Source organism: Daphnia pulex, chromosome 3 (genome assembly GCF_021134715.1).
Source record: "Daphnia pulex isolate KAP4 chromosome 3, ASM2113471v1".
In the NCBI taxonomy this organism is placed as follows: Eukaryota; Metazoa; Arthropoda; class Branchiopoda; order Diplostraca; family Daphniidae; genus Daphnia; species Daphnia pulex.
In genome coordinates, this window is record NC_060019.1 from 11,988,295 (window position 1) to 12,128,077 (window position 139,783).

Below are 139,783 nucleotides of genomic sequence, written 5' to 3' on the forward strand. Positions count from 1 at the left end.
CAAAAAAAAGAGAATTAATTTCTTAAAGAAAAAAAAATAATAAACACAGTCGAGCGCGCACGTTCCGCCAGATCACACAGAAACTTGTTTCTGTATATACACAATTACAAAAACAGCTTTTTTGAAAGAATTTTCTTAAAGGAATAAAATAGAGATAAATCGCACGGGCAGTCTGGTTATACTATACAACCTATGAAGCAAAAATGAAAATATATAAATAAATAAAAACGAAAAGAAGAAAGGCCTTTTTTTTTGTCTCCCTCGACCAATCTATCGATGGAATCTTTGAGAGAAGGAAAGAAAAAAAAAAATAGGCGCCCGTAAATCATTTTTGAAAAAAAAAAATAAGAATATCCTTCGGCTGCAGCGATTTATGGGTTGGTGTGGTTTCTTTCTCTTTTTTCTCTTCAAAATTATTATTCCGGTGGTAGAAAAAGATTTTCGTTCGTACTACCTTTCTTTCTCTATTACATCCAATAATCGAGTTAGATCATAACTTATGTGGGGGGGACGACGAATAAAGGAATAAAATTATATTTTTCGAATTATTCATCAATGGCGATTATTTCCAGCCACAAAATAATCCAACGGAGAAAAAAAATTCATAATTTGCATGATGACTTAATGAATTCTATACACATTGTATAACGCCAATTAAATTAAGGTGCCAGGAATGAACGCGCGCGTTATCATAAATTTGTTTGTCTAATTTTTTCTTATCCCCAACAAACAAAAACGAAAAAATATAAAATAAAAATAAAACTAAAATATTTTTTTTAATTCCGCTTTTTCTTTCTTTAATTTATTTTGACGAGGTGAAAGCTGAATTGCGCTCACGGGGGCTGTGGGATCTTTTTCTTTCACCTTCGTATATACGTCTAATAACCATTCACACTATACAGTTCCCGGCAGACACATTCAAATAGACACACAGCACACAGAAAAGAGAATAAGCGCGTCAACCTGGCGCGTCTCCGGCTCTTCTTTTTCTTTTCTTTTTATTTAAAAGAATTGTTTCTACACATTTCGTATTATATTATTATTACTATTATTATTATTATCATTCATTTCTGGAGAAAAAGAGAGGCAAAAGCCCATATTTCCTTACGTAAGACTACAGTACGTGTATCAATGACAGTAGTTTGCGGTTGGCTGTGTGTAGTGTAATTGCTGAGGAATGTGCTGTTCGTTATTCGTTTGAAAATTCTTTTACCTTTTTTTTTCGGGTTTCACCGAAATTGTTTTATCCCCTCCGCTCTACACACACATGTATAGAGAGCAGAGTGAAAGAGAGAACCCTGTTATAGATACCTGCAGGCTTTTCTTTTCCTTCCCCCCCATATAATCCTCGATTTTTTCGGGGGGGTTTGGGATAGAAAATTTACCGAAATTACGTTTGGGCAGGTAGACGGATTTCGCCAAGGGTCGAAATTCCATTGTGTAATTAAATGATTAGCGAAAGAATTGAAATGCATTTCGAACCACAAGAATCCAGTTAACACAAAACTGACTGGGGATAGGAAAACAAAAATGTGTCAGTCTGGCCCTTTTGCGAACCAGTTTATAACTACATCAAAATCAGTCAGTGTGAATGAATAATTTGATTCTCTGGGCGGAATTAAAATGAAAAATTTTATTTCTCTACATTCTTCTTCTGTCTGGGCATCAGTTCAACATGTACTCGAACCGTCTCTCCTACTCTTCGCGTCCGTTGTCTGCCAGTTTCAATAATTGTACGGTCGGTTTCTTTTTAGTCTAAGCATCGTGATAATTTTTTAGACTTTTGGCAATCCCGGTAGTTTCCCCTTTTTTTCCTTCTTTTTGTTGTGGGCTGAACCAGTTTTGTCGGGATACCTTCATTTGGTTATTTCTTCTCCTCTCCTAGTTTTGGATTTGTTTTTTTTTTTTATTATTGCATAAAAGAAAATGAAGAAGACGCTCTTTTTGTAGAATGAGGGCGATATAACATTTATTATTATATAAAAATGGCTGGCTGTGGGGCTGGCAGGTATGTATAGTATATATAAGAGTATAAAATAGGGGGAAATAAGGTCACACACATTCCACACACATACACACAACCAAAAGACAAAAATAATTTTTAATTTTTTGTTTTTTTGTTTTTTTTTTTCGTAATGATGACGCGCCGGGGCACGATTTGTAATAAGGTAGAGGTCCACTTTCTTCTTCAACTTTTTTTTTGAAATTTTCTTTTATTTTTTTAAGCTGCTCAATTAATTTCCAACCCTTTCAATCTCACACTCCAGCCAAACACAAGAATTCAGGTTAATTAACTTTGATAAGAAAATAGTATAGGACACACACACACACACAAATAGTTGACAAATAATTTTTATACAAATTATCGTGACATTTTTATTTTTTAAAATATGTTGTTTTGTTGTTTAGCAAAAAATAATCAAAAATTCGGGAAATTGGTGTTTTTAGACCATGTGAGAGACGGCCCGGAATCCGTACTCGTCTTCGTGTAGGTGGTGGTGGGCCGAGCTGCGGTGGAGTGACGAACTGTTGGGTGCTGGCGCCGCCGGATGAAAGGCTTGCGGTTTGATAACGGGTGGATGGTTGACCGGCGGATGAGATTGCGGATGCTGAGGGTGGCTGCCGAATGTGTAGACATTGGAACGGGCAATGTCCGTGTGGTGGCTGTTGAGTTTGTTGGCCATCTGAGACGTCCAGTGACTTGAAGAGGAGCACGACGAGCTCAATGAGGAGCAACTGTTCGTCGTGTTGTTGCGGATCAGCTGATTGTTCCGGTCCCTGCGCAGAGGTTTGATGACGTTCAGCCAAGGTTTCACCGAACTGCTCAGGCACGAGCCCACCGTCGTCGGGTTGGGGGGCCTGGACGGCCTGGCCGGCAAAGGTGGCGGGCAGCAATTGGACTCGTTTTTCTCGTTGGAATTGAGCGCCAAATTCGAACCGATCGAGGTTTTAGACGAGCCGAGATCGTAGATGATTTCCTCGTACAGATGGTAATCGGCTCCCGTCAAGTCGCCGGAATCGACCGAGCTGGGCGGAGACGGAGGGATCATCGGCACTTGGGTCGGCGTGGGCAATTTGCGTCTGCCACGACGAGCCACCCGAGGCGGAGTCGCTGGCGCTGGCGTCGTAGTGGCCACAGAAAGCGAAATCCTAGTGGGTTTCGGTGGCACTACCGGTCCGCTGCTACCAACAACAGATGATGATGATGATGGGGCCGGCACCACTTCCAAGTCGGTTCCAGCATCGACAGACTCAATGGAATGTTGTTGTTGCTGCTGTTGTTGTTGCTGGCGCTGAAGATCTTCAATGATTTCCAACATGCAATGAGCCACCCGGGAGAAACGAGTGGCGCCATCCTGTTGCTGGATCTTATCCTCCTTCAGTTCCGTTTTAGACAGACCTGCAATCATAAAGACATAAAAGGAAAAAAAAAAACAATAAAACACACTGGAAAAAAAAATAATTACACACGAAAAAACATTTGATGAAAGTGAATAAAATCGACGGAATAATAAAAAGCCCGTTTTAAAAGAAAAAAAGAAAGGGGTTAAAAGGGTCATTCGAAATCTTGAACCCAAAAAATGGAAAGAAAGGAGGAAAGATAGCCATCGTTAGTTTCCAGCAGAGCGACGACATTTCAGTTTCTTTCTTTTTTAACGTTGGAGAGAGAAAGAGAAAAACATTAGTCTTTTTGTTCCGGTCAAAAAGCTTCTTGCGTCTCTCGTGTCCCGTGGCGGCAAGCCACAGAAAATAATAGATAACGCGCGTCCATATGGAGGGGGGAGAAGAACAAGAAATCCTAGGGGTTCTCTCTAGACGTAAAAGGGAAAATTTTTCCCTATTTGATATTATATCAATCTGTAAGGGGGAAAAAGGTCCATCTCAGTTTTAAAAATGAAAAGAAAACCTAAATGAACATTTTTGGTTAAATTTCTATTTCAGAAGAAAAGCCCTAGCTCGTCTTTTTGATTCAATTCAATTCAAAAAATGTTGAAATAAGAAACCAGGAGTATATAATACGGCCGCCCCAATAAATCCGCCAGGATCTTACTACTTGAAACGATGCCCTCTGGTACCGCAACGCGGGTCACTTTCGCCCGTTAAAGAAACGAATTTTATTTATTTTATTTTCCTTTAGAACTTGAGAAAAACTAGACAAAAGAAGTGTCAGACATATTTTTCTACAGTTATTACGTTTCAACCATATCTAGCGCCCATATGTCGAGGGGGAATTGTTTTGTTAAAAATCGCCCCGGGGTAAATACGTCGCCCGGATGCTGAAAAATATAATAAAAACATTTTTCAATTTTCCCGTTTCTTATTTTTGTTTTCTGTCTGTTACATCTGTCGTGTGTCTACCTTCTTTTTTTTTTTCTTTTTTCACCTGTTATATTGCCCTGACTGCCCGCCATCCGGTCATCATCTTGACTGAGTCTGCCCAATCCGCACAACAACAACAAATTCGATTCAAAATTTGGTTTACCTCGATCGGATGAATGGTTGTCGTCGTCGGTATTCCCGACGCTGTCGCCCAACTGGTGATCCGATTCCGCCGGAGAGGATGACTTATTTGCTCCTCCGCCGGATGATGAAGGAAGATCCCGGTCGATAAGCTCTTTGGTCCGCGTGTCGTAACGTTCGATGGCCGTCAAAAGCGTCTGGCGCAACGACGTCAAATGGTCAAGATCCAGCGGAGCCGTGCAGTGATTGGATCCTTCCGGGTGGCTGCCGGATGTCGAACCCACCAAAGCGGGTGCGGCCGGAAGAGTGCGGCGGGGTTTGGGCAGGACCGGCGGTGGCCGAGCGCTGATGTAATTACTGGCGTCCTGCGCCAGGATCAAACAGTCGGGAGTCGGACAGGAGCTCTTGTATCCGGAATCGACGGAATTGGATCCGGCGTAAAGTGCTCCGGATGCGGGACCGTCGACGGCGTCGTCCGAGTCGCACAAATCGCCAATGACGCTAATGGTGTCCAAAAGCGGATTCAATCCTTTGCTGCCGGATCGGCTTCCGTAGACGCCCTGTCGGGCCAATCCCATCATTTTGGGCACTTCCATTTCACTGTCGGACTCTGAATCACTGGCGAAACTGGTCGTCGATGATCCGATCGTGTTCATCTTCCTCCTACCGCAGTTGGGCGACGGGGAGTAGCGTCGGTGGCGGCGTCGGCGTCGATGGATGGGCGAGTGTCGCAGCTGCTGCGACCGATGAATGCTGAAGGCCGCTCTTCTCTCTTCAGTTGCGACTGGCCAATTGAAACGGTCGACCACTTGCTCAAATTGTCCGTACATCAACCATATTTGCTGCGTGAAATTGTCTCCCTGTGACGATAATTCCACCTGGAAAAAAATAAAAATAAATAAATAAATTTTTGAAAAACATCTGCCGATACACGAAAAACTGGTTCGGACCAAATGAAAGAAAATAACCGGTCGGGAAATCTTTTAAGACGAAAATAAAAATAAATGTTTTGGTTGTATCCCTAAAGGTCTTTGGACTCTCCGGGGCATATTATAGCCATGCACCGAGATAATTCACGAAAATATTTAAAAAATAAAAATTACTTATATATACTAAAATAAGAAGGTGAAATGACAAGCTCAAACCACAAGTCTGTGCGTTGCCGAATGAAACAATCTGTGAAATCGTCCCAATTTAATTTCTACATTTACCAAAAAATAAAAAAATAAATTCAAAAATCAAAGTCTGGAAATTGGCCAAAGTTTAAAAAACGAGAAAAAGAGACGAGAAAATCCCGATTCTTCTTCTGGAGACGTATCAGAATCAGATATACCGGTTACAAACAACTTTGGTTTGTTTTTTTTTTTTTTTGTTTCCCTGTGTGGTGGATATTTTTATATGTACATGTTACTACTCTATTCGGTTTTCTATTTTCTCTCTTCTCGGCGCGCGCGCTGGGGGGAGCGTGCAAAATTTACAAATTCCCAAAAATGAAAACTCTTTTTGGGGGCGATGAGGAAACGCGACAAGAGATTGGGCACATTGATCACCGCCGATTCTCTCATACCAAACAACCAAGACCTCAGTGTGAGTACTCTGTGTGTGTGTGTGTATAAAAATAACGTTTGACGTGACAGTTGCTTCGGTACTATTCCATTACACGCAGCGGTAACGCTGTAAACAATCGCCAACTTTTGATTTATAATGGCATTTCGTTCAGGATAAACAAAAAGTTCATGTCTATACCCAACGACCGTTTCGTGATTTCAGGGTGGGCTCCATAAAAAAACCAAACCAGCAAACACATAACCGAAACAACAACCAAAAAATGAGGTCCGTTCCCGTTTTGAAAAATAAAATAAAATTAGAACTATCGAATTTATCGATCGATTCTTTTAAAAAAATTTTCGCGCATAAGGAATAGAGTTTGTGTCCTACTTTCGAAAAACATTCGTCCGGTTTAACCTTATCTAACAAAATATTCGTGATTAAACATTTTTTAAAATGTTCGTGTAGTTTACCGGAAGGAATAGATTTTTATTTTATTTTGAAGGAACGTTTAAAATTCTTGGTCGGCAGATTTGTCACCGGTTCAAATGTCGTAAAATAAAAGTTTCATTTCGATCGTAAAAATTTAAAAGACGATGACAATTCCAGAAATAGAAAGGTAAGAAAAAAAAATGTTTCGGCTTCGCACCTTTTTCGGTATACACACACACACACACACCTAGCCGGAATCCGGAAGCTTTAGCCCTCCCCAAAGAAGAAGAAGAAGAAGAGATAACACTAAAAGAAGAAGAAGATGGTACGTGTCTTTTTATTCCTTTTACCTTTAGAGAGAGAGAGAAAATTGAAATGTTTTATGACAGAGCTCTGTGTGTCTGTCGCTATAATAATCCGCTAGAATGGATGGCGGCCCGGATGATGGTGTCCAAAAAATGGTAGAAGGTCGTAAAAGAAATGGAGGGGCGCACAAGACACTGACACACACACACGGAATTATTTGAGAATTTCACTTTTTCTTTTCTATCTATTTTTTGGTAGAGTCTTTGAAGCACACGTCTTGATTCGTGCACGTTCGACGAGCAACTGGTTTATGTTGGGAACTACCAAGGGCCGTGCGCCCGTGTGTCCGAAAAGACAAGCGCCGGTTCTTTTGCCGCCAGAGGGCGCGTACCTCCACAGTGGGCGGAGACAAAGCGCTTTTCATCCCCTTTTCTTCCTTCCAAAAAACTAAAATTTTCTTTTCTTACCTTTCTCCCCCATTCCTCTATAAATGCTAGGGGAGGGGGAGCCAATCTGAAATTTCCAAAATTTCAATGGCCTTTTTAAAGAACTTTACCGTCTTACTTTTCATCCCCCCAAAAAACGTAATAATTCTCCAATAAAAATTGAAACTTACAAAAATTGCAATCAGATCTGCTGGCGAGAGTAAAGAAGAAGAAAAATAAATAAGTAGCCAAAAGGGAATGAACGCACGAAAACAAAAATTTTTTTTAAAAAAGAAAAAGGAAGAAAAAAATGAATAATTCAACAGATGTCTGTGTGGATGATGATCACACGGTATCCAGTGATACATTTCCCTCTCTTGCCCATCTCTTTTTGTGGTGGAGGATAGTGTTTTTTGGGGTTGGTCTTGTGAACAAAAAAATATATATATATATAAAAATCTCGGGAAGATGGATACACGCTGCGGGCTGGACGATGATGACACGCAACCGTCAGAAATATTTTTTTTTTCTTTTTATTTTTCCCAAAAAGATTTTCGACGATTGTTGCACGTGCTCTTACGAAAATTGAACTCTTCCCCCCCCCCCTACTCACTCTTTTTTGAAAAAAATAAAATAATTTTATTTCTTTTCCTCAACTTCAATTTCTCAGAGCAGCGGGAGACCCTCACAACTTGGATAACGAGGGTTAAAAGGGATCTTAATAGACACTGCTAATTGGCTATCAGTTGATTTATATTTAAAGCGGCATCGATTGTCCAATTTTTAAGACATCACATTTCCCCCATTTTCCCACACAATTTTTCCCCTCTTTTATTAGTAGAAAAAGATGATCAATTTATTTTTAATTTGGGTTCTATCTCTAAACGGTTCGATATGTTTTTGTTTTTCTAAGCACCCCGGGGGATTGGATTAACTACCCCGGATTATAGAAAACCCAGCGGGTTAAGCTGTTTTATTTTTTTTTGTGGGGTAGTTTTTGACCCCCATCCACACTGATTAATTTATCCCATGAAAAATGATCGACTCTAATTAGAAAAAGCTTCATCTTACTGTGGAATGTTGGCTAAATACCCCCAGACAAATGTTTTAAAAGATACCAGACAGCAGCAGCAGAAGCAGCAGCAGATGGAATCTTAATTTTCCCTTGCGTTCGGATTAGTCCGGATGTGAATATTCGCCCGGACATGTTGGAGACGTGGAGCGTGTCGACAGAGAGTTAATCTTGTATCTCTCAAATAGACAGTACACACACATGAACTGAATGCTGCTGCACTACTGTGTGTAGTTTATAAAAGCCGGACAATAGTCGAGAAAACTGTACACGCTTGGTCAGTTTTCCATTCATTCATTCAACAAATAAAATTCTGTCTGAACTGTTATATGATTTTCTATCGAGAAAGAAGAGCCCCCCTCACACACAGGTCACAAGGAAAAATAATAAAAAAAGGTTTTTTTTTTTTTTCTTTTTCATTTTTGTGTGTATGTGATATTTTTACTATTTTACTCCCCGCTGTTTTTCACGGTTGATATATTTCCCCATTCTATTGTGTACAGTTCCCCCCTCGAGAAAAAAGTCTCCCTCCTCTCTCTTTCTTAATACACCTAAAACCGTGTGGTTATAAAGAAGAAAAAAGGTTCTTCTTCTTCTTCTTGGACTGTTGAAGAAGAAGAATGTGTCTGCTGTGGTGAAACACGTCTCCACTAGCCCCGACATGTTTCGTTTTGGGCCTTTTTTTCTTTTTCGATTCTCCAACATCTAGGCTGAATGATTTTTCTTGTTGTTGTTGTCGAACCCCCTTCTTTTTTTCTTTTTGATTGTAATAATTTCCTTTTCATAAAATTTGAAGGGTTCTTTTCCTTTGGCTGAGGTGGGTATACACAACTCTGTGGGGTGGATGTTATATATGCCTATCCATTGTAATATCACGTTTTGCGCTCTAGCGGATCATCATAATCGAAACGAACCCGCTGGAAATTCGAGTTAGTTGTTAACTCCCTTTCTGGATGTACTAAAAAATAAAAAAGTTGGAAAAAACCAGCGATGCGGATGGAGTGAAAAATCGCATCCATCGTCCCTTATAGAGCTGCAACCCTTTTTTAAATTTAATTATGTGAAGTACGTCGGTCCGCCTTCTCCGGTTCCATAAAGGACCGAAAACCTTGAAAACCCACCCACCATGATCGATTTAAAAGAAAGATTCACTTTCCGTCGATCGTATTATATAACCGGCTCACCGTAATATTCATCATCATCATCATCATCTTACCCCTATATTATTGGATAATGCAACATTTTTTTTTATATTATGGGACGTGCCCAGACAAAAATATAAAACCAAATGACGGTTATAATTTAGTTTTTTTAAGAGGTTCACATATTCAAACATTGCTAAGGTATATATATATATTGTAGACATATAACCCGCATGATTTTTATAAAGGTATCCCCACCCCCAAGAAGAAAAAAAAATTCAATTAATTTTTTTTTCCTTTCCTCTCAAAAGTGTATAAATCGATAGTTAAGACTGACATAAAAAAATATAAAAAAAAGCCTTTTAGTATTATATAGTCCGTGCTGGAGAAAAAGAATCAAATAAAAAAAAAAGAAATACTTTTTTTTTCAAAGTGTCAAAGAAAATCTGAGATGGGGGGCGCTAAAAGTTAAGAAAGAAAATCATAACAATAAAAAAATATTATAAGAATAGGGGGGAAAAAATCCCTTCAGTGTGTAGTACAATTTATATACTAGCTATTTTACCGGGCGACACCTGTGGTTCGGAAACCCACAGGGTCAACAGGGTCACACCCCGTCGACCAAAGACCATCAAACACGTATATATACAATATACATACATCCTATACATCCCAATAGGATCGGTAAAAAGATTTTCTTCAAAATCCTAGCAGGGGCGACTACAAATCGAATGGCATTAGCATCTCCCCCTCATCCGCAGCAGCACTTCTTCCTTTTTTTTGAACTTCCCAAATGGAAAGAAAAAAATAGAATGAATAGAAAAATAAAAAAAAGAGTTGAGGTGTCTGACAGATGAAACCCCCGGCCAGTAAATCGTCGTCACCATTTGGTTGAAGAAAAAATCCGAGTTGTGTGAATAGGAAAAAAAAAGTGTTGGAATAAATCCGAAAGAAAAGAAGAACTTAGGAGAAGAAAGAAAGCATTTGTTTATGTATATATACCATACACTTTTCTTTCTTTTTGTTGTTCGTTCGTTATTGTTTAGTTTCCAGCTGTGGGTTTATGTATAGCTAGTGTCGCCCAAAGACTTTCAGACGGTCTAAAGTATATAGAGAGAAATACATATTCATTATTCCGTTTTGTAAGTTGTCAAACATCACAAATTTCATTTTTTTTCCCCACTCCAATACAACAATAAAAGTGTGAAAATATGGTCAGAGAGATCGAACCATTCCGGATTGTTGAATCTTTCATCAGAGATTTATTTTAAGTTTCCGGTGCATATAGGACCTAACATACACACAAGGGTGTGGTCAAGAACTTTCGGTTGCACCCCGCTATATATATATAACGCTGGGCGTGTTTTGAACAATCAAAGTTGAATTTTTTCTTTTTTTAAATAAGAAAGAAAAAAAGAAAAAAAGGCGGAAGTGCCCCCGTGAAATTGAATCCAGTCGAATGGCCACAAGGAAAAAATAGATTTCGGCCGTTGGGGTTTTTTTTTTTCTTGTGCGGTCGCACGACAGACGGCCACAATATAACGAACAAAATGTTAAGGGTATATTATATATCTCCCCCCCCCCCTCTACATTTTTTTTATAGATGATTACCTGATGTGAACTGTACTGGATGTAATGCCGGGCTATGTTATATATACATTTTAAAAGAAAAAGGAACAAGAAGGGGATATTACACGATGGATGTGGGCTTCCATTTTGATACACCGGAAATGTCCGAACCGCAGGCAAACACGCGAGAAAATTTTAACTGATTTTTTTTTGTTTCTTTCTGGAATTTTTCAATCACGAAATAAAACCACGGAAAAATTGTTGGTTTCCCCCTGGACAAAATTGACACGCAACGACTCTTCGTGGAAAATCTAAATAAATAAAACATTTTTGAAGCGAAACAATCGGCGCCAAATTTAAACACCCCCGAAAAAGATAAAAAGAATGATTCGAATCAAACCGGACGGCCTCTCTCTTTCTCTCTGCTGGACATCATCTCAACCTTGGCTTAAAACCGTATCCAATTGCTTGGAGCACGTCTGGAAGTTTTGGTATCAGAATTGTAAAAACAAAAAACAATTCAATTGGACGAAGGGGGGAAGAAGAAAGAAGAAAAAAGAAGATCGTGCGGACTCGTTTTCACGCCTCGTTCTATTATTATACTATATCAGCAGCAGACTGGGGGCTGCCGGACGATGGATATATATATATATTCATGCCACATTGTTGTACAACATGTCCCGAGGTCCTATAACACAACAATTTAACGACGTCTAATTCAACAGAAAGACCCATCCAATTTTCAACCATTTTGAATTATTTTTTTTGTTTTTTGTTTTGTTTTGTTTTTTTCTGGGGCTGGATGGGTTTCCGGCCCATCCACCGGCCATTTAAGGCCAACAAGGAGGAGGAGAGATCCTATAAAAGAAAAAAGGGGGGCACCATAGTGTAACATGTAATACTACACAACATCTAACCCCTTTTTTGTTTTTCTTTTTTTGGGCTGAAAGGAAAAACGAAAGAAAATGAACGGCTGCCGTAATCTATTACGCAATATATGCAGCAGCAGCAGCAGCAGCACAGACATTGTTGTTGTTGTTATATTGCGCCCGGCAATTTTGAATCTCTCCCGGAGTGTCTAGAGAAATAATTCACGGTGAATTGTTCTTGTACAACAGCAAACAACAAGGGATGGTACGCACACAGGGAAGAACCTGTCACGGTCCAGCAGAGATAGTCTGCAGATATGGTGGAAGAATTATTATAGAAGATGGCCCGGAGCAAATCACGAGCCCTTTGGGCCTGGAAATTACGCAAAAGGACGACGAGAGAAATTACAACAAAAGAAAATCGAAACAAATAAAAAATGGGAAATCTTCCGAAACGAAATAAATTCGATTAAAACGAATTCGTTTTTTCAAAGCGAAAAAAAAAATTTCCGCTCAAATCATTTTGGGCGGGAAAAAAATGTTTGAATTCCCCCCCCCCCCAAAAGAAAAACGGGCGTCGCCCAGCACGCGATGTTGTAATAACGAAAAAAAACAAAACAAAAATATATGACTGTTACAGTCTACATAACGAATGGAATGTCAAAAAAAGAGAAAGAAAGAAGAAACTGCGATGCGAAATTTCTTTCTCCTTTTATTTTTAACACACATGAAAGAGTCTAGACTTTGGCCGGGCGTCTCGGATGACCGGGCTTGTGCCCACAGCACATTATTCAGCCGCAGAAAAATTCTCCAAACAATTTCACTTCCTTCATTCTTTTATTTTCTTTTTTCTTCCAAATATTACATTGGAATAACTCTTTCGCGTTCTTCATTAATGTACCAACTCAAAACATTTTTTTTTTTTTTTGTAAGAATTAAGTTCGATAGAAAGAAAAGTGGCCATAAATCAAATTCTATAGAAAGAAGAAGAACAGTCTTGTGTGTGTGTGTGTGTACCAGCAGACAAAGTAAACCTATTGTTTTGCATTTCTTAGCTGAGCTTTGCTTTCTCCTCCGTGTGGAATTAGATGGCCGGGGCGTTTTGGGTTTGTTGTTGTTTTTTAGGGCCAAAGTTCTTCTTCTTCTTTTTCGCTGGCTCCCAAGATGGCCGCCATACACGACCATCGAAATAATTTACGACCGTCTTCAACATTCTTTCACCAAAAAGAAAAGGCCCCAAAACGAACGAAACCTATAGCGAATCACAGCTCCGAGCGGAGAAAACAACGCGCGTTTTGTTTGTTTGTTCAACATCAACAACAAACACAATTTTTCCTTTGACTTGGATTATCAGTCAATGAATTCGCCAAAATTTTAAAAAGCGGCGCGAATTTTGAAAAAAAAAAAGAAAAAAAGAAAATTAATTTTCTCCCGACGTTAATGATGACTCGGTCGCAATCCGATCCGGTCGTCGGAAAGAAAAAGCGGAAAATAAACGGCCGCAGAGGGAGATAAGACACACACATACATCATCCGCTTTAATAATTCCGTAATAAGAGAAAACAAACAACCGAAAAAAAAAGCGAACGCGTGCGCTCCCGGAGAGAGAGAGAGAGAGAGAGTCTGCTGAAGAAGCACATGCTGTGACGGTTCAAGCTACGGGGGCCCGGAAGAAAAAAAAAAAATAAAGATTGTGGCCGCGGGAGTTTGTTGGTCTCACAGCGGGACGCCATATACTACACCCGCGCGCCGATCATTGATGGAATTTTCTTTTTTCTTTCTTATTAGTTCCGATAGATCGTCTGACCCTTTTTTGTGCCTTTTCCCTCATCTATACAAGATCAAATATTTGTGTGATGTTAATTGCTGTTTAACCTAAATACCTATCCAGGTGGTATAATAAACATTTTTCTTTTTCAGGTATTTTTTCGTTTTCTTTTTTCAAAAGCTGCCGGGAAATAGTTTCATATATATATATGTTTCCATTTATTTAAATGGCGTATGGCGTGTCGACTATTCAAAAATGCCCAACTCCCTTTTCTTTTTTTTTCAAAGTAGTTTTGGTTCGTCCATATAATAAGATCGTTCATTCTTGATAGACATCACTTTGTGTTATGTAGGTGAAACCCCGGCTACTAGGGATAGCTCGACAATAATAACACAACACGGACAATGTATCAAACATTTTCCAATGTTATAAGCTCCTTCTCTTTTTTACCTTTATTCTTTTTTTGTTGAAAATATAGGCGTGTCCCGCCCAATAATGCAAATGAGGTCGACTAAACGGGAAATGTTTCATTTCGCGAAAAAAATAAAAATAAAAAAAAATAATGTTAACCAGTCTAGCTAGATGAGTTCACTGCCCAGGTGGTCATAACGTACACAGGGCGTGTGTGTGATATCGATCTATCGGTGAATTAAAAAAATTAAGTCGAGCGAAAAATTTTAAAAAATAAAAAAGTAGAACGGAACGCGGGAAAGAAAAACAAAAAAAAAGTCCATCACGTAATCGACTATGTATAGCAGTTCAGCAGCACGTGTGTGTGTGTGTGAAAAGGTGATGGGTATACCGCAGAACACGGGCCAACACCTTGCCACTTACATACAGAGCCGGGCCGACCAGGAAAGAAAAATAAAAAGAAGACGAAAGAATGAAGAACAAAACAACATCTCTCGGCTAAATCTACCACATCCATCAACTGCTGGTGTGCACACTGTAATTAAGACCGGTGGTAATGATGAGAAATCTCATCAACCCAAAAGGAGGGAGAAGAGAACAGCAGAGTCTATTCTTTTCTCCACGCAAAAGGGGGGAGCCCTCGACATTTTTGTTTCGTTTCGAATCAAAAGAATCAAAGAAAATCTCATTTCTAAATCATCATCAGAATACTATGCGCTGCTGCTGCTGTGCTGTTCGGTTGCCACCATTGCGTTCGTGCTGATATGCGTGCGCCAAAGAAACAAACGGAACAACAAACCATTTTTTTGTTTTGTGTTTCTGCTGGCAAGATTTCAAAGAATGAAGAAACTCATTGCCGGGTCATCTGACAAAACAAGAATGTGTCAGCCAGTTTGAAAAATCGGGTGGGAAAAAAATAAAATAAAATAAAAGAAGAAGAAGAAGAAGAGATAATCTTCCTTGAGCTCTTCTCTCACGCTCTTACATATATATACAAGTACATCAAAGGGAGAGACAGTGCAGCAGTGGCGGGATGTATATGTACAGGAAGGAGAGAGGACAGGTAGAATGCAATAACTATAACTCCTATCTAACCTTATCCGCGGCGTACCTGAGGACCTCTTTAAGTTCCTATCAATCCCACAGCATTTTCTAAGTTTTTCTAATCACACACATACGTTGAAGGAAAGGAGAAAAAAAAGGATTTCCCCGAATCCTTTAAATTTTATGGCTAAACTGATAGCACGTCTGAGAGTTCAACGGAAAACATTTCCATCCGGATAAAAAAAAAAGCTTTAAGAGCTTTAATTCTTAAAAAAAAAAAATAATTTCTGTGGACTTACCATGTCGTGACGTAACCGGTGCAATAAATCGTCCATCGTGTGTCGAGTCCAATTTTTCTAAATAACAATCGAATTATTTGAATCAAAAGTCGAAAACACAAACATATATCTATATATAAAACTGACAGTTTCTTATATATTCCTATATAGACAAGAAAATAATAATGATGGCTAAGGATTTAGAGGGGGGATAGACTGAAATTGTCGATTCGATCACGCAGGGACTCCTGACATACGATTTTTTTTTTTTTGGGGGGGGGGGGGGGGGGGTGTCTGGTTTCCATTTGTAATTTCAGATGAGGAGGGCTCCTTTCTGGCTCCTGCCGTGTCGTTAAAAAGAGAGAAACATTCAAACAGGGACCCCGGAAAAAAACAAAAAAACATTTCCACCTGAAGATTTTTTTCGGGGGGAGGAAGAAACCTCTACCTCTATAATCTTATGCGATATAACCTTTCGTTTCCACCCCCACCGTCTTGGGTTGTTGTAACAACAACAACAACAACCCTCATATTCATTTTCTGTTTTTTCCTTAGAGAGAAAGAAAGAGAGAGAGTTGGATCATCTTTTATTATACAACGGACTGTTCAATTTGCATATGTAGGTAGAATATCCGCTCGAGGGTTTTTTGTTAAAGAAATGAAGGAGAGAGAAAAAAAAAGGAATTCTAGTGGCACTCTCGTCTGCTTTTGTGTGTGTGTGTGTGTCTCCCGACAGAAATCTACAATCACCACTTTTTACACACACACACACACACACACACACACAGTCGTACGTATATTACAATCTATATATGCGCACGTTTATAATCTCTTTCGGCTTTACACTCAAATGTCGGGAGAAGTTTGGATATGAGGCCGACGAAATTTTTTCACGACGCGGTTAAGTGCAGAGAAGATTTGAAATGTTTTATTTCTTCCACAAAAAGAAACTTTTTTTAATTTTTTAGTTTTCCTTTTTTAAAATTTCTATTCTATACAAGGGCATTACAGACTACTTACACCGAGGATTATCACTGGTGGTGCGTGGTGGTTGTTTTTTCAAAAAAAAAATTGGCCGGGGTTCTGAATTTTTTTTTGAAATTTTTGGCGCGGAAAAATTTCGAATTTTTTGGCGCGACATTCAAACGACACTGAGAAAGGTCAAGAGACGCGGACGGCCGGACGCTGGGAATTTTTGAACTTGGGATAAAAGGAAAAGAAGAATTGATTGAAGGCATCAGCCATTTCAGTCACGTCACTGCACGATAGTGGACCTATAAGTGTCCAGCATGGAACGCCAAACTCGTCGAAGATCTACACTTATATAAAGGTGATGGTTGGTGGGGAGGGAAACCAAACAGAAAGTAGTCGACTGCGTGTTATCGCACAGGCGATGAAAATGGGCAGCCAACAAGACACAAGAATCTGTGATGGAAGAGACTCTATTGCTGGCCCTTCTCTATTAGTCAGCCAGAGAGTCCGGCAACCGAAACCAAAAAATGTTCAGATATGAATGGGGAAATGGGGGCCAGCCCGGCACCGGCAATCGGGTCACCTGAATTTTTTTTCGTCAGGTTCCGTAGCGGATAGGACACACGCGGTGAATTGGTGTTCTTTTTTCTTTTTAAATTTTTATTCTCAAACCGCAATCACATGTTTTTCACGCTCTAATTATTCGAAATTCGGTGCATTAAAAAATAAAATTCAAATTCCTTTTTAAAAATAAAATTTCCAACTCACCGGAAAAAAACGATTTCAAAATGTTCTATAATCGATGGGTTGACACACTCACTGACACAAACATACACACACACACACACAGAGACGGAGGGGACGGTTGAAAAACACACACACAACGGAAAATGTATCGGAAAAAAATTGTATAAATTTTTGTTCGGGCTGGACAGAAGAATTTCCACGTGACCACGGGGCGCCTAACCAAAGGCGACTGGGGCCCGTCTAATACTCGGCCCATTCTCTCTCCCGTCCAGCTCTTTTTTTTTCCCCTCTCTATCTGCTGTGCGTGTGTGTGTGTATATAATGCTTATATGTTTGTATATATCCATGTGAACAAGAACTACATACGCAAAGCAGCTAGAGAAGAGACGCGCCTGCGCTTGGCCACCGCCCAGTTGGTTCAATTTCCTTCGGCTGGCCATTGCTGCGTCCCTTTTGGGGGCTCTTTTTTCTTTTTCTTTTTCATTCGTTGAACTGAGACGTTTGGTTCAATTGGTACGCGAAACGATCATAGATAGGAATGCGCTCCTTGCGCGACACATAAAACCGCTGTGACGCAATAGCGTTCGAACGGAAGAAGATGCGAAGCCCAAAAAAGGGGGTTCTCACGATTTTGAACGCGTGTTCAACGGCCGTTCGGTACTCTTACGTGTGTATATAGTTTGTGCGGTTAACGACGCGTAATAGATTGCCATTTCCTTATTCATTGCGAGGGGCAATGAAATCAAATCAAGAATAGAAATCAAATGGAAGAAGAAGAAGACAAAAAATAAAATAAGATAAAAGTTTTTAAAAAATAAAATACCAGATATGCAAATGAGCCGAGTGTAAGACGTCATTTCTCAAACTCCCACTTTTTTCTTGATCCAAAAGGGCCAAAAGATTCCAAAGACAAGAAGAGGAGGAAAAAAAATAAGAAAAGAAGAAGAAGGAGGTGGTTATATACCTGGTCCCTAGCTATATGTACGTGCTGCTGCCTCCCAATATTAACTTTGATTACAACTCGGAGCCACTTTTTCGGCCCTTCGGCCGCCAGCCACAGGTAACGCCTTGCACACCAAGACTCTTCTTCTTCTTCTTGAAATTTCCCAAAAGAAAATGAAACAACAATTTCAAAAGTTGAAATTCTTTTTAGTTTTTCAATCGGCGTATCAACCGGGAAATTCAAACGCCTTGACAACAACCTCATATACCTTCGCGGTAGCCCCCCCCCCCCGACACGGTGTGCAACAATCAGCCAGGTATAATAATTAAATGCAAATTCGTGTCACGACTTTCTTTTGTTAGATTGCGTCACTGAGTAGAGTAGTGGACGTCGGGGAAAATTATTTAGGCGGGATAATATCCGCGTTACCTACACCGCAGGATTCGTTTTTTTTTTTCTTTTTTCTTTTTTATTTAGTTGGTCACTAAAATAACAATGAGAACTTTTCAATGCGGAATATAAGAATCCGGCTCGGCTGGACCCCCTCCAATCTAATAGTCGAGACCAGTCCCATTATAAACACGTAAATAATTCGGGCAATAATCCGAATTATTAATTATTCAAAAAAGAAAAAGAAAAAGTTAATAACAATAAAAAGAATAAAAGGGAAAACCAGTGATTATATAATGTTAACATCATTAAAATTCGAAATGAAATCGAGTACGTATATCTAGAAAATAATTTAAAAAAGAAAAAAAAGGAGCTTTTCAGTATCCCCCCAATCACTTGCTGCCTATTATATTCCGGCGTCCGCTGTTTCTGGCTGCTGCTTCTTTTACTTTTTCCTTCCATGATGAACAATCCGGTTGATTGTGATTGATCGAGAGGATTCAGTAGTAAAACTTTGGTGGTTAGATATACAGAGAGTGTGTGTGGGGGGGGGGGGGGGAATATACTGGCTGCCGTACGCTGAGGTACGCTAGTGAGCAGTCGATCAAAATGATTCATCAAGCGCAACAGGGAAGAAGAAGAAGAAGAAAAAACCGGATTCCAGTTCTTTTTCAGTTTTTTTTTCCTTTTTTGTTTTACCTTAATTAGATGTTACATCCGTAATCACTCCCTATATACTGTCAAGGTCAACGACATGACGCATTACGTGTCTCTCCTTTTGTCTAATCAGCAGAAAAAATGTACAACTCGTGCCACGTTTTTCAATGTCAACCCCACCCGAAATTTAATTTCAGACAATTCAAAAAACAAAACAAAAAAAACAATGACGAAATTCAATCGGAAATCGATGAATCATATTTAAAGAAAAAAAATTGCGTTGATAGCCGCGACCGTGAATATTTATACACGCGAGACGGAATAGAAAAAAAAAGAAAAAATCTCACAACACGATATGATTACATTTCGGGAGAGGATTTATTTCCCGATCTACAAGAAGATGATGATGACCGCGGGGGATTTCAAAGTTCCGTAAGGCACGAATGTTAACAATGGCCTTGGGAATTGAATGGTAATGGGAGAGGCCGTCAGCTCAAGGAGCAGACAAACCCCATAAGCCGATGGGCTTAACAACAATGTAATTTAACAACAACAGCCCGAAAGCCATACAACAAGGCTCTTCCCCTCCCCCCCCCCCCCCCAATCTAAAAAAAGAAAACAAAAATCCGAGATAATAATCGGGAAGGAGAGAATAACACACAGTGAGCAGCAATATAATGCGTAATAATAAGTACACACGGGGATATGGATAGATTTATTTCGGGGTTTTTATTTTTTTTACATCTTTTTTTTTTCTCTCCGATTCACGCTCATCGCTCACGGGCTAGAACGCCATCTAATGCTTCACGGATGAATCACGCATCAATTAAAAGATCGAAATTTATAATAATCAAGCGCGCTCACCCCCCTTTTTTTGGTCATTCTTATTTCAAAAATCGCGCCGAATTCGGGACGGCACTAAAAACAATTCACGAAAGGTCCGGTTTGGCCCGGCTTTTATTTATTGTTTTTGTTTTTTTTCCATTAGCGGCGGCATATTGTTGATTCAAAAAGTTGAGGGGGAAGAATAAAAGAAAGAAGAAACCGGTTGTTGCAAGGCTAAATAACGGGGGAGTATTGCAAATAAAAGGGCCCCTGCCATCCGCAGAGCAATTAATCATGACCGTTCAACTCCCGGCACTGCTGGGGTGGTCTTGTATGCAGCGGATAAGAATATACATGCACAAGTTAAGAGATGTATATTCGTAAAGTTCGAGTTGTCTGAAATAGAGCTGAACGGGGAAACTCTATAAATACACACTCGCGTAGTCAAAAAGGTTTATTTTAAATTATTATTTAGCCCACAAAAAGTGTTCCAGTCGTTTTTTTTTTGGTTGGTTTTAAAAGGAGACTAAATGGTTTTGTGTTGATTATTTCACGGCCATGTAGGATAATAAAGATGGTTGTCCTTTCGGTCTAGTTGCACGGTCTACTGGTTTTCCAATCTCATTTGAAGTTTTGACTCTCTCGTCGTTGCTGCTGCTGGTTTCCCTAAAGACACACCGAAAAATGTCCTATCTACTACCTGAGACTCTGGAATTCCTGTTTAACTATTTAACGAGGTGGTGCCGGTGTGGCGGCAAGGTCCCTCTTGGTCAAAAAATTGTCTGATTGTTGCACTTTGCTTCAAGTGTGTTAAAAGTTGAAATATTTCCGAATGTGATGGTTTTCTAGCCAAAGAAAAAAGTTGTGAGCTACAAAACAAAACAAGCCTGATCTGCAGTCGTTCGACAAATGAGATTTTCAGTGAAACCTTACTCAGAAAAAAAAACGGAGAGAGAAAACAGTTGCAGTCAACAGCCTAGCTCAGGAATAAACATACCCCGTGACTACGATTTACAATTAACGCCACCAAAAATTGTCAAAAAGGAAGAATAGAGATCAATTTTGTCCTACCTTTGTACCTGGGAAATACAGCCAGGCATCTACGTCAGTTGCTCCATCCATCCGCTGGAAGAGTTAAATGACACCAGCAGACGGGATAGGGTAGAAAGGATGTCCTCGTGAATACACCCACATTCACATGAGCGTACACGAGGACAGATCCGTCACTCGATTGAAAATGCATTCGATTGCATTCCAATGCAATGGGATGCTGTTTATCTAAATAAAAAAATAGAAAATGGTTTACGAAAAAAATATTGAGAGAAACAACAAAGGTTGTCAGGAAAAGTTGAAAATGAGACACCGGGAAAAACCCTAATTGGTAATAAATGGGAGAATTAAAGTTTTACATTTAATACACTGCATTGATGCAGGTAATGCAGCAATAAGATATCTAGTAGGTCACAAGTCAATTAAAGTAAGGGAAATCATTACCCAAGCCCAAGCGATTATCCTGAGATTGTTGCTGGTGATAGGTTAACACGTACCTGCACAAGAAAAACTTGCATAGTGGGTGGTTATGATGGCTCGCTCTTGCCTCAAATCTGCCAAAAAAAAGAAAAAAGGTTACATGCAGTACAACTACCATGCATCGACAGGGCAATCACGTGGTAAATGCTAGTCACAGAAAGTAACATTTCACAAATTTGGAACAACACTTCTACAGCTCCCACGATCATTCTATTTGTATTTATAGTTTTATTTACCCGCTATACAGCATGGAGTATGACGGTTATCAAAAAGAAATAAATCTATAACAATATAAATCTTGGACTTTGTCTCTGACTTTTTTCGTTTTCGCAATTTTTAACTAGACGAAAGCAGACGACACTGTGGCCCAATTTTCTTCTAATCAGCAGCATTCAGCATATGATCGATCTCGATTTCGTACGGATAATACGATATCGATTATCGATAGAAATGATAAAAAATCAAACTCAGGACAGTTCCAATAATAAAAATTTGACCGACAACCCGCCAAATACAAATAAACAGCATTCAAAAGTTTTATTTCTAAATTCCGCGAAATGCAACTCGACAAAGAAACACAATAAACGTTGAGTAACATGGAGAATAACTTGATTTAGAATATTAGAACAATTGCTTCGAAAATGATTCTATGTCGAGGGGAAAGAGTGTTTCGTGTGGGACTGAAAAATCACGGCGAATCGCCCGTCTTATTTCTCATGGCAGTCAATCTCAGCCAAATCGGAATGAAAGTCGAAAGTGTCATGTACGGAATACAAGAGAATGACATTGGCGCAGATGAGCGACGGTGGGAAATGAAGAATGAGTACATCGGCAACGAAGGAAGTTTGCAGCTTTTCACCATGAAACTTGACGACAAAATCACTGGCGACGTCACATTTGTGTTTCGAATTTGCGTTGAAGGAAGCGTGCCCGGCTATTCTTACCAGCTGTCCGATCGCCTGGCCAAGGATCAATTGTGGGCCGGCCGCTGCTGTGAAAAGTCAAAATTCGGTCGACGTGGAATTCCTAGTTACTAACGGATATCAGTCGATTTGTCAGTGGATTCGTAGGAAATAATGATAAAAATATTTGAATGAACCCTAACAAAAGGGAAGGTGTTTGGAGTGGTAACTGACTTGAGGTCACGTTCTTACTTCATTGGCTGCCTACTGGGCCTTAATTCGACCGTCTAGTGTTACCGAGTGAACGGCAACCGTCGACTATCGTCAGGGGCTAAGCGTAAGACTGACGGACACAACTTCAGATTGTGACCAGCAAGTCGAGAGACCGGGGTTTGATGGGGTTACGATCCTTATGATAGACGTCCTTTATAGCAACAGGGCGTCTAATAGATCGGGAGGTGAGTTTAGAAGTGAGCTTTATATATTGAATCATCGTTCACTATTGACCCGTATATTATATTATTATTTATTGAAGACCGTATATTGATGAAGAGCATTCATATCATTCAAGACACACATCATATACACAATTACAGTGGGAGCATTACACAATTTGGAGGGACAAGGAATCGAACACGGGTCTTTTTGATGCGAAGCGAAGATGATGACCGATGCTCGTTGAGTGCACATCTCGATGTGAATTTAATCGAGTCAGGATGGACGACCTCTATAATCGACGGCAGTGACGCCTATGACCTTGTGCCAAGCCAAGAGGGAATAATCAACACGTACGCGTGTGTGTGACAAGGAAATAACCGTCAACTTTTTCTTTCCTCCGAATAACATCATTAATTTTTGAACGGACAGGAGAACACCTGGTGTCAAAAGTTTTTGTTCATACCTCAGTGTCGTTTTTCTTCTTCCAAGTAACGACAGCAATTTCCAGCTATGGAATGGATGGAAAGATTTTTCGCCGAATATAAACCGGTTCTACGCTGCCTTTCTTTCGTGATTTCGTTCAACCGACTCGATAATAAATGAACCATATTATCTCGGCAGTTGCGTATTTGGCTGTTGTATCAAACAATAGTTCTTTTTTTGATCAATTGTAGAACTTTTTATTTTTCTCAAACGCGGAAGAAAGAAATAATGCACTGGCAAAACAACACGAAACAAAAGTCTTTTTATTTTTATTTAGATAGAAAAAGAAAACTAATCGTTCATTCTGTGATTTCTTTTATTTTTTTCCCCGTCTCGTCGGCTGCTGCTTCACGGCTCATAAAACTTTGCAGCCGGGAATGTCGTCATTCCTCCTTTTCGATTTATTCATCCGGGCGTCAAGAATGTTTCTTTTTTTGAGAATCATAGATTTGTTTTCTTATTTTTTGTTTGTTGGCTGCTGCTGCTGGCACATCATCAGAAACCGGCTACGTCGCCACCTTTACGGTAGTCGGCGTTGGCGTAGAGGTGGCAACCGCCATCGTCGTCATCTTCTTCTTTTTCACCAGCAACGGAAATGCCGTAAACCGCCCCGCCCCTGGTGTCTTCTTCGCTCGTTCGGTGCCCTCGCCTAGACAATTCCTCCACCATTTCCTGTCAAATAGACACACACACAGCCAGAAAATCAATTTCGAATCCAATCGTGGCCCAAAACCAAATAAAACACTGCTGGAAATGTATATCAATGATTCCAGTTCCGTATCCCATAACGGGATATTATACACACGTATAGAACTCTGCGGTGGGTATTGTATAGCCATTTTCGTGATTGCTGCTGTACGGTTATCATTTAAAAAAAAAAGAATCTAGTACCTCTCTCCTTTATTCATACCTTGGGGAAACCCTTCTCATAATTGAGCGTCATGGGGATGAGCTGATGGTGAAACCTCGGGCTGTCGATGGCCTCCTTGATGTCCTCGCCCAACCACAAGTTACGAATCATGGCCTTTGATTTGATTTTTTATGATTTTCAAAATTGGCGGGTCAATTATTCTTTTTCAATCCAACGATTAGGTATAGTAAATAGTAAAAGGAATCGAATGGGAATATTACGTAAACGGTGGATGTGGTGATTCGAACGCCGCCGGCCGCTCCGATGACCAGGCGGATTTGACCGCTCGACGAGTCGACAACGATGGCCGGCGTCATCGAAGAGAGCGGACGTTTGCCCGGCTGGATCATGTTGGTCGGGCTGGGCGGCAGCCCGTAGAAATTGAACGTGCTGGACGGCGAGAAATCGGCCATTTCGTTGTTCAGGATGATGCCCGTCTGCGGAGAAGCGAATCCGGCGCCCAAACTAGGCGCGAAATTCAAATTTTAAAATTACATTTCCCAAAAATTCTATTAAATGTTTTTATTTAACTGCAAATTGATGGTCGAGGTGACGGCGACGGCCATTCCGTTTCCATCGACAACGGACACGTGAGACGTCCCGTTATCCTCCGGAGTGTGGGACACGGCCCCGTAGTATTCCGGATCGTCGAAAGTGACGGAATCTTGGATTTTCGAACGAGTTTCATCGACGAACGCGTCGGAAATCAACAATTCCGTCAACTGTCAAATTTTTGTTTTCCATTTCAAACATTTTTTTTTGTTTTTGGTTTTTGTTTTCAAAATTCAATTTAAAGATAAAGTCGATTAACTTTGTTTAACAAATAACCTGGTTGACCTCCGGATGGAATCTTGGATCTCCCAGCTTGGTGCGCTGAGCGAAGGCGTGTTTGAAGGCCTCGGCGATCCGGTGATGCGTCACTGGATGGTCGGATGACATTATTCCGTCGTCCGGCGACGAACTATTATTATCAAGGTGTCCAGGGTCCAACAGGCGCATAATGTAAGCTGTCAAGACGCCCGATCCGGGCGGAGGAGGCGAGTAAAGTGTCAAGTTGTTCTTCAACTTCACCTGGACGGGCTCCACCCACTGGACACTGTGGTCAGTCGACACGGACAGCCGCGAGATAATGTCACAAGTTTCAGCTTATCTCAAAAGCCAAAAAAAAAAAAAACGACAACGGCAACAACTCTCACCGGTATTGGCGAAGATCTTCCTTGGTCAGGATTCCACCGCGGAGCCGGACGTCGTCTATCAACATGTCGCCCAGGGTTCCATTGTAAAAGGCCTCCACTCCGTCCCGTCCGACTTGTTTCAGCGTTTCAGCCAGGGCGGGAAATTTGAACGTGTCCCCGAATTTCAAAACTTGGCCGCTCGTTGCGTCCACAAAGAACCTGGAAGTGAAGAATTTTAAAAAAAAAAACCAGAAATATTAGTAAGGGAATTATTCATAATTATTATTTCGGTCTAACCGCATCGAAGGTTCGTCCTGGATCGATTGAGCCTCGCGGCGCAGAACTTCGGCGAGGTGACGATTGACGGGCGCCCCGTTCTCGGCCAATTTGACGGCCGGCTGGACCAAACGAGACCAGGGCAATCGCCCGTATCGCTGATGGGCGGCCCAGTATCCGGCCAGCTCTCCCGGCACCGCAACAGCCAAACCACCTGATGAAAGGCGGATGCAGTTTTTAAAAGTTAATCATTCCGGCCTCGATTTTAAAAAAAGAAAATGGGAGAAAAATAATAAAAAAAAACCTTTTTTGGCTAATGACGGATCGGACTGGAACATGTCTTCCGTGGCGGCCAAGGGCGCCACTTCCCTGGCGTCCAGACAATGGGCCGTCCGAGTGACCGGGTCGTAGACTGTCATGTGGAATCCGCCGCCAATTCCGGCGCTTTGCGGATTAACGACAGCGTTGCAAAAGAGGGCGGCGATGGCGGCATCTACGGCATTGCCACCCTCCTCTAAAACGTCCCTGTCAAATTCAAAATTCAAATTAAAAAAAGAAAAGAAAAATGGAGAATGAAGGAAATGTAATTTGATGCGACTATAACATTGATTACCGTCCGGCATTAGAGCACTGGGCTCCATCCGAGCTGATGGCCGCCGTTTTGTATCTGCCCAATCGAGACGGTGTCGGAGCGGCGGAGGTGAACGCCAATTCGTATCCCGAACGCGATTCCATCCTTTTTGGTGTGAGTACAATTGGATCGGACGATGGGATTGTACTGTGGACAATCGAATTTGAAAATCAACCACCCGCCAAACGTCAATCGAGACGAATAACAAAATCCCCCCCCACCAAACAAAATACAAAACGGGAACAACAACACTCGTGGAAGAAAATGCAATGGGTTTTCACTTGTTGTCGAGTCGGCCGGCCTGAAGGCAGACCCATCGGCTTCTTGTTCCTCTTGAGGTCGAAAGACGAAGAAGAAGAAGAAGATGGAGCACTGGTGCCGCTGTCCGTCTTCTTCTTATTGCTTCCAGTCTGGACAAAATGCGAGCGACCCTTTTGACGTAATCTCTCCCGAGAAATTCGAAAAATAATTAATGGAATCAGACAGAGAAGTCAGAAGAAACTAGTTTTTTTTTGTCTTTCTCTTATTGACTCGAGGGGGGCGAGTATATAAATAAATCTACCAAATCTTGATTTAATTTTTGACTTTAGAGAATAAAGAAAAAAGGTGGCCAATCCGAAAAAAATGACTAAGCGACCACCATCCAGGAGATCCTGCGACTGTTTGAACTGTTTGGGGGTTGGAATCAAACGGAAACGGACGGCGACTTTTTGTCCAAGAGTCTCATCGGTCTGTTGGATGTTTTTTATCGCGCCCTTGAGATAAGATACGAAACCAAATCCCCTCGTCATGGCAATAATTACGTCATCCGAGAGAATTAGAAGAAAGCAAAAGTAAGCTGAGAACCTTAATAAAATAATAATAATAAAACAAAAACCAAAAACAAGGCAAAGCGTATACATGATGTAAATGATACGTAGCTCTTTTCTCCGCCAGGTTCAAACCGGATCGTCGAAAAAATAACAATAAAAAAATTCGTAGACAAAGCACGTGATTGTTTGTACTACTGCTATACGTAAATATTGAAGGCGACGACTATAGATACTCGTTTTCTTGAAAGCCCATTAGAAAATATCGAGGAGGGCACACACACAAGACCCTGGGACGGACCAGAGGTCCCCCCTCTGACTCGATTCCAGCGTCGAGATTAGATTGAATCTTTTTTTGACCAACGGAAAAAAAGAGCGTTGCTGTATAACCCGCTCATTAGCGAACGTCAAAGAATTTCAACGGTAGAGGGGACATGCTCATCATCATCATCACAGCGCATTATCGATCTTTACCGCATTCCTTTTGTGTTAGGGATTTTTATTTTTTCTTGAATGCTGGGCGCTTAATAGACCCCCTTCTAAGCCCCCCAGCTTTTTTTTTCTTAGGGACTCTTATATTTCTTATATTTCTTCTTCTTTCTTCCCCCATCCACCACCACCAACCACCGAAAGATGATTGTGATTGATTTGGAATGAGAGGCTTGTACTGTCCAGACGGGATGGCCTATACCCCGAGAGTAGTAGCCGACGACGAGAGAGAGGAATCAGACCGGTCCCACCTCATTAAGACTTCTTTGGCGTATGTACACATAATCACCTGGTGGCAAGGTCGGGTCATCTCTCTCACAGACACAAATAAACCAGCACGAACGATTCAACACACTCACAAATTCAAACTTGGATGATATGTGATTGCCAAGGTAATTTTCTTCTTCTTTTTTTTTTTATTTTTCGAATTGAAAAGAAAAGAAATCAAAATCATTCGATCAGCTGACTTGCGTGATCGTTAAGAAATATATACTATACAGCACAGGCAGCTGCTGGCTGAAAAATGATCCGCCCAACCGTGCGTATTTAGGGCCAGTGTAACAACAGCAACAACAACAACAACACGACAGCCAAGTTTTCTTTTATTTTTATTTTTTTTAATAATAAGAGATCCAGGCGTCAAGGCTGGAAGATATATATTCGCTTTGTTTGATAGTTACGGCATCAGCAGTCACGTCCCCCTTTTTTTCTTGGAATATTTATTTATTTACCTGTGTCTAAGATTTTAGACGTTCCTATCGTATAACATATATATTTCTTCTGCTTTTGTGTGTGTGTTTTGCTGCTGGCGCGCTTCTAATCACGATGCATAGATCTAATTTAATGCGAACTCGATAACCTCGACGGCGTTATTGTTTCCTGCTCCCTGGACTGATATTCTATTACACACAAATATTTTTTGTTGTTGTTGTTGTTTCTTTTGTGTCGCTCACGAAGTTGGCGCATCTATTCTAATGGCTCTTGTTCATGTTTTTATTCCCTGCCCGGCCTGATGTATTGTTACACAATGTTCGTTTACAGTTGCCTTTTTTTTCTTTTGACGCATAAATCCATTCCAGCAGCAGAGGAGGAATGCGCACATTAAAAAAACAACTACAACACGAAGGTGGTGTTTTTTTCCCCTTCCGTCTATTTGATTTGTTTCGTGATTGGGTTGAATCGACCCCCAGTCCGATCATCACCATCTAGCGCTCGCTCGTCCAACCATGAAAATTCTTCCGGCTCAGCAAAGTGCTGCAAAGAGTCCACCGCAGCCGCCAAGGACAAGAAATGCCGGCCCATTTTCGGAGATCCAACACAACGCCGGCCAATATTCGTGGAAATCAAATGGCAAAACAATGGGGTTCTCTCATTTCGTTCTGTGGTGAAAACACGAGAGAGAGAGAGAGAGAGAGAGAGCATTTCAACACGTCATTGATCGCCCATCAAAGGCAAACAAAAGAAAGTCGACGTTGAAATTTTGGGTTTTACCTTTTAGATTCTTTTTGGGCTTTTGTGTGTGTATTTTTGAAAAGAAAAGCAAAGTGTATTTTATTCAACATATATTCAGATTTTCTCTGCTGGCTGGCTGGCTGCTGCTGCTGCTGCCCTTTCGGGGAATATGGATAATAGTAATCAAACGCCAACATAATAATAATGAGAATAACTACGCGTATATACCGCCGGTTCATTCTCTCTCCCGGATGATGACTACCGCAGCTAGTTAACGGCAACAAAAGCGGTTTTAATTATTTCGTCCATAGTATTAACAAATGAAAATTTCACGAGAAAAACTATTGATGGATGAAATACCGATCGTTTTCACGCTCAGTGAGGGCGAGAGTATATACTATATCATTAACGACTATTACATTGTATTTGGGAAAAGAAAAGGAAGAAGATGCGGCTGTGTTATTTGATGTCATCCAACTCTTCTTTTGTTCGACAAAAGATTCGGTCCATCGGGTCCAAAGGACCTCGAGCTTTTAAATTCAAAAGCCTTTTGGGCTGGCTGGCTGGCGCTGGCTGGCTGTAGCTGTCGTCAGGATTATTTACTGTGTTGTTTGCAGGCGGATTACATTATTGACAGACAAATAGATAATATAGACGGCGAGGTAAATATCTGAAAAACGTCTTTTTTTTTATTAAAAATAGTCGTCGAGGACAGGGTCGATTCCGGCGACGTCGCCGCCCTTGCGGCTGTCCGCATTGGCGTAGATCAATCCGTCCGGCTCGACCGAAATGGCGTAAACGGCAGAGCGGAGGACCTTCTCCGTCACGTTGTGACCCCTTCGCCTCAAACTCTCCACAATATTCTGAAGCGAATGAATTGAATTAATTCAGTTATTAGAATTTTTGTTTTAAATTTTTCTCACCTTGGGGAAACCGGATTCGTATTGAAAGTTCATGGGAAGCAGTTGGTGATGGATGCGGTAACTGTCGATGGCTTCCTTGAGGTTCTCTCCGAACCACAAATTACGGACCAACGTCTGTCGGAAATAATTCATTTTAAAATTGAATTGAATAGAATCCATCGTCTATCTAATTTTTTTGGGTCAATTTACGTAGACGACGGAGGTGGTGATTCGTGTCCCGCCGGCCGCTCCGATGACCGAACGGACTTTTCCCGTCGACGAATCGACGACAATGGTGGGCGTCATGGACGACAGCGGCCGTTTGCCCGGCTTGATGAAATTGGCCGGACTTGGCGGCACTCCGAAAAAATTGGTGGTGTTGGGCGACGAGAAATCGTCCATCTCGTTATTCATAATGATGCCCGTCTGCTCCGAAATCCATCCAGCGCCGAAACTTCAAAAATTGAAAAGTCACGGTCGAGTTGGAAATTTCAAATTCCCGCTTCTTTTTTTCCAAAAGAAGAATAATCGTGTTATCTCTACTTACTAGGTGTTAACGGTTGTCGTGACCGAAACGGCCAATCCGTCTCGGTCCAGAACTGAAATGTGAGACGTTCCTTTGCTGTCGGGATTGTGGATGACCGCACCGTAGAACGCCGGATCGTTGGAAGTGAACGAGTCGTTGAATTTGTCAAAAGTCTCATCGGCGAAACTCTTTGACGCCAGCGTTTCCATCAACTATAATCATTAAAAAAAAAAAATGGTCAAAAATTCCGTGTGAAATCGTCAATAACAATTTTTTTTTAAATTCAGAATGTTTTAAAAACTGACGTGATCGACTTCTGGGACGAATTTCGGGTCGCCCAGTTTGGTGCGCTGGGCGAAGGCGTGCTTGAACGCTTCGGTGATTCGGTGGTAGGTGAGCGGATCGAGCGATGCTGGCAGATCTCGTTTTTCCGGCAGGCGACCGTCCAGCAAATTCATGACGTAGGCGACCAGGACGCCGGAACCGGGCGACGGCATGGAGTAGAGCGTCAGATTATCGCTAAGGTCGACCGAAACCGGCTCCATCCATTCCGTCCTGGGAATTCATTTCAATCGTGTAATAAATAATAAACGACCGGAGTTAAAACCAAATGAGAATCTCAAACCGGTAATGGAGGAGGTCGTCTTTGGTGAGGATTCCGCCTCTCCGCTGAGTATCCTCGACCACTTTGATGCCGACGGATCCCTTGTAAAAGATGTCGACTCCGTGCTCGGCTATGTCTTTCAAAGTCTTGGCCAGCGCGTGCATCTTCAACGTGTCGCCCAATCGGAGGACATTGCCGGTCGTTTCGTTCAGGAAAATCCTTTTAACAAATCACAATTTGAATTTCCCGCGTTCGAGTGGATTTTTTAAAATTATTATTACGATTAATTAATTACCACATAGAAGGTTCTGCCTTGATGGAAGCCGCTTTGATTTGCAAAGTGGCGGCCAAGTGGCTATTGACTTCGACTCCGTTCTCGGCCAGCAGGGCGGCCGGCAGGACTAAACGAGCCCAGGGCAATCGGCCGTACGCTTGATGGGCGTCCCAATAACCGGCCAATTCTCCCGGTACGGCGACGGCCAAACCGCCTATTAATAATCATAGAAAAAGAAAAAAATCCGTTGAGTTAATGACGAACGGGCGTGCGGAATCGACGGAATTTTATTTTTCTTCACCAATCTGGGACAGGAAAGCGTTACTGCTGTACATATTCTCAGTGGCGGCCAACGGGGCCGTCTCTCGGGCGTCCAGACATTTGGCCGTTTGAGTGGCAGGGTCGTAGATGGTCATGTGAAATCCGCCGCCAATTCCGGCGCTTTGCGGATTGACGACTCCGTTACAAAAGAGAGCGGCGATGGCTGCATCCATAGCGTTGCCGCCCTCGGTCATAATATCTCTAATAATATATAAATAATAAGCGGATTAAAAATAAAGTGGTTGGTAATAAAAGACGGGATTATCATTCCAAACCGTCCGATTTCCGAACAAGGTGCGCTGTCGGAACTGATGGCGGCCGTCCGATATTTGCCCAGTTTGGAAGGCGACGGAGGCGTGAAAATCGTCTTCTTCTTCTTGACCCCGTTGGCGTCGACGCCATCGCTCGGACTGCGACTGGAAACGGCCAGCGACAGGACCGATCCCAGCAGACATTCCGACGACTGGAAATGCTCCGCATCCTAATATACGCCGATTACATTCGCCCAATTGAATTGATCATCACGACATCATCAAATAATACAAAAGAATTCAAACGCTATTGATCGATTTCGAAACTGACCTGACTGTTGGATCCGAGATGGCGGTTCAAAACGGCCCAAATCTCATTGGCCAAATCGGTCTATAGCAAATTCAATGCAGCCAAACAATTTTCAATGGATCGTCAATATAACAGCGGATCGAATTGTTTGTTTACCTTGTTGACCAGCGAAAGGTTCACTCCAGGTAGACGGTTACCAATGTCCTCCACGTGAGTCCTGAGATTCCGAAGGTCGTTCCGGAGTAGTCTGACCTGTTAGTATTGAGCATAGAGAGAAAACGGGTGATGGATGATTCTATTTTTCTCCTGTCCATTACGAAAACGATGGCCCCCCTCCAAATAATACCTCGTGGATCAACAATTCCAAATCGGCCGTTGTTGATCCTCCCCTGGAATTGGGCCGTCCGTGGCAGTTGGGAATGGCGAGAATAAGAGCGACAGTGATAGCCAAAGGCCAGCAGCGACTCATTTTCACGTTTGGCGGTGCTGCTGCTGCTATGGGCCTATATAGAAATGATAGAACAAGCTTTTTGTGAAAAATGGGATGACGGGCCAACGGCTATCGGACCAAGAATGTTCAGCCCCTTTTCCACGGCCGTCTCCTTTATGCATTCCGGTTTTTTGTGTGTGTGCTGGATCTGCTGCGCTCTAGACATATACGTCGAGAACCTGCGCACACCAATTTTCCGATGGATGTGATGTGGATGATGCCCGCGCTCACTCAGCGGGGTGTTTGCCATGGTCAAACAAAACGGCCCGGAATTGTTGACACGAACAAGTAAGACGATCTTTTTTTCTTTTTCCCGCTGATGTCGATGTTTATTTTGGCCTCCTCCCGGTTGCCATCGAAGCTTCCGGATGGATGTTTCTCGAACATTCTTCCATCTTAAGTTGGTAGACGGTTTTCTCCCGTTTGTTTGCTCACTTGCAATCAAATATGGCGCCCACTGTTTACCTCTAGCACGTCCTCATTATATAATCACTTCTTTTTTTTTTCTTCTTCTTTTTCTGTAAGATGTTGGGGCGTGGCCCAGTCAAGCGCAGCGCAGAAAGAAAAAGAACCTTTCCCAACATTTTTTAGCAAGTTGGCAAGTATTTTCCTCCGGCATTCTGCCCATCCGGCAGCCAGTTCAGCAGCAGCAGCTAGCAACTACGGAAATGTGTCAATAGAAGCTGCTGCCTCGGCGATCAAACATTTCCCGGGTATAGATGTCGATGATTGAATGTTACCAACAAAGATGCAAATAGTCTAAACAGCAGTCGTCGGGCGGAATATGGCCAACTGCCCAGGTTGGCCGGCGCAATAAATAACCGCTAGGTATATATTTACAATATACATATTGTATAGTTTGCTATAGTCTTGTGTGTACGTGTGTGTGTGTTTGCGTGTTGATGTAATATATATTTCTAATCTGGGTTATTCCAATCTCCTGGCTCCGCTCTCTCTCTGCATGAGTCCATGATGATGCCGGCCCGGGCACGGTGAGCTGATGACCACGACGACCTCTAAAAAGCTTCTGATGGGTCCAGCGATACGGCCAATGGGTTCCATATTTAGCTGGTGGCAACGAACGTTGTTATGACGGAAATCTTTTCTCCGTTGCTGAGCGCAAAAATGAAAAAAAGTCCAACCGCCAGTTCTGGACGATTGCCAGTCCAACGGCAGTTGATTTCTCCGCCCGTCATCTTGCGATGTTGGCAATCGCTCGATAAAACGGGACTATAGCAGCTATGACAACACAATTATTGTAGACGCAGAGTACAAAGTATTACGTCGACGGAATAATAATATCCAAACTTAATTTATTTTCCCTTTTTTTTTTCTGAATAAAATGGAAATATTAAAAATGAATCACTTTTTTTTCTGGCTGCCAAGATTTAATAGAGTGAATAATTGAATGCGTTAATTGATTTGTTTCAGAACTAGTTTTGGTTTTTCCAAATTCGGGAGAGCTGATTCAATTTGAATGTTAACGAGCCTGAAATGATCCAAGACGACTCTAATTTAATTACTACATTGAAATTCTTGTGTATAGGTCTCTATACGGTTCTTCACCAAATTTGAACGATTGAATTCGAAATTAGGGAATGTCGCAAGTTCTCGGTGGGAAAAAAATCGAAACTTGTTTTTCTTCAAATTTAATTTAAATCTTTTTTTTTTTTTTTTTCTGGATGGTCATTGTCGGGAGTTGACGGCGTCCTTGACTTTTGTCAACGCCCTAACACACGTTAAATAATAATATCTAGTTTCAATAAAAATTATTTCGAAGAAAATGAAAAATGATTTAGAAAAAAAGTGAATTACTTGTACTTGATTTGAACTAGGCTGGCAACCTCGGATTGTTATTGCAGATGAGTCTAAAAGAGATTTTATGTGATTTACCATTTCTTTTCTTCCATTTTTCAGGTGTGCTCTACTACTACACACACAGGTGTTGTGTGTGGTGTGTCGATCACAGTAAAACCGTAATTATCGCTTGCCTCACGTGTTCCAAAGAAGCCAAGCAGCCAAGCATCAATACATCACGCATTCAACGACTCGCCTTACTCTACGATTGGTACGTGATTGATACGTCTTATTCTTTTCTTCGATATGAAATGCTAATGGCTTCGTATAGATTGTGTGTGTCTGTGTATTTTGTGTGTGGGAAACGAATACTCGCCCCCCTAACAACAAAACCAAAAAACCATTCAATAATCAAAGGATCATTGACAGACCAGACCCCTTTTCATCCTTATTGTACGATTATCCATCCCCCTCTTACTTGTATATACCTGTGAACAATCTCTGCCTGCCTTTTTCTAATATTGCCTTTTCGAAAAAACTTACCCCCTGCAGGGGTGTACACCTTTTCTCCCTCTTCTTTTTCTTTGCCTTCACTTTCACAGCCATTGATGGATGTGAATCATATAGGGCCGTTGATGGATCGTTCTCCTGTTAAACGCCATTAGAAAACGAATGAGAGACTACTCTGTGATAGCGCGTTGAACCGAAATCAAACAAGTTATATATATTCACAATCTCCAAAATGTCCAGAGAACGGCTCTTATTGTTGATTTGCTTTTGCTTTTGGCTTGGCTTCAATTTTTTTGTTTTTTGTTTTGCGTCATTTCATTGACGTTGTTTTCAGGTGTTCGCCATCGACAGCAACCAAACGAAAACTTAAGATATATAAAAATGCAGGCATTGAACTTAAAAGAGGAAGCCGCCAAACTGGAAACGCAACTCGAAAGTAGTTGCCACGATCTCAAACTGTCCAAAGGTGAGCCGGTTCCATCCAGCAGGACCCATCAATATTTATTCAAAGGCCGAATTGTAGTTGCCAAGAGAGAGACAGTGACGACATTTTTAGGCAAAAACGTATTTGTTATCCCGTACAGAATGCCATCTTCTTGGCAGATTCCTGGAAATTGTCAAGAAGGACAGTTCCCAAGCCGCCGACGTTTACAAATCCAACTGCCTGGACGGCCAGGATGGAGAGAGTTGTTACCAGTTGGGCCAGCTCTATCATTCGGAAAAGGCAATGGTGGATCACGGGGAAGCTTTCGCTTTTAATCGGAGAGGTTGCGAGCTGGGAAATGCCGAATGCTGTCTGGACGCCGGCCTGGCCAACCTATCGGACAATTTAGATGAAGGCTGCGTCGGAAAGGATTTGTCACTGGCCTTCCAGTACGTCCAACGATCGTGCCAACTCGGATCTGGCTTCGCTTGCCATTTGCTGGCTGGTGTTTACGTCTCCGGAATTCCGGGAATCGTCGAAAGAGATTTATCGGCGGCTTTCAGGCACGATTTCGAAGCGTGTAAGCAACTCAATTTCCCTCCAGCTTGCGCTAGTCTCCGTGCTACTTTGAACGTGACGACCAAAGCGACACTGGATCCATCTAGCGGCGTATAATGGAGGCCATTTTTTTCTATTTGAACAGTTTGAAACTTTGAAATTTGAGAGAACCTTCTTGTATGCTGACAATACAAAATCTCTTGGATTATTATGTGAAAATTGAATTTTTCTGTTAATTTAATTAATTTTTTTTTATTGAACGATTTAGTCGAATTCCAGAGTTTGGCATGGCGTGGATTCCAAGCGAGAAGGAGGAAAAGAAAAAGTTGCTGGTGCAATTAGGAAAGGAATACCGGGATAAATGCTACCGTGACAACAGTCCCAGAGGCAAAATACTTTGAATTCCAATTTTTTTTACATTTTTCGCCATTCGAATCGTTTCTTTATTGCCCGACAGACTGCCATTATCTGGCCCACTTTATGGTCACCTTACAGGAAGCGGCCAAAGCAGCCACCGTATTCCGGAAGACGTGTGACGAGTATCAATACGGTGAAAGCTGCCAATTATACGCCGGACTTTTACGAGCATTCAAATTCACTGGCGTCGATCCAATCGAGAGCTTTCGCTACGATCGCAAGGGATGCCAGTTGGGTCGAGCCAAGTCCTGTTTGAACACCGCCCTGGATATTGTTTCGGATGGCAACGTCAGACAAGTTGTTGATGAAGAAAAGCCGGACTTGCTGGTCGTCGAAATGCTCGATCGAGGCTGCAATTTGGGCTGTGACGACAGCTGTTATCTGGCTGGAGGTGCTTATCTGGTCGGCGTGCCGGGATTGCTGGAGAAGAATGTTTCCACCGCCTACAAGTACGACGTCAAGGCATGCCAACTGGGCAATAAACTCGCCTGCGCTAATCTCAGCGGCGCTTTGCCAATGAAAACCCACGGTCCAATGTCCAACACCTTTCAAGTCCGCCGGTTGCAGTTGAAAATCAACAAGGAGTTATCGGAAAAATCCCCCAAATTACCCGCCACCACCTGAATTTCAAGTTTGTAGCGCGTCCCAAAAAAATAAAAATAATTCGCAAAATTGTATTACAGGCCTGGCCAATTGTTTGTATATATTTCAGACATGTCTCGGCTGGGATTAAACGGGTTTATCAGATTCTCGACGTTGCGATAAGGTTTTGATCAAGTCGCTGTGGAGGATTTCCCTGGAAGAAATGTTGGTCGAAGCCGTCAGTTGGTTGCTGCTCCGGTTGGCGTAGTTTGCGCTGTACGGGCGAGCGCGTTCCAGTCGTTCCAGGCAAGGGCATTTCTGCTTGAACAAGCGCCAAACGTTGGGCTTGCAGACGAAGATGGCGAAAGTCAGGACGCTGGACGAGGTTTCGATGACGTCTATGACGAACGCCGCTTCGTTGAGACAGCCGATGGCGTACGCCACGAACTCGGCCAACCACGAAACGATTTTCAGGACGAACAAGCCGAAAATGACGCGCAAGCTGTTGAATTAAATATATTCAAATGATTCATGCCAAAAAGTGAAGACATTTATGACGGTGTATGTATTGATGGGAAGAAAAGAAAAGATGGCAGACCAACCGGTATTTCTCGCGGGAGTGGCGATTTCCCGACCCGATCCCAGCTCGTCGAAGTAGAATGCTTGTCATGACGAAAAAGATGATATCGACGAAAATCAAGACGCAAACCGGACCGTACACGTAAGCGAACATGGCTCCGTAACCTGTGGGGTGATATCACAGTGTTTTCATGGTCATCAGTTAAAAAAGCTGTAAATGTCAGTCTGTCACATTATCAATTTTTTTTTTTCTTTTTTAATTTTTTACTTGAAAACCAGCAGGTGTCCTCTCCGAATTCGGGTCTGATGACGGCCTCGGAAGTCTTGTAATAATCTAAAACCTGTCCGACTGTTACGATGACGGCCGCCAGACCCCACGAATAGAGCGAATAAGCGAAAAAAGGTTTGCCCAGTTGATTTTGACGGATGGCCGTGTTGACGGAACTACACGGTTGCATGGATCTGCACAAACCAAATGTATATATATAGTTGGAGTGCACACAAGAGAGAGTCGTGAAATTGTTCCTACTTCAAAGTCCACCAGATGTCGAAGCAAACAACGTTGAGCCAGGTGTAGGTGGAAATGTAGGAGAAATGAATCAGGATGGCCATAATTCGGCAAGCGACAGTCGATCGGGTTGTGCCAACCAATTGGAGAGTGCCAAAAATCAGGTAAGCAGCAGCTCGGGAGACAACGTAGCACATGATAACCACACCTATTATAGTGTTATAGATGGTCAAGATTATTTTTTGGAACTCAAAATGCGCATAAATTGATATTTCAACCGTGGATGTTTCGAATTTCAGGAATGAGGGCGTAGACGGCGAATGTGGCGACTAGGAAGAAAGACGAGATGAACAAGAAGATGGAATAAATAGGATTTGTATCATCGGCTGCGACACAGACCAGAGCATGTTGAGCGGACTACATTATTACACCAAAAGCTTATTGAAAATTCGGAAAAATTAATTCCAGGTATTTTTCAAATCTAGTTACCGTGCCGTCAACGTCCATGAAATAATCAACACAATATTCATCCGTTATTAGGTCAACATCAGTCTGACTCTGTGAAGAGCATCGTTTTTTGGGGAATACGAATAATAGACCGTTGGATCTCAGATGGTAATCGTGTTGATTGAGAAGCTTGTGCTTGTAGCCATCTTTACACTGTGGAGCTACTCCGTCCCGAACGAACATTTCTTCGGATTTCAGGTTAAGCGAATAGCCGGTTTGATTGTAAAGCGTCACGTTCAACTGGCTCGAGTAATTGATGCAGCGCGTCGTGGAAATATCGAACGCCTTGAAGGTTGGACAGCATTTACGGATGCAGGTGTCTGTGCGGTTGCACGGATCTCGGACGCAGTAGCGGGCTATCAACTGTCCGGAAGGAAAGGATTCTTGGATGCAAAAGTCTCCGGATTGGTAAGTGACGTGTTCGTCTTGGCTGAAAATGGAGCCGTCCTCGTAAAATCTGAATTCCGTGGAACTCATTCCAACGTAGCCTTTTGGGCAGCGTTTGAGGCGATGCGTCATTTGAAAACTGTTTGATTCAACGCGGACGGGAGTGGGTTCAGCACTCCTCTCCACAGAATAAACGGGCGGGGCCGCGGACATTTTCGAATGGGTTACGGAGCCTTTCCAATCGCGGCAGACGTCCAATTCCGCCATGTACTGCAGATTGTATTGATATTATTTGTTAATTTTAAATCTTTTTTTTTTTTAATGTATATTATTATTATTAATTACAGCTTGATAATTCAAACAGCATTTCGTCAAAGGCGTCTTGGAGTGGACGGCCGATACTGAGCTGGATAATACCAACATCCAGCAAACGTAACCAAAGTAAAATGTTTCCAAAATAGATTTGAAATTCCGCATTATGAACTTCCCTGTTTTGCATGACATGGAATGAAGCATGTTGAATAATTGTTAAATGTCATAATTTAAACTAGGAAATATTGGACAACACCTACCATTTATGATTTCAGCCTTAGGAAAGGAGGGATTTTTATTTTTCCCCGAACGATTTGGATAACTTGACGTGATTCACTAGTCGACAGTTTTGAGCGTCGCAACTCACTGCCGTGTCACTTTCGACAAACGGTAATTTGGTGCATACGAGTGAATTATCCTTTTCAAGAAACCGCAACCTCCGTCGTTCCGTTTTGTTTCGACACACACTCGGAAGTGACCCACTCCAATTTCGTTATCCTCTATACATCATAAGCCACAATCCCCTAAAAGGTTAGCAACATTTGATTACACGTTACCTCATTTATCACTCGCTAGGAAAACGTCAACTTTTGTAACGAGCGTTCATAAATGAGTGTATTAGGAATACGTCACGGACTGCACAGGGGGTTGACCGACCACTTTAAAGTAATCGAAACGATAAAGTGACGCTTTGGGGTCGAAACGTAATTAGAATCCCTATCGGGACTTTTTTAAAAATTTGTTAATAATATTTTTTGTTTCTGCAAAAATATTTAAAAAAGTATTCCGTTTGTTTCTTATAAAAAAGAAATTTAACATTTTAACCTGAGAATAACGGAAATTTTACTTTTGTAGCAAATTTGTATAGTTTCAAAGTTTTTTGTAAACCAAATGTATTCTTTGTCTCAACGTATTTAATGCGATTTAATATATTATCAGACGGAAAACACAGTGTTATTTTCCAACAAGCAGTTGCAACCACATCCTGTAGGGCATTCGTCTTCTTCAGTGAACCAATGCGACATGCATCTACCATGACCACCGTGTCCGCACACCAGACAAAAACTCGCAGAGCCTGAAAATAAATGATTCAACCATTATGCCACCTCTAACGCTATTACATGACTGATATTTACTAGATGGTTTTAAGATAGTTACCTTTTACAACAACTCGACAAATAACGCAATTGAGAAGCAAACGCTTGCAAAGGGTGCATTGCGGCCCTCTAACCGTAGTCCTACAAGGAACACACTCAGTTACGAAATCCACGCCTCTATGAGGATCAATGGGAGTGGATAAATATTTCAAAACCTTGAATAGACAAAATTGGTTTTCAAGAAGTACGGCCAAGAAGTTATTATTTTTAATCCGCATACCAAAACGCGAGCCTCGAGAAGTCCCCAGCGATAAAGGATATCAGCATAACATCGACGGTAGTTGTCAAATAATCCATTAAATTTCGGATCTAGTAATCTTGAAATCAAATTGAGAAAAGAAAACGCTTAGTTACGAAATTCAACAACAATAAAAACTCTTGATGTGAATGCGATCAAAATTTCAAAATTATTAAAAATTTCAAACCTGAAATCCTTGTCTTTATACTCTTCACTTCCATCAGTCCCATTCACTGAAACGACGCTCGTCACAGAGTGGGGTAGGAAAATGGAAGCGACTGAAATAAAAACCCATTCAGACAAAATTGATAACATTTCTAAAAATTTAAGGAGAAGCCCTTACTTGGCAAAGGGCGACCACTTGGGACAGAGTTAATTCCAGGAGTTGCAAGACGAAAATCATCAAGTGAATCCGACCACGAATTTGAACGTATTTGTTTTAAGACATTCCAGCTATCTAAAGTTGTGTCGCCCGGGTGTATTGTATGATACGGTGATTCTCCTGGCTAATGTTGAACATCAGAATAATTAAAGTTCACTCATCATAAGAGCTTAAAAGAGAAAAAAGCGAGGAAAAATAGGAAAACTCATATTCTCCACTATTGTGATTAGATATTTTTCATGTAAAAAAACCATCACACTTACGTGGGGGTAAAATCTAGAGGAATATATGCCTACCTTTAAACCCCACCGTAAGTTGCGCTGTAGGAAAAAAAACTCATTGATATCCCGCAGTCAGCATTCTCAAAATCCCAGCAGCACCAAGGAAATAAGCCACAGTGTTAGAGAGAGCATGTTGAGACAAAGAAGTAGCGATATTATGGAGCAAGATAATTTAGTTAAAAAAAAAAAAAAAAAAAAAAAAAACCAAAAACAAAAGGACAGACCACAAAGAATTTGAAATGCAATTATTCCCCTGAAAAAGGAAGGCGAAACCAGATTGCAATCAGGAAACGGAAGCCGAGCACGAAGAAATTAGAATAAAAAAAGATTTTATGATCAGAACACTCGAGAGAAAAGCCAATCCGACGATCACCTTTTTAACAATCAAACGTAAGACCTTGCTTATCGGTTCTAGTGCTATTAATCGTGATACCAAGTTTCAGAATGCCAGATTTCATGTTAAAAAATTAAAATAAGCTTCTACACTTACGCTGCCCGATTCCGATCGTGTTGTTTTACGCCGGAAAGTTTCCTGACTATCACATTTGTAACCAAATGCGCAACACAACATGGCTACAGTTTGTATATCTCGTAATTTCACGTAGTGGTCGATACTGTAATAAATTATAATGTTGGTGTGTTGTTTTAAGTATACGCTAAAGAGATCAAATAAATACACATATACATACATCGCATGAAGAAGCTTCCGGCCGAATGGATTTTGAGCCCATGGGGTATCAAGGTCATTGGTATTATTTTCGTGTATCAAGGTAGGAGTTGCCAGAAGGGCACCCAACGACCAAATGTAAGTCAAATCTTTTCTGCCAAACTGCGCAGCAACCGCTGCATTTTGGTTGCACATCCATGCCGTATCAGTATCGCTAAATCTGGTGAATAAAAATATGTAATGAAACTATGACTAAATCTGATTCAAGGAATTATTATACAAGAAAATATATAAAAGATAAACTAACACATATCTTTCTGCTAATTCTAACTGCTGTGGCATCAATCCAGAAGCATCGTAAATCGTCACCATTCCGACCACCTTATGATGACGTGCCTCTTGAGCTCCCCTTTTATTTTCGTCTGAAGACGAGCTATAAGAGGAAAGTCTATTTTTCGACTTAGAAGTTCGAGATTTCTGTCTCTGAATGAATTACAAAATATTTTGTTATTTAATCAGCAATGGAATTATCTCATTAATAAAAGGCTAATGTCAGCAATCACGGAAATACTTCCAAGTATAGCCTACCCTGTCTTGGTTATAAAAAGACGAGATGCTGACTGACGGATCACCGGTCGGACTTTGAGCAACGGGCGGATACAACAATCCATAAGGAGTCGTATTTGATGAAGCTACCAAGCTATGCTGTACCAAGTTTGATGAATAAGCTTGGTTCACGGATAGAGAACGAGGTGTAGTTGAAGTGTCCGAAGTTTTACTGTTCACACGCCTTCAATTATATAAATAAAATAGAACTGATGAATTCCTAGTCGTACGATTAATCATTTCAATTAATCAAAAACCTTAAATAGGATGGTCGACCAAAACAAATCAGCATACCTGTATAAAATAAAACAAGGGCAAATCAATATAGCAGTTTGCTGAAGGATATTTTTATGTTTTTTGTTTTAATGACATTACCAGCACTGCAAAATCGAGCACCGGATGACCGAGGGTATGGAATATTGTGGTCTTGATGATGAGTTAGACTACCAAATAAACCGCCATTCTGTAGGAAACCAGGATGCCCAAGACCAGTTTGCGGTAACCTAGAAAACAGATTCGTTAATTATGTTTAGTAGCATATTGAATATACGTTTCATCTAAGTAACTAAATACGAATTAAATGTTACCTGAAAGGAGTATTTCCGGTAGTTGATGAGTTGACATTCAATGTTATGGTCTTTGACGATTCCGTTTCTGACTTATCAATTGGTGTTAACTGATCGACTGAAATTAGAAGTTGTTGTAGCACGAGCTCTATAGACGGATGACCTTTGCGGCACGATAGAGTTGCTGCTTGTTTCAAAACCTGTACAATGCCGCCGTGTCAAATAAATCTTTTGAGTTACGCAAGAATAAACTCTCTCGAAATACTTTTAACATTTTGCTTCTGGCATTGTTGTCAATAGTCGTTCCTTTTCCGAATAGAAAATTTGGAATCGCTCCGTCGGGATACGATGGAGGCATAGAAATATGAAGTATTATTTGATGCTTTGCAGTGCGAATCACTGTTGTTAAGCTTCGTTGTGTCTCGTCTACATCGCAAACACTGATAGAGTTATCAGTACCAATGGAACCTGAAGAAACAGAAAAATAACCACAAATTTATTCCAGGGAAAAGTTTACGTATTCAGTTAATTACTAATAGTTCATTTGGGACATAAATTTACCTAATGACTTAAGTTGGTCGATTTCCTTGTTGAATGAATAATGTTCAGGTTGAGAAATCGCATCTATTCCGACGATGCTACTGTTTATTGACAGCGCAGACTTCTTTTTCCGATGGGATGTTGGTGATAACGTGTTGGTTAGTACAGCTTGTGCTGCAGCTATAGAGGCTGCTACAGTTTTATGTCCAGCTAGGCGTAACGAGTCAGGTACAATTATAGACGGTGCCAAACTATGGTGAAGGTCTAAATAGGTTTCTTCCACTACTTCAAGCCCAACTTCAATGTCTTTGTCGCTTTTTGTTGAAATTGCGTCAACAGCTGAACATATTAAATAATTAAATAATACAATATAAAACAGATTTTTCATGCTAATAATTAATGAATTTATGTCACCAGTAACGTCATAAGTCGATTCGTTTTCTTCATATACGATTTGTGGTTGATTTTCAGGTTCATAGCCACATAACTGGCAAAAAGAATATTTTTAAATATTTTTTTACATAAACCAGAAAAATAATTGAAATTTGAATTCGCCCTACTTTTTGAAGGTTAACATCCACTCTCCAAATTCGTAAGCTCTGATCTTTTGACCAGGTGATAAGTTGATAGTCGTCGTCATCTAAACATATAAAAATCAAATAATTTCAAAGTCCAAAAATTTAAATTTGAACGTTTGATTATACCGGAACGGGAAGATTTCCAATCAAACTCAAGAACTAGATCGTTATTCCCAAGAAACGAATGAACCGGATTAGACAAATCGGATAGACTCCAAAGTAGCAAACTGTTTTCTCCTCGTCGTAATTGTGTTGTCATCATGCCATCGCCAAAGGGCTATACAGGCAAAAGAAAAAAAATATCGTTAATTAGTAGTTCTATTAACTATTGATTTATCACACACAAATAACTAAAAAAAAAAAAAAAAAATTAAGAAATTGTCATATTTACAGTAAATCGCGCTCGCCAAACCGGAGACACGGTTCTAAGGGCATTCTCGACTACACGGGGATTGTTTACGTCAAAGAATTTAACAGTACAATCTTGACTGGAAGTAGCAAGCTGATATTCTTGGTTAGCACTCCAGTCAAGCCCATGAATTTTGTGCAAATGTGCCGCAATGTATTGCACGGGGGAACTCCCTTTCCGCCAGTCCCATAGTCGAACGTCTCCCTCATGAGCAGTTGCTAGTAAATGGCTGGTAACGCGGTTCCATCGCACTTGAGTAGCTCCAACTGTAAACAATATTTAGACTATACAGATCCTATTTGTATTATACTAAATTTTGTCCCATTTTATTTTACCTACGGCAGAGAGGGAAACGCATGGCTTTCGAGGGTCTCGAATATCCCATATGTTAATATAAGTGTCAACTGAACAGGAAGCCAAGAGATAAGGTTCAAAATGATGCCAATTTAAATCGCTGACTGCACGCGTGTGGAAACGTAAACAATAGAGAGGTGTGAAGTCAATAGAATTCCATGAAAGAATCTCTGTTCGTTGATTGCTCTATAACAGAAACTGTTCAAAAATCTGCATGGTAAATGCAACATTGAAGTAGTACAAATACCGATATGGCACATAGGTGTGAAAGATGTGAGTGTGGATTCCATTCAGCTGATCCAACCTCCCATTTGCTTTGACGAGGAAACTTCTTTATCACTACTGATGGATTGTCAACATCAACAATTGCTAAGCACCTTCGTCTTGAAGAGTAAAATATAAAAACAAAAAACAATTAATAAATTATGAATGAATTGGAATGTCAAAGAGTGCTTCAATCATATCAAAATTATTAAATGAGTTATTCAAAAATTTATTTACCCAGCCAATAGCACATATTGTCCAGAACTATCAAGAGCCATTGTGCTTGCCTAAATGAAAGAACCCACTTGTTATTATTTATTTTTGTTTGTAAAGTAAAAAAAAACAAAATTAAAACAGTATTATTACCTGTAGATCCTTATGTTCAGCAACTACATATTCATTACTCCATTTGGCTGCCATTTTCTTCTCCCTAAGAAAAAATTGAAGACATTAAAAAACAAGTAAACTGAAAGCTCAGAAATTGAAACACAAACACAAAGATAATGTCATTTCAAAGACAGAGTAGAGAAAATCTCAGTTAGGTGACTTAGCCTATATTATTGAATAAAATTCCCATTTGAGAACACCATTTTTCCATTATAATTAGTATTAAATTTACAAACTTCATTAAATCTAATTATTTGATTACTTTTTTTAAATTGAGGAGTAGAAATAGAAAAAGTTGAAAGAAGAAAATATAAACAGAACAGACGAACCGAAAATTCATGAGGGCGTAACGCGCAAGCAAGTAGCAGACGATTCAAGGATTTTTTTTTTTTTTTTTTCGAATTCAAATCGATTCGATTCGATTCAAAGGAACTTATTGAGAATGCTTCCGCATTCCGGAGTGGTGATTCAATCAATGTCTCATCATCTCATGACCCTTACATAATAATACTACTGATCATTTTAAGTTAAAATCTATAGTTAATTTTTAAATAGACTTTCGGCAACCATCAGCACGCACCAGTGAACATTTTCTTCCGACTTCCCGTGAACAATTATTTCTACGAAGAAAATGCAATCTATGCACATTATAAGAAACACTACATATTATGCATACAAAACGTATGCAGGGAAAATTATAAAATTAATGGTCAAGCCGTCAAGGTATCATGCCTATCATCTACCTATGAAAACCAATGATGGTGTCTAACTTGCAAAGCATTTCTAGTAGCTAAGCCCGGATATAATCCGCGAGTCCCTTTATCTTTTTCTTGATATGCTCATTTTCAGGAGACCATCTAACGAAACAAAATCTAAAAATAATGCAGTGTTCAACACACTGACACACACACACACACACACACACAAAAAAACCAAAACTTGTACATTATAATTGGCAAAACGGGAGGTTGTCTAAAGCACGAGCTGTTTTAAAACATACAGTTAATTCACCAGTGCACTACGGAACTTCGTACAACTTGTTCTTTTGTTTGACTATACACTTAAAACTGCTTTTTAATTTATTGTATTCTTGGCTTGAAAACATGAAGTTGGATACAAAGGTACATGTAACATGTGAAAACAAAATTTCGTCGAGATAATTTACTTTTCTTCGCACCACTCGTTCTCCTTGCGTACTTGCTCTTCCTCACTAGGGGTGAAATCGTTCTTGATGTTGAAGGTCTTGCGAATCTCTTCTGGGGTTTTCCCCTTGATCATGTTTGCAACAGTCTTGCAAGTAACATCCAGCAAGCCTTTAATATCCAGATAATTGGCAGCCTAAAAACAAAAATATGTACATTACATTTCACTAACATTTTTAACTTAAAACAATTGTAGAATGTTTTCATAGGTGTGATATCAGAAAATGAACACTTACCAAGATGAGTTCAAACAGAGTTCCTTGATCTACTTTGAGGAAATCAGCATCCCATGATGAGATATCATCAGTACGTTTTTCCTTATTGTCATCATCCTCTGGTGGTGGGGGGTCATCTTTGTGGTAAGTTGCCCACTGAATTACTTTACGTAGAATAGCAGAATTGACATTGGGTAAAGGAACAACTTCTTCGTCATCTTCATCCATTCCTAAAACCAAAATTGAATTTCAATTGAACGTTACCTTTTTTAAGCATTTGAAAAGAAAATAATGACGCATTTGCCTATAAATATCTTTGTGGTGCAACTTTTGATTTTATTTGTTACATTAACATTAAGCTTATTGAAAAATATTACCTAGATCCTCAAGCATTGTTTTGATTGTTACTGAACACTTGGCAATTTCGACATCAACCTCAAATGTTTCTCCATCGGAACTCTGCAGCTTGATGTTTGGCATTGTGTGAATTGTGTTTGTTCTCTGAAAACTGAAATACACAAAAAAACTTTTTGATAACCAAAAGTCCAGCAGCAAAGAACAATGAATGGATCAAGCCCTCAGGAGAACCAGCACACACATTCCAAACAAAAATAACAGTCAAGAAAATCACATCATTATGGGAATTATCTCAAACATTATGGGTACATTTTCGAGTTTCTAACTCTCTAGTCCGTATTGTAATAATGTTGAGAAAATTAAGCTTGGAGTTCAACAAAAAATTAAGCAAATTACGTACTTTTCTATAAAGGTTGCTCTAGAGCAAATGGCGCTGGTGCTGGTCTGAAAAATGTTCAGTAAAAATGAACCCTCCTCTCCTCCCTGTTTCGCTCTGTGATGGAAAACATCACTGCAACTTTCGCATCGCATAGTATACACTCGGAGGGGAAGGGGCGAAAGTATACCAACAGTCATGTTAAAGCGGTTTTTATGAAAAACGTGTTCTTTTCCAGTTTTCGAGATTTTTGAGTTTTGACTTCTGTGTATTCTACATTTCTTTTTGTTGGCAAATGGCAATATATAAAACCAATTAACTGATTTTTTTCTCTCTCCGGTTTTGCACAATTCGAGATGGCCAAATCCCCAAAATATTTTTTCCAAGCCATGGCGCCATGCGCAGTTTCCCGTAGGGATTCTAGTCACAGTCGAAGGAGGCTCAGTTTCGACACGCCACCGCTGCAATTCAAACTGCAAAATTCAATTGCAGTAATTAGACACTTAAATTTACGTAATTGTGACACCAATCACGCAAATTTTTGTAGGCATTAGATTTAAAAAAGAAATCTCTTTAAAATGGATCACATTTTACGAAGATATAATATATTCATTTTTTAAAACAGCGATTCTAAGTCAAACGGGGCTCAGTTTCGAAACGCCACCGCTGCAATTCAAACTGCAAATTCAAAACGACACTAAACATTAATACAAAATTTACGTAAATGTGTTACTTATCATGAAAATTTTTGTATGAAAGAGATTAAACAAAGAAAGGTCTTCAAAATGGATCACATGAAGATATACTAATAGCTGTATTTTTTACACAGCGATTCAAAGTCGAACGGGCTCACTTTCCCGGCTTGATGTGTGTCAACCCAAAGCTATAGTTTGCAGGCCTAACAAGAAGCGAATTTGGTGGCAGTTTTTACGACTGCCCGGCGGCCTTGTATACATGTAGATCCCCACCAAACGTGAACAGAAAAGCGTCGGGTTTGTTTGTTTACGTTTAAAAGCAAAGTAAGTTTTACCAGTTTTACTACTGGTTTAGACAAACAAATTGGTTTTTTACACATTTTTTGGTATGCCTCAAGTCCATAGATAGTATGTAGAATTTCAATTTGTGAGTGCAATCTACCACAATTGACAAACATTTCTTACTGAAATATTTTCCTTTCCCTTTTTAGATGCCTGGAGAAGATCAAATGGAAGATGAAGCTGAGACTATGACATTCCAGGCCAAGATTGCTCAGCTTATGAGCTTGATTATCAACACCTTCTATAGTTGATCTCCAACTGCTCAGATGCCCTAGACAAGATCCATTATGAATCCCTGACTGACCCAAGCAAGTTGGATAGCGGCAAGGATCTTAAAATCAAGATTGTCCCCAACAAGAATGACTCACTCTCATGGATATGTAAGTTGAGAAATTTGAAAAGTTCCTCCTATTTGAACACGAATTTGACTGTTCTGTTTCTCTTTAGTGGTATCGGCATGATCAAGGCTGATTTGGTTAACAACTTGGGTACTATTGCCAAGTCCGGAACTAAAGCTTTCATGGAAGCCCTCTCTGCCGGAGCTGACATCTCCATGGTTGGTCAGTTTGGTGTGGGTTCCTACTCTGCTTACCTGGTTGCCGACAAGGTGACAGTTCATTCCTAGCACAAGGATGGTGAGCAGTATGTTTGGGAATCTTCAGCTGGTGGTTCTTTCACCATCAAGCCTGATCACAGAGAACCCATGGGTAGAGGAACCAAGATTGTCCTCCACTTGTAGGTATGTTCTTTGTCTTCATTGGCATAATTTCCAATATGCTCATGCCTGTTTTTTTCTTTATTGACAGGGAGATCCGATGGAATACCTGGAGGAGAAGAAAGTCAAGGAGGTTGTCAAGAAGAACTCACAGTTCATTTGCTACCCAATCAAGCTATTGGTTGAGAAGTAGCGCGACAAGGAAGTGCAACGATGAGGCTGAGGAGGAGGAAAAGAAGGATGAGAACGAGGAGAAACCAAAGGTCGAAGTGGTATCGGACCAGGACCATTCCCATGAAATGAAGGATCATTTCCCGTACGACATGAAGATGAAACATCAACGCATGATGTCCACAAGAGCTTCAAACGGTAACGTCACTGTAGGGGAGCGCATGGATCCTTACAGTGACTCGTGGAACCTCCAGGCTGGATGATTCGACTACAACGACGTTGAGTAGTGTCAACTCGACGCTGGAGGACTTGGTGAGACAACAACAACAACCCAAATCGGTACAACAAAACTTGAATTTGTGATTTTATTAAAATTATTACAAAAATAAATTTAATTCGCCCTTAAAGTTAACTACGGAAACTGATTCGGACATGGAGTCCAAGTTTTCGGCCAAGGTTCTGGTAATGCTGCCCGTCTTCCGCTTCCTGCAGTTGCTGTGTGAGAATCACAATCGAGACCTGCAGAACTTTTTGCGGGCCAATTCCAACAAAAACAGTTACAATTTAGTGTCAGAGACACTCATGTTCATCGACTGCATTTGCGGATCGACGACGGGCTAACTGGGTCTGCTCGGCCTCTACATTAATGAGCACAACGTCACCCTCATCAACCAAACCCTGGAAACATTGACGGAATAGTGCCAAGGACCTTGTCACGAAAACCAAAACTGCATCGCCACTCACGAGTCGAATGGACTGGACATCATCACGGCTCTTCTTCTTACCGACATCAATCCATTAGGTAACAATTTCCTTTCATTCCATTTGATTCTAATAATTATTTGATCAATTATTTAGGACAACGGAGAATGGATCTTGTTTTGGAGTTGAAAAACAACGCCTCCAAGTTGTTGCTGGCCGTCATGGAGAGTCGTGGCGACAGCGAGAACGCGGAAAGGATCCTGTACAATATGAATCCTCGCCAATTGGTGAACGTCGCCTGCTAAGCCTATCACCAAAAGTTGGTCGGTGGAGAAGAGGCGGCCAATCCGAAAGAAGTCGCCAGTCGGTCACAACATTTACATTTTGTGACACCAGTTGGCGCAGCACAACAAAGAATTGGCCGCCCTGATGAAACCGCCGCCAGTGGACGGTCAGTGGTGATGCGGCCCTGCAGTACTACGCCAATCACACGGCGCAAATCGAAATTGTCCGTCACGACCGGACGATGGAGCAGATTGTCTTCCCATTCCGGAAATGTGCGAGTATTTGACCAACGACACGAAAGTGCGCGTCTTCCACACGGCGGAGCGCGACGACCAGGGATCGAAAGTGGCCGCCTTCTTCGAAGGAGTCGACGTCATGTTTGACGAGATGAAATGGCAGAAGAAATTGCGCGGACAGCCGTTCCTCCTTTGGGTCAGCTCGCACATGTCCATCTGGAGTCAAATCCTCTTCAATTTGGCCGTAATTATCAACTTGATTGTCGCCTTCTTTTACCCGTTTGACACTGACGGACCGGCTCCTGATCCTCGCACTCACCTCTCAGGTCTGCACACCTTTAAACAGTAACTCTCATTTCCATCTTTTCAACGATCTTTTTTGTTTATTAATTCAGGTCTCATCTGGGCCGTCATGCTCCTATCCGCCGCTGTGGCCATCACGTTACCCAAACCGTCGGTTATTAGGACTCTCGTCATGACAGTCATCCTCCGGCTTTTTTGCTCAGCCGGCCCTCAACCCACACTGATGCTCCTTGGCACCGCCACGGTAGTGTTGAAGGGCGTCCATCTGCTGAGCATCATGGGCAACGCCGGGACATTCCAGCGGAGCGTCAGAAAAATCTGCACGGACACGGAGATTGTCTACCACGTCGTTCACCTCATCTTTTGCTTCCTCGGACTCAGCACCACCCATTCGTTCTTCTTCTCCGTCCTTTTGTTTGACGTCGTCTACCGCGAGGAGACGCTGCTCAACGTCATCCGCTCAGTGACGCGAAACGGCAGGTCCATCGTTCTCACTGCCGTTTTGGCTCTCATCCTAGTTTTCATGTTCTCCATCATCGGGTATTTCAGTTTCATGTCACTTTTCCAGGTTCCATATTGAAATTCTTTTATTTTTCCCACAAGAAACGGACAAGAAAGTCGAGATGGTCGTCATTTTCAAGTCTCCCTGCTGTATCGTCACCTCCCAGTACGGCTGGACCGCCAACATGGAGCGTATCATGAAGTGAAGGCTTTGAGGGATACCTCCACCATGGATTACATGGCCGCCAAGAAGCACTTGGAAATCAACTCCGAGTCTCTGACCATCCCATCGTCGAAGCCCTGCGCGTCAAAGCAGAGGCAGACAAGAACGACAAAGCCGTTAAGGATTTGGTGATGTTGCTGTTTGAAACCTCTCCGCTGTCATCTGGTTTCTCCCTGGAAGAGCCAGCCGTCCATGGTTCTCACATCTACCGCATGATCAAATTGGGTTTGGGTATCGATGAAGATGATGTCCCTGCTGGTGGTGAGGAAGCCAAAGCCGAAGAAGAGATGCCGCCATTGGAGAATGATGAAAATGCTTCTCGCTGGAGAAAGGCGATTAAAAGTGTCAATTACTGTTATAAAACACAAACTCAGTTACTCTCAATTGTTCTTGTTTCTGCGTTTTTGCGAACTGGAATGAGGGCATTCATATGATAAAACTAGTCTTATTGTCTTAAAATCATGGCTTTACTTCATTGCGTTGCTCCCTCATTCCTGGCATTGTATAACTACGAGTTGGAATTTAATACAACCAATCGCGGTTTGCTATATAAAAACTTTGTTCGATTTCTCTCCATACCCCTGCTTGTGACAGCTATCCAACGACACCGAGTTTCGAATAGAAAAGCGGTACATAGAGCTTAACATTTTGGTCATGAGAAATGATTTTAGAAAAATGATGACGAATGGAATTGGTTATTCGTGGAGGATAATCCGCTGAGTAGATCCGCGGAGTTGGTTGCATAAATAAGAATGCGACTTAAAATGCTTCGTAAGAAATTCACTAGGCTACTCGACTAAGTTGATCCATAAATCACACTTCGCTAATCTATAAGTGAGTTGAAAAAAATTCTGCCCTCTCTTCATTAGAAAACAAAATTTGTTGCCTAGATAGTCCGGCTTTAAAGTTGCATTAAATGGCTTCCATTCCAACATGATTGGGATCCAAATGATACAAGTTGTGAAACTGGTCAAAAGGTAACCGAAAAAAAAATAGTTAGTCGTGCTCCTGGATTACAGTTACACCCCAAAATGATGTCTATAATAAGCGCCGAGCACATCACCTTACATTGCGCGAAAAAATACTTTATAACCTATATATATAACCTTACCCCTAACCCCCAAAAATTTATTATGCACACTTCCTCATTTAAGTTAAACCCCAAAAGTCCCGGTCTCCCGGAGGGAAACTGGCGACGCTAGGCGCGAGGCACAATTAGTTTGGAAATTCATGCTTTTTCAGTTTCCATGGAAACAGCTGGTAGCAGAAGCAGACAACAATATTTTTATTATCATTTTCTTTCTAAATTTGGTTGCCTTATATTAGAATAATAAAAGTGTCCTTCTGAATTTGATATTTATATCACAATGGTGATGTGGATTAAGAGTAATGGCAAATCTCATTCATTTGCTCCAAGACTTTAATCCAGGGTATAACGATTTTTTTACCAAATGTGCTGTCATGGTGCTGTGATAAATTACATGGATTGTCCTGCCTTACAAAATTTTAATTTTTTCTATTTTTTAATTGTTTTATTTTAATGCAGGAAATTTGTTGCATATCTAAGTCTTCTGATATTTGTTGCCTTACTTTCTCTGCGTCTTGATGGAGTATTGAAAACTGATTACTGGGGTATTTTTTCCCCATTATGGATTATGCATGGATTTGTGAGTTACATATATTTTCCAACTCATTTTATAGTCTAATGCTGTCTTTTTTTAATTCAAAGGTTCTTTTTGGAGCTGGAATAGGCACAATTGCATGGTGGAAGCATCCTTCAAGCCATGTGGATCCTGAATCTTACATTCAGTTTAAATCTATGCTTGTTTCATCAAGTAATTATAGTATTAGTAATATTTGTGAAAAGAATCAAAATCAAATTTATTTTGTTCTATATTTAATTACACAGGCCTTCACCTGCTCTTAGCCTTTTTTGAAATTTTAGCCTGTGACAAACTCCAAACTTCAAGACACATATGGGTTTTGGTTTTTCTTCCAATGTTGTTTTTATCAATTGTTTGCATTGCAGTTTCAATTTGGGCCCTGAAACATGAGCGACCTTTTGAGGTATTTCAATTTAAGTTCATTGAAAAAGAGAAAGTTTCTCAATATAATCTTTCTGAAGGTGGAACTTTTTCTAGCTCTAAATTTGCTTCAGTTGATATTCATTCCACTAAAATTGGTAAACACGATGCTTTAGTTATTTTGTCTAACAAATTTTAAAACAACAGACTTTTTATAAGGATGGCTTTATCACATGGCGATGGGAATTGGTTTTTATACCCATTTGGATCATTTATGGAGCTGCGGTTATTGGTGTCTCATATTCCATACTATTAGCAGCTTTATTCTCTCGGTCGGTTAACATCACCAACGACCAAAGACGAGCTTCTACCCAGGCTGCGTCAAGTTACGTTTTGTTGGTGATCCCTAGCCTGATTTCAGTGGTACTATTTACTTTTATCTATTTCTGAGATACAGAATTTTACTTATTCATCATGTTTTTCTTATTGGTAGATATTGCTGGCTAAAAAATTAGATGGAGATCTTCAGATGCCATATTCTCTTGTCAACATACCACTTCTGATCGCCTTAACATCCCTTGTTTTGCGATCGTTCACGGCAAGAGGAGGAAACCTATGTGAGTATAAAATTCTATTAGCGGTAGACTGCATTTAAAAGTCTTATTCTGTACATTCATTTAGGGTGGTGTGGGATGCGGAAAGATTTTTGTTTATTCATCTTAGATTTGTTCCCGATGTTAAGAGAGTATGGAAATGTTTCTTATGATTACCAATCAACAGAGCAGAGGTCTCTGGAGTCCAACGATATTCCGGAAGTAACCGTTTTGTCGCCTAACCACAATCCACTCAGTTCGGTTTGGCCGAAGATTAAGAATGTTAAAAATGTCGATTCTCGGACTGTTGTGCCTATCCTAATAATTGATTTACCTGATTAAGCTGTTTTGTGCGACGAACATTTTGATGTTGAAATCATCCTTATTACGTTTATATTTATAGTTTTCTCTATTCTAAAGGAAACGAATCATTATTGTTAACTTGCTCAGAATGTGTAAATATGGTACCTATTTTGTTTCGTTCAGTCTAATAGTAACATTTAAGTTAAATCTAAGAACCGCTATTGTGATTAATCTATATTGGGTGATGGATAGTTGATGGATACGCTGAGATCTTAACATTGTCATTTAATCAATTGGCATTAACCAAATACTTGCTACCAAATACAGCAGCAGACTGTAAAATGGTAGCTGTTATACTAGAATCTTATAACAGTTTTAGTTCTACACAAGAAGAAAAAACCTTTCACCCACATTGTATATAGCATGCTGCTTATACACATTTCATAGAAAAAAATTCCGTCCGATCCCTTGTAACAACGTTATGATCATGATCTTCGATGAAATGTCCGTATTTGTGGTCTCTTGCCGCGTCCACAAAAACCAACCACGGACCGAGCGGACTCCCCCGCAATTGAAATATTGGTGGTGGTGGGGTCATTGCCGGTTATTGCTGAAAAACAAATGAAAACCGTTGCCGTTCATCAGCGTACGCGTACGCTAAAATTCGAAAAGACCAACCCATTTAAAAACTAAATAACAAATTATTGGTCAAACGTCTCCGAAGACAGTCCAAATAAAAATTTCGGTTTCGCACGTTAATTGTCAGGTGAACCGTGTCAATTAGTCATTACTTTAGTCCCACATTTACTGAAATTTTTGCTAACCGGTGCTAATTGACGATCTAAAATGTACATAACAGGCTACCAGTCCAGTTAAATTAAAAAAAAAAAAAAAACTTAGTTGATAACAGCTTATTTACGTATTCTTTACCGTGTTTTAGCCACTTGAGACGGCTCCTTTTTATTAAAAATTGTATACAAGCCGGTTGGATTCATGACAGGAAATTGTACACATATAATACGTGCCGTCGGTCACGGACTCACGGAGTTTCACCTTTTTCGCTACAGTGGATCTTTATCCAGCAAAGCGAGGACAGCATTTAGGCTATATTAACGTTTTTATCTAAAGACCAAAATGCGTACTTAAAATAAATCTCTATGAGTACAACAATATGATTAAACTTTTCCTGTAGCTGTAGCACTTGTAGTTTGCATTTGTCATAACATCGGTTTTTAAGCTTTTGACTATATTAAAACATCATAACATGCGCAATCCAGGACAAAGATATCACTCATATCAGACGTTGGTTATTTTTCCATCAATACAATTTCGGTGGAAATTTCTTCTACTTGGTATTTATTGAAAATTCGGGATTTTGGCGAAAACATGTCAACGAAATACAGTTTTTAGTTCTTTTAAAATCCCTTTAAAGTTCAAACTATTTCACCGTTTATTTTAAACCATTCGCGAAACATGGCACCGTTTTGTGCCCTGATCCGTATCCGCGTTTTCTGTTCCAATTTTTACAGGGGACTCGGGGGCATCTTGTATATTTTGAAGGTCGTTAGTGGTAGTCGCAGGGATCTTTGGGTTGTCGTCAAGGTCCGCGATAGGTTAATGCCAATTTTTACTGTTCTTTCCTTCAAGTCAACTGATAATAATTCTTCTTCGTCGTTTTTAGCAGTGATTCGTCGTTAAATAAAGTGATAATAGAGAGGTATTGCATTTTTTAAATGAGTAATTCTTAAGAAGATGAAAGGGTTCCATTTCATTTCACCTTGTTTCTGCGACTTATCATTTAACTCTTTGATTGCAGACCAATATGTCAGTTAAGGCAGCTCGTCGGTTCTATCGTGTCGATAGTGCCCATGACCTTCAATTTCTACACTCTTGTGAATCAGCATCAGCTGAGAATAGATGGACATTTGAAATTGCTTGGGAAGTTGCTAATAAAGGTAGGCTATAATTTATCATTACATGTTTAAAAATTTGTGTTTAAAAATTATTTAGAAGATGAGTACAAATAGTCTATGTATTGTGTCTGAATTTAATGATGCATTCAAAATAATGTTGGAAGTAAATGTTGTTTCCTTAGAAAAAGCTCAAACATTATAATATTAATGAAAAGTGTGATGATACAATAACTTTAACTGTTTTTATTTTTAGTTGGAGGAATCTACACAGTCATTCGATCAAAAGCAAGTGCTTCAGTGGAAGAACTAGGTGATCACTATATTCTACTTGGTCCATACAAAGAGCATTGTGCTAAGCAAGAAGTGGAAACCTTTGAGTTGCCACCTGGAACCCCACTAGCCATTGCTGTTCAAAAGCTTCGTGATCGTGGATTCAAGGTAACTTCAATTTTATCAACTATTGAGTTACAGTTTATTGTACTCTTTACAATTTTGATTTTGATTTTCTTGTGACATCAATATTTCAGGTTGTCACTGGAAACTGGCTTGTAGATGGTAATCCATTGTTAGTGCTATTTGATATTGGTTCTGCTTCATGGAATCTTGATAGCTACAAGAAAGAATTATTTGAAAAAAGTGGAATTGGTATTCCAAACCATGATACTGAATCAAATGATTCAGTTGTTTTTGGATTCATGGCAGCCCAGTTCATTGCAGAGGTTTGATGTTCTTTTCCAATGCAACAAATTCAACTTATATTTCAGCATTTGATTCATTTATACAGTTCAACTATGCAGCTCAACAAGAACATTTAGCGTTGGCTAATGGCAGTCCAGCTCCTCGTATCGTTGCACACTTCCATGAATGGCTTGCTGGTATTGGACTCGTCTTATTGAGGCTATGGGGAGTTCAGGTTGCTACCGTTTTCACTACCCATGCGACACTACTTGGTCGTTACCTATGTGCAGGCAATATTGATTTTTACAACAATCTTGACAAGGTTGTATTGATATTTATGATGAATTTGTGAGAGTTTAATATTAAAACGTTCATTTGAAAACAGTTCAATATTGACGAAGAAGCCGGTAGACGACAAATTTACCATCGCTATTGCATGGAACGCGCCGCGACGAATTTAGCGCACACTTTTACAACTGTTTCGGAGATCACTGGTTTGGAAGCAGAGCATCTGTTGAAGAGAAAACCTGACGTCATTACTCCCAACGGATTGAACGTAAAGAAGTTTTCAGCTCTCCACGAATTCCAAAACCTCCACGCAATTTATAAGGAAAAGATTAATGAATTCGTCCGTGGTCATTTCTATGGGTTAGTAATTTTTTCCCATAGAAAAGTTGACGTTTTATTCTTTTATTTTCTTTGTTCCTAATTACTTGATTATTGAAATCTTCTAGCCATCTAGATTTTGATGTTGATCGCACACTCTATTTTTTTATCGCCGGACGTTATGAATTTGGAAACAAAGGAGCCGATGTTTTCATTGAAGCTCTGGCGCGCTTAAACCACATGCTCAAAGTAAATAGTCTTTAAATTTGTAAAAAAATTTGGGTTTAAAGATAACAGCTATTATTGTCAACACAAGGTTAGCGGTTCAGATAAAACCATTGTAGCGTTTCTCATTTTTCCTGCCAAGACGCATAATTTCAATGTCGAAACGCTGCGTGGTCAGGCAGTCGTTAAGAGTCTTCGAGACACTATTCATGACATTCAACAGAAAATTGGTAAACGAATCTACGACGTCTGTTTGAGGTGAGTTTTCCCAGTTTGATTTTTAATGATTGTTTATTAAATAATTGAATTTTAATAATCGTCTAATTAAAATTTAGCGGTCGACTTCCCGACTCAGAGGAGCTACTGCAGAAGGAAGACACTGTGCGTTTGAAGCGTTGTATCTATGCCACTCAAAGAGATACCCTTCCTCCAATCACCACTCACAATGTTGTCGATGATGCTTCCGATCCAGTTCTTAATAGTTTCCGCCGTTGCAAGCTTTTCAACGAGACGAGTGATCGAGTTAAAGTATGTATTGACGAATATCTTATTTTTAACAGCCATTTGCGCATAGTGCGATGCATTAACAATATTTCTTACAAATACTAATAGGTGATATTTCATCCGGAATTCTTATCGTCGACCAATCCGTTGTTTGGATTGGATTATGAGGATTTCGTCAGAGGTTGCCATTTGGGTGTTTTCCCAAGTTATTACGAACCTTGGGGATACACTCCTGCTGAGTGTACAGTAATGGGAATTCCTTCCATATCAACCAATTTGTCAGGTCTCGTAGAAAATTATGTCCATCTTCCTAATTGTGTGTTTATTTCATGGTTGAGATTGATATTTAGGCTTTGGATGCTTCATGGGCGATCATATTGCCGACCCAATGAGCTATGGAATTTACGTCGTAGATCGTCGATTTATTTCTCTAGATGATTCTCTCAACCAACTTGCCCAGTATATGTTCGATTTTACGCGACTTAATCGGCGCCAGCGTATCATTCAACGCAACCGAACCGAGCGGTTGTCTGATCTTCTTGATTGGAGAAACCTCTCAGTGGTATGTACATTGTTTCTCATTAATCGATGTTGAATTTGTGGATAACAAATGTCGTCTTGCTTTTGTTCCAGTATTATCGTAAAGCTCGTCAAATGGCTTTGCATGCCGTTTTCCCCGAATTCGATCTGGATGAAGATGAGAACGGCAGCGGAGTTGGAAGATTGTCGTATCCACGACCTATTTCGGAACCACCTTCTCCCACATCATCTCGTGCAACAACTCCAATCCCATCAGATCAATCGGACGAAGATGACGAAGTCGATGAAGAACGCGAGGTAAGTTTCAAGTTATATTTTTATCGATTAGAATTTATCCGGAAGATTTCACCTTTTTCAAATGGGTGAATAATTAATGACACACATTTTTTTTCTTTTATGTTTCTCAAATTAAACAGCTCAGAGAATTAAGTGTCGGTGCGGAAGAGAGGCGATGAACCCGGAGGACTGCACCGAACCGTAGTGGTGAAAGGTCAAACACTCCGATTCGTATTAGAATGATACTGCTAACCAATAATCGGGGCGTAGTCGAATTACTCAGAGTAACTGTCACACCTGTGAATTTATTAGATCTTAAATGTGCCACGGTTTGTGGGTTTAGTGTAAAAGCAGCGCATTCAAAATTTAAAAAACCCCTTCTTATTATTTCTTAAGTGGTTTGTTTTAGTTTTACATGCGTTGTGTTTCAGTTCAAAAGCTTTCAGTCTAAACCTTGCCTTGTGGTGAGCAGTCCTGCTCTCCCGTAATCCAAATAGTCCCTTCATTAATTAGGTGTTTGTGTTGCGTAGTTTATGTTCTGTTTAAATACATCTATTCCCTGTTGATTTTTTCTGAACATTTTTAAAAGATATTTAAAAAGTGAAACTCAACAACACCCAAAATAAATCGGAAAAAATAAAGATATCTACAGGAAAGTCCCTGAATGGACAAGTAAGTGTAAAGAGCCAGCAACCAGATGGGCGCGAGTGGATGTGTCGATGTGCATTTCAGTAGTTTGAAATCTCAAAACAAATTTTAGCGGTGTTGCCAAATAACTTAAATTGATTGCTTGAATCGGGAAATTGAGGAAGATTGAATGAATAAATGATTACAGAATAAAAAGTACTACAACGAACAACATTATATGACTGGGAACACTTGACATGAATTATAATAATTCAATTCACATAATTTTTTGTCCACCTTCAATTAAGTTCATATAAAAAGCTTTCTACGCGTTCAACTAAACTAGGAAAATAAGTTAGGAGATAAAGCAAGAAATTAAATTCTTCAATGAAAATAAACGTAAATAAATTAAATAAACGAGAAATTTCAAAGTATGTGCAAATGCAACGTAATATTTAAGTGGAAATCGACAGCCTGCGTAAGCGTAAGTGCGGGGCCCGGTCTAAGCAGACGAAAAACCAAGTCCGGAATATTTCAAGACGTTCCAAACAACAGCACCACCAGACACCCATTGTTGTGGATAAAAATCAAAAGATTGAAACCTACAAAAGTAGAAGTACATATATTGTATGCTGAAGTAAGATTTGTGGGTCGTTTCACAAATGTCTGATGTCGAAGGTAAGGTTAAATTCAATAAAAGGCATAATGGCAGGAAACATGACACTGACTTGGGTTTCTTTGGCTTGTTGTAATGCAAATCACACAAAATCAGTTTGACATATTGCTAAATTTGTTCTTATATTGTACATCATATTTTACATCATACAAAATACTGTTGACACTAACAAAAAACTTCATTTGATGCTTTGGTTACAGATGACTTCATGTGTGCTGAAGATGAGGACTATGATCTGGTAAGAATAAGCCAAGTGCTATCAACGAGGTCTGAGGTTAAACTCTTTTATGTTATAGGAGTACTCAGAAGATAGCAATTCTGAACCAGATGTTGACCTTGAAAATCAGTACTACAATTCAAAAGCATTGAAAGAAGATGAACCTAAGGCCGCCCTCACATCATTCCAAAAAGTCTTGGACTTGGAAATGCAAGGTGGAGAAAAGGGAGAATGGGGTTTTAAAGCACTTAAACAAATGATCAAAATCCTTTTCACATTGGTAATTAAGAATCCATATTTTTTTAGAATTTAAAAATTAAGTTTATTTTATTTTAGAACAACTACCCAGAGATGATGACTCGATACAAACAGCTTTTAACTTACATAAAAAGTGCTGTAACTAGGAATCACAGTGAGAAATCAATCAATTCTATTCTGGATTATATCTCCACATCAAAACAAGTACATTATCCTCCTTTTTTTGTTTTTCAGACAAACTGTTGAATACTTAAAAATAACTTGATTTAATTAATTTTTATAGATGGAACTTCTTCAAGATTTTTATGAAACAACATTAGACGCTCTCAAGGATGCAAAAAATGATCGACTTTGGTTCAAGACAAATTCAAAACTCGGAAAACTGTATTTTGATAGAGGAGACTACAACAAACTGGCTAAGATTCTCAAGCAACTGCATCAATCTTGTCAGGTCAGTAATTTAATGATTGTAAATATCCATTTTCTATATTAATTTTAATTTTGCTAATGTTTTTAATGAGTAATAAATTATTGTGTTACAGACGGATGAAGGTGAAGATGATTTGAAGAAAGGAACTCAACTTCTTGAAATCTATGCTTTGGAGATTCAGATGTATACAGCACAGAAAAATAACAAGAAGTTAAAGGCATTGTATGAGCAATCTCTCCACATCAAATCGGCTATACCGCATCCGTTGATCATGGGAGTTATCCGTGAATGCGGCGGTAAAATGCATCTTCGCGAAGGAGAATTTGAAAAAGCACATACAGACTTTTTCGAAGCATTCAAGAATTATGACGAATCTGGAAGCCCAAGGAGAACTACTTGCTTAAAGTATTTAGTTCTAGCTAACATGTAAGTGTTTATTTTTCAAATGTTTTCGAATTTAAAAATAATTTCAGCCTTTTTTCTATACGAATGAAGGTTAATGAAGTCGGGTATCAATCCGTTTGACTCACAAGAAGCTAAGCCTTACAAGAACGACCCCGAAATTCTAGCCATGACTAACTTAGTTTCAGCTTACCAAAATAATGATATCTCAGAGTTCGAAAAAATCCTTCGTCAAAACCATCGGAATATTATGGACGATCCTTTCATTCGTGAGCATATCGAAGGTAATTTAAATAATTTTATTTTCTGTACGATGGAGTTTAATTAATAGAACTATATGATTTTGGTTTTTAGATTTGCTACGTAATATTCGCACGCAAGTTCTTATCAAACTGATTCGTCCCTACACCCGGATTCATATTCCTTCAATATCTAAGGAACTAAATGTTGATGTCAACGAAGTAGAGAGCTTGTTAGTTGCTTGCATTCTTGACAAGTAAGGATTTTTCGTTTACGTTAGTTATTGAAATTTTTACGACGCCTTTTTTTAAATTTCCGTAGCACGATTCAAGGACGAATCGACCAGGTCAACCAAGTGCTTGAGCTAAATCAACAACGGCAAGGAACAGCTCGTTACAACGCTCTTGACAATTGGACTTATCAGTTGTCTTCTCTTCATTTGGCTATCGCAAACAAGATGGCTTAATATATTTTTTTTATTGAATTAATGGCGTTCTCTGCTTTGCCGAAAACTTTGTTTTGTAATAGAAATACAAAAAAAAATGGCGATGGTTAATCGATGTTGTTCCTGCTTTCCTCATTTGGATAAAATATGGTTCTACAATTATTTTATTTATTAGTTGATTCCAGTTAATTATTTGTTAGCTATTTTTTTGGCGCAATTCTAGAAATGTTGTGCTCTTATTGAGCTTTAGTGTAATACTTTTGATTGCGCCAAATAGCAAGAAAGAATTTTATCGTGCATTTTTAGTTCGGTGCTTATCGCGAAGGATTCTGACATTGCCTTGTGGTCATCCGGAATTGAACAAAAAGTAAATTAGGACTGTAAAATTATGGGAATCCTTGCTTTTTTGCGTGTGAATAGTTTCAGTTCTCATTTTAAACAGTGGAGTAATAGTGGATCCATGTGCGATATTTTCCTTGAGTGTCGTTTGGCGAATTACTTTTTCACACAGATGTTACATTATTATTACAATACATCATAATTAATCGTTTTTGATAAATTTCTATGGAGACGAGTGGGTGCGTGGTAAATATTCATGCAATTCATCTTTCGCCAACTGAATAGTGTTAATAGATATAATTCTTTGTGTTATGCTTTTATAACAATAAAAACTTGGTAAATTGTTTTTCAAACGTGGTTTTCTTTTCTTCTTGTTTTCATCTGCCTTGCTTACAATGAATGCATTTAGAGTTCCGATGCATCTGTAGGCAGATTGGTTAAAGATCCCTCTATATCCCAGTAGTAATAAGGAGGTCCAGTGGTAAAGCAGTGCTTCTGTGATAAAATACCTTGACGCGCATCACTCCAGTACATGATGTAAAAATTGCCTGATGAAATTGAGAAGTATGAGAAAGGAATATATATTAGATAATTCCAATATCAATTATTGCTACGGTAAGATTGATATTGTCCTTACACATTTCGTCTGCTCCCGTCATGCTATGAAAATAAGAATCGATTGTTTCATTTCAATTAGTACCGAAAACCAATTAGTACAACTTATTATATAAGGAAGGGTAACATTGAATTAGTAATGGAAGCCGCTGGCCAATTAGCAAGCTAGCCATTTACAGTCAAAGCTGTGTGTCTTCATCGGTATGGCGACCGTAGAACTCAAAAGACAGCTAAGAGGTGGAGTTCTATTGTCGCATACAAAGAAATTTTTGAAAATTATTTAAAATATTTGGGTTCTATTGTCGGTGGAGTTCTTCTGTCTTTGGAGTTCTAAATATAAGCAACCCTCTTCATCCGCTAATTTTTAATTGGTAATGTTTTACGTTATTAAACAAAGTATAAAGCAATCTAGGCAAATCTGATGAACCATATTTCATCGTGCCGCTTAGCTATTCATACATCCTTCCCACTTATACTATTCAACATATTTTATTTTGTCCTGTCTACTTTCCCCCGACCTTCACGTTTACCGACCAAACATTCGGTAGTTATATTTTTCGTTCCACGTTATTTTAATCGCGCTTGCGAGCACTTTATTCTTCAGTGTTCTAATTAACGTGCGTAACTCGGGATTGCAATATATAGGCTTAAGTTGGCTGAAAAATGAAAAATACGTGCTAATTTATCGGAAATTAAATAAGAAGCAAAAAAAATAAATCGAAAAATGTGATAATTTTGCACAAGAATAAAAACAACAAACATAAATAACTGAACCAAACAAAGAAAAACCAATTGCACAGAAAAAGCACAAAAATGCAGGACAAACAATTCAAAAAGATAAAAGGGATGCACAGTTTAAGCAATGATCGATTCAGAGAGCTGCAAGTCTTGTGACGTTTTTCGCTAATTCAATGGTTCGCTATGTATGCCATTGATTTTAAAACAATGCCAATAAAAAGAAAAGAGTGTCGGTCGTCCAACAGAACTTTTATCGAAATTGTCTTCTTCTGTCATTTTGTCTGGCTTTCGCAATCGCCAATCAAAGTGTTGATGCATCGTCAGGAATACTATTTAGTCGATTACGGGACCAGTTATAAATGGGCGGCCCCATGGAGAAGCAATGCTTGGTATTCAATACTTCGCCACCCTCAGTCCAGTATAAGATATAGAAGTTACACATCTCATCATCACTGGTCAAACTAAATGATGGAAACCAAACAAAATTGTTGGACATTAAATAGGTGCACTAACGCTACGGTGGACGATATGAATGCAGGTAATTTAAAACTCATGCAATGGAATTTTTAAAAAATAGTTATTCTACTTAACGTGATGTAAAATTGAAAAAAATCTCATACATAAATTTAAAAAATGAAAACAAAATTTTAAATGTTGATTCATTTAGTTCTTACCCGATTCGCGTTACCCAATTTCGATTGCTGACCATCGTGCATCGAGCGGCCTGATGGATAAAAATAATGAAGTCAAATTACATGGAATCTCAATCAGTAAGCATAGCTTGCTTTTTTTCGTATCACATAAATATGCTCAAATCGTACCACTGTATCTCCTTTCGTCAACGTCAGATTATTAGCGACGGGATAAAACATTTGAGGAAGCTGTGGATCCTGTTTTCCAATGAGTTTCCATTGATCTTTACGATTGACTCTGCTCACTTTGTATCCGGACACAACTCGTCCTAAGCAATTAGTTGACGATTATTGAAGTTCCATCTCGCGAGTTCTGTAACTATATTTACCTAGTGCGTGCGTGTGGGTTCGAAAAGCGAACGGATAAATGACTTTATCTTCGTTAATCTTGCAGGCTGTTTCCATATATTCGACACTGTTGGCTGAAATCCGTCCGCCAGTTCCCATCAGAAGTACACCAGCAGATTTCGGTTGACTACAGTCAAAATAAAAGAAATCCGCAATAATTTATTTCAAAAATTGAGCGAGAAAAAGTATTCTCTTCCAATCAGTTCAAGTATTACCGTATGGTGGTATATTTTAAAAAGACGCCAGAATCATCTCTCGTGCCATCTGTTGTTAAAAAAAGGTGCGTCAATTACTTGCCCGGAACGCAGTAGGTAATCGGTTCAATTTCAATGTAGTGCGCTTACCAGCAAACCGTTCGACGCTTGCATAATGCACTTGCAACGTGATGTATTGAATTTTAGATCGTCCGCCAACCTATTGTAGAATAAAAAATACGTTACAAACCTTCGGTTTATTAAATAACTACCTGAATTAACTTACGTGAAAGCCTACTCCAGGGGGCAACTGCACAGTTAAAAATAAATGAGCAAATAATAAGTTAATAAATGTGTGCTTGATTACTTTACGCAACTAAAACAAGAACAAGATTAATATTAATACCTGCAATGGTGGTGCATCGTGAGCCCAAGCGTAAATAACCTTTCAAAGTTAATGCGGGAAAAAAGTTGGATTTGAATTGATTTCAATAAATTTCTCAGAAATCTAACTTACTTGAGCGCCTTTTTTGCAGGGTTCCGCTGATTTCAAGGAAGGATCTTTGACTGCCATTTCACCGCAATTCCTGAAATAGTAAAGTAGTTTACTTTTAGATTCTTTTAAAACATATTTGAAATCGTCATACCAAACTTCTTCATCACTTCCAGGTTCTTCGCAACCATACAGCAGCATGTGATGGGCAGTCTCCATAGTTGCATTTGGAACGAATCCAACTAAAGAAATGAGAGCAAACCAGAGTTGCGATTTTCAATTCCTGAGGCAACTGATGACATACTAACACGAATTGAGTTCTTTGATAAAAATGAGCGCGGATGATTTTGCAATTTTACCTATATAGTAATCCGTGTCGGAGTCAATCCGGATTGGAGTGCAAAAATATGTTTCTGCCTGTTAAATAAATCTGGTTATTACTGCAATAATCGGGTCGCAATAAGCTCACATCAACTTCATCAGACGGCATCAAGTAAATGAAGAATGAAATTTTAGAACAGTCCTAAAATTGGTTTGTTTTTTAAATTGCCTCGACTAATAATAATGACCGAAACAATAAAAAATAGGCCACAATCTATCCATGTTCAAGATTTTCGGAGGGAAATTTTAATAATTTTGTGATTGTGGAATTTGAAGAAAAGGATATTTTAATAATCGAATTTAGTGGTTAAGTTATTGAACTAGTCCTTCAATTAATAGTTTCTATTTTTTAGTTCTAACTTAATGACTCCAAAATACTATTGCAAATTCAACATGTTTTATCGTTTTTTTTCGGTTCTTTTCAAACTCGTAGCAAATGGCCAGCACACTTAATCATAAGTTCATGTTCGATTTGTTTACGTGACCAAAAGAACACAACAACAACGTCCACTGAAGCGCGGAATAAAGGAGACGTGCTGCAGCCCAAGTCCAGTCCCCCATTCCTTTTACTTACAAGAAAAATACCGTTAGGTTCAATAGCACCTGTGACCTTGAAAATCCTTGACTTCCTTTTAGACTTTTTGACCATACTATAGCCGTACTACCCACACATTTTGACAAAAACATTCTGATTTTTTGAAAGGGTAGGGCATCCCAAACAATCACGAGACAGCCTAGAGGCCGAATTTTGAAGTCTACCGCCTACGCGTTCAAGTTATTGATTGGGCTCGAGTGACGTCAAACGCTACGATCCACCGAGTCACAAGAGGTGGAATTGTAAGACAAGGCGTGGGAACGGAACCATCGGTTTGGTAAATATAAATGTGCAGTAGTAAACTTATTCTCAACTTCAATGAAATAATCCGAGAAACTAAGATTAATACGAAAAATCTCTTAAAATGTTAAATCAGCAGCGCGTCGCGCACATTTACAAATATTCCACTAAACGGCGTACGCACATATTGATCGGTTGACTTTCTTATACGTTGAGTCAAAATTGGACAAGTACATTTGAATCGAACTTACCTTTTTGGGCAGCACATTTGGCATGAGAAGGTCAAAAGTTTCAATTTCCCCATTGACTTGGGCAAATCCTGGCTGTCCATGAATAAGCGCGAAACAAAGAAACAGCCCGAAATACTTTGAACGCAACAAGTTTTGTAGGAAGAAAGAACCTGCTGCCATGTTGCAACCACTATCACCGACGTTTCGACGATCAATGAACTTGCCTAGGCAGCTTCGTCTCCTACTCTGCGGCATCCGCGTGCCGCTTCTTTCACCATCTTTTATCAATTCCGTGTTCTCGTTAAACTAAAGATTGTGCAACTAAACGGGTTTTGTGGACCCCATTACATTACATATTAGAAATTCACGAATTTTTAATTAGAAAAGAAAATTATACCGGTATAGCATTTCAAAATAAATGATTGGTTAATCAGGTTGTCGACGCCCTACATAACATTTAATCTAGAAAATTATTAAATCACATATTTAAGATTTTTATTTTTTGCGTTCACCTACATAAGCTCATCCAAATTACTTTGAACTGTTTCTAACATTTGATAAAACGAAAGTAATTCCTGCTGAGTAAACTCCAAGGAAATTGTGGATTTACATTTGTTATTTAAGGAATATGAACTGGAAGGTTTCCCGTCGCCGGTTACATCGCTTCCATTCACGTTCAAGTGAAGAATTGCCACTGGAACTTTAGTGTGCCCTCCTGTGTGGGACGACAGGACGTAGTGCATTGATGATTCGACACTTTCCACCTGTACGGACAAAATACAATTACATATTTGTAATTCATTTTTAAGTTAACAATTATTTTTATAATAATGATAATATTAAACTTCTACGGGGAGGTGAAGAAATAAAAATATTCCAGACCCCCCTAGAAAGTTGTGGCGAACGGCAATCAATTTAAGCGAGAAATGTTTTTGCCAGTTTGGCATTCCACACATGAGAATTAAATAAGAATTAAATACCTTAAGAAGTGAACAAGGTTCTTTTTTCAGTGTGTCAATGATGGACTTGGCATGAACAGACCACAGTTCTGAAAGCAAGCTTGACACCTGTTCACTGAAACCCAATTCATTCAAATATTTTAAGAAGTTTGCTGGTCTCATTAGATTATATGCAGCCTAAAAAGATAGTTGAAATAAAATTATGAGTAATGAATAAACAACAAATATTCAAGGCACCACCCAGTTCAATTAATAAATTTTAAAATAATCTATTATGAGTTTATGACTATTACTAATAAAAAAATAGTGATTGGTTTATGAATATCTGAGCACTGCCCTTAATAAGTGTGTAAAAAAATTAAATATTCACACAGTAGTCACTAGTCAGTGTAAATAAAATTTTAAAGTAAAAATAGCCTACTTGTCGGATTATGTAAAGTAGTGTGGATAACACCATTTCAAGACTTGAATCATCGGGCAATGACAGAACTTCCTTTAACTTTAATTTCTCTTCATCATGAAAGATTTGGTCAACATGTTGATCTTCACTTAATCTTTTGACAAAAACAAGTAGAACATTGGATAGTAATGCAGGGTTAATGTCATTGATTATTCCAACTGATGACACAATCCTTTTAAAAATCGAAGCACAACAAAAAACATGTTATTTTTGTTAGAATATGTTGTATACTTAATTTAGCGGAATTGTAAGGAATGTACGAATCTAATCAAGGATGTGGTTAATAAAATATACCTTGGCATTTCTGTTGAATTCGACGCAGACATAACGTTAAACGCATGTAATTCAAATAATAACTAGAAATCATAAATCCTGTTTACACTTGATTACTATTTGACTTTCATTTAAATTATGTCTAGTAATGAATAAAATAAGACCCAAGAAGGCAACATCAACGCGAATCATGAATGATAGAAATTATTTTTTAAAGTTAACTCAACAGAAACAGAGGAACAACAAACTAGCAGACGCACATTTTGATTTGAAGTTTCTTGGAACCTCTTCCTCCAACCTGCGGCGCTTTTTTGCTAAAAGCCTGAACACATCATAATAATAGATGATTGGGCTGATGATTGAATATTTGAATAATACACAAAAATATCAAAATTATGTTTACTTGATTACTTCCATTTTTAAAGTAATGAAAGCAGTAATGCAGTCAACCGTCTATTTTAAAAGGAAATATTTGGTTACTAAATTTAGTGTATTATAATCAATAAAACAAATTCTGAGAGTACTAAGGGTAAGGTTAAATCATTATACCTAGGTTACATAAGAGTAATTTAATTGAAACATAGGTGGAATAAATTCATGCGATCTCGTAACACAGTTATCCAGAGATCTCTCGATCTCTCCATGCCCATGACTTTACACAGGAATGTTAATTGACTCCAAAGAAGTGTTATTTGACATTTTTTTCTTTAAGTGTTTGATTTCATGTTTTGTTCCATTTATGTATTATGTTAAAATGTTAAAATAAGGAAAATATCTACCTGGATAATAAAATGGAACAGCAATTGCACATAACATAAGTAGGATATATAAAAAAACGAATGATAAAGGGAATTTTCTATATTAAAAATTGCTGTTACAGTGATAGATCACAAAGTTTTCTTTGTAACTTCTTCATTTGCATCAGAGTTTTTTGGCAGTTGACGTGAAGCTTCACTAGAGGAGAATGGACAAGACAATTTTTTCTCTTCCTGATCCTTGTGGTTATTCTGATCTTTTAACTTTTGGTCCTCTTTAGTGTTGAGTATAAAAGATAAACAAACTGGACAGTGCGGCAACGCAGGATAGCCAGGAAAGAAGAGAGGGGGAGAAGGACCTACCCAGACAAAGGAATAAGAGAGGGGGACTCAGTGCTGTTGACGATTGTGGCTAGGCGAGTAGCAATACAAAGCGTTCTTTGCAGCAAACAGGTTCACGTGTTAATTTCTATATCAACAGGTTATGGGCCCAGCTGTACGCACAGCTAACAGCTACTCTGTCTGAACAATTATTTTTTTTTTGTGTGTGTCCCCGGCTAACTGTTCCCAAGAAATTAGAAATTCTTTTCTGGAGTGATGGAGAAAGATGGCCGCCGCCATGTTGTATGGTGTCTGAATGGGAAAAACTACGCGTCTTGGAAATTTGGAATGAAGCTGGCGTTACAAAGTGTTGAGCTTTGGGAAGTCGTGAACGGGACTCAACGGCAACCTGCTGAAGTAAGTTTATTGATGATTTATTGTTTTCTTTATGTGTGTGATCCGTGCCTGACAACAACGCGATATGAGATGCCTATCTGTGGCGTGGTACCAACTATTAAATTGACAAACTTAGATCCCGGCGTGAGTGCTTAATCTCTGCCACTTGATTTTGTTTTTTGTGTGTTTGTGTTTGCTGGACATTTCTCTTTTTTTGTGTTTCTTTCTCAATCTGTTTGGTCACTCTGGCTAAATTCCATCATATGATGGTGGACAAGTGTGTGCTAGAGTTGCAAGCATCTAGGAGACAGCTGAGTGTTTTTCCACATCGAGATGATGTGAGGGAGATTCCACATTGAGATAATGTGAGAGGTATTCCACATCGAGATGATGTGAGGGAGATTCCACATTGAGATAATGTGAGAGGTATTCCACATCGAGATGATGTGAGGGAGATTCCACATTGAGATAATGTGAGGCTGCCATGGATATCACAAACCTAACCATCTTCTCGTTTTGTTACCACAATCAGAGACGCAATGCTGACCAGGTGATTGAAAATGCAGCTGATATAACCAACTGGAACAAGAGAAATACCACGGCAATGCAGAACATATTTGGCGCCATCAAAGAAGACCAATCAAGGATCCTGATGTCTTGTAGCACAGCCCAAGAGATGTGGATGAAATTGGAGACTGAGTATGAAGAAGATGCCGCAGACAATGCACCTCTATTGTGGACAAAGTTCTATGGATGCACATTTCGACCAAGCCAAAGTGTATCAAGCTTCCTGACTGAGTTGGAACAGATAGCATTCCGTCTGAAGAGCCTCAACATAGCTATTGATGATAATCAAATAATGGCAAAGATACTCATGTCGCTTCCTCCAGAGTTCCGTGTTTTTGCCTTTGCATGGGACAGCACGCCTGTTGCAGAGAAAACTCTCAAGAAACTGACTACTCGCCTTATAGCATTGGACAAGAGCCTGCGCAACGACGAAGAAGCAAAATCGACATCTGATACTGCCTATCTCAGTAAGCCGAACAGAGATGAATCACAGCACAAAGAGCAAGCACTTCCTGCCCAGTACGGTCAGAACAAAGGAAAAAGCCACCCTTCCAGTCAACATGCTGGTATACCGAGAACATGCTGGGAGTGCAACTCCACTACGCATGTTAGAGCTCAATGCCGTCAATACAAACGCCGGCGTGAGAGAGAAGGAGAAGAAGCGGACAGAAAAAGGAAGCGTTACGATCGACATGACAGAAGAGATGATAAACTATGTAAGCTCCCAGGAGCAACTGGCCGATGCACTCACGAAACCCCTGGCTGCTCCACGCTTCAAGTATCTCCGTGACAAGATTGGCGTTCGGGGTGTAGGGGAGGTGTAACTGAAGAGTTAAAGGAGGCTGATATTTCTTTTCTTATTATTTGTCTTGTGACACTGAACCTAGTATTTATGTCTGATTCAAATATGCTGTGTATTCTGTGCTCATGTTTATTTTTGGGGGTCCAGTTTGAGGGGAGGTGTTGAGTATAAAAGATAAACAAACTGGACAGTGCGGCAACGCAGGATAGCCAGGAAAGAAGAGAGGGGGAGAAGGACCTACCCAGACAAAGGAATAAGAGAGGGGGACTCAGTGCTGTTGACGATTGTGGCTAGGCGAGTAGCAATACAAAGCGTTCTTTGCAGCAAACAGGTTCACGTGTTAATTTCTATATCAACATTTAGAACTCATGGGATTCCAGAATTTTGCAAAGAGAGGTTGCAAGAAACGATGCCATATGTATAGAAAAATTGGAATGACTATACATGGTATGCAAACCATTTCTGAAGACTAAAATTCCTGTACAAATGATCATATACATGTAAATAAAAAGTCTGTTTTAGAGTTAGAAAAGGATAGTTGTACTTCACTGCTTTATTAGTTGGTCAATGATTTCCAATGAGGTTCTTATCTTTGCTGTGAAAGTAGGCACACTAATTGCAGTAATTGCCTGGTAATAAAAGTAATGAGAATTTTTGACGATTCTTGCGAAACAGCGAAAGTAAGAAAATTATGTTTACATACAGACTACTGTAATTATGGCCCCAGACCTGGTACCAATATGTTAGGCCCGAAAAAAGCTTGAGCTGCACGTGGAGCTCCAAAGGTGGCGTTATCTTCCACTCCAGTGTTACAAACTACAAAGTCGCCACTTTTCGCCACTTTTTGGTGGAGGCTAGTTCCGGAAAGGAATGTGGAAAAAAAACTAAATAATATTCTGCAAGAAACTAAAATATTTGGCGAGCTTCCGATTGGTTTATAAGGACAGGAAAAAGACCGAGGCTAGTATTTTGATGATTTTTCTGTGTTTGAATGTATAGGTCTATACTCAATAAAATCATCTACAACACATATATAGCTAAGAGTAGTATATGTGTATAATGCCTTTACCACATGTCCTTTCCTACGACAGATGGTGTGTTCTCGCCCATATTATCGACGATTTTTAGACTTCGATTTCGAAACAACAACTGAAGTAGCCTTCGCACAGAAGTGTGTAGACTATAGATTGCTAGTGGAACTCGATCAATTCTCCCGGCTACTTTTCTTGTTGTCAGCGGTTTTCGATTGGAACAGTTGTTCACTAAAGTTGCGCTCCCACGTGAATCAAACTAGCCTATTTTCAGAGTAACCGATCAAGCGACCATGTTTAGTCCTATATACAATACATTTTTTTTTAAAGATAATTTACAAGTTTTACAAAAGCACAACACTCAAATCATGTGTATCGAACATATGTTCAAAATAGGCCCAAGTATGCGTTACTATCGTTACTATGGCTATATGCGTTAATTAAACTCAAATGTAGAGATGACTTTACTTATTATATCTGATACAAGACTACAAGCGTATAACTGAAGAATAAATGACTATATTCTCCCAGGGTGATCGCGAATTTCTCATTTGAATTTAAGGAACGAAAACCAACGAAAACCTTTTTTTTTTTAAATATATACGGGAATAAGAATGAGAGAAAACAAACTTCAAAATAAAAAAAAAATAATCTAAAATTCAAATAGGTGCATGCTGGAGAAAATTCAAGATATCTGTTGGTAGTATATATAGCTAGGCTATATTATTTACGTCTCATCCATGGAGCTTGGTAGATCATATTAAAACAGGAATCAAAAGAAAAGAACGGGACTGCGAATTAGACGCGAGTCTTTATCGTGTGCGTGAGCTGGACGTGTACTAATTAAAACTGCATAATAGATCTGGCGGCGATTAACTGGCATCACACACATCGCGGATGACATGAAAGAAGAGAGAGAACGACTATACCGCGAGATATGTTGTTAACTCTATATGGAAGACTGCCTTTTGTCCAACCTACACCCCCCTATATAGCACTCCTCTCATATGTATAGAGAAGCAGCAGGCTCTCGATGTCGACGGTATCCAGATGAGTATTGATTTTATTCATCGATTTATATAGACCTATATAATATCGAGCATATAATTGGATCACCTCGCCCATGGGGCACTAGAAAAGACGTATATATACACACAGAGGAGGCAGCAAAGGAATATATAGTTGACGAGATGAAGTCATATTTACAGTGCTGGGAATTGTCGAATTCATTACTATCTGTCATTCTTGTATAATATGGGAAAGTGTAATAATCAGATTTTAGTTTATAGTTATCAACCTTTTGCTATGTATATTTATTAACATAATATCCTATGCTGAGCACTTATAATAGCTATTGTATACTGAGAATGGGTGAAGACGATGACGTCTATACCAGTTACGCATGAAAATTATTCCCCTGATACCTTATTTCCTTTTCCTGCGTATATTCGCGAGAGCTTGCATTCTTCAATATTTACAACACAACAGTTAGACGAAGATTAGGATTGGTGTACCGAAGTATATTGCATACATACGTAGTATAACTATTTTCAGAATTTTTCTCCCTTTAGAATTGATAGAACTGGACCAACTGATTTTTCGATGTCTATAAGCTATACATGGACGGAGGAGATGGCTCACCCTCGCTGGGGTCCCATCTGCTGATTGTATCTCAACGCAACTCACTGATTAAATAGAATCCCCGCCGCCGGCGCACATATAACGCAGCCGATATGGGCCAATACTCGATAGGATATATATCTGCAACAACGAACCAGCAAGAAAAAGAGAAAAAAAAAAGATAAAAAGAAAATTCTTTTGATATACGCCTGATACGGTCTGATCAATAAAGATAGATCAGTTGACTGTTGCCTAGTCATGAGCTCGCGGGCTGTGTGCTGATGGAATCCTATCCAACGCCAACGCCGCTGTTGATGTGCTGAACTGGCTTCCGACAGAACGACCGACTGCGTGAGCTATAAGAGAAGCATTGTTTGAACGCCTCAATCGTTCTTTGTTCGCATCCTTCTCCAATCGCCTACGAACCGTATAGTCTATAGTTTTCAACGTGCTAATCTGAAAAGACTATTTCTTTTCTTTTCTTTCAAGAGCCGCGCGAGACGAGTATTAATCCAAAAACGTATCTCTAGATGGCTCTGGTAAAAAGAAAATTCTCTTTGCGATATGGATCTTCGTCTACTACATGCTAGAGGTAGACTACCCATAGTGTATGCCAAGACCCACTGTACGCTCGTTCACCCGAATTCACGATAGCAGACTGATCACGAAGGGAATAGAAACGATAGTGCGCTGCTGCTGCTGGGATATATAGCAGGATTTGACGAACGTTATATATCTACTGGAGGGCTTATACGCCGCCGGAGTATTGCAGCACAAGTTGCAACGTCGGCAATCACGTTAGACTCGGTTATACTCTGTGTATACGGCTTTCTTATCTCTCGAACAGGGCCGTTTCAACAAAGACGACTGAAACGTCTATACTCTCTAAAGCGAAGCAGAACATATTTCTTTTTTTCTATGCTGCTGCTGCGCTGCAAGACGTTTTCTATATACTATCAGCAGAGTCGGGGGATGTAGAGAGAAGACGCGTTTTAATTGTCACAATGTCAAGATGACATAACAAGGAGACAACGTATAAGAAAATACTTGTACACAACAACGATGCTCATTATATGGGAAGGATTAAAACTGTTTACTACAGTATCACAACTATGGAAATGTGTACTCTTATTGTAGCTATAACTTCTTATCGTTCCTAAGATATCAAGACCGATGTATTATACCGTATATAGTTACCTATTTAGCAGTTGCCCAATCCAATAAAGCTTATCGCTATATATAGCATGCAACGGCACTGAAGAATATGTATACGCAAGCATTAGAAAGGTTGCATCTTATTTTGATAAGTGCTCTTCTCATTCCGTTAATCGATTGTCCCTTTATCCGAGATTATACTATATATAACGTCAACCGTATATAGGCTGATATCAGTGCACGTGTATTGGTCCGTCATTCGACTGTTAATCTACAAAAATAAAAAAATAATTACCACCGCAATCATTAATTCTCTTTCAGCTCAATTCTTATAATAGATATAGGCTACCATCCCGTTTATATAGTGACGGTTTATACCAATTGGGCTATGGGAGATCTTATGGAGCGACCATTTGTTGCAATATCGATCAATCCCTATAGCTGAATAGAAATCTTAAACTATTAGGCTACTATGCTGGGAGCTCTTCAGTGCTCACTATGCGATATATTGCATATCAACGAAGGGGAGCGAAGTTGAATCCAAGTTGTCTTTCCTAGAAAAGATAAAGAACAGCTACTGAAAATATGAAAATTTAGATTCAAATCTAGATGGTGAGACACAATTTTTTTTCTCGCAGTAGCCCTATTATGTCAAAGAGGCAGGCAATGTCAGAACTGTGTGACGTTGACGTTTAATGTATTTTTTTTTTTTTTAAGAAGAAGATCCCGTTTTCTTTCTTCATCTCAATGGCACTTGCTGCATGTTTAGGGGGAACCTGCCAGCAGCACCTTATACCGGTTTTGCGATGTTGTTAACAAGGTTTCTTGACAGGCGTTTAGTCAAAGTTTGTCTATTTTTCAACGCAAGGTGTATATGCAGTAGATTTACAACCCTAAAATGAATTTAAAAAAAACACGAAGCTTTTTCTGTGTACATCTACACCCCAATGCTACTGCCTCAATTCCCTGGATGTGTTACGAAAGATAAACCACACGAAATTCAATGATATAGAATTTTTCCTTTCAGATAAATTTTATCATGCATGAAATCGTAAATCATCCTTGGTGTTACAGCCATTCATCATGTTGGTGTGTTTTAATTATTCGAATGAACTTTGATCAAAAACATTATAGCCTATACCATCACGCCTCTTCTGATGTTTCAATTCATAAATCTTTCACAGTCCACCATCCCAGACTTCCGTGAAATCCTATATTGAAGTCATGAAAGTGTTTTCGGTGGAAACTTTTCTTTTGAACAACCTATAGCCATTTAAAACATTGAACAGCAATGAACTAAACATAATCCCAGAAGGCCATCCATTTAGTAGGCCTACATGCCGTTTATTGAGCACCTTGGCTTATAATTAAGATCGCCAAAGCAGTAATTGCCGGTAATTGCTGCATGACTTGATTACATATAAAGTTAACCTTTATATAGTGCCGTGCGCGTGTATTAATATTTTATTCTACAACCGAATCTATATTACCGCTCCCGCGCCACGGTGCACAAGCAGCCATATAGTCAGGCATCAAAAGGATTTTAAAGCGCAATATTTAACAAATGGGTCGATGTCCTATATAGTAGTACAGAAATCGATGAGACCCAGCATTCAATCCGGTATACATATAGCCTACGCCTGCGACGAGACAGCTACTTGTATTTCTCTAGAACCCAATAACACGCAAAGGCAAAATCACCGTATGTATTCGTTGCCATGCTGGGCATGACCTGTTTGTTTGATGCCAACGCGATATCATGAAATCTAAGAATAATAAATCTTGGAAATCGTTGAGCAGTGAATCCCAGCACTCAGCACAAATGTAGCCTAATTTATCCACGGCATTCTTTAATTGTTTGTCTTATTCAACGCCATTCTTCGTCGCCGTCGTTTCTATTCAAGATCTATTACGTATAATCATCATTAGTCGTTTAGAATTATTCAATTCCAACAAGTCGAGAGTCTAACGCCGTGCGATCTATACAAGGATCTTGATGTACATCAGCAACATCAGCAAAGCAGTATAGTGCTAATAGCATCTAAAAAAGACACCCGTCACCAGTGACAGCAAAAAAACAAGAACCAAATGGCAATATAATTAAGTTCGCAAATGTAGAAAAGGCTGCGGAATAATTGAAAGGGAAATGCTGCTCATGGCGTCGCCCATCTATTTGATTTGTCAACCTCCGTCGTACACACATTAGCCTTAATGATTCACATCAGCAGCACAGCGCCAAACCTATAGGAGATAATAAGCTTTACTTTTTTTTGTCTGATGTGTTTTTCCGAAAGAACAATGTCGGCTCGGAAATGCGCTTGATGGCTTGAACTCTCTGATCCGCCTGGAAGTTGAACAATTTTTCACAAGCATCAGTACGAATAAGAAGGGCGCGGCGACGAGGAACTCGAAGAACAGCGCAGAACAAGGGCTTCAATGGAAACGGGAGGGTGCTGTCGGGAGTCTCGAGGGGGGGGGGAGGAGGTGGAGATAGGAGATGGGATGAGAGTTTTCTGTGTGTACATCTAGCCAGGGTGCGCGAAACGACAGACAGACCGATCGATACCCTGCAACATACATATAGGATAGAGCCCAATAATAATAGCCTAGTCTACTCATTCCCCCTGTATAGTTGAATTTTGGGTTATTCAACCGGTAGGCCTATTATATGTAGGCTATATTGCCATAAGGTAATTATCAGAGGCTATATACATAGATTTCAGACTCAGTCCGTTTAAAAACAAGAGATTAAATGTGTCTATCTAGGCCTATTAGTTTGTGACAATAAAACATATTTAAGCTCATATCTCTCCACTAGCATTATATAACATAATAACCATCAGGTTGTCATTTTCCCTTTTTTTTTTGGGCTTTTTCCATCCAAGTTTTCATGTAAGCTATCATAAGAAATGAACGATTATACAAAACTGCTTGTCGAATGATCCAACCTTGCAGGTTGGTCTGTATATTTCATCGCCTGCAAGGGTGGGGCGAGACCTGAAATCAGTCAAGACATGAACAATCAAATAAGTCTCTATCAAAGCTACACGTATGCTGGGCAGAGATCTATTCGAACTAATGGGGGAGTGTCAGATAGGCAACATGCTGGTCAAGAGCAGGGAATCCAATAATTGCTGCCGGAGGAAAGAATCATTTGCCAATTGTCCGAGTCTCCGCGAGACAAAAAAAGGGTGCGGCACAACTGACATCAGCGGACGGTATACGCTGTGCCCTGTGTAGTAGCCCATCATAGGTGGTGTTCATCTAGCGTGCACACGTCGTCGTCATGCGAGAGCGTGCAGGACACTGTAACGAGCAACTTGAGCTGCACAATTCGATATAACAGTCAAAAAGGGAATAAAAGGACGAGGAGGAGGACGCCCAGCAGACCTGCCAGATAGTTGATTTTGTTTATTTGTTGTTAGACGCTTTTAGTCTATTTATTTCTTTTATTCTATATTATATCCGCGTCCCCCTTTTTTTCTTCTTCTTATATATATATTCGCCTCCCCCCTTTTCTTTTCTTTGTTGTTATTGTCGGTTCACGCACTGCCGGCAGCGCTGTGAGCTAGAGCTTCCGTCCGTCCGTTTCGTTAGATATCGACGGGACCAGCATATAACCCGCGTGCACCAATAATGTGCTCCCGGCCTTTGCTTGGCTCTCTCTCTCTCTCCAGCAAAGGGGGGGGGGGGAACTGGGAGTATGTGCGAGTTTCGTTACAAATCTTGTTTGAGACCATCGAGGGCGACCAGTAGTAGTGTAGCGACCACCGCAACTTCCTGAATCCTGATGAAAAACCCGACTGGACATGTATACACATAGGCTACCCAGCAGCAGCATCGCTGTGCTGTGTGCAGCTGTCATCATGTAGAGGGGAAACTCTCTCTCTAGTAGTATCTCACAAGCCGCCATGGCATCATCATTTGCCAAAAACGGCGAATTTGCCAAAAGGGAAGGTTCTGGGAGTGGTATCTGACCAGCGGCCACGCTCTTACTTCATTGGCTGCATACTGGGCCGTAATTGTGCCATCTAGTGCTACCGAGTGAACGGCAACCGTCGATGACCCTCAGGGGCTAATCGTACGAACTTAAGGACACAACTTCAGAGCGTGTGTCAGCTAGTCAAGAATACCGGGGTTATATGGGTAACGATCTTTATAGATAGACGTCCTTTATAGCAACAGGACGCCTAATAGATCGGGAGGTGAGTTTAGAAGTAAATTGACACGTAGAGATTAGTAGTTATGTGAGTAGTTATTTTAGTGTGAGTAGTTAGTAGTTGAGTTAGCAGTTAGATTATTAGTAGTATTGAGCAGACAGTTGATGAGGAACATTTATACAATTTGGAGGGACCGAGAATCGAACACGGGACAATTTGGTGGGATACAGTGTGCTCTAACCATTGCGCTATGGTTGCACGTCTCAACGTGAATTAAATCGAATCAGTAGAGGTCTACAGACGCCTTGGGGTTCTTGATAGACTTGATTTTTAGCAGTGCAAACATGATGTCTCTGTGGCCTAAAGGATAAGGCGTCGGCCTACAAAGCCGGAGACTGTGGGTTCAAGTCCCGAATTCTCCAATGAAAGTGCTGTATAGTGGACAGATGGACACGGTAACCAATCATTTCCCCCACGCTGGTCGCGTGTGTCAGTCTCAGCTCCCGCCGGGTATATAACTATATACTAAGAAAAACAAATCCGGCGCCAATCAAAGACAAGGAAAGAAACAAAAAAAATAAACCCGAGCAATATCAAGGCGCATTCAAGATATATAAGAAGAGACGTTGGTATTAGATAAATAGTAGAACCTTATTCGCTTTTGTATATATAATAATAAACCAAGAGCAGCCGGAAATCTTGCGCAGCGACGAATAATATGACGAGGGAAATGAATAATAGACGCGAGAAAGCGAATTCATTTCGTTTGATGAGTGACGTGCTGTGATGTAAGTTCGTCAAGGAAAACTCGTTAATTTGTTGAGATATATTACATGATTAAATAATAGCGTAATAGAACGCGGTAATTCTCAGCATCCGCATACGGGTTGTCTTCTTCTCATCGCTGCCGCTGCTGTGTGATGTGATGGTTTGGCGTCTGTGATGTCTAGACACACAATCCGGAAGAATGTCGGAATAGAGTTGCTGCTGCTATATAGTAATTGCTATTAGGAAAGGCCAGCATCAACAAGAAGTGTTTATTGTGCTGCTGGGGATGGTGCGTGTGCTGCTAGCAGCACGTATAATAAGACTATACACAGCGAGAGAGACATGCGCTGTACGCGCTGACGCCGCCGCTCGTCGTCGGGCACACCCATTGGCACATCAGCAAACCTTATATAGGAGCGATTGTAGCGATGGATCTAATGCGATGCTGGGCGCGAGACTTTCTCATTCAATTTCACCGCGTATCGCCACTATCGAATCAAGACTCCAATTGCGTAATAAGCAAATGGAATAAGAAAGGAACCTCTATTCGCCTCTATATCCAGCTCGCTCGACCCAACAGGATTCTTGAAAGATATATTTAAAGATATACATGTGAAGCGTGAAAAGAAATACTATATACTCTTTTGCTGCTCTCTCAGCACAATATATAATACCCAGGGACGAAGTAATAGATCCCATTGACGCGGCTGTGCATGTGTGGGGGGTGTGTACATATAAGAGGCCCATCAGGAATGATCTTTTGCCTGTTGATATTGCATTCATCATATCTTTCTCAGCGCGCCCAACTCTTTTTTGCTTATATACGCACGTCATATTAGGCTATATATGTGTTTGCCGTGTGCTGTGGAGGGGTGTGATGATGTACAACATCTTCCAGCACACACAAAGGTATATACAAAGGATGAATCAAATGAGCTTTGTGCGAAAAGCAAGCAGCAACGCGAAACGCGCGGCGCGGGGGGGGGATCCTTATATATGAAAGGAGGTGCCCATTCGATATGAGTTGCTCCTGGCATCCCAACTTGCACCCCTCACTCTCTCGGGCCAGCTCAGTTCAGCGGCTGGCTTTCTGAAGCGTGGACGTGTCGCACATACACTCCCAACAGGCTATACACATAGTATCTAGGGGCTTCGACCTATACCAGCACAAAGAGCAGCATAGGTATACAGTGAATTCCGTGAAGACCTCTCGCCTATATACATGTAGGAGCATATAGGAGCGAGCCGAACGATATAGCGCTCCGTTTTGTTCCATTGGGAACTGCATGCTGCTGCTGGTGTATACAAGAAGCGGAGCAAGTGCGGCACGCACGACATCCATGCACTTGTCATTTTGTGGATGCTCCCGTTTTAACGTTTAAACCATTCAACTTGCTGTGTGCGCTGTCGACCGAATTGCGCTCTCTGCTGTGGTACTTCATCTATTATGCGAGGTGCACCAAACAGTGAGTGCTGATTTTACATTTAAGGGGGAAAAATTGAATGCTCAAGAGTACATCTACAGTTAAATTCTATACATTTTATCGGGCTTGCTTTATGTGCGTGGGCGATCCAACAGACCATCAACTGTGCGCAAAATAGCTGTGTGTGTATAGCCCTTTTCCCCCCTCTTTTTCTGACGATTTATATATCGCCTATATACAGACTTTTTAATAAATTGATCGCCCGTTCTACTTCTTCTTGGAGTTTCCTGCGCTGCTGCTGCTCCTCCAAACTGCTGTCTATATAGCTCCCCCATTCGATTATACAGATACGATCCTCGAGAAGGCAGCAGCAAACTCCTGGAAAGCCAACTTTTGAACTCACTTTGAATCCAAAACTTGAGAGCCCAATGAATTATTGGCAGGGAAGAGACACATAGTGTGCCGCTGCAGTTTTTCTATATATATAGGAAGAGCGACTATCTATCCGTGTCCGGCATGTCACTGGCTTTGTCCGATCGTTTATAAAAGAAACTCGCGTCCAATAAAAAAACAAACTAAACTATATATAGCCTACATAAAATACCAACTGTTATTCCCTAGAAAAAAAGAAGTTATATCGCTGGAGACCCTACTGCTGCCACCAGTTTGAACGCTATTATACGTGCTGCTGTGCGCTTTATACTTTGTGCGTTACAAACCACCAAACTATACGTCAAAGCCAATCATTGAGATCCAAAGAAAAGGTGAGCGCGGCGGAAATGAATGGGGTTCATCCGAAAGTCTTGGCCGAGTGCTGGACGACGACCTCAGCAGCAGCGTCGATCGAGTGCGTTTTATTGTTCATCGGAGCCATCAGCAACGATGGTTGACTACTGCGGTTGTTTTCCCCTCTAGTTTCGTCTCTTTTGTCCACCAGCACACCACAACAACACCGACAGCAGCTATATATAGCAGACGAATTATTACGACTCACTTCTTTTCAGGAGCGGCTCCTTATTTGCCGCCCTCTGCAACTTTGCAAGCCAATCGTTCCATCGTCAACTCTAATCATTCCGGGAAGAAGTTGCGTATATGCTCGCATCTATAAGTCGTCGGCAGCAGCAGCAGTGGTAAGCTACACAGCACACGCAGTGTTGAACGAGTGTCCCGATAATACTGAACGATATAGAGGAACGACTTATTGACTATAGAGCGCTGACAATAGTGCAGAGGGCGAACAAAACAACTGCTTCTCAAGCGTTTCTTTTCGTTCTCTATCCGCGGGCCTTGTGAACAATCAGCGTCACCTCTCGTGCTGTTCTATCCCCGTGCGCTGGGTGTGCTCCTGATGCTGACGACGACGTGTGCGTGGGGATTTATTATGTAACGTCAGGCTATATCATCAAGAGAACGATTCACGTGCTGCGGATGTGCCCTTTCTTGGCACCACCTCATCATCGCGTTGGCTCTGCTGTGTTGCCTGTTATATACAGCCCACTGCATTCGCTTCTCCATTTTCTTCCGTTTCTATATAAACAACAAGACCGCCACCGTCGCCGCCGCCGCACTGGTATAGTGTACAACAAACAGAAATCTGACTTATTAGGCGCACATATAACAGATCTGACGTATATTGGTGTCAATGTCAGTCGCGCCTAGCTGCTGATGTACTATATACGCCCGTTTCCTCTTTGCACTTTGATCTCAACCGCATCAACCTTTGCTCCCGCTTTTACATTCTTCTTTCTGCGTGCTGTATTAGGCTATATTACTAGTTGACGGTTTCTCATCACATCCGACTATCAAAGATATTTAGGTGAAATTTTTTGGGGAAATCATTGATTCCAGGCATTTGGTGATCGCCCAGCAGCAAACCGACAGCTATCAACCAAAAGTGAGAAGAAACGCGGTGACAAAAATATATTGCTGGGGCACTTAAGTCCTATCAGTGTCGAGACGAGTGGACGACCGGAAAAAGAAGAGACGCAAGAGACGCAGCACACAGCATATGGCGTCTCATCCATCGTTGATGTCATAATTGGGCGCCAAACTCTCTTATGGTGCGATCACAGGAATAACCTGACTGCTGAGGAAATATAATAAAAAACAAAAAAGAATCAAGAAAGAAAAAGGAAAAGTGACCATCGTCGTCTCTTTGCTGCGCTGCTGCTTTCTCCTGTTCTCCTTCAATAAGGATCTTCTCCTCACTCTTTTCATCTATCGTCTGCTGCTGCTGCCCTATATACTCCTTATATATATATATAGACACACTCTGTTGTTGGCTCTCTTCCGTCAGAAAATGGAGTGGTTCGGATTAGTCTTTTTCCTGTACTCAGCTTCCGGACATCTTAGCTCGGTCTCGTCCGCCAGCAACTCACTTTATGGTAAGTACAGTTCATATAATGTAGGCTATATAGCAGAGCACCAGAGAGAGAGGAATCAGAGATAGTATCTCCAGCACTGCTGTGCTGCTGCTGGTCTCTACGCCCCTACTTTGCCCGTCTCTCAAATCCTATGAGGCTATAGACGAAGCGACGAGGTTATATACGAAGATTTTTTCTTCTTTTCTTTTTTTTCTAGACTCTCAGCAGTCGCCCTCCGCCTAAGTGTCTTTTTTTTTCCTTCCCTATTCTGCTGTATAGTTCTTATTCCGCCATATAGAGCTCTCGCTGGATGCTCTGGTCTCAGGGCTATATGCTGGCTCTATCACGTTTTTTTCTTTTCTTTTTTGCCCGTTGCTGCTGTGCCTTTGTCTTTTGTGTGTCTGCTCCTCTCTCTCTTTGATATTCCTCTTTTTTTTTTGCTTCCGCAATCTCGAGGTTCAACTCTATTTATTTGTCCTTCTTCTTCTTCCCATTTTCCGGTTTTGGCAAACAAAGACGGATATAACGCGCTCAACACAAAAAAGGAATAAGAAAAGGATGAGCTCGGGAGAGATGAGAGGCGATGCATTTGCATGTCTGCTCTCCACATAAATAGTTGGAATGAGAATAGAAATGAGAACAGGAATGATTTAGAGTGTGGAAATGATTATTTACCCTGACAACTCGCGATCCTATTTATATTGGATGTCTAAGGCTCCTCCTATATATAATCGACCAGGAGCCCTTGGCGCCCAGTTTGAAGCCTATATACATAGCCTAGTGCACATCAGAATAGAAAAGGCTGATCCTCTATCTTCTCTCGTGCCTCTCGACCTGAGATTTAGACAATCGCATTCTATAGGCCTACTGCTGTTGCTAATATAACGCCGTGTCAACAAAAACCCATCTTTCTTCCATTCTCGCCCTCTTTTTCTATGTGTACTTATTTTATTGTTGTCGAGATTGCTGGTGTTCTTGAATTGTGCCCTGTGTTACACTGCGTCAGCTATTGTGCCATTTATACGCGCGCCATAAGACGCTGCTGTGCGCTGCTGTTCTATATTATATTGCGAAAATTCTTTGGCAGTTGGTTTTCGCTGTCACCAAGTCAGGCAGTAAATCAAGATGCTATTCGCCCGCCGCACGCGTTATACAATAACAGCCACCACCAGCAGCAGAAACGGAAATCTAATAAAAAAATATAAGCAACACTTTGTTATTTAGACTGCTGCTGTCGTTATATAGCCTATATATTGGCTGACCAGCACGATTTTCTCAGCAGGGAGAACCAGTTATTTGAAAGGGGCGTAGCAAAATTTCTCGATGAATAATAATCACGAACAAAAAGCACAAGCAACTAATTAGTTTGTTGCTGCTGTGCTGTGCTGGAAGCCAATAATAACGCCGTCGCACACGACGCCGCCATCCAATTTCTTTTCCTACTTTTCTTTTCTCTTTTGGCTTTCGGCTTTTTTCCTTATTTCTTTGTTGTTTTCAGTTCAATTTCTTATATTATTCAGGACACGTACCGAAATAAATTAAACGAAGAATATATATAAGGATACATATAGGAGGGAAGCGAAGCGTTGTTTATTTAATTTCTTTATACTGTCTCCCTTTTTATTATTTGTATGTATGGAAATAAAGCAATTCTGAAGAGGAAAAAAAAAGAGTTGTGGATGCTGGAGCGGGACCGACGAGGGATTGTGGCTTTTGCATGACTGTTCCAAGTGGGTGTGCTGCTGCTGTGCAGAGTTTAAACCAAGATGACAGCAGCAGCAGCAGCAGCACCAAATAATATTAAACCTGCTGCGCTCCAAATAACTCATCACGTCCGCAGCACTTGAGCGCTTTCTATGTTTGCGGTGATTTATATTGAGGCTTTTATATCTATTATCGTGAACGCCTTATTCTTCCTCTCGATAATAGATTTGATTTGTAATTGGTTATTTTGTATTTCCTATTATATAACCCCGCCCGCGGTGTACTTACTGAAGCAGAACCGAAATTCTATAAGGCCCACGAGGGCTGTCGACTGCCTGACCAGCTGACGGCCTTGAGTAGCCTAAGGTTGACGGATATGTCTTGGAAATGATCCCGGCCAGATGTCGTATATCGGAAAGAACTTGGCCCACACACAGGTCATCAATACCGGCTCATCTACACAGACGCACACAAGCACAACAGCACACGCCCACATCCATCTACTCACGCTATAGTGGCAAATACATAGCGGCCATATACATAGTATAAGGACAGGGCAAAAGCCACAAAACACAACCCACACACAGCAGTTGTGCGTTCCAGCATGATGAGTGAGGGGGATTTTCAAAGCGGAAGACAAATTGTCCGTCGAAGTTCAGCTTATATTCATTCTATTTATAGCTACCGCGGTATAGGCCTACTATATAGCCTATAGAAAGCGATCGTTGCGTATATTTTTAACCCATAAAAAATACTTTTTAACATAAATATTTTTAACCCATCTACTTTTTCTTCGCCATTTCTCTATCTATATACATGCTTCTGACTGAAATTGACCATAACACCATACATAACCTGACGCATCTGATGTTTGAATTAAGTTCTCTCACAGAACATTGGATAGCGCAAGATTGCTTATGGAGCATTATTCTTTAAAAATTGGAAAGTTTTCTCTTTCTTTTTGTGTCCATTTCCAGCACGGCGCATTTATTTCTGCGTCAACATTGTCAGTGCGTGAATTGAACTTCTCCATTATTCTCCCTCTTCAGAACCTCACCCGTCTCTCTATTATATTCTCCGTCATATCTCAAACGTCTCCCTTATTCTCCCTCGTATAATATTTCTATTATATTCCCCTGTTTTTCTCCCTCTCATTCTCCCTCTTATTCTTCTAATCAAGCATTACACTTAGTGTCACCAATGCTACTGCATTCTGTCTATATAGGCACCATCAATTATACACGATAACATTTTGCCCCTTTTTGAAAAAAAAAACCTTCCATTGACAAATAAGTTTTGGTAAAAATAGGCACCTTCTATACTTGAGTATAACAGCCCGAAATTTTATTTAGGCCTACGCTACAACTACATACTTTGCGACACGTTAGCTGATCGACTACTTGTTTAGTTGGAAATTGGAAAATAAATACGTTTCAATTTGTTGATCAAGTCCGAAATAACGTATAGGCCTATGTTAAAAAATGGGTAAAATATATAGGTTGTTATAGCTATATAATATAGCTAATAAACAACAGCTGAATCAATATTATTAGCACAGCAGATAGCTTGAAATTCTATATTAATATGATTCTATACGATCTGCTTGATATCATATCGCCTTCATAGGGTATAGAAAGTAGCCTATATAGGATATTATAAGATTATTGGCCAACATTTTAATCAGAATGTCACCAGCGAAGGCTTATTTGAATTTCAGTAGTCAGTTTGACGATGTTGCTGATGTGTACAAAACAAAATAGTTCTATTATACACTTCAGTCAATAAGAAACGCAGCAATGATTAGAGTAGGCCTATTCTGTGAAGCCCACAGAAACATCGCCACTGGTGTGTGATCAATATACGAAAAAGAGAAATATAACACGATATAACCCCAGCAGCAGACTGTATATTTCTCTATACACCAGAGAAGATTCTGTTGAATACATGTGATTTACCTTATAGACAAGTCTAAGAATTGAAAAGACAGTTCCGAAAAAAGGCTATATACGGATTACGATAAAGAGGATGGATTGAATCGTGCCTGCAATGACAATGTGACAAGGACGAGAGAAGACGAACAATGCGAACAAAAGGTACAAATGTGGACTTATTGTCTCCCGTGGTGTTCCCAGCTCGGTCAGGCTGCTGCTAGCGCTGCGCTGCTGGTGCCCTTTATTATGTTGTCAAAGTAAATACTGGTTCTCAGTCGGCCATTGGCACACACACAGGCTCCGCTTAAGTGACAGCATGGCACTGGACTTCTCGCGACGCCTACAGCTGACGACTTTTGGCTCTCTTGCCGACGCCATAGTCGTTGCTGGCTGCTGCTGCGATTCACTAATGAACGTATGGTTTCGTAAATATATATAACTAGTATACCAGTACGCTCTATACTGTTCAAGTCACTATATACGAGGAAATCATTACCACTTTGACGAGAAAAGTGGGCAGCCTTTTTTGTCACTGCTTGCTGCTGCTGCATGGTCTGCCCTTTTCGATGTTGTTTCCAGAGAGAGTGATGCGCGGCAGCATCCGCGTTATTTTCTATGTCGCTGCTTTCATTAAAAGTCAAGAACTTTGCGAAATGGAAAACAGGTCCATTTCTTTGATTGGCATGCAGACAAATGCGCTGCTTGCCGCAGTCTAACAAATGAATACATAACCAGCGTTTACCAGCAGCAGTTTGCCACAGGCAGCATCAGCCCGCGTCGCGCTCTCCGCCTCTCTCATATTAGCTATAGGGCTCCTCGGCTTGAATCCTTGAATCTCTCCCCAGCCGCCTTTTATATAGCACAGCAAACGGCAACTGTGAGTGGATTGCCCAAAGCCAAATAAAAACACCTCTCATCTGTATATAGAATATCATGAGCATTATAGAACTTGACCCACACTTATTCCAGGCCGTGTTTCACGTTGCGGCGGACTCGTTTATTGCTGCTGCGAACGTGGCGCGCTTCAAACTTCATCTCGCGTCCGCATGCTGCTGGACTGCTGCAAACTGTCAACTGGCTTTTCCATTTCCCGTTGTGGTGTTACATCATTTTTCTTGACTCTCATCGCATGCACGCGCCATTAAAATGCATTTTAGGCAGCAGCACTAGAATTGAAGTGACGAGTCAGCGTATATGTATATACCAGCGTCCCACCAGACGGTGGAACGCTACATGACTAAACTATGAACACTATATACTGCTGCGATGCACTGGAAAAAGACCTGTGCTTTAGCTCGAAATGTAAAGTAAAACATGATGTAATGTTGCAAGATCTTAAGCACTCCGCTATAATATAGGCTATACTCGTCGACACATCAACATCTTTCGGGTTTGTTTTCGTCGCAACTTAGGATACAGCTATACCGTAGAAACAAAAGGCGGGCTTTGAGTTTTGATGTTGGTAAAAGTGAAAAAAAAAACAACAAAAAAAAAACAGAAGTCTGATGCATATCGCACATCATATACATAGATAGTAGAGGCTATATACGACTTAAGAATTACAATGATAGGGCCTATAATATATACGCTGGTGCTGGGTATTCAGACGAGTGATCTATATACAGGCTATATCCTACACCACTTTTGACGGATTGTTATCAATTTTGTATTACTTATTCAATCCATATGTATAAGAAAAAGGGATCATAGGGGATTTAATCGCATGTTAAATAATCGCGCGTGTTTTACACCCTTTTAAAGTCATACTCTTATCCATTTTGGGTTTATAAGTTGATAAGAGTTTTTACTGAAGGCGATCAATAAATCGGCGATTTCCAACTGGTGTTCTATACTATACTCAATGAAATTGTGAACAAAAAACCCTATACAACAATGGACAACTAGTATCCACAGCACAAGTTCATTACATTTGTATGTGTTGCACAATGGTTGCTGGCTTATTACTGTTGTATAATTATTTCATGTGTCAAGTGTATAGACAGCCAACAATACCGACATCAATGATTTAAATCACGTCTCAGCTTGCATCAATAGTATTAGATTTATACGGTACATTCCTTTTAAGTATAACAAGGTGGCCGCGATGACGTGTTATATTGGCATTATGGACGGAACAAAAGATTGGCAAGGCCATCAATATCTTATATATTATGGTGGTCTAGTGTATGATGCGCCTGCGTGGATCCGCAACAGCTATAGCTGGCAACGGAATGATTCCAAGATTCGGTATCCAGCTTGTAGTTTGAAAGTTGTTGGTGGTTTCAAAGTAGGAAAATGATATATCATATAGCTTTTTGCTATAGCAGCTTGTTCTTCTAACAGTAAAATGCTCATATTCTATTTCATAGCTTCATCCCGCTTTATATATGATTGTGTATAGTAACAGAAAAATATAGCGGCGAGCCAAATCGTATAATCGACATATCTCGTGATGTCGCTGTTAACTCTGTCGGAAAATGATTATACGGTATATAATAGTCCGCGAATGTTTTCCGAATAAATGAGTTCGCTTTCCGTTTGATAGGGCTATGGCGGTTTGAGGAATATAAAGGAAAATTTGAAACGAAATTCAAGGCTATAGCTCAGAACGTATTAAACAATAAAATAGGCCTATAGGCCTATATAATATGCACATACCTGAATAACCTGATAGGCCTACATGCAGATCCTAAATAACGTGTTTCTCCGAACGTCAAAACTCATATATGTATGTGCTATATATAGGCCTAGGCATCACCTTTCGACCTTATTTTTTAATATCTTTTGCATTTTGACGGGGGAACATATAGCAGTCGTCTTCTCTGTGAATCGATTGCTGAAATTCGTAAGAGAGTATGGCCTGCTGTGTCTGGCCAAAGATCTAACAAAGGACTTGTGCACTGTCCGTGACTCGTTCAATTGATAAATAGTTAAATACGTAAGCCTATACAGACCAAACAGGCGTATATATACATTACGAATATAGAGTCTGCAGCTCTGCATGTAATAGTGCTCACACAATGTTCCTATACGTATACCACCTAAGCTCAGCAGCAGCATGCCTGGAAACGGAAACTGTTGCCGCAGCGTATTATCAACGGCCAAGCTATTGCAGAATGTCCTATTGAATTTTGTATACATCTAACTTCAGTGCTCTCGGCAATATTCCTTTATCTGCGTTCTCCTATTCGTCCTACAACAAGGACAAAAGTGCACTGCACTGTATTTAACTGTAAGCCCACCGAGAGAGACATGTTGTCACTAGAACGGCCTTGTTGTAAGATTCCTCTATATACTCTCGTCCGCGATCCTCTCTTGGATTGACAGCAGAATTGACATTCACGACATATATTCTTATAATTTCTCATTTTTTTTCCCCTTTTTCGTTTTTGCGCATGTATGTGTGTGGGAAACATGGAAAGGAAATCTAGTATATAGGGGCTACTTGCGCTTTGCTGCGTCTACTCATGTATATTCAACTTTCGTTCGTGCTGTGTGCTTTCAGCCGTCATGTCAAAACATAATCGCAATATTGATTAGCTGATTTGTGGAGTGGAGTTGGGAGTTTTTGAAGTTGAATATTTTTGCCACGATCCTTATTAAATAAGAGCTATAGAGGGTCTGCATCTAATATATGCTTGTCGTTGTAAAGCTTCCACTGCGACAAACTTCTTCCTGAAAAATTCATTAATTAATATTTTTTATAAACATGTTTGATGTTATTGTAAGGCAAGGGCTTGGGAAGAATAAGGTAGAATGAGGGGCCATTCGACATATTATATACTTCATGTATTAGAAGCGCCATCATCCAATGCTTTAAAATGCTCATATAGAAAACCCTTGATTTCAAGTAGCCTATATCACCGCAAAGGAATTAGATTCTATTTAGTTTATTTACATTAATTTTATTACACGTATTAAACAAATAATACCAAGATTTGTCATCTGTGAAGTCGATTGAATTGGTTTATTTTTTCGATTTAGTCGATTGGATTATTTTTATTATTTTGAGTTAACTGCAAAAAGATACTGGTCTAGGCCTAAATGATTTCATGAGTGGAATAATAATGGCGGTATAGGCTTCAAGTGTAGATCGATGCATTTTTTTTCATACCAATGGAAATTCAGTGCAAGCCAGATGTAATATCGATATTCCATCAGCTCTTATTAGTGTGAGGTAAAATAGGTATCATATATAGTCATCATAGCCAAAAGATACCTTTTCATTGCCTGCTGATGAATTCAATGAAGTTTCGTTAGATTTCTATTATTTGGTGGCATCTGACAATGCGGTGATCGCGTCTATTCGGCTCATCCATATAGGCCTACTATATGAACCCGATAATGCTTATGCGTTGATGTCATGCTGTAGTAACGGTATGCAAGATACTACTCGTCAACCAGAAAATGCCACAGAATATGGCATTTGGCATGGCCCCTAGGCTATATAGGCAAACGCGACGCACACATTCAATTTTTCGGCTATTTTCTCCCCAAAACTTGAAAGCAGGAATCGTTCAGACATCGCAGCCTTCAGGCCAATATATTACATTCGAAGCATCATTGCGCTTTAAGAAAGGATATATATGGCAACGTCTTGTGCCATTACTCATCTCGGGAATCCACCGCCAGACTATGTTGATTTTCTACCCTCCCTTTGCTTATTTGCCTCTTGCATGTTACCAAAGTGCTCGTTGTCTCGTTCAAACTGGTTCCACGCCTATATTAGCTTTCCGGCCTTCCCACTGCGTAATTCACTATATTCAACTTCGGTTGACTCAACTCGTCAATATATATAGCCCGAGATCTGCCAACAACAATAATATCGGGTTCGCGGCACAATAGATGTGCGGCAAAGGCGCACTAATATAACGCCGCGCGGTTTCCATCAGGCTTCGTAGAAGCCAACCAAATCTATTCTGTTGAGACGCGGATGACGTGGAGTCTCTATACCGCATTCATAGACGAGATGGAATAAGGTATATATACAGCAGAGATCTCCATATCCACAGACATCACTGTATATAGCCTACGAATGTGGATGTAACATGATTCGGTTGATGCTCAGCGGGCCTGATGCTGTTAATATGCATTTATATAAATAAAAACGACAGACTAGCCTCGATCCCCGTCGGCAATTCAGCAGTATAAACGTCAACATTTTACTGGCCAAAGGGCGTAGAGCCAATACCTTGCCGTTATAGTCGATTTCTATAGATCTAAACTGAGCTGCTGGACTGTGTTGCTGGTATATACCTAAAGACGAGAAAGACCGCGCGAGTCCGATCGCAGAAGAAGGGAACGAAAACAAACAATGCAATAAGATGGCGACAAATCGATCGCGTTATATCACGGACCACAAAATACTGTCTAGGCTGTATATACGTCTAACATTGACAGCAGTCGAGGATCGGTCGCGCCACAGCAGTTCCTGTAAAGAAGGCTCCTCTTTATATACTCAAATGACTCCAAGTATAAACGGACCTAACTATTATATACTTAGCTAATCTGAGGATGTATCCGACTAAAGCTTTGTTATCAATATCAGCAGGGTTTATCCTTTTTTTCTATTCTCTCTGTTCCATTATACTCGTCGCTTTATTTCTTTTATTTCTTTTTTTTTCAGCGGCTTTTCTTTTATATCTTTTTCTATCTTTATCTATCTCTCGTTCATCTACTTATTTCTTTGGTTAGTGGCACTAACGTTTTATATTTTCCCGTGTTGAAGAGATGGCGCGCGAAGTGATTGATTCCAAACTGTATACACTCTTATTCAGCGGCACATCTAATAAAAGAAGTGTGGACCTGACTAGAATACTTACGGTACTACAGCACACGCAGACTGGCTCGTGCTGCGCCTCAGATGAAATAGAAAGGGATTGTATATACTACATATAGTATGGGAAAGGAGTTTTCGGGATCGCAGGATGGGGAAGAAGAAAGGAGTGAAAGTAGAGGGGAGAAAGAAGATTTCACGTCGTTGGTCGTAATCGATCGAAAGCGGTTGCCGCTGAAGGCGGTTGCTTAAAAAAGTTTTTTTTTTCTTTTTGTCTTCGCGGGTTGGTATAGTAGATGAAAGGCAGCAACAAACGCGTTTGAACCACGTTAACGCCATTTGAAGGTTGGAATGGTGGGCAGATGTTTAGACCGCATCGTTTCGATATGCGATCGAGCGTGGTTTAGAGCTCAAGAGCGCTCTACATATATAAGCCATTGCTGACTCGGCAGCACGTACGAGGCGAAGAATAAGAGTCACAGAGTCATTGACACATTTAATTGATGACGATGTGCGGAGGGGCCGTCAAAGCGTATCAGCAGAAAAGGTGATGACAAGAAAAAGAAATATCATGATCGATGGTTCAAATTGTAATGCATTCCTCAAACCGTAGACATCCCTTCCTGAAAAGGGGGGGAAAGCCTATATATATAGGTATAGCACACGCTTGTCATATTGAATATATAGCCTACATTGTGTGGCCACTTCTTTATCAATGAAAAGAAAACTTTAATTGATATAGTAGCCTATTAACCACGGTAGCCTATATTTATGTGTTAACTGAATTGGGATGTTCAACGTCGTACACCTATACACCATATCATGATTTAAAATAAGCTAATAGGCCTAGGCTAGGCAATAATTATACGTTACTAAAAAATCGATATCAAAACTTTGCATAATCGCTAGATTATTTATTAATATTTTACGTTTCTGAGTTGAAATCTTTGAATTATTATAATTTTTTTTATCTATTGTGTTACAAAATTTGTGACGCTATCGACGTTTATACAAAAGACTTTTCTTAAAATATTATTATATTTCTAAATGAATTTTTTTAGGAAAGCCTATAGTTAACCGACCTTTTTCCACAAATAAGTTTTGATATAAAATGTGTCCTTTTTTCAGTAGAAATATCTCTGCATTCGATCAACGATGGTAACGACAGTGTTAAACTCATAGGGTTCTGCTAAGAACATGAACATGAAACGTGATTAGGATATATAATTGCCGATGTCACAGACACATGACAGAGTCTATATTAGTTCCCTGTTATTTGAACACTTCCTAAATGGTTTATTGCATTTTGACCTTTATAGGCCTACATCAAGTCTAGATGCGAAACACCGAATTGCTGCTGGTCTCCTACCTAATATGAGCCTATTTTTCATAATAGGTCTAAGTGTGCTGTGTGAGATATATGTGCGTAATAAATGCGTATAATAAAGCAAAGTTCAATCCTTCTATATATTAGTTAGGAATAAACCGAAGAACACGAAAGTAGCCTAACCATTTTGAACAATATTGCGCGTTGATATTCCCTGCACTCTTCTTCAGACCCTCTTCTTTCAACAGATCCGAGTTCCTCTTTTAATTTATTTGTAAACGTACCTATATATATTATTCTTTTTATATAGTTATGAATCTGCTATAAATTGTAAGATTTGGTACTTATACCATACATTTAACACAACGATTCTATAATTTATGCATAAAGCGCAGCATGAAACGAAGTTGAAATCATGTTCTCTCTAAGCGAAGTTCGCGATTGTGCTAATGTGCTCCCCTTATTCCGTCTTATATTCACTAGTTATTCTGACTTTCTGTATAGCTTTACGGATGAGTTGAACATTGAACTATAGCGTACTATATATACAGAATACGTACATAGCGTACATACAACGATGTATATAAACTTCGGCGAACGGTTAACGAACACTAAAGTTACACTTAAGTCTGTCTCGTAATGTTAAGTACGTAATTGGAAATTATTGCAATTTTGGCTGCGTGAGAGCAGCTTTAGAGGAAAGTTGTAATACTGCAGAAATTTATGGCTAGAACCAATGACTGGAAAGGTCAAATTGGTCATTTGCACTTCTTCAAGTGTTTATAATCTGACCCATCAGGTTTTGAGAGTATAGCCTAGGCTGTACACGAGTGTATTCCAGCAATGATTTCTTGCTCTGGATTTTTATCCTCGCTTGTATTCACGCTGTTTGGGGTTTTACTACATTAACATATTGATATCTTATTATTCAGAATTCTGAGATGTCATTTGCATGTTGAGGAAACCATTGATTTCAACGATTTTATGGCTGGCTATTGGATTATTGATCGGTGATGCGTTTTTCCAAATTGAACTATCCATCACGAACGGTTTCGTGTCGCTATCACAACAACCAAACAATTTTTCTTTTACTTTTCATGGTTTGATATTAGGCCTATATAGTGCGGTAGTATGTATATAATATGTGTATCGGCTATATATTAAATTCGAATATTGTATACGAATTGCATCCTTTAATATAATTTTTTTTTAAATCGACTTTTTTCATCAATCGTGACTGATATATTAATCAAAAGTACCTCAATTCTGTGAACAACGAAAACTGAAGTGATTGCTTATCTTCTGACTGGAAGCTTCAACAGTCATATTTTGAAATGGCGAACAAACAACATATATAAGGAAGGAAACTGTGTATATGCTGTCGGATCAATAAGACGAATAACAAGAAGAGTTGTACCATGCCTAATACGGAACGACGGAGGAAGGAAGGGGGAAATAAAATGGAATAATATAACATGAAGGAAAGAAGTTGCTTGGCGTGGAACTATAAAATCAACACAAAAACAACAAGCAAAGATTTCCTTCAATTTTCCTCTTCCTTTAGTTTCCTATTTATACCTGCACGTCTACAAGAAATGTAAACTAAGAGACGAAGACCGTTTAAGTTATAGGTTTCGATCTGAATCAAATGGATAAAGTGAAAAAAAAAATCCACACAATGCGATTTTCAAAGTGCTTGGGCACGTTGGCGTATATATAGCCGTTAAGACTGAGTGACCGATGGAAAGTGAGTCAACAGCTGAGCGGGGGCGACAAAGTGTTTCGAAATAAAAATTCAACTTTAAATATTTTATAGTTTATCGTCATTTCCCATTCCGTGCTCTTATATTATTTTGTTCACTTTTCACTCTTCACTATATTTACATTTTCTTTGTTCTCGAATGCGAAATCTGATCGCACTGATGGCCATTATACAGTCGAGTTCCCTTGGTCTCCAACTCACCTACTTGTATAGCAACCATAACTAACTACTAGGATACATCTATATATTATAGAAGGAGTAAACTATATATAATAGTGAACTATAAATATAGAATTTGCTACACTGTCCTGCTCTTCATTGCTGAGTAGGTTTCATTATTGTTCGACTGTCAGCAGAGCTCTGACACATCCCAAACCTCTTTCACATCGGAGGCATCCGATATTTTAAGTCGTTTTATAGTTTTGGCTGGTTTTACAAGTTTTCAGTTACCAGGGCGCCCGATTTGTTTACCGTGGTCCTGCCGCTTGAGTCATCATCAATTCCTTCAGTCTCTTAACTCATGAAAAAAGTAATTTGACATAATAATGTTACGCCCACTTTATCAATGACAAATTAATAATTCTTGGAGATGGATCGGTGCCTAATATATAACTTGCTGAGTTTTTTATGATGCGCACAATGTATTATGAACTATTCACGAAAATATATAATCGGAAGTCATTGCACATATATAGCAAAGAGAAAAACTGATTAATGAGAGAATTGCATGGCAAGCGATTCGTCATCATAGTATTATATTTCAAGTTGATAAATAGCCTAATTAACTATTAAGTTTTTGTCTTGGAGTCTATCCACCGTTAGTTTGAAATTAGATTTAGCATATGGCCTTTTAAGCATTTTCTTTTGGTGGAAGAGTAATTTTTATGGAGATCTTATAGATTTTAGAAATATTTGGTATCGTATATTATAACTATTTTTCTTTTCCCTTAAAACTTACAATTAGCTAATTCTTCTAAAGACAAATTCAACCAATTAACTCCCCCCCCCCTTCATCCTATTGGTCTTCCCCTTTCCAGCACCCTTCAATTTCCGACGACAGCACAGACCTAATGATAATATTTTCCTTCTAAAGAGTAAATCCTTGTGATGGATGCTTGGGAGTCTATTGTTTAGACATTTCTTAGAACTGAAGCACTGAAGCACTCAATTGCCTTGCAAATTGTAAACCTTTGACAATGTACAGTTCTAAGGGACGGAGCTTCGGCTAAAGCCTATTTATATAAATTCCAGACTGCATGTTGATTATATGCCGTAAGTGGCTGCGGGTGCGGCGGATGATGCTGTATATCCGTTGACGATTTCTTTTTAGAGTACTTCGAAGTCTCGCACTCGAAGCACACTGCTTTTCGTACACAACCACAAAACCTGGCAATAATAAATTGAAAACAGTTACTTTCTCTTCTTGCTGGATGCAATTTTATACCTTTTATTTCTTTTTTTCGACTATAGGCCTATTACTTTTTTATTATGTTCTCAACAGGAAATTCAGTTTAGTTTGTTTGAACAAAATCCCATCTAGATTTGAGATCCCTAAGACAATTCCATAAATACATATCGCTATCACAGATCTTAAATCACATTCAATCTCATCATCTTTATAAAAAGAGATGAGATCTTTTCTTATTTCATTCTCAATCTCATCACTTATTCCAGCCTTTTTATACACCCAAATACAGAAATTTATGGCCTCTGATCAGTATCGTATAGGCGTAGCGTATAGGCTACCATATAATAGTTAAACCCGCGGGCGTATGGTTAATTCTTTCTTTTCCATGCATGGATCGTATTATATCGGTCGAATGCGCAAGGCATTCACGAATAGCTTTTATATTCGTTCAAAAATTCCTTAACAAATCACATATTGTATATTTTAAAAGAAATGGTGTCATTTTTCATATCAAGCGACTATTTGTAAAAAGGCTGAAAGTTTATAAAAACAAAATCTAAATGAGACATGAAAACTGAAATAAACTTACTAAAGCAGCAGCAGCAGTTAAGCGCGGAGAAAATAGATCTTTCTGAAAATCGTCGATATAATGATGACATTTGTTGTATGTAACACGGTTAATCTTTAACTATCAAGAGTAAACGAGGGTGACGAACAAGTCACTTGCTCTTCATAGATGTGTATAGGCTATATAAATCCACGTAGACTTGGAACGGACCATCTGTGCAAACACTGATCTATAAAGCTATATAAAGGATGCTGCTCGTGACCAGCGGTCGATGACTCTGTCAGCTGCAGGTTTCTCTGTTTCTCTTTTTTTTTTGACCTCCGTTATCTCTTCTGCTGCCATATTTGTTCGACGGTAGGCCTATTTCGATTCGGGATTCATGGAAGATACCAAAGGGTTGCAACTCTTCTTTACACTTGTACAGCAGCAATAGTATCGGTGGGCGCTGTCTTGTTCTGCAAGCAGCACACAGCTGCGCCGCACTGCAATACTTATTCTTTCTTTATAAGTATTTCCTCCTTTCACTTTCTTATCTTTCTTTATATAGCGGTTTGGGGATAAAAAAATACGGAAAATGGAAGAAGAAGGAAGAAATATAAGAGCAAAGAAAAGTGAATGGAAGAAAAAGGAAAAGGATAGAAATAAAAGAAAGGGGACAAAAAGTGAAAGGAGAGAAAGTAGGAGGGGGCGTGGGAGGAAAGTAAAAAAAGGCGAAAATAAAGCAAAGGACGTCTATATACACACAAAGAATGGGCTCAATGAAAACAGGAAAGAACTCGGAAGCAGTCAGAAGAGATTCATCACCAAGTCAAGAACCCAGATTCAATTCTTTAACGCGTACTGCTGCTGATTGCCATTGAGTGCGCAGTGCATGTCAAGTTAGCAGGTTAATCTAGCTTATACGAGATTGTAGGTTAGGTGCTATTCAATGTTATTCATGTACTGTTGTGACGTTTAATCATAATATGGATGGTGCAGCACATCAGTAATATTCAACGAGGTTATGGTGAGCTCCACGCTGCTGCAAGCATATTAAGCTCGTATATATATACGACTTTATACCATAAAGTCTTCTTAATCTTTTAATCACCTTACATGATGGACAAAGCTATTATCCAGGCACCAGCAGGCATGTAAGGGCTATAATTATAAATGTTTTCTTCTTCGTAGCAGTTTTTTTTATTTGTTAGGCCTATAATTGTCTTTTAATTATAGAAAATTAATCAAATCCAACACAATCCTGAAATATTGTGATAATGAAGAAATAGGAAATGTTAACCTATAAAGTCATTATAGTTGGAAGAAATCCATTTTTTCCAGCCGCCAAAGAAAACGAGATTTGAGACATCTTCCAACATCATCCATGTAACTGGCAGAAGCGGATGAACATCGCTCGCCGTCGCCATCGAGTATAGGCGTGAGTCTTGGGTCGTTATTACTTTCTTTTGCCAGATGCTTTCTCTGCTGCCTTCACGAACATGGTGAAGCCATTTTTCTTCGCCTTAAACCCCCAACAGGCCGACACTGCGGCCCACAAAAGAAAAAGTAAAACATAAAAGTAAACTCTTGAGCTTGGGAATCTGAATGGTTGCCTTGTTGCCCTTGTGCTTTTGTTGCGCGCTCGCTTTTCATTTCAATGTTTCGAAGCGAGGCGCCAGAAAAAAATAAATGTTGTCATTCTATCGACCAAAAGACAAACGAGCGAGAACAAAAATAACACGTATATAGAAAGAAAAGGCAGCAAAATAGAATTCTTAAAATATTAATCAGGGTAGTTGTAAACAAAAGCAGTGAGAAAACAGTGGGTAATTCTAGAAATAAGAAATAATCAAACACACAACTCGTTGAATTAAGCACATAATTTTTTCATGTTGGACCAACCTAGCCAAAGTGAAAAGGGGGCTGGTCCAAGATTTTTCCCTCTATTTCTCTTTTGTTAGGCCACTTTTAGGATTTATAATTTTTATCAGTTAAACGGAATGACAAAATCTTGGACAAAATTTTAAATTTAAATTGTAATGGAAAGTTGCACAATGTGTAATTGAGTTTGTTAAATATTCGCATGCATTTTCCAACTTTTCGCGGATTTACTGAAAATTAAGACTAACATTAACGAAACGACTGTAGGCATAATTTATGTGATATAAGATCGTATAGACAATAATTATTTGGGGAACTCGAATTGAGCTAAAAGAATTATACACAATAACTTAAATATAATATATATATATAATATAGTTTTGAATATGCCTCGAAAGCTTTCCAAAGAGATAAAATATTGATAGCCTATAGGCCTACTATAGAACAACTTATACCAGCACACTAATATTAGGCCTACTAGCTAAATATTTTATCCTTTTATAAACAGCATTTTTCTTTATAAAAAAAACATGGAAAATTTGTAAGATGAATGTACAATTTTCATATTTTTTCCAATTATTCGATCCTTTTCTTCCGTCTAGCGCTATATATATATCCGGTCGCCTTATTTAGACCAATTTTTGAATTTTAATAACTGTCGTCATATTAGCACAGAAGCACATTCTCTATAATATAATAGACCTACAATAGTTCGAGTTCTCGGTAAACATAATTTTATCTTGCTCAAGCCACTGCGAGATCGAATTGATTCAAGATCATGCCCTATACTGAAGGATAGCATCTTCATCTATTAATGGTGGCGGGTGGTTGAACAGAATGCCTTAGTGTGGTTTGAGGTTCTCGATCGGGTAGTTTATGTAGCAGAATGATGGTAAGTCGAACCACTCCTAGATTAATGCAGCTATCGATTCACTATTCACCTATCGTTCGCCTAGCTTTCAAACCCTGAAGTGTGGAAACTTAAGTCAACACGCAACTGAGTAGGTAGATGGGCAACTAGGCGATTTCGCCGTAGTCGTAATCGTGAAAAAGGGAAATAAAGAAAGCAATGAAAGTAGAAAAAAGGGGAAAAAAGCGAGACTTGCCTGAGAAAAGTATAAAAAGAGAGGGAGAGAGAGAGAGAGAGAGAGAGAGAAAGAAAGAAAGAAAGAAAGAAAGAAAGAAAGAAAGAAAGAAAGAAAGAAAGAAAGAAAGAAAAAGAGAAAGACAGAAAGAAAGAACAGGAAGGGACAGGGAGGAAGAAAGAGGGATGGCCTAGGACAGCAAGGTTTGATGGATGATCGAGCTATCGAGCTTTTGTTTACGCAGAATGGACTTTTCCCAAGACTTCTCCGCAATCCAGCACACGCCTACTACTCCCCCATCCTGATTTCGATCATAAAAAGTCTATACATCAGCTTGAAACCAGAAGGACATGGGAGTCACGTTATTGACTTGATGTTTTTTTTCTTTGGAGGTCAATCAATTCAAGCTCTTCCGATCAAAACCTATGACCAGTTTATAATACATTTAAGAATGAAAACCTGGAATGCATGACTTTGATGGTTATGGAAGCAGCAAAAAGATGTCCGTCACTGGAATCCAGAAAATACGTTGGATCCCTTGTGTAAGTGTAACGATAAAAGGAGAAGGTGGGAGAAGGAACAGCAACGAGAAAAATTCTAAATCGCGCAGTAAAAGATTCAACGGTGGCTTTTTTGCAGCATTTTATCACTTTAAAGGTCTGCATAAAACAGCATAGGCCTATGTGCTTTTAGAAGCAAGACATACAAAACGGATCATTTTAATTTCGTTTTTTGGGATGAAGAAGGGGAAATAGCTTACGTCATTTCCCAATAAAAAAAACAACAAAATATTTGGGTTTTCCTTTGGATATAGTCAACCGAAGGATAGGACTACAGATAGTTCATGTAAGGAAATGTCAAAGACATAAGCATTTTCAGCCGTGAAAATAAATAAAAATGTATTTAGGCCTATAACAGCATCAGATATTAATTATTTTATCATATAAATTAAGTTATTTAAATAGACATACATATATAGGCCTATATATTAAGATTTAATTAATTTGAAACATTCTGAGAAGTTGTGAGAAGAAAAACATATACAGTACCCACCAAACTATTAGGTACACCCCCCTATTTTCAATGCATTCTTATGGCACTACGTGTCCTAGAAAAAATGCAATAACTCTTGAACCGCTTGGGCTAGATTTTTTTCCTTTTGGCCCTGAGTAGATCTAATGATGATCTACATTTTTTCTACACATGAAGTTGTCGTAGGATTAACCCCCACGGCGCTACGGTATCGTTCAGTTTATTAGGTACACCCGTTTTCCCCCCATATGCGCCGTGTTAAATACGGCGTTTTCCAAAATTTACAAAAAATACTAAAAATCAAGCTAAAATCTTTTTCTTTGTGCCAAAAGATGCAGAATTCTTCACTCTATACGAATATAAAGAATAATTTACAATCAAACCAACTCAGAGAACCCTTCCCTATACCTCAAAGTTTTCCACTTCAAAATTTGTACTTTTTTCAACAAACTTGCACTTTCGCCAGCAGAGGGCGCCCAATTTCGCCAAATTTTGAAGTGGAAAACTTTGAGGTATAGGGAAGGGTTCTCTGAGTTGGTTTGATTGTAAATTATTCTTTATATTCGCATAGAGTGAAGAATTCTGCATCTTTTGGCACAAAGAAAAAGATTTTAGCTTGATTTTTTGTATTTTTTGTAAATTTTGGAAAACGCCGTATTTAACACGGCGCATATGGGGGGAAAACGGGTGTACCTAATAAACTGAACGATACCGTAGCGCCGTGGGGGTTAATCCTACGACAACTTCATGTGTAGAAAAAATGTAGATCATCATTAGATCTACTCAGGGCCAAAAGGAAAAAAATCTAGCCCAAGCGGTTCAAGAGTTATTGCATTTTTCTAGGACACGTAGTGCCATAAGAATGCATTGAAAATAGGGGGGTGTACCTAATAGTTTGGTGGGTACTGTATAAGAATAAAAAAATTTAAAAAGTGTAGCTTATATATTTAAGCATTGAAACAAATTTAATTTGGGTAAACAAAATAGCCAAAATGCCAAATAAAATAGCTTCTGTAGGCTATACAATAAAAGAAAATTGCATGGCAAATGGATGGAAAATAATATAACACAACAACCGACAACATCACACACAAACAATAAAACCTAAAAATAATGTATGCAATATACGTTTTATCAATCAATTATGCCGAGCATAAACACTGCTGATAAACTTTTGTTTGGTCTGGATTGCATTGCTGTCGCTGTTGGTACCCTTTGCGGTGCGCTCTACCATATGTTAACCGTGCATGCTATTCTATATACGTACTCTACGTACTGAACAGATCACAGAGGGCACAATAGTAACTATGCCAATACAAGCGGGTGAAACTCGTTCGGAATCTCGACCAGCTGCATGAAACTGACCACTGAGCTCTACGTCTATACTGATGTTCAATTGTACCGTATAATACTACATTCGCAGCACAACCAGTTCGCCGGCTATCGTCTCTTGAATACTAAATCTTAATAAGATGCATAAGCTGAGCGCTATACTATGGTACTGACAAACTTTCTATATACCACCCCAAGCGTAGAAAGTAGAATAACGTATTGATTTATGTGAATCGTGTAAATGGATTCGCAGGTATATAACCATAACGATTTAAAAAAATAGATCGAGTTAAAAACATAAATACTGATACTATTGAATTGAATTATCGCGGGAACAAGTATCATGACTGTTTTCTATACTGGTAGGTCTACAACGCTAGGTCAGTAGTTTTTACTCGGCTTATCATCACACCTATAGTATGTCACTAGCTGTAGTACTTAATCTTGACATGTTACATGTACGACAAATAAATCATTTGGTTGAATCAAACATTTTCAGAATAACAATTCTTAAACATAAATAACCATTATATAAACCGTACAGTGTATTACACTGTTTGCTGTCAGCACCAGCAAGTTTCGATTACCATGACAACATCACGAGGGAAAACGTTAAGCAAAGATAATTTCGGATAATTTTTTCCTAAAAGCAATGCTGAATAGCCTACGGTACGATCACATATAGTTATGTACAGGAAGCTCCGTAAAGTGGGCCTGTAAGTCTTCATCATCTAGTTGCCCTATTCATCGATTTTCTTTGTTAAAATCTCCCTTGCTGGTTCTCTGAGAAAAATGGGGTTTGCTAAGTTGCAAACATTTTGTGTTTTGGAGATGTTTCCAAACACATGTTTAGGTATAGGAAACAAAATGTTTGGGTATACAGTACCTACCAAAAGTCTTTGGAAGCCCGAGAGGACCTTATGCAAAAACGCTGTTTTTGCAGTCCTCATTCGTTGGCGCGAGAGAAAACAAAGGGATGGGAGCGGAAAAAATGGGAATTTTACTTTTTCGTTTTTTAACTTCAAATGAAACTTTGAAATATCAATCAAAAAAATTGAAAATCAGACCTGATATAAAGCTAACGCAGGTCAATTTTTTGAAAAAAGTCGCGTTTCCCTAGCCCTAGCCGTTCAGCTGCAAAAAAAGGCCAAAGTGGCCTAATTTGCATAAGGTCCTCTCGGCATTCCAAAGACTTTTAGAACCGGCTAAAAGTACTTTAGGAAATGTAAAAAAAAATCTGAAAAAAATCAGAGGTGTTCTCACTACCTCTACCTATGCACATACCAAATTCGAAAATATTTGGTTAAAAATTGTAGTACTGAGAGGACTGCAAAAACGCTGTTTTTGCATAAGGTCATCTCGGGCTTCCAAAGACTTTTGGTAGGTACTGTAGGTAAACATTTGTTAGGTTTAGCTATACGCATCATTTTCGTTTAGAGATATGTACAGTATCCTGCAAAAAAATCCGAACGCAGCTCTTTTTCAAAAGCCCAGTTTAATGTGTATTTTTTGTTTTTAACTTTGAAGACTTCATATTATGTGTAGAATTGATTGTTTTACATAGTTCCTTTATTAGAATTAAGAAAAAAAATGCCGAGATATTTCTTTTTAAATTAAGAAAGAGACCAAGCTGTTCGGATTTTGTTGCAGGATTCTGTACAATGAATCTGGTGGGAAAGAAAAAAAGTGTCTTCCCCTTTCTTTTACATCCGTCGGTAAAAAACAAAGAAAATAAAAGCTACCCTTCTTTTAGTCACCTCAACCTCCCCCATCATACATATGAAGCGCTTTAATCCTTTTTTCTTTAACCTCCCACCCACATTTCTCTTACTAGTGGGTGGAACTTCTGCTCTCATCCCACTTCTGTATAGGCCAGTATTGACCTACTTTGAATTATCGGGTTAAGAGATTCCAAGTTAAAATCACCAGGTCTAACATTTACGATTCCGCGTTAAGGGAAATAAATTATCTCAACACCTATGTAACGGCAATCGGGTTGTTTAAAATAAATAAATAGCTATTTCCTTATACATCACGATATAAAAGTAGCGTCAATACAGCGTGTGAATGATCTCGCGCTGGTTTACGAAAAATTTACAAGTCCCTATTTGGTCATTCCCGAGGATAAAATCTAGCTATAGTTTCTTATTAATGTCAAGAAAACATAGCTCAGTCGGTAGCTTAGTCGTCTATGAATACAAAAAAAATACGAAATATGAGTGGCTTCGATTCCCAGAGAGAGTAAAGTTTAGATAATAATTATCGCAAGTGAGATTTTCATTTTTTTAAAAAGAAAAAAAAAATTCGGACAAAGAAATCGAACGATGAGGGAATGAGGGGTGGGTTTGGGAGGGAGGTTCACCTTCAATTAGTGCTAAGACCTTTTCTTCCCATTACCTTATACCTTGAACCACCTCGGGTGGTTTATGACAAAGCATTTTTGTTTCGTCATATTATCCAAACATTTCATGTTTCAGCCCTGTGGGAAAACATAACTGTTTGGCTATAGGTAAACATTTGTTTACTATTAGCAAACCCGAGCAAACCCCTCTTATGAGAGAGTTGGTTCTATCAGTAATGCGTCTTCGAAAGTATAACTGGGGACGCTTTATATTTAGAGATTGGTAAGCAATGTTGTGCTTGCTTGGTGCTTATTAGTTCCAGGTAAAATTTTTGAACAGGTGCTCCATCAAAGTGAATTTCTCACACTGGCAAAATTCAATGCTTTAGGTACTAAAAGTCTTTCAAGCTATCATCTTCGGCTTACGAAAAATGAAAAAAAAATTGCTTGTACGAAAAATTAATTTTTTTTTCATTGAGAAAAGAACATATTTTTCACAACGAAAAACGAATTTTAAAAAAGTATATAACATTCTGTGTTTCGTTAAAAAATATAACCAGCTTGCACAAAAGTGACAGAACAATAATATTTTTAGTTTTACATACTGTTTATAGTTTTTCTTAATCATATAAACTGTAATATCTTTCAGGTTCGGGTGATGTGATTCCAGTGAAAGGACGAGGTCCAAATCCGGCACAAGAACATGAAGGACCGCAACCTTATTTTGACATTGACTTCCAGCGTAACGTTACAGCTATTTCTACTCAGACAGCATTTCTACACTGCAGAGTCAAGGATTTAGGATTAAAAGCTGTGAGTCACCCCATGGATTTCTGGTCAAAATAGCATGTTTTTTTTGTATTTAGAAATATTTGTAGGAGATTCTTATAAATTTTGTGTAGAAATAAGAAGGCAGTAGAGCCCAAAATGAAATTGAACCCCAATTTTTAAAATGTTAAAAATGTTCTCCATCAAAATCAGATCTATAGTAAGTTATCCTTATCCTACACAGTAATACTTTCCAATGATGTGCACACCTTAGTTGCCCTGCACACTATCACCATCTATCCTCCGAATTAAGAACTTGTTTGATATCAAGTTAACCGAAGTTAACTGACGACTAGAACTTTTTTAACAAGCAATCCACCACTCAACAGCACCAACATCCCGAACCCCCACTTTTCCCATTCCGCTATGGTACGTAAAAATATAAAAAAATTCAGGTCTATACAGTTTTTTTTTACTCCAGATTCACCTTTGTTTTAAGAAGTCAAATAATCCCTACAGTTTGGGAGATATTTCATGTTAAAGTTTGGGTTTTTTAAAATTTTGCCAATTTTGCCGCAATTTTGGGGGGTCTTTGCTATCGCTTTTGGGAAAAACTGGCCCTTAAAAAACTATTTTCCCCAAAAGTTTGCTTGACCTTTCCTCAACGCAAATCCAAAAGGAAATCTTTTTCCGGATTGCATTGGCCGAGTTATTAGCAATCTAGTGAAGGGCTCATTTGGCCAATATCCCACCCAGCCTAGTCGCCATTTTTTATCACCTCTACCTCGTGATCCTGGCGGTTTACAGCCACACCTTGGACTTGAAACCTAAGACCTACAGCATGTCTCTCAGTCTAAAGTGAAGGCCAAGAACGCGTAGCTGGCTGTAAACCGCCAGGATCGCGTGGGATTTCTCCCCAGCTTACCAAACCTCAAAAACAATAATAATGCAGTCCTAGACGAGGAAAATAATAACAAAAAATACATCAATGGACAAGCGCGGTGACGTGCGTAGGTAAACAAATAATGCAGTATTAGTCGGTATTAGTTAATTAACAATATTGTTTTGAAGTTTTAGACTGCTTAGTTCTGCCCTGGTTCTGCATGCATTGTTCAAGTGAACGAATTCACCAATAGCAATATCACGACTTCTATGGCTGATTCTAAGGCTGAGTGAACAGGCTTGACCATTGAAATTTTTCCCCCTTCATTTCCATTTATGTGGATTTCTCGTATTAACTTTGAAATTTGTACGTTATTATATCGCACAATAGAAAAATTTCAGAGGCCAAATAAAAGTGGCGGTTTTACGTGATGGTTAGTAAGATATGTGTTTTAATATGACGAGTGTTGTACAACGCGAGTGTTCAATAAAATCTTCCCAATTTAATAATATATCCGTATTTTTGTTTTATAGGTATCATGGATAAGGCAGCGTGAATTAAATGGCATCGTCCGACCTGTAATATTGACAACGGGATTATTTACTTATACGTCCGATCAACGATTCAGCGTTTTGCAGCGTCCAATGACTGAATACTCTTCACCCACAACAGTGATAGACCGAAGTTTAACAGATTGGGTATTACAAATCAAATTTGTTCAACCACGAGACGCAGGAATCTACGAATGTCAAGTCAGCACAGAGCCACGTATATCAGAAAATTTCCACTTAAATGTTGTTGGTAAGGAAATCTTACATCTTCATTTTAGATATATGAAAAAATACAATTTCTTAAGACTTCAATGATAAGCCTTAAACACGCAGCTTCCTACGCAAGTGAAGCAACCATCAGAAAGTAGGGGAGAGTTGTACTAGTTGTCCCTTTTTTGTTTTTGAGCCCCCACTTCTTTATTTCTAAATATTTTTTATCCCCGCTAGGCTTAAAAAAAGAGGAAAAAATCAGCTATCAAAAGCGTGTTTTAGTTTATGACAATTTACTTTGTTTAAAACCAAAAGCGCTTTGAAAATGAAGGAGGGTGGGTCGAGTAGGGGGGCAACATGCTCATGTACGCGGGGTAGGATGACCCATGTTATTCTTATGGGCTAAAAGAACACCTGGTGATGGCGTCATCAACTAAATTTTCCGAATTTTATCTCCCATCTCTAACCCAGCCACACATGTTGCCCCTTCACTGAAGATTAATCAACACGATTTTTAAAAATTAACAAAGCTGGAAAACCTTCAGCTTCGTTAATTTAAAAGGATTTGTAAATATATATCTGGATTTAGTGTTTAGTAACAATTGCCAACGAATAATTTTCCCAACATTTCTTGGTCGTTTCATAGTTTATATACTGTCCCTAGCGGCTTTATTTTTAAATAGGCAAATTGAACAATAGCCAACTTAATGTAGGCCTACAGTAGGTTGCAAAATAACATGTTCAGACTGGACAACGTTTTTTTTTAAGTTGATTTTTAGCGTTAGATGTCTAAACCTACGAGAAGCCAGATTCCCGGCCTATTCAAATTATTTTTGTATAAAGTGCATGGGGCTACAGTTTGCACGAAAGGATGGGTTTCCAGTCAGTGCGATAGAGATGTTTCGGAATAATTTGGAATATGCTGTCAAACCCCACAACTATATATGTGTACTTTTTCGTTAAGTGTATCGTCACATGGATAGCATTTACACAAAAAAATTTTCCTAAAAAGGCTATTTTTTTTAGAATCTAAGGCAAAAATGATTGGTCCAGCCGATGTTTACGTAAAACAAGGCAGCACTCTGGGACTCACCTGTCTCGTAAGCCAAGCAGTGGAGCACGCAACTATTTTCTGGTACCACGACCTGAATGTTATTGACGAAAGCCAACCAATAGTACGGATTGACCAGCACTTTGACTCCACTATTGCTACCATGACAAGCCGTTTACGTATAAACAACTTGCAGTCAGCACATTCTGGAAATTATACATGTCTGACAACCGCTGCCGATCCAGCATCAACCATGGTTCATGTAATTAATGGTTCGTGAAATGTTTTCTACAATTTAAATTTAATTAGGTCCCAGTAGTAAATGAGTGACATAGTATTAGTCTAACCTATGATTTTTTACTTATAATTCCAGTTGAAGCAAGGATTTTGTGTGTAGCAAAAAGTTAAACACTTAGATTGAATTCGTGGTTTAAATATGAGAGTACTTCTTAGGAAGGTCCATATTAAGGCTATCCAACTAGAAGTCCAAAAGACGTAGGCATTCACATACTGTTGCTTAGCTGAGCATTTTTAACAAACAAATAGATTGTTATACCTTATTCAACAACAAAATTGTTTCCAAAAATACTGAATTTCTGATAATTAGAAAATTTAATTAGATTTCTACTAGGCACCAAAAGTTTTGTGAGGATTTAATTTCATAGTTATACCACCAATACTTTTCGGAAGTGCAAATTGATATTCATACTCATATAAATATTTATCACCAAAACGGAAAAATTACATAATGAACCTGCCTTCTCCACATATTTTTTCGCGAATGAAATAATTTTTTCTGGTCAATCTTTGCTTTCCTAATGTAAAAGAAATAGTAAAAATTTTTGATACTTTTTGAAAAATTTGTATCAATTTCTAAACAATGAATTTAAATAGCTACGTATATACACAGATTTAATATTTGAAATCAACTGGGAGACTGTTGGACAATAAAAGTTGGGATCAAGTATTTTTTAGCAATAATAGGCTAGGAACTAGTTTATATGTCGAAATCATTCCAAATGTTCCAAAACTCAATCGATAATAATATAATTTCTGCTATTTATTTTTATTTCAGGGGAGCATCCAGCTGCGATGCAACACGGTAACACAGGAATGTCACACAAACTTTGCGTTTCAAAGTGCTGGATTTCTTTATCATTGCGTGTTGTTATTGAATTGTTAATTTCTGTCGTAACATATAACTATTACAGATAGTGTGTAAAGAGGATGGGAAGCTAAGTTACATCATGAATATTGTGCGTAATATTTTTTCTTTATTACAATTAATTTATGCTACCTCCTTGAAATAAACTGTCTTTTCTGCATCTGCAATGTACACACTATTACTTCTGTGTCCAATATTGAACTATATATATTTGTAGACTTAATACAAAATGTGAGTTTATCGTTATATTGTAAAATAATATAAATCTATTAGTTCAATATGTATAATTATTGTAAAATGGATTATTCTTCACTGATTCAAAACAAAAAATACCATTATATGTGATAGGAAAGGTCTCCACCACGATTTGGAAATATTTCGAGCTAGATATTTGGGACGTATTTTTGGTTTTTCTTCAAAACCAAAGCAACCTATCACGTATAATGATTGTAAAATCAGTCTTGTACACTTATTTAACACGAAGAATACCAATATATGTGATAGGAAAGGTCTTCAACACGATTTGGAAATATTACAGGCTAGATATTTGGGACTTTTTTTTAGTTTTTCTTCCAAACCAAAGCAATAACCTATCACATATAATGAGTTTTTTTGGTATAACGATTGTAAAATACAGTATGCTACACTAATTAAACACTAATAATACAATTAAGTCTCAAAAGGTTGAAGAGAATGTCCTCTATTACCTAGGTCCCAAATATTCAAACACCAAACAAAATTTCAAAAGTTATGAGCATTTGAAGTTTTTTTTGGCCATCATTTCTGTGATTTCAAGACTTTACGGTCACACCACAGGCTTAGTACTCAACACCAAAATGAAAACTAAGTCTCAAAAGGTTCAGAGGAATGTCCTCTATTACCTAGGTCCCAAATATTCAAACACCAAACAAAATTTCAAAAGTTATGAGCATTTGAAGTTTTTTTCTGCCATCATTTCTGTGATTTCAAGACTTTACGGTCACACCACAGGCTTAGTACTCAACACCAAAATAAAAACTAAGTCTCAAAAGGTTCAGAGGAATGTCCTCTATTACCTAGGTTCCAAATATTTAAACACCAAACAAAATTTCAAAAGTTATGAGCATTTGAAGTTTTTTTGGCAAATCATTTCTGTGATTTCAAGACTTTACGGTCACACCACAGGCTTAGTACTCAACACCAAAATAAAAACTAAGTCTAAAAAGGTTCAGAGGAATGTCCTCTATTACCTAGGTCCCAAATATTCAAACACCAAACAAAATTTCAAAAGTTATGAGCATTCGAAGTTTTTTTCTGCCATCATTTCTGTGATTTCAAGACTTTACGGTCACACCACAGGCTTAGTACTCAACACCAAAATGAAAACTAAGTCTCAAAAGGTTCAGAGGAATGTCCTCTATTACCTAGGTTCCAAATATTCAAACACCAAACAAAATTTCAAAAGTTATGAGCATTTGCAGTTTTTTTCTGCCATCATTTCTGTGATTTCAAGAATTTACGGTCACACCACAGGCTTAGTACTCAACACCAAAATAAAAACTAAGTCTCAAAAGGTTCAGAGGAATGTCCTCTATTACCTAGGTCCCAAATATTCAAACACCAAACAAAATTTCAAAAGTTATGAGCATTTGAAGTTTTTTTCTGCCCTCATTTCTGTGATTTCAAGACTTTACGGTCACACCACAGGCTTAGTACTCAACACCAAAATGAAAACTAAGTCTCAAAAGGTTCAGAGGAATGTCCTCTATTACCTAGGTTCCAAATATTCAAACACCAAAAAAAATTTCAAAAGTAATGAGCATTTGAAGTTTTTTTCTGCCATCATTTCTGTGATTTCAAGACTTTACGGTCACACCACAGGCTTAGTACTCAACACCAAAATAAAAACGAAGTCTCAAAAGGTTCAGAGGAATGTCCTCTATTACCTAGGTCCCAAATATTCAAACACCAAACAAAATTTCAAAAGTTATGAGCATTTGAAGTTTTTTTGGCCAATCATTTCTGTGATTTCAAGACTTTACGGTCACACCACAGGCTAAGTACTCAACACCAAAATGAAAACTTAGTCTCAAAAGGTTCAGAGGAATGTCCTCTATTACCTAGGTCCCAAATATTCAAACACCAAACAAAATTTCAAAAGTTATGAGCATTTGAAGTTTTTTTCTGCCATCATTTCTGTGATTTCAAGACTTTACGGTCACACCACAGGCTTAGTACTCAACACCAAAATAAAAACGAAGTCTCAAAAGGTTCAGAGGAATGTCCTCTATTACCTAGGTCCCAAATATTCAAACACCAAACAAAATTTCAAAAGTTATGAGCATTTGAAGTTTTTTTGGCCAATCATTTCTGTGATTTCAAGACTTTACGGTCACACCACAGGCTTAGTACTCAACACCAAAATGAAAACTTAGTCTCAAAAGGTTCAGAGGAATGTCCTCTATTACCTAGGTCCCCAATATTCAAACACCAAACAAAATTTCAAAAGTTATGAGCATTTGAAGTTTTTTTGGCCATCATTTCTGTGATTTCAAGACTTTACGGTCACACCACAGGCTTAGTACTCAACACCAAAATGAAAACTAAGTCTCAAAAGGTTCAGAGAAATGTCCTCTATTACCTAGGTTCCAAATATTCAAACACCAAACAAAATTTCAAAAGTTATGAGCATTTGAAGTTTTTTTGGCCAATCATTTCTGTGATTTCAAGACTTTAGGTCACACCACAGGCTTAGTACTCAACACCAAAATGAAAACTAAGTCTCTAAAGGTTTAGAGGAAGGTCCTCTATTACCTAGGTCCCAAATATTCAAACACCAAACAAAATTTCAAAAGTTATGAGCATTTGAAGTTTTTTTCTGCCATCATTTCTGTGATTTCAAGACTTTACGGTCACACCACAGGCTTAGTACTCAACACCAAAATGAAAACTAAGTCTCAAAAGGTTCAGAGAAATGTCCTCTATTACCTAGGTTCCAAATATTCAAACACCAAACAAAATTTCAAAAGTTATGAGCATTTGAAGTTTTTTTGGCCAATCATTTCTGTGATTTCAAGACTTTAGGTCACACCACAGGCTTAGTACTCAACACCAAAATGAAAACTAAGTCTCAAAAGGTTCAGAGGAATGTCCTCTATTACCTAGGTCCCAAATATTCAAACACCAAACAAAATTTCAAAAGTTATGAGCATTTGAAGTTTTTTTCTGCCATCATTTCTGTGATTTCAAGACTTTACGGTCACACCACAGGCTTAGTACTCAACACCAAAATAAAAACTAAGTCTCAAAAGGTTCAGAGGAATGTCCTCTATTACCTAGGTTCCAAATATTTAAACACCAAACAAAATTTCAAAAGTTATGAGCATTTGAAGTTTTTTTGGCCAATCATTTCTGTGATTTCAAGACTTTACGGTCACACCACAGGCTTAGTACTCAACACCAAAATAAAAACTAAGTCTCAAAAGGTTCAGAGGAATGTCCTCTATTACCTAGGTCCCAAATATTCAAACACCAAACAAAATTTCAAAAGTTATGAGCATTTGAAGTTTTTTTCTGCCATCATTTCTGTGATTTCAAGACTTTACGGTCACACCACAGGCTTAGTACTCAACACCAAAATGAAAACTAAGTCTCAAAAGGTTCAGAGGAATGTCCTCTATTACCTAGGTTCCAAATATTCAAACACCAAACAAAATTTCAAAAGTTATGAGCATTTGAAGTTTTTTTCTGCCATCATTTCTGTGATTTCAAGACTTTACGGTCACACCACAGGCTTAGTACTCAACACCAAAATGAAAACTTAGTCTCAAAAGGTTCAGAGGAATGTCCTCTATTACCTAGGTCCCAAATATTCAAACACCAAACAAAATTTCAAAAGTTATGAGCATTTGAAGTTTTTTTGGCCATCATTTCTGTGATTTCAAGACTTTACGGTCACACCACAGGCTTAGTACTCAACACCAAAATGAAAACTAAGTCTCAAAAGGTTCAGAGAAATGTCCTCTATTACCTAGGTTCCAAATATTCAAACACCAAACAAAATTTCAAAAGTTATGAGCATTTGAAGTTTTTTTGGCCAATCATTTCTGTGATTTCAAGACTTTAGGTCACACCACAGGCTTAGTACTCAACACCAAAATGAAAACTAAGTCTCAAAAGGTTCAGAGGAATGTCCTCTATTACCTAGGTCCCAAATATTCAAACACCAAACAAAATTTCAAAAGTTATGAGCATTTGAAGTTTTTTTCTGCCATCATTTCTGTGATTTCAAGACTTTACGGTCACACCACAGGCTTAGTACTCAACACCAAAATAAAAACTAAGTCTCAAAAGGTTCAGAGGAATGTCCTCTATTACCTAGGTTCCAAATATTTAAACACCAAACAAAATTTCAAAAGTTATGAGCATTTGAAGTTTTTTTGGCCAATCATTTCTGTGATTTCAAGACTTTACGGTCACACCACAGGCTTAGTACTCAACACCAAAATAAAAACTAAGTCTCAAAAGGTTCAGAGGAATGTCCTCTATTACCTAGGTCCCAAATATTCAAACACCAAACAAAATTTCAAAAGTTATGAGCATTTGAAGTTTTTTTCTGCCATCATTTCTGTGATTTCAAGACTTTACGGTCACACCACAGGCTTAGTACTCAACACCAAAATGAAAACTTAGTCTCAAAAGGTTCAGAGGAATGTCCTCTATTACCTAGGTCCCAAATATTCAAACACCAAACAAAATTTCAAAAGTTATGAGCATTTGAAGTTTTTTTGGCCATCATTTCTGTGATTTCAAGACTTTACGGTCACACCACAGGCTTAGTACTCAACACCAAAATGAAAACTAAGTCTCAAAAGGTTCAGAGAAATGTCCTCTATTACCTAGGTTCCAAATATTCAAACACCAAACAAAATTTCAAAAGTAATGAGCATTTGAAGTTTTTTTCTGCCATCATTTCTGTGATTTCAAGACTTTACGGTCACACCACAGGCTTAGTACTCAACACCAAAATAAAAACTTAGTCTCAAAAGGTTCAGAGGAATGTCCTCTATTACCTAGGTCCCAAATATCCAACACCAAACAAAATTTCAAAAGTTATGAGCATTTGAATTTTTTTGGCCAATCATTTCTGTGATTTCAAGACTTTACGGTCACACCACAGGCTTAGTACTCAACACCAAAATGAAAACTAAGTCTCAAAAGGTTCAGAGGAATGTCCTCTATTACCTAGGTTCCAAATATTCAAACACCAAACAAAATTTCAAAAGTTATGAGCATTTGCAGTTTTTTTCTGCCATCATTTCTGTGATTTCAAGAATTTACGGTCACACCACAGGCTTAGTACTCAACACCAAAATAAAAACTAAGTCTCAAAAGGTTCAGAGGAATGTCCTCTATTACCTAGGTCCCAAATATTCAAACACCAAACAAAATTTCAAAAGTTATGAGCATTTGAAGTTTTTTTCTGCCATCATTTCTGTGATTTCAAGACTTTACGGTCACACCACAGGCTTAGTACTCAACACCAAAATAAAAACTAAGTCTCAAAAGGTTCAGAGGAATGTCCTCTATTACCTAGGTCCCAAATATTCAAACACCAAACAAAATTTCAAAAGTTATGAGCATTTGAAGTTTTTTTCTGCCATCATTTCTGTGATTTCAAGACTTTACGGTCACACCACAGGCTTAGTACTCAACACCAAAATGAAAACTAAGTCTCAAAAGGTTCAAAGGAATGTCCTCTATTACCTAGGTTCCAAATATTTAAACACCAAACAAAATTTCAAAAGTTATGAGCATTTGAAGTTTTTTTGGCCAATCATTTCTGTGATTTCAAGACTTTACGGTCACACCACAGGCTTAGTACTCAACACCAAAATAAAAACTAAGTCTAAAAAGGTTCAGAGGAATGTCCTCTATTACCTAGGTCCTAAATATTCAAACACCAAACAAAATTTCAAAAGTTATGAGCATTTGAAGTTTTTTTCTGCCATCATTTCTGTGATTTCAAGACTTTACGGTCACACCACAGGCTTAGTACTCAACACCAAAATGAAAACTAAGTCTCAAAAGGTTCAGACGAATTTCCTCTATTACCTAGGTTCCAAATATTCAAACACCAAACAAAATTTCAAAAGTTATGAGCATTTGAAGTTTTTTTGGCCATCATTTCTGTGATTTCAAGACTTTACGGTCACACCACAGGCTTAGCACTCAACACCAAAATGAAAACTAAGTCTCAAAAGGTTCAGAGAAATGTCCTCTATTACCTAGGTTCCAAATATTCAAACACCAAACAAAATTTCAAAAGTTATGAGCATTTGAAGTTTTTTTGGCCAATCATTTCTGTGATTTCAAGACTTTAGGTCACACCACAGGCTTAGTACTCAACACCAAAATGAAAACTAAGTCTCAAAAGGTTCAGAGGAATGTCCTCTATTACCTAGGTCCCAAATATTCAAACACCAAACAAAATTTCAAAAGTTATGAGCATTTGAAGTTTTTTTCTGCCATCATTTCTGTGATTTCAAGACTTTACGGTCACACCACAGGCTTAGTACTCAACACCAAAATAAAAACTAAGTCTCAAAAGGTTCAGAGGAATGTCCTCTATTACCTAGGTTCCAAATATTTAAACACCAAACAAAATTTCAAAAGTTATGAGCATTTGAAGTTTTTTGGCCAATCATTTCTGTGATTTCAAGACTTTACGGTCACACCACAGGCTTAGTACTCAACACCAAAATAAAAACTAAGTCTCAAAAGGTTCAGAGGAATGTCCTCTATTACCTAGCTCCCAAATATTCAAACACCAAACAAAATTTCAAAAGTTATGAGCATTTGAAGTTTTTTTCTGCCATCATTTCTGTGATTTCAAGACTTTACGGTCACACCACAGGCTTAGTACTCAACACCAAAATAAAAACTAAGTCTCAAAAGGTTCAGAGGAATGTCCTCTATTACCTAGGTCCCAAATATTCAAACACCAAACAAAATTTCAAAAGTTATGAGCATTTGAAGTTTTTTTCTGCCATCATTTCTGTGATTTCAAGACTTTACGGTCACACCACAGGCTTAGTACTCAACACCAAAATGAAAACTAAGTCTCAAAAGGTTCAAAGGAATGTCCTCTATTACCTAGGTTCCAAATATTTAAACACCAAACAAAATTTCAAAAGTTATGAGCATTTGAAGTTTTTTTGGCCAATCATTTCTGTGATTTCAAGACTTTACGGTCACACCACAGGCTTAGTACTCAACACCAAAATAAAAACTAAGTCTAAAAAGGTTCAGAGGAATGTCCTCTATTACCTAGGTCCTAAATATTCAAACACCAAACAAAATTTCAAAAGTTATGAGCATTTGAAGTTTTTTTCTGCCATCATTTCTGTGATTTCAAGACTTTACGGTCACACCACAGGCTTAGTACTCAACACCAAAATGAAAACTAAGTCTCAAAAGGTTCAGACGAATTTCCTCTATTACCTAGGTTCCAAATATTCAAACACCAAACAAAATTTCAAAAGTAATGAGCATTTGAAGTTTTTTTCTGCCATCATTTCTGTGATTTCAAGACTTTACGGTCACACCACAGGCTTAGTACTCAACACCAAAATAAAAACGAAGTCTCAAAAGGTTCAGAGGAATGTCCTCTATTACCTAGGTCCCAAATATTCAAACACCAAACAAAATTTCAAAAGTTATGAGCATTTGAAGTTTTTTTGGCCAATCATTTCTGTGATTTCAAGACTTTACGGTCACACCACAGGCTTAGTACTCAACACCAAAATAAAAACTTAGTCTCAAAAGGTTCAGAGGAATGTCCTCTATTACCTAGGTCCCAAATATTCAAACACCAAACAAAATTTCAAAAGTTATGAGCATTTGAAGTTTTTTTGGCCATCATTTCTGTGATTTCAAGACTTTACGGTCACACCACAGGCTTAGTACTCAACACCAAAATGAAAACTAAGTCTCAAAAGGTTCAGAGAAATGTCCTCTATTACCTAGGTTCCAAATATTCAAACACCAAACAAAATTTCAAAAGTTATGAGCATTTGAAGTTTTTTTGGCCAATCATTTCTGTGATTTCAAGACTTTAGGTCACACCACAGGCTTAGTACTCAACACCAAAATGAAAACTAAGTCTCAAAAGGTTCAGAGGAATGTCCTCTATTACCTAGGTCCCAAATATTCAAACACCAAACAAAATTTCAAAAGTTATGAGCATTTGAAGTTTTTTTCTGCCATCATTTCTGTGATTTCAAGACTTTACGGTCACACCACAGGCTTAGTACTCAACACCAAAATAAAAACTAAGTCTCAAAAGGTTCAGAGGAATGTCCTCTATTACCTAGGTTCCAAATATTTAAACACCAAACAAAATTTCAAAAGTTATGAGCATTTGAAGTTTTTTTGGCCAATCATTTCTGTGATTTCAAGACTTTACGGTCACACCACAGGCTTAGTACTCAACACCAAAATAAAAACTAAGTCTCAAAAGGTTCAGAGGAATGTCCTCTATTACCTAGGTCCCAAATATTCAAACACCAAACAAAATTTCAAAAGTTATGAGCATTTGAAGTTTTTTTCTGCCATCATTTCTGTGATTTCAAGACTTTACGGTCACACCACAGGCTTAGTACTCAACACCAAAATAAAAACTAAGTCTCAAAAGGTTCGGAGGAATTTCCTCTATTACCTAGGTTCCAAATATTCAAACACCAAACAAAATTTCAAAAGTTATGAGCATTTGCAGTTTTTTTCTGCCATCATTTCTGTGATTTCAAGAATTTACGGTCACACCACAGGCTTAGTACTCAACACCAAAATAAAAACTAAGTCTCAAAAGGTTCAGAGGAATGTCCTCTATTACCTAGGTTCCAAATATTTAAAAACCAAACAAAATTTCAAAAGTTATGAGCATTTGAAGTTTTTTTGGCCAATCATTTCTGTGATTTCAAGACTTTACGGTCACACCACAGGCTTAGTACTCAACACCAAAATAAAAACTAAGTCTCAAAAGGTTCAGAGGAATGTCCTCTATTACCTAGGTCCCAAATATTCAAACACCAAACAAAATTTCAAAAGTTATGAGCATTTGAAGTTTTTTTCTGCCATCATTTCTGTGATTTCAAGACTTTACGGTCACACCACAGGCTTAGTACTCAACACCAAAATGAAAACTAAGTCTCAAAAGGTTCAGAGGAATGTCCTCTATTACCTAGGTTCCAAATATTCAAACACCAAAAAAAATTTCAAAAGTAATGAGCATTTGAAGTTTTTTTCTGCCATCATTTCTGTGATTTCAAGACTTTACGGTCACACCACAGGCTTAGTACTCAACACCAAAATGAAAACTTAGTCTCAAAAGGTTCAGAGGAATGTCCTCTATTACCTAGGTCCCAAATATTCAAACACCAAACAAAATTTCAAAAGTTATGAGCATTTGAAGTTTTTTTGGCCATCATTTCTGTGATTTCAAGACTTTACGGTCACACCACAGGCTTAGTACTCAACACCAAAATGAAAACTAAGTCTCAAAAGGTTCAGAGAAATGTCCTCTATTACCTAGGTTCCAAATATTCAAACACCAAACAAAATTTCAAAAGTTATGAGCATTTGAAGTTTTTTTGGCCAATCATTTCTGTGATTTCAAGACTTTAGGTCACACCACAGGCTTAGTACTCAACACCAAAATGAAAACTAAGTCTCAAAAGGTTCAGAGGAATGTCCTCTATTACCTAGGTCCCAAATATTCAAACACCAAACAAAATTTCAAAAGTTATGAGCATTTGAAGTTTTTTTCTGCCATCATTTCTGTGATTTCAAGACTTTACGGTCACACCACAGGCTTAGTACTCAACACCAAAATGAAAACTTAGTCTCAAAAGGTTCAGAGGAATGTCCTCTATTACCTAGGTCCCAAATATTCAAACACCAAACAAAATTTCAAAAGTTATGAGCATTTGAAGTTTTTTTGGCCATCATTTCTGTGATTTCAAGACTTTACGGTCACACCACAGGCTTAGTACTCAACACCAAAATGAAAACTAAGTCTCAAAAGGTTCAGAGAAATGTCCTCTATTACCTAGGTTCCAAATATTCAAACACCAAACAAAATTTCAAAAGTTATGAGCATTTGAATTTTTTTGGCCAATCATTTCTGTGATTTCAAGACTTTACGGTCACACCACAGGCTTAGTACTCAACACCAAAATGAAAACTAAGTCTCAAAAGGTTCAGAGGAATGTCCTCTATTACCTAGGTCCCAAATATTCAAACACCAAACAAAATTTCAAAAGTTATGAGCATTTGCAGTTTTTTTCTGCCATCATTTCTGTGATTTCAAGAATTTACGGTCACACCACAGGCTTAGTACTCAACACCAAAATAAAAACTAAGTCTCAAAAGGTTCAGAGGAATGTCCTCTATTACCTAGGTTCCAAATATTTAAAAACCAAACAAAATTTCAAAAGTTATGAGCATTTGAAGTTTTTTTGGCCAATCATTTCTGTGATTTCAAGACTTTACGGTCACACCACAGGCTTAGTACTCAACACCAAAATAAAAACTAAGTCTCAAAAGGTTCAGAGGAATGTCCTCTATTACCTAGGTCCCAAATATTCAAACACCAAACAAAATTTCAAAAGTTATGAGCATTTGAAGTTTTTTTCTGCCATCATTTCTGTGATTTCAAGACTTTACGGTCACACCACAGGCTTAGTACTCAACACCAAAATGAAAACTAAGTCTCAAAAGGTTCAGAGGAATGTCCTCTATTACCTAGGTTCCAAATATTCAAACACCAAAAAAAATTTCAAAAGTAATGAGCATTTGAAGTTTTTTTCTGCCATCATTTCTGTGATTTCAAGAATTTACGGTCACACCACAGGCTTAGTACTCAACACCAAAATGAAAACTTAGTCTCAAAAGGTTCAGAGGAATGTCCTCTATTACCTAGGTCCCAAATATTCAAACACCAAACAAAATTTCAAAAGTTATGAGCATTTGAAGTTTTTTTGGCCATCATTTCTGTGATTTCAAGACTTTACGGTCACACCACAGGCTTAGTACTCAACACCAAAATGAAAACTAAGTCTCAAAAGGTTCAGAGGAATGTCCTCTATTACCTAGGTTCCAAATATTCAAACACCAAAAAAAATTTCAAAAGTAATGAGCATTTGAAGTTTTTTTCTGCCATCATTTCTGTGATTTCAAGACTTTACGGTCACACCACAGGCTTAGTACTCAACACCAAAATAAAAACGAAGTCTCAAAAGGTTCAGAGGAATGTCCTCTATTACCTAGGTCCCAAATATTCAAACACCAAACAAAATTTCAAAAGTTATGAGCATTTGAAGTTTTTTTGGCCAATCATTTCTGTGATTTCAAGACTTTACGGTCACACCACAGGCTTAGTACTCAACACCAAAATGAAAACTTAGTCTCAAAAGGTTCAGAGGAATGTCCTATATTACCTAGGTCCCTAATATTCAAACACCAAACAAAATTTCAAAAGTTATGAGCATTTGAAGTTTTTTTCTGCCATCATTTCTGTGATTTCAAGACTTTACGGTCACACCACAGGCTTAGTACTCAACACCAAAATGAAAACTAAGTCTCAAAAGGTTCAGAGGAATGTCCTCTATTACCTAGGTTCCAAATATTCAAACACCAAACAAAATTTCAAAAGTTATGAGCATTTGCAGTTTTTTTCTGCCATCATTTCTGTGATTTCAAGAATTTACGGTCACACCACAGGCTTAGTACTCAACACCAAAATAAAAACTAAGTCTCAAAAGGTTCAGAGGAATGTCCTCTATTACCTAGGTTCCAAATATTTAAACACCAAACAAAATTTCAAAAGTTATGAGCATTTGAATTTTTTTTCTGCCCTCATTTCTGTGATTTCATGACTTTACGGTCACACCACAGGCTTAGTACTCAACACCAAAATGAAAACTAAGTCTCAAAAGGTTCAGAGGAATGTCCTCTATTACCTAGGTTCCAAATATTCAAACACCAAAAAAAATTTCAAAAGTAATGAGCATTTGAAGTTTTTTTCTGCCATCATTTCTGTGATTTCAAGACTTTACGGTCACACCACAGGCTTAGTACTCAACACCAAAATAAAAACGAAGTCTCAAAAGGTTCAGAGGAATGTCTTCTATTACCTAGGTCCCAAATATTCAAACACCAAACAAAATTTCAAAAGTTATGAGCATTTGAAGTTTTTTTGGCCAATCATTTCTGTGATTTCAAGACTTTACGGTCACACCACAGGCTTAGTACTCAACACCAAAATGAAAACTTAGTCTCAAAAGGTTCAGAGGAATGTCCTATATTACCTAGGTCCCTAATATTCAAACACCAAACAAAATTTCAAAAGTTATGAGCATTTGAAGTTTTTTTCTGCCATCATTTCTGTGATTTCAAGACTTTACGGTCACACCACAGGCTTAGTACTCAACACCAAAATGAAAACTAAGTCTCAAAAGGTTCAGAGGAATGTCCTCTATTACCTAGGTTCCAAATATTCAAACACCAAACAAAATTTCAAAAGTTATGAGCATTTGCAGTTTTTTTCTGCCATCATTTCTGTGATTTCAAGAATTTACGGTCACACCACAGGCTTAGTACTCAACACCAAAATAAAAACTAAGTCTCAAAAGGTTCAGAGGAATGTCCTCTATTACCTAGGTTCCAAATATTTAAACACCAAACAAAATTTCAAAAGTTATGAGCATTTGAAGTTTTTTTGGCCAATCATTTCTGTGATTTCAAGACTTTACGGTCACACCACAGGCTTAGTACTCAACACCAAAATAAAAACTAAGTCTCAAAAGGTTCAGAGGAATGTCCTCTATTACCTAGGTCCCAAATATTCAAACACCAAACAAAATTTCAATAGTTATGAGCATTTGAAGTTTTTTTCTGCCATCATTTCTGTGATTTCAAGACTTTACGGTCACACCACAGGCTTAGTACTCAACACCAAAATGAAAACTAAGTCTCAAAAGGTTCAGAGGAATGTCCTCTATTACCTAGGTTCCAAATATTCAAACACCAAACAAAATTTCAAAAGTTATGAGCATTTGCAGTTTTTTTCTGCCATCATTTCTGTGATTTCAAGAATTTACGGTCACACCACAGGCTTAGTACTCAACACCAAAATAAAAACTAAGTCTCAAAAGGTTCAGAGGAATGTCCTCTATTACCTAGGTCCCAAATATTCAAACACCAAAAAAAATTTCAAAAGTAATGAGCATTTGAAGTTTTTTTCTGCCATCATTTCTGTGATTTCAAGACTTTACGGTCACACCACAGGCTTAGTACTCAACACCAAAATAAAAACGAAGTCTCAAAAGGTTCAGAGGAATGTCCTCTATTACCTAGGTCCCAAATATTCAAACACCAAACAAAATTTCAAAAGTTATGAGCATTTGAAGTTTTTTTGGCCAATCATTTCTGTGATTTCAAGACTTTACGGTCACACCACAGGCTTAGTACTCAACACCAAAATGAAAACTTAGTCTCAAAAGGTTCAGAGGAATGTCCTCTATTACCTAGGTCCCAAATATTCAAACACCAAACAAAATTTCAAAAGTTATGAGCATTTGAAGTTTTTTTGGCCATCATTTCTGTGATTTCAAGACTTTACGGTCACACCACAGGCTTAGTACTCAACACCAAAATGAAAACTAAGTCTCAAAAGGTTCAGAGGAATGTCCTCTATTACCTAGGTCCCAAATATTCAAACACCAAACAAAATTTCAAAAGTTATGAGCATTTGAAGTTTTTTTGGCCAATCATTTCTGTGATTTCAAGACTTTACGGTCACACCACAGGCTTAGTACTCAACACCAAAATGAAAACTTAGTCTCAAAAGGTTCAGAGGAATGTCCTATATTACCTAGGTCCCTAATATTCAAACACCAAACAAAATTTCAAAAGTTATGAGCATTTGAAGTTTTTTTCTGCCATCATTTCTGTGATTTCAAGACTTTACGGTCACACCACAGGCTTAGTACTCAACACCAAAATGAAAACTAAGTCTCAAAAGGTTCAGAGGAATGTCCTCTATTACCTAGGTTCCAAATATTCAAACACCAAACAAAATTTCAAAAGTTATGAGCATTTGCAGTTTTTTTCTGCCATCATTTCTGTGATTTCAAGAATTTACGGTCACACCACAGGCTTAGTACTCAACACCAAAATAAAAACTAAGTCTCAAAAGGTTCAGAGGAATGTCCTCTATTACCTAGGTTCCAAATATTTAAACACCAAACAAAATTTCAAAAGTTATGAGCATTTGAATTTTTTTTCTGCCCTCATTTCTGTGATTTCATGACTTTACGGTCACACCACAGGCTTAGTACTCAACACCAAAATGAAAACTAAGTCTCAAAAGGTTCAGAGGAATGTCCTCTATTACCTAGGTTCCAAATATTCAAACACCAAAAAAAATTTCAAAAGTAATGAGCATTTGAAGTTTTTTTCTGCCATCATTTCTGTGATTTCAAGACTTTACGGTCACACCACAGGCTTAGTACTCAACACCAAAATAAAAACGAAGTCTCAAAAGGTTCAGAGGAATGTCTTCTATTACCTAGGTCCCAAATATTCAAACACCAAACAAAATTTCAAAAGTTATGAGCATTTGAAGTTTTTTTGGCCAATCATTTCTGTGATTTCAAGACTTTACGGTCACACCACAGGCTTAGTACTCAACACCAAAATGAAAACTTAGTCTCAAAAGGTTCAGAGGAATGTCCTATATTACCTAGGTCCCTAATATTCAAACACCAAACAAAATTTCAAAAGTTATGAGCATTTGAAGTTTTTTTCTGCCATCATTTCTGTGATTTCAAGACTTTACGGTCACACCACAGGCTTAGTACTCAACACCAAAATGAAAACTAAGTCTCAAAAGGTTCAGAGGAATGTCCTCTATTACCTAGGTTCCAAATATTCAAACACCAAACAAAATTTCAAAAGTTATGAGCATTTGCAGTTTTTTTCTGCCATCATTTCTGTGATTTCAAGAATTTACGGTCACACCACAGGCTTAGTACTCAACACCAAAATAAAAACTAAGTCTCAAAAGGTTCAGAGGAATGTCCTCTATTACCTAGGTTCCAAATATTTAAACACCAAACAAAATTTCAAAAGTTATGAGCATTTGAAGTTTTTTTGGCCAATCATTTCTGTGATTTCAAGACTTTACGGTCACACCACAGGCTTAGTACTCAACACCAAAATAAAAACTAAGTCTCAAAAGGTTCAGAGGAATGTCCTCTATTACCTAGGTCCCAAATATTCAAACACCAAACAAAATTTCAATAGTTATGAGCATTTGAAGTTTTTTTCTGCCATCATTTCTGTGATTTCAAGACTTTACGGTCACACCACAGGCTTAGTACTCAACACCAAAATGAAAACTAAGTCTCAAAAGGTTCAGAGGAATGTCCTCTATTACCTAGGTTCCAAATATTCAAACACCAAACAAAATTTCAAAAGTTATGAGCATTTGCAGTTTTTTTCTGCCATCATTTCTGTGATTTCAAGAATTTACGGTCACACCACAGGCTTAGTACTCAACACCAAAATAAAAACTAAGTCTCAAAAGGTTCAGAGGAATGTCCTCTATTACCTAGGTCCCAAATATTCAAACACCAAAAAAAATTTCAAAAGTAATGAGCATTTGAAGTTTTTTTCTGCCATCATTTCTGTGATTTCAAGACTTTACGGTCACACCACAGGCTTAGTACTCAACACCAAAATAAAAACGAAGTCTCAAAAGGTTCAGAGGAATGTCCTCTATTACCTAGGTCCCAAATATTCAAACACCAAACAAAATTTCAAAAGTTATGAGCATTTGAAGTTTTTTTGGCCAATCATTTCTGTGATTTCAAGACTTTACGGTCACACCACAGGCTTAGTACTCAACACCAAAATAAAAACTTAGTCTCAAAAGGTTCAGAGGAATGTCCTCTATTACCTAGGTCCCAAATATTCAAACACCAAACAAAATTTCAAAAGTTATGAGCATTTGAAGTTTTTTTGGCCATCATTTCTGTGATTTCAAGATTTTACGGTCACACCACAGGCTTAGTACTCAACACCAAAATGAAAACTAAGTCTCAAAAGGTTCAGAGAAATGTCCTCTATTACCTAGGTTCCAAATATTCAAACACCAAACAAAATTTCAAAAGTTATGAGCATTTGAAGTTTTTTTGGCCAATCATTTCTGTGATTTCAAGACTTTAGGTCACACCACAGGCTTAGTACTCAACACCAAAATGAAAACTAAGTCTCAAAAGGTTCAGAGGAATGTCCTCTATTACCTAGGTCCCAAATATTCAAACACCAAACAAAATTTCAAAAGTTATGAGCATTTGAAGTTTTTTTCTGCCATCATTTCTGTGATTTCAAGACTTTACGGTCACACCACAGGCTTAGTACTCAACACCAAAATAAAAACTAAGTCTCAAAAGGTTCAGAGGAATGTCCTCTATTACCTAGGTTCCAAATATTTAAACACCAAACAAAATTTCAAAAGTTATGAGCATTTGCAGTTTTTTTCTGCCATCATTTCTGTGATTTCAAGACTTTACGGTCACACCACAGGCTTAGTACTCAAAACCAAAATGAAAACTTAGTCTCAAAAGGTTCAGAGGAATGTCCTCTATTACCTAGGTCCCAAATATTCAAACACCAAACAAAATTTCAAAAGTTATGAGCATTTGAAGTTTTTTTGGCCAATCATTTCTGTGATTTCAAGACTTTAGGTCACACCACAGGCTTAGTACTCAACACCAAAATGAAAACTAAGTCTCAAAAGGTTCAGAGGAATGTCCTCTATTACCTAGGTCCCAAATATTCAAACACCAAACAAAATTTCAAAAGTTATGAGCATTTGAAGTTTTTTTCTGCCATCATTTCTGTGATTTCAAGACTTTACGGTCACACCACAGGCTTAGTACTCAACACCAAAATAAAAACTAAGTCTCAAAAGGTTCAGAGGAATGTCCTCTATTACCTAGGTTCCAAATATTTAAACACCAAACAAAATTTCAAAAGTTATGAGCATTTGAAGTTTTTTTCTGCCCTCATTTCTGTGATTTCAAGACTTTACGGTCACACCACAGGCTTAGTACTCAACACCAAAATGAAAACTAAGTCTCAAAAGGTTCAGAGGAATGTCCTCTATTACCTAGGTTCCAAATATTCAAACACCAAAAAAAATTTCAAAAGTAATGAGCATTTGAAGTTTTTTTCTGCCATCATTTCTGTGATTTCAAGACTTTACGGTCACACCACAGGCTTAGTACTCAACACCAAAATGAAAACTTAGTCTCAAAAGGTTCAGAGGAATGTCCTCTATTACCTAGGTCCCAAATATTCAAACACCAAACAAAATTTCAAAAGTTATGAGCATTTGAAGTTTTTTTGGCCATCATTTCTGTGATTTCAAGACTTTACGGTCACACCACAGGCTTAGTACTCAACACCAAAATGAAAACTAAGTCTCAAAAGGTTCAGAGAAATGTCCTCTATTACCTAGGTTCCAAATATTCAAACACCAAACAAAATTTCAAAAGTTATGAGCATTTGAAGTTTTTTTGGCCAATCATTTCTGTGATTTCAAGATTTTAGGTCACACCACAGGCTTAGTACTCAACAACAAAATGAAAACTAAGTCTCAAAAGGTTCACAGGAATGTCCTCTATTACCTAGGTCCCAAATATTCAAACACCAAACAAAATTTCAAAAGTTATGAGCATTTGAAGTTTTTTTGGCCAATCATTTCTGTGATTTCAAGACTTTACGGTCACACCACAGGCTTAGTACTCAACACCAAAATGAAAACTAAGTCTCAAAAGGTTCAGAGGAATGTCCTCTATTACCTAGGTCCCAAATATTCAAACACCAAACAAAATTTCAAAAGTTATGTGCATTTGAAGTTTTTTTGGCCATCATTTCTGTGATTTCAAGACTTTACGGTCACACCACAGGCTTAGTACTCAACACCAAAATGAAAACTAAGTCTCAAAAGGTTCAGAGGAATGTCCTCTATTACCTAGGTCCCAAATATTCAAACACCAAACAAAATTTCAAAAGTTATGAGCATTTGAAGTTTTTTTGGCCAATCATTTCTGTGATTTCAAGACTTTACGGTCACACCACAGGCTTAGTACTCAACACCAAAATAAAAACTTAGTCTCAAAAGGTTCAGAGGAATGTCCTCTATTACCTAGGTCCCCAATATTCAAACACCAAACAAAATTTCAAAAGTTATGAGCATTTGAAGTTTTTTTGGCCATCATTTCTGTGATTTCAAGATTTTACGGTCACACCACAGGCTTAGTACTCAACACCAAAATGAAAACTAAGTCTCAAAAGGTTCAGAGAAATGTCCTCTATTACCTAGGTTCCAAATATTCAAACACCAAACAAAATTTCAAAAGTTATGAGCATTTGAAGTTTTTTTGGCCAATCATTTCTGTGATTTCAAGACTTTAGGTCACACCACAGGCTTAGTACTCAACACCAAAATGAAAACTAAGTCTCAAAAGGTTCAGAGGAATGTCCTCTATTACCTAGGTCCCAAATATTCAAACACCAAACAAAATTTCAAAAGTTATGAGCATTTGAAGTTTTTTTCTGCCATCATTTCTGTGATTTCAAGACTTTACGGTCACACCACAGGCTTAGTACTCAACACCAAAATAAAAACTAAGTCTCAAAAGGTTCAGAGGAATGTCCTCTATTACCTAGGTTCCAAATATTTAAACACCAAACAAAATTTCAAAAGTTATGAGCATTTGCAGTTTTTTTCTGCCATCATTTCTGTGATTTCAAGACTTTACGGTCACACCACAGGCTTAGTACTCAAAACCAAAATGAAAACTTAGTCTCAAAAGGTTCAGAGGAATGTCCTCTATTACCTAGGTCCCAAATATTCAAACACCAAACAAAATTTCAAAAGTTATGAGCATTTGAAGTTTTTTTGGCCAATCATTTCTGTGATTTCAAGACTTTAGGTCACACCACAGGCTTAGTACTCAACACCAAAATGAAAACTAAGTCTCAAAAGGTTCAGAGGAATGTCCTCTATTACCTAGGTCCCAAATATTCAAACACCAAACAAAATTTCAAAAGTTATGAGCATTTGAAGTTTTTTTCTGCCATCATTTCTGTGATTTCAAGACTTTACGGTCACACCACAGGCTTAGTACTCAACACCAAAATAAAAACTAAGTCTCAAAAGGTTCAGAGGAATGTCCTCTATTACCTAGGTTCCAAATATTTAAACACCAAACAAAATTTCAAAAGTTATGAGCATTTGAAGTTTTTTTCTGCCCTCATTTCTGTGATTTCAAGACTTTACGGTCACACCACAGGCTTAGTACTCAACACCAAAATGAAAACTAAGTCTCAAAAGGTTCAGAGGAATGTCCTCTATTACCTAGGTTCCAAATATTCAAACACCAAAAAAAATTTCAAAAGTAATGAGCATTTGAAGTTTTTTTCTGCCATCATTTCTGTGATTTCAAGACTTTACGGTCACACCACAGGCTTAGTACTCAACACCAAAATAAAAACGAAGTCTCAAAAGGTTCAGAGGAATGTCCTCTATTACCTAGGTCCCAAATATTCAAACACCAAACAAAATTTCAAAAGTTATGAGCATTTGAAGTTTTTTTGGCCAATCATTTCTGTGATTTCAAGACTTTACGGTCACACCACAGCCTTAGTACTCAACACCAAAATGAAAACTTAGTCTCAAAAGGTTCAGAGGAATGTCCTCTATAACCTAGGTCCCAAATATTCAAACACCAAACAAAATTTCAAAAGTTATGAGCATTTGAAGTTTTTTTGGCCATCATTTCTGTGATTTCAAGACTTTACGGTCACACCACAGGCTTAGTACTCAACACCAAAATGAAAACTAAGTCTCAAAAGGTTCAGAGAAATGTCCTCTATTACCTAGGTTCCAAATATTCAAACACCAAACAAAATTTCAAAAGTAATGAGCATTTGAAGTTTTTTTCTGCCATCATTTCTGTAATTTCAAGACTTTACGGTCACACCACAGGCTTAGTACTCAACACCAAAATAAAAACGAAGTCTCAAAAGGTTCAGAGGAATATCCTCTATTACCTAGGTCCCAAATATTCAAACACCAAACAAAATTTCAAAAGTTATGAGCATTTGAAGTTTTTTTGGCCAATCATTTCTGTGATTTCAAGACTTTACGGTCACACCACAGGCTTAGTACTCAACACCAAAATGAAAACTTAGTCTCAAAAGGTTCAGAGGAATGTCCTCTATTACCTAGGTCCCAAATATTCAAACACCAAACAAAATTTCAAAAGTTATGAGCATTTGAAGTTTTTTTGGCCATCATTTCTGTGATTTCAAGACTTTACGGTCACACCACAGGCTTAGTACTCAACACCAAAATGAAAACTAAGTCTCAAAAGGTTCAGAGAAATGTCCTCTATTACCTAGGTTCCAAATATTCAAACACCAAACAAAATTTCAAAAGTTATGAGCATTTGAAGTTTTTTTGGCCAATCATTTCTGTGATTTCAAGATTTTAGGTCACACCACAGGCTTAGTACTCAACAACAAAATGAAAACTAAGTCTCAAAAGGTTCACAGGAATGTCCTCTATTACCTAGGTCCCAAATATTCAAACACCAAACAAAATTTCAAAAGTTATGAGCATTTGAAGTTTTTTTGGCCAATCATTTCTGTGATTTCAAGACTTTACGGTCACACCACAGGCTTAGTACTCAACACCAAAATGAAAACTAAGTCTCAAAAGGTTCAGAGGAATGTCCTCTATTACCTAGGTCCCAAATATTCAAACACCAAACAAAATTTCAAAAGTTATGTGCATTTGAAGTTTTTTTGGCCATCATTTCTGTGATTTCAAGACTTTACGGTCACACCACAGGCTTAGTACTCAACACCAAAATGAAAACTAAGTCTCAAAAGGTTCAGAGGAATGTCCTCTATTACCTAGGTCCCAAATATTCAAACACCAAACAAAATTTCAAAAGTTATGAGCATTTGAAGTTTTTTTGGCCAATCATTTCTGTGATTTCAAGACTTTACGGTCACACCACAGGCTTAGTACTCAACACCAAAATAAAAACTTAGTCTCAAAAGGTTCAGAGGAATGTCCTCTATTACCTAGGTCCCCAATATTCAAACACCAAACAAAATTTCAAAAGTTATGAGCATTTGAAGTTTTTTTGGCCATCATTTCTGTGATTTCAAGATTTTACGGTCACACCACAGGCTTAGTACTCAACACCAAAATGAAAACTAAGTCTCAAAAGGTTCAGAGAAATGTCCTCTATTACCTAGGTTCCAAATATTCAAACACCAAACAAAATTTCAAAAGTTATGAGCATTTGAAGTTTTTTTGGCCAATCATTTCTGTGATTTCAAGACTTTAGGTCACACCACAGGCTTAGTACTCAACACCAAAATGAAAACTAAGTCTCAAAAGGTTCAGAGGAATGTCCTCTATTACCTAGGTCCCAAATATTCAAACACCAAACAAAATTTCAAAAGTTATGAGCATTTGAAGTTTTTTTCTGCCATCATTTCTGTGATTTCAAGACTTTACGGTCACACCACAGGCTTAGTACTCAACACCAAAATAAAAACTAAGTCTCAAAAGGTTCAGAGGAATGTCCTCTATTACCTAGGTTCCAAATATTTAAACACCAAACAAAATTTCAAAAGTTATGAGCATTTGCAGTTTTTTTCTGCCATCATTTCTGTGATTTCAAGACTTTACGGTCACACCACAGGCTTAGTACTCAAAACCAAAATGAAAACTTAGTCTCAAAAGGTTCAGAGGAATGTCCTCTATTACCTAGGTCCCAAATATTCAAACACCAAACAAAATTTCAAAAGTTATGAGCATTTGAAGTTTTTTTGGCCAATCATTTCTGTGATTTCAAGACTTTAGGTCACACCACAGGCTTAGTACTCAACACCAAAATGAAAACTAAGTCTCAAAAGGTTCAGAGGAATGTCCTCTATTACCTAGGTCCCAAATATTCAAACACCAAACAAAATTTCAAAAGTTATGAGCATTTGAAGTTTTTTTCTGCCATCATTTCTGTGATTTCAAGACTTTACGGTCACACCACAGGCTTAGTACTCAACACCAAAATAAAAACTAAGTCTCAAAAGGTTCAGAGGAATGTCCTCTATTACCTAGGTTCCAAATATTTAAACACCAAACAAAATTTCAAAAGTTATGAGCATTTGAAGTTTTTTTCTGCCCTCATTTCTGTGATTTCAAGACTTTACGGTCACACCACAGGCTTAGTACTCAACACCAAAATGAAAACTAAGTCTCAAAAGGTTCAGAGGAATGTCCTCTATTACCTAGGTTCCAAATATTCAAACACCAAAAAAAATTTCAAAAGTAATGAGCATTTGAAGTTTTTTTCTGCCATCATTTCTGTGATTTCAAGACTTTACGGTCACACCACAGGCTTAGTACTCAACACCAAAATAAAAACGAAGTCTCAAAAGGTTCAGAGGAATGTCCTCTATTACCTAGGTCCCAAATATTCAAACACCAAACAAAATTTCAAAAGTTATGAGCATTTGAAGTTTTTTTGGCCAATCATTTCTGTGATTTCAAGACTTTACGGTCACACCACAGCCTTAGTACTCAACACCAAAATGAAAACTTAGTCTCAAAAGGTTCAGAGGAATGTCCTCTATAACCTAGGTCCCAAATATTCAAACACCAAACAAAATTTCAAAAGTTATGAGCATTTGAAGTTTTTTTGGCCATCATTTCTGTGATTTCAAGACTTTACGGTCACACCACAGGCTTAGTACTCAACACCAAAATGAAAACTAAGTCTCAAAAGGTTCAGAGAAATGTCCTCTATTACCTAGGTTCCAAATATTCAAACACCAAACAAAATTTCAAAAGTAATGAGCATTTGAAGTTTTTTTCTGCCATCATTTCTGTAATTTCAAGACTTTACGGTCACACCACAGGCTTAGTACTCAACACCAAAATAAAAACGAAGTCTCAAAAGGTTCAGAGGAATATCCTCTATTACCTAGGTCCCAAATATTCAAACACCAAACAAAATTTCAAAAGTTATGAGCATTTGAAGTTTTTTTGGCCAATCATTTCTGTGATTTCAAGACTTTACGGTCACACCACAGGCTTAGTACTCAACACCAAAATGAAAACTTAGTCTCAAAAGGTTCAGAGGAATGTCCTCTATTACCTAGGTCCCAAATATTCAAACACCAAACAAAATTTCAAAAGTTATGAGCATTTGAAGTTTTTTTGGCCATCATTTCTGTGATTTCAAGACTTTACGGTCACACCACAGGCTTAGTACTCAACACCAAAATGAAAACTAAGTCTCAAAAGGTTCAGAGAAATGTCCTCTATTACCTAGGTTCCAAATATTCAAACACCAAACAAAATTTCAAAAGTTATGAGCATTTGAAGTTTTTTTGGCCAATCATTTCTGTGATTTCAAGATTTTAGGTCACACCACAGGCTTAGTACTCAACAACAAAATGAAAACTAAGTCTCAAAAGGTTCAGAGGAATGTCCTCTATTACCTAGGTCCCAAATATTCAAACACCAAACAAAATTTCAAAAGTTATGAGCATTTGAAGTTTTTTTGGCCAATCATTTCTGTGATTTCAAGACTTTACGGTCACACCACAGGCTTAGTACTCAACACCAAAATGAAAACTAAGTCTCAAAAGGTTCAGAGGAATGTCCTCTATTACCTAGGTCCCAAATATTCAAACACCAAACAAAATTTCAAAAGTTATGTGCATTTGAAGTTTTTTTGGCCATCATTTCTGTGATTTCAAGACTTTACGGTCACACCACAGGCTTAGTACTCAACACCAAAATGAAAACTACACTGATTCAACATGAAAAATACCATTATATGTGAAAGGAAAGGTCTCCACCACGATTTCGAAATATTTCAGGCTAGATGTTTGGGACGTTTTTTTTTGTATTTCTTCAACACCAATGCAACCTGTCACATATAATGAATTTTCTCTTATAATTATTGTAAAACAGAGTATTATACACTGATTCAACATGAAAAATACCATTATATGTGACAGGAAAGGTCTCCACCACGATTTCGAAATATTTCAGGCTAGATGTTTGGGACGTTTTTTTTTGTATTTCTTCAACACCAATGCAACCTGTCACATATAATGAATTTTCTCTTATAATTATTGTAAAACTGAGTATTATACACTGATTCAACATGAAAAATACCATTATATGTGAAAGGAAAGGTCTCCACCACGATTTCGAAATATTTCAGGCTAGATGTTTGGGACGTTTTTTTTGGTATTTCTTCAACACCAATACAACCTGTCACATGTTCTGAGTTTCTTCTGATAATTATTGTAAAATAGAGTGTTCTTTACTTATTTAACACAAAGAATACTAAAACATGTGATAGGAAAGGTCTCCACCTCGATTTTGAAATATTTCAGGCTAGATGTTTGGGACGTTTTTTGGTATTTCTTCAACACCAATGCAACCTGTCACATATAATGAATTTTCTCTTATAATTATTGTAAAACAGAGTATTATACACTGATTCAACATGAAAAATACCATTATATGTGAAAGGAAAGGTCTCCACCACGATTTCGAAATATTTCAGGCTAGATGTTTGGGACGTTTTTTTTTGTATTTCTTCAACACCAATGCAACCTGTCACATATAATGAATTTTCTCTTATAATTATTGTAAAACAGAGTATTATACACTGATTCAACATGAAAAATACCATTATATGTGAAAGGAAAGGTCTCCACCACGATTTCGAAATATTTCAGGCTAGATGTTTGGGACGTTTTTTTTGGTATTTCTTCAACACCAGTACAACCTGTCACATGTTCTGAGTTTCTTCTGATAATTATTGTAAAATAGAGTGTTCTTTACTTATTTAACACAAAGAATACTAAAACATGTGATAGGAAAGGTCTCCACCTCGATTTTGAAATATTTCAGGCTAGATGTTTGGGACGTTTTTTGGTATTTCTTCAACACCAATGCAACCTGTCACATATGATGAATTTTCTCTTATAATTATTGTAAAACAGAGTATTATACACTGATTCAACATGAAAAATACCATTATATGTGAAAGGAAAGGTCTCCACCACGATTTCGAAATATTTCAGGCTAGATGTTTGGGACGTTTTTTGGTATTTCTTCAACACCAATGCAACCTGTCACATATGATGAATTTTCTCTTATAATTATTGTAAAACAGAGTATTATACACTGATTCAACATGAAAAATACCATTATATGTGATAGGAAAGGTCTCCAACAAGATTTTGAAATATTTCATGCTAGATGTTTGGGACGTTTTTTTGGTATTTCTTCAACACCAATGCAACCTGTCACATATAATGAATTTTCTCTTATAATTATTGTAAAACAGAGTATTATACACTGATTCAACATGAAAAATACCATTATATGTGATAGGAAAGGTCTCCACCACGATTTTGAAATATTTCAGGCTAGATGTTTGGGACGTTTTTTTGGTATTTCTTCAACACCAATGCAACCTGTCACATATAATGAATTTTCTCTTATAATTATTGTAAAACAGAGTATTATACACTGATGCAACATGAAAAATACCAATATATGTGAAAGGAAAGGTCTCCACCACGATTTCGAAATATTTCAGGCTAGATGTTTGGGACGTTTTTTTTGGTATTTCTTCAACACCAATACAACCTGTCACATGTTCTGAGTTTCTTCTGATAATTATTGTAAAATAGAGTGTTCTTTACTTATTTAACACAAAGAATACTAAAACATGTGATAGGAAAGGTCTCCACCTCGATTTTGAAATATTTCAGGCTAGATGTTTGGGACGTTTTTTGGTATTTCTTCAACACCAATGCAACCTGTCACATATAATGAATTTTCTCTTATAATTATTGTAAAACAGAGAATTATACACTGATTCAACATGAAAAATACCATTATATGTGAAAGGAAAGGTCTCCACCACGATTTCGAAATATTTCAGGCTAGATGTTTGGGACGTTTTTTTTTGTATTTCTTCAACACCAATGCAACCTGTCACATATAATGAATTTTCTCTTATAATTATTGTAAAACAGAGTATTATACACTGATTCAACATGAAAAATACCATTATATGTGAAAGGAAAGGTCTCCACCACGATTTCGAAATATTTCAGGCTAGATGTTTGGGACGTTTTTTTTGGTATTTCTTCAACACCAGTACAACCTGTCACATGTTCTGAGTTTCTTCTGATAATTATTGTAAAATAGAGTGTTCTTTACTTATTTAACACAAAGAATACTAAAACATGTGATAGGAAAGGTCTCCACCTCGATTTTGAAATATTTCAGGCTAGATGTTTGGGACGTTTTTTGGTATTTCTTCAACACCAATGCAACCTGTCACATATGATGAATTTTCTCTTATAATTATTGTAAAACAGAGTATTATACACTGATTCAACATGAAAAATACCATTATATGTGAAAGGAAAGGTCTCCACCACGATTTCGAAATATTTCAGGCTAGATGTTTGGGACGTTTTTTGGTATTTCTTCAACACCAATGCAACCTGTCACATATGATGAATTTTCTCTTATAATTATTGTAAAACAGAGTATTATACACTGATTCAACATGAAAAATACCATTATATGTGATAGGAAAGGTCTCCAACAAGATTTTGAAATATTTCATGCTAGATGTTTGGGACGTTTTTTTGGTATTTCTTCAACACCAATGCAACCTGTCACATATAATGAATTTTCTCTTATAATTATTGTAAAACAGAGTATTATACACTGATTCAACATGAAAAATACCATTATATGTGATAGGAAAGGTCTCCACCACGATTTTGAAATATTTCAGGCTAGATGTTTGGGACGTTTTTTTGGTATTTCTTCAACACCAATGCAACCTGTCACATATAATGAATTTTCTCTTATAATTATTGTAAAACAGAGTATTATACACTGATGCAACATGAAAAATACCAATATATGTGAAAGGAAAGGTCTCCACCACGATTTCGAAATATTTAAGGCTAGATGTTTGGGACGTTTTTTTTGGTATTTCTTCAACACCAATACAACCTCTCACATGTTCTGAGTTTCTTCTGATAATTATTGTAAAATAGAGTATTCTTTACTTATTTAACACAAAGAATACTAAAACATGTGATAGGAAAGGTCTCCACCACGATTTTGAAATATTTCAGGCTAGATGTTTGGGACGTTTTTTTGGTATTTCTTCAACACCAATGCAACCTGTCACATATAATGAATTTTCTCTTATAATTATTGTAAAACAGAGTATTATACACTGATTCAACATGAAAAATACCATTATATGTGAAAGGAAAGGTCTCCACCACGATTTCGAAATATTTCAGGCTAGATGTTTGGGACGTTTTTTTGGTATTTCTTCAACACCAATACAACCTGTCACATGTTCTGAGTTTCTTCTGATAATTATTGTAAAATAGAGTATTCTTTACTTATTTAACACAAAGAATACTAAAACATGTGATAGGAAAGGTCTCCACCTCGATTTTGAAATATTTCAGGCTAGATGTTTGGGACGTTTTTTGGTATTTCTTCAACACCAATGCAACCTGTCACATATAATGAATTTTCTCTTATAATTATTGTAAAACAGAGTATTATACACTGATTCAACATGAAAAATACCATTATATGTGAAAGGAAAGGTCTCCACCACGATTTCGAAATATTTCAGGCTAGATGTTTGGGACGTTTTTTTGGTATTTCTTCAACACCAATACAACCTGTCACATGTTCTGAGTTTCTTCTGATAATTATTGTAAAATAGAGTATTCTTTACTTATTTAACACAAAGAATACTAAAACATGTGATAGGAAAGGTCTCCACCTCGATTTTGAAATATTTCAGGCTAGATGTTTGGGACGTTTTTTGGTATTTCTTCAACACCAATGCAACCTGTCACATATAATGAATTTTCTCTTATAATTATTGTAAAACAGAGTATTATACACTGATTCAACATGAAAAATACCATTATATGTGATAGGAAAGGTCTCCAACAAGATTTTGA

The 139,783-nt window shown here is 38.5% G+C and overlaps 15 protein-coding genes and 1 pseudogene across 26 annotated transcripts; 8 read left to right on the plus strand and 8 right to left on the minus strand.

Annotated features, from left to right (window-relative positions):
• Positions 1-1,952: 1,952 nt before the first annotated feature.
• On the minus strand, positions 1,953-21,762 carry LOC124189946. 4 transcript variants are annotated; one of them, XM_046582456.1, is made up of 6 exons: positions 21,626-21,762; positions 21,354-21,463; positions 20,931-21,137; positions 15,347-15,403; positions 4,484-5,339; positions 1,953-3,400 (listed from the first exon to the last, which is right to left on the minus strand). In XM_046582456.1, exons 3-6 carry the CDS (start codon positions 20,979-20,981, stop codon positions 2,445-2,447), a joined length of 1,920 nt encoding a protein of 639 aa, XP_046438412.1. In that variant the 5' UTR covers positions 20,982-21,137; positions 21,354-21,463; positions 21,626-21,762; the 3' UTR covers positions 1,953-2,444. The 4 variants fall into 4 exon arrangements, with proteins under 4 accessions (XP_046438412.1, XP_046438414.1, XP_046438415.1 ...); XM_046582458.1 differs by lacking the exon at positions 15,347-15,403; XM_046582459.1 differs by lacking the exons at positions 20,931-21,137; positions 21,354-21,463; positions 21,626-21,762 and adding an exon at positions 17,066-17,312.
• Positions 21,763-23,694: 1,932 nt separating this feature from the next.
• LOC124190007 (scoloptoxin SSD14-like) lies at positions 23,695-26,896 on the minus strand. 2 transcript variants are annotated; one of them, XM_046582520.1, is made up of 10 exons: positions 26,486-26,896; positions 26,187-26,351; positions 25,878-26,098; positions 25,595-25,787; positions 25,319-25,516; positions 24,951-25,218; positions 24,654-24,844; positions 24,344-24,587; positions 24,123-24,236; positions 23,695-23,884 (listed from the first exon to the last, which is right to left on the minus strand). In XM_046582520.1, exons 2-10 carry the CDS (start codon positions 26,306-26,308, stop codon positions 23,708-23,710), a joined length of 1,728 nt encoding a protein of 575 aa, XP_046438476.1. In that variant the 5' UTR covers positions 26,309-26,351; positions 26,486-26,896; the 3' UTR covers positions 23,695-23,707. The 2 variants fall into 2 exon arrangements, with proteins under 2 accessions (XP_046438476.1, XP_046438477.1); XM_046582521.1 differs by having other exon boundaries at positions 26,426-26,896.
• Positions 26,897-29,225: 2,329 nt separating this feature from the next.
• LOC124191453 (glutathione hydrolase 1 proenzyme-like) lies at positions 29,226-32,762 on the minus strand. The gene is made up of 12 exons (XM_046584668.1): positions 32,489-32,762; positions 32,299-32,394; positions 32,164-32,223; positions 31,857-32,062; positions 31,562-31,782; positions 31,282-31,474; positions 31,008-31,205; positions 30,688-30,937; positions 30,404-30,594; positions 30,067-30,310; positions 29,878-29,991; positions 29,226-29,817 (listed from the first exon to the last, which is right to left on the minus strand). The coding sequence occupies exons 1-12, from the start codon at positions 32,609-32,611 to the stop codon at positions 29,647-29,649; spliced, it is 2,067 nt and encodes a 688-aa protein (XP_046440624.1). The 5' UTR covers positions 32,612-32,762; the 3' UTR covers positions 29,226-29,646.
• Positions 32,763-34,549: 1,787 nt separating this feature from the next.
• LOC124191455 (cytochrome c oxidase assembly factor 7 homolog) lies at positions 34,550-37,885 on the plus strand. The gene is made up of 5 exons (XM_046584670.1): positions 34,550-34,700; positions 36,190-36,308; positions 36,379-36,969; positions 37,051-37,718; positions 37,782-37,885. Exons 2-3 carry the CDS (start codon positions 36,209-36,211, stop codon positions 36,960-36,962), a joined length of 684 nt encoding a protein of 227 aa, XP_046440626.1. The 5' UTR covers positions 34,550-34,700; positions 36,190-36,208; the 3' UTR covers positions 36,963-36,969; positions 37,051-37,718; positions 37,782-37,885.
• LOC124191454 (G-protein coupled receptor Mth2-like) lies at positions 36,999-39,743 on the minus strand. Its single transcript, XM_046584669.1, has 8 exons — positions 39,474-39,743; positions 39,247-39,389; positions 38,497-39,171; positions 38,286-38,424; positions 38,029-38,215; positions 37,768-37,961; positions 37,523-37,664; positions 36,999-37,422 (listed from the first exon to the last, which is right to left on the minus strand). Exons 2-8 carry the CDS (start codon positions 39,376-39,378, stop codon positions 37,068-37,070), a joined length of 1,824 nt encoding a protein of 607 aa, XP_046440625.1. The 5' UTR covers positions 39,379-39,389; positions 39,474-39,743; the 3' UTR covers positions 36,999-37,067.
• Positions 39,744-40,126: 383 nt separating this feature from the next.
• On the minus strand, positions 40,127-46,012 carry LOC124191456 (GATOR complex protein WDR59-like). 4 transcript variants are annotated; one of them, XM_046584671.1, is made up of 24 exons: positions 45,972-46,012; positions 45,622-45,685; positions 45,493-45,542; positions 45,239-45,374; positions 44,973-45,177; positions 44,620-44,903; positions 44,355-44,505; positions 44,211-44,290; positions 44,065-44,137; positions 43,672-43,989; positions 43,376-43,578; positions 43,132-43,310; positions 42,920-43,047; positions 42,802-42,838; positions 42,527-42,728; positions 42,246-42,421; positions 41,961-42,158; positions 41,762-41,885; positions 41,287-41,310; positions 40,952-41,114; positions 40,796-40,886; positions 40,591-40,687; positions 40,372-40,525; positions 40,127-40,288 (listed from the first exon to the last, which is right to left on the minus strand). In XM_046584671.1, exons 1-24 carry the CDS (start codon positions 45,980-45,982, stop codon positions 40,149-40,151), a joined length of 3,288 nt encoding a protein of 1,095 aa, XP_046440627.1. In that variant the 5' UTR covers positions 45,983-46,012; the 3' UTR covers positions 40,127-40,148. The 4 variants fall into 4 exon arrangements, with proteins under 4 accessions (XP_046440627.1, XP_046440628.1, XP_046440629.1 ...); XM_046584672.1 differs by having other exon boundaries at positions 45,905-45,994; XM_046584673.1 differs by lacking the exon at positions 41,287-41,310 and having other exon boundaries at positions 45,972-46,007.
• Positions 46,013-46,710: 698 nt separating this feature from the next.
• LOC124189944 (S-phase kinase-associated protein 1-like) lies at positions 46,711-47,974 on the minus strand. Its single transcript, XM_046582453.1, has 4 exons — positions 47,817-47,974; positions 47,437-47,567; positions 47,081-47,289; positions 46,711-46,980 (listed from the first exon to the last, which is right to left on the minus strand). The coding sequence occupies exons 1-4, from the start codon at positions 47,945-47,947 to the stop codon at positions 46,804-46,806; spliced, it is 648 nt and encodes a 215-aa protein (XP_046438409.1). The 5' UTR covers positions 47,948-47,974; the 3' UTR covers positions 46,711-46,803.
• A 571-nt stretch (positions 47,975-48,545) lies between these two features.
• Positions 48,546-52,097, plus strand: LOC124190339 (annotated as a pseudogene).
• Positions 49,202-49,978, plus strand: LOC124190338 (heat shock protein 90-2-like). Its single transcript, XM_046582962.1, has 4 exons — positions 49,202-49,209; positions 49,277-49,436; positions 49,492-49,568; positions 49,636-49,978. The coding sequence occupies exons 1-4, from the start codon at positions 49,202-49,204 to the stop codon at positions 49,976-49,978; spliced, it is 588 nt and encodes a 195-aa protein (XP_046438918.1).
• Positions 52,098-53,210: 1,113 nt separating the features above from the next.
• LOC124191103 (transmembrane protein 185B-like) lies at positions 53,211-55,097 on the plus strand. The gene is made up of 8 exons (XM_046584106.1): positions 53,211-53,395; positions 53,512-53,632; positions 53,695-53,800; positions 53,875-54,032; positions 54,091-54,147; positions 54,209-54,412; positions 54,483-54,606; positions 54,671-55,097. Exons 1-8 carry the CDS (start codon positions 53,355-53,357, stop codon positions 54,922-54,924), a joined length of 1,065 nt encoding a protein of 354 aa, XP_046440062.1. The 5' UTR covers positions 53,211-53,354; the 3' UTR covers positions 54,925-55,097.
• Positions 55,098-56,352: 1,255 nt separating this feature from the next.
• On the plus strand, positions 56,353-60,193 carry LOC124191100 (glycogen [starch] synthase-like). 4 transcript variants are annotated; one of them, XM_046584100.1, is made up of 14 exons: positions 56,353-56,487; positions 56,567-56,602; positions 56,702-56,840; positions 57,052-57,236; positions 57,326-57,517; positions 57,583-57,798; positions 57,862-58,124; positions 58,211-58,331; positions 58,399-58,565; positions 58,643-58,835; positions 58,920-59,094; positions 59,162-59,373; positions 59,445-59,648; positions 59,768-60,193. In XM_046584100.1, exons 3-14 carry the CDS (start codon positions 56,708-56,710, stop codon positions 59,804-59,806), a joined length of 2,100 nt encoding a protein of 699 aa, XP_046440056.1. In that variant the 5' UTR covers positions 56,353-56,487; positions 56,567-56,602; positions 56,702-56,707; the 3' UTR covers positions 59,807-60,193. The 4 variants fall into 4 exon arrangements, with proteins under 4 accessions (XP_046440056.1, XP_046440054.1, XP_046440055.1 ...); XM_046584098.1 differs by having other exon boundaries at positions 56,377-56,498; XM_046584099.1 differs by having other exon boundaries at positions 56,378-56,498; positions 56,570-56,602.
• A 480-nt stretch (positions 60,194-60,673) lies between these two features.
• Positions 60,674-63,033, plus strand: LOC124191101 (COP9 signalosome complex subunit 2). The gene is made up of 9 exons (XM_046584103.1): positions 60,674-60,932; positions 61,131-61,168; positions 61,227-61,427; positions 61,484-61,609; positions 61,689-61,856; positions 61,948-62,261; positions 62,331-62,521; positions 62,592-62,733; positions 62,799-63,033. Exons 1-9 carry the CDS (start codon positions 60,917-60,919, stop codon positions 62,941-62,943), a joined length of 1,341 nt encoding a protein of 446 aa, XP_046440059.1. The 5' UTR covers positions 60,674-60,916; the 3' UTR covers positions 62,944-63,033.
• Positions 63,034-63,142: 109 nt separating this feature from the next.
• LOC124191102 (peptidylglycine alpha-hydroxylating monooxygenase-like) lies at positions 63,143-68,044 on the minus strand. Of its 2 annotated transcripts, XM_046584104.1 has the most exons (13): positions 67,809-68,044; positions 66,701-66,758; positions 66,496-66,583; positions 66,366-66,435; positions 66,255-66,293; positions 66,135-66,158; positions 65,999-66,068; positions 65,870-65,918; positions 65,636-65,781; positions 65,436-65,575; positions 65,289-65,338; positions 63,899-63,921; positions 63,143-63,809 (listed from the first exon to the last, which is right to left on the minus strand). In XM_046584104.1, the coding sequence occupies exons 1-13, from the start codon at positions 68,040-68,042 to the stop codon at positions 63,667-63,669; spliced, it is 1,134 nt and encodes a 377-aa protein (XP_046440060.1). In that variant the 5' UTR covers positions 68,043-68,044; the 3' UTR covers positions 63,143-63,666. The 2 variants fall into 2 exon arrangements, with proteins under 2 accessions (XP_046440060.1, XP_046440061.1); XM_046584105.1 differs by lacking the exons at positions 63,143-63,809; positions 63,899-63,921 and adding an exon at positions 64,444-65,075 and having other exon boundaries at positions 67,809-68,035.
• Positions 68,045-68,202: 158 nt separating this feature from the next.
• Positions 68,203-69,748, minus strand: LOC124191107. Its single transcript, XM_046584109.1, has 5 exons — positions 69,501-69,748; positions 69,168-69,378; positions 68,768-68,923; positions 68,304-68,551; positions 68,203-68,233 (listed from the first exon to the last, which is right to left on the minus strand). The coding sequence occupies exons 1-5, from the start codon at positions 69,530-69,532 to the stop codon at positions 68,218-68,220; spliced, it is 663 nt and encodes a 220-aa protein (XP_046440065.1). The 5' UTR covers positions 69,533-69,748; the 3' UTR covers positions 68,203-68,217.
• An 815-nt stretch (positions 69,749-70,563) lies between these two features.
• Positions 70,564-82,520, plus strand: LOC124191104. The gene is made up of 2 exons (XM_046584107.1): positions 70,564-70,972; positions 71,484-82,520. Exons 1-2 carry the CDS (start codon positions 70,832-70,834, stop codon positions 72,306-72,308), a joined length of 966 nt encoding a protein of 321 aa, XP_046440063.1. The 5' UTR covers positions 70,564-70,831; the 3' UTR covers positions 72,309-82,520.
• A 2,090-nt stretch (positions 82,521-84,610) lies between these two features.
• LOC124191105 lies at positions 84,611-111,841 on the plus strand. Its single transcript, XM_046584108.1, has 5 exons — positions 84,611-84,862; positions 107,617-107,780; positions 109,152-109,419; positions 110,406-110,702; positions 111,506-111,841. The coding sequence occupies exons 1-5, from the start codon at positions 84,778-84,780 to the stop codon at positions 111,643-111,645; spliced, it is 954 nt and encodes a 317-aa protein (XP_046440064.1). The 5' UTR covers positions 84,611-84,777; the 3' UTR covers positions 111,646-111,841.
• The last annotated feature ends 27,942 nt before the right edge of the window (positions 111,842-139,783 follow it).

Excerpts from the sequence above, each read along its gene's own strand:
- LOC124189946 (XM_046582456.1), bottom strand. The coding sequence starts at position 20,981 with ATGGATGGAGCAACTGACGTAGATGCCTGGCTGTATTTCCCAGGTACA. Across the intron at positions 5,340-15,346 it reads ACCGGTTACGTCACGACATG|GTGGAATTATCGTCACAGGG; the intron begins GTAAGTCCACAG and ends ATTTTTTTCCAG. Across the intron at positions 3,401-4,483 it reads CAACCATTCATCCGATCGAG|GTCTGTCTAAAACGGAACTG; the intron begins GTAAACCAAATT and ends TTATGATTGCAG.
- LOC124190007 (XM_046582520.1), bottom strand. The coding sequence starts at position 26,308 with ATGGAATCGCGTTCGGGATACGAATTGGCGTTCACCTCCGCCGCTCCG. Across the intron at positions 24,845-24,950 it reads TCCATCCGGAGGTCAACCAG|TTGACGGAATTGTTGATTTC; the intron begins GTTATTTGTTAA and ends AAAATTTGACAG. Across the intron at positions 23,885-24,122 it reads ATGAGAAGGGTTTCCCCAAG|GAAATGGTGGAGGAATTGTC; the intron begins GTATGAATAAAG and ends TCTATTTGACAG.
- LOC124191453 (XM_046584668.1), bottom strand. The coding sequence starts at position 32,611 with ATGAGTCGCTGCTGGCCTTTGGCTATCACTGTCGCTCTTATTCTCGCC. Across the intron at positions 32,224-32,298 it reads ACCTTTCGCTGGTCAACAAG|ACCGATTTGGCCAATGAGAT; the intron begins GTAAACAAACAA and ends AATTTGCTATAG. Across the intron at positions 32,063-32,163 it reads ATCTCGGATCCAACAGTCAG|GATGCGGAGCATTTCCAGTC; the intron begins GTCAGTTTCGAA and ends GGCGTATATTAG.
- LOC124191455 (XM_046584670.1), top strand. The coding sequence starts at position 36,209 with ATGGCGTGGATTCCAAGCGAGAAGGAGGAAAAGAAAAAGTTGCTGGTG. Across the intron at positions 36,309-36,378 it reads CCGTGACAACAGTCCCAGAG|ACTGCCATTATCTGGCCCAC; the intron begins GCAAAATACTTT and ends ATTGCCCGACAG.
- LOC124191454 (XM_046584669.1), bottom strand. The coding sequence starts at position 39,378 with ATGCGGAATTTCAAATCTATTTTGGAAACATTTTACTTTGGTTACGTT. Across the intron at positions 38,216-38,285 it reads TGAAATTCGAAACATCCACG|GTGTGGTTATCATGTGCTAC; the intron begins GTTGAAATATCA and ends ACACTATAATAG. Across the intron at positions 37,962-38,028 it reads GACATCTGGTGGACTTTGAA|ATCCATGCAACCGTGTAGTT; the intron begins GTAGGAACAATT and ends TGGTTTGTGCAG.
- LOC124191456 (XM_046584671.1), bottom strand. Across the intron at positions 44,904-44,972 it reads CGTTTCCCTCTCTGCCGTAG|TTGGAGCTACTCAAGTGCGA; the intron begins GTAAAATAAAAT and ends TATTGTTTACAG. Across the intron at positions 44,138-44,210 it reads TGGATGTTAACCTTCAAAAA|TTATGTGGCTATGAACCTGA; the intron begins GTAGGGCGAATT and ends TCTTTTTGCCAG.
- LOC124189944 (XM_046582453.1), bottom strand. The coding sequence starts at position 47,947 with ATGCGATGCGAAAGTTGCAGTGATGTTTTCCATCACAGAGCGAAACAG. Across the intron at positions 47,568-47,816 it reads AGAGCAACCTTTATAGAAAA|TTTTCAGAGAACAAACACAA; the intron begins GTACGTAATTTG and ends TGTGTATTTCAG. Across the intron at positions 47,290-47,436 it reads AACAATGCTTGAGGATCTAG|GAATGGATGAAGATGACGAA; the intron begins GTAATATTTTTC and ends TTTTGGTTTTAG.
- LOC124190338 (XM_046582962.1), top strand. Across the intron at positions 49,437-49,491 it reads CTTACCTGGTTGCCGACAAG|CTGGTGGTTCTTTCACCATC; the intron begins GTGACAGTTCAT and ends GGGAATCTTCAG. Across the intron at positions 49,569-49,635 it reads AGATTGTCCTCCACTTGTAG|GGAGATCCGATGGAATACCT; the intron begins GTATGTTCTTTG and ends CTTTATTGACAG.
- LOC124191103 (XM_046584106.1), top strand. The coding sequence starts at position 53,355 with ATGGCAAATCTCATTCATTTGCTCCAAGACTTTAATCCAGG. Across the intron at positions 53,801-53,874 it reads ATCTATGCTTGTTTCATCAA|GCCTTCACCTGCTCTTAGCC; the intron begins GTAATTATAGTA and ends TTAATTACACAG. Across the intron at positions 54,607-54,670 it reads GGCAAGAGGAGGAAACCTAT|GGTGGTGTGGGATGCGGAAA; the intron begins GTGAGTATAAAA and ends ACATTCATTTAG.
- LOC124191100 (XM_046584100.1), top strand. The coding sequence starts at position 56,708 with ATGTCAGTTAAGGCAGCTCGTCGGTTCTATCGTGTCGATAGTGCCCAT. Across the intron at positions 58,836-58,919 it reads AGACGAGTGATCGAGTTAAA|GTGATATTTCATCCGGAATT; the intron begins GTATGTATTGAC and ends AAATACTAATAG. Across the intron at positions 59,374-59,444 it reads ATTGGAGAAACCTCTCAGTG|TATTATCGTAAAGCTCGTCA; the intron begins GTATGTACATTG and ends CTTTTGTTCCAG.
- LOC124191101 (XM_046584103.1), top strand. Across the intron at positions 62,522-62,591 it reads CATTCGTGAGCATATCGAAG|ATTTGCTACGTAATATTCGC; the intron begins GTAATTTAAATA and ends TTTGGTTTTTAG. Across the intron at positions 62,734-62,798 it reads GTTGCTTGCATTCTTGACAA|CACGATTCAAGGACGAATCG; the intron begins GTAAGGATTTTT and ends AAATTTCCGTAG.
- LOC124191102 (XM_046584104.1), bottom strand. The coding sequence starts at position 68,042 with ATGCCGCAGAGTAGGAGACGAAGCTGCCTAGGCAAGTTCATTGATCGT. Across the intron at positions 65,919-65,998 it reads AAGCGTCGAACGGTTTGCTG|ATGGCACGAGAGATGATTCT; the intron begins GTAAGCGCACTA and ends TTTTAACAACAG. Across the intron at positions 63,810-63,898 it reads GACGGGAGCAGACGAAATGT|GCAATTTTTACATCATGTAC; the intron begins GTAAGGACAATA and ends CAATTTCATCAG.
- LOC124191107 (XM_046584109.1), bottom strand. The coding sequence starts at position 69,532 with ATGTCTGCGTCGAATTCAACAGAAATGCCAAG. Across the intron at positions 69,379-69,500 it reads AATTCAACAGAAATGCCAAG|GATTGTGTCATCAGTTGGAA; the intron begins GTATATTTTATT and ends GATTTTTAAAAG. Across the intron at positions 68,924-69,167 it reads TACTTTACATAATCCGACAA|GCTGCATATAATCTAATGAG; the intron begins GTAGGCTATTTT and ends CTATCTTTTTAG.
- LOC124191104 (XM_046584107.1), top strand. The coding sequence starts at position 70,832 with ATGGAGAAAGATGGCCGCCGCCATGTTGTATGGTGTCTGAATGGGAAA. Across the intron at positions 70,973-71,483 it reads CTCAACGGCAACCTGCTGAA|AGACGCAATGCTGACCAGGT; the intron begins GTAAGTTTATTG and ends TACCACAATCAG.
- LOC124191105 (XM_046584108.1), top strand. The coding sequence starts at position 84,778 with ATGGAGTGGTTCGGATTAGTCTTTTTCCTGTACTCAGCTTCCGGACAT. Across the intron at positions 84,863-107,616 it reads CGCCAGCAACTCACTTTATG|GTTCGGGTGATGTGATTCCA; the intron begins GTAAGTACAGTT and ends AATATCTTTCAG. Across the intron at positions 109,420-110,405 it reads TTTCCACTTAAATGTTGTTG|AATCTAAGGCAAAAATGATT; the intron begins GTAAGGAAATCT and ends TATTTTTTTTAG.